This window comes from Ursus arctos, unplaced genomic scaffold, assembly GCF_023065955.2.
Source record: "Ursus arctos isolate Adak ecotype North America unplaced genomic scaffold, UrsArc2.0 scaffold_7, whole genome shotgun sequence".
Taxonomy (NCBI): Eukaryota; Metazoa; Chordata; class Mammalia; order Carnivora; family Ursidae; genus Ursus; species Ursus arctos.
In genome coordinates, this window is record NW_026623089.1 from 40,365,562 (window position 1) to 40,509,116 (window position 143,555).

Sequence of the window (143,555 nt, forward strand, 5' to 3'; positions counted from 1 at the left end):
TGAGTTCCCCCACGACAGCTGTATCACGTCCAACTCTCCCTGTCCAGTCCAACATCCTCCCCTCCCTGACAGGCACCGCTCCTGGAGCGTTACCCATGTGCCTCCTGCAGCCAGGTCCAGCTCATTCTGTGCCTCCGGGAACCTGACCTGCAACAGACCAAATATCCATCAGTGGGGAATTGTCGACAAATGGATGGCACGTGCATATGGTGAAGGGAGGTCAGCAATTAAAAAGCCAACTAGTTGATGTGCCCCAGCACGGCTAGATTTCAAAAACATCATGCAGTTGAAAAGAGCAAGCTGCAGAGTGAGATGTGCAGTGTGGTACTAGGTATGTCACTAAAAACCCGCCGAGGGACATGCAGACACTCACGGAAGTAGTTTATAAAAGGATGAGGAGGACATACAGCAAATAACAGGAAAGTAAGGAATATCAGAAAGACACCTCGCTTTATCCATAACAGTCTTTTTTTTTTCTTACTTTTGTGATTTGTTTTTTTAAAAAGATACATACACAGGAACAAGAAAGGCAGTGAATAAACCGCTCTTGAGGGTGTGGGCTTGAGGTGGTTAAAATCTGGCATCCGAGGTGCAACCTCCCTGAGGGACCCAGAGAGCATTCCTGGGTCTGCAGAGCTGGACAGGGAGTGTGTGAGCTCTGTGGCCATCTCAGGAGTCTGGGGTCATGCTCACATTCTGGAGGCCATGCTGGGCCCCAACTGCCAGAGCCTTCAGGGCTTTCCGTGTCAATGCTGGACTCTTCTTCCTTTGCCGGACAAAGCTCCGGCCAGGCAGCTGCTCAGGGGGCTGGCATGTGGGTACAGGGGGGTCTGCACAGGGACACAGGACTGTGCAGGGCAGTGTTTCAGTGCCCCTGGGAGAAGCTGTCACACACACAGAACAGCAGGATAACCTGCCACAGCTTGTTCCCTTGAAGAGGTATTGAAAAGACATGGCAAGACTGTAACAACGTATTTGACCAAGACCTCCTCTCTTGGAAATTGTGAGCTAGCATCAATGAAGAGAGGGAAGCTACTGACAGATATGGGCCACACAGATAGTAAGAAGCAGTGGAAGCTGAGAAAAAACTGAAACAAGGGTGTGTCCCGACTTACCAGCTAAGTGCCAAATGCGTGTCCCGTGTCCCGTAGCCCAGCACAGCTGGCCCCGAGGGTGGGGCCCCGGGGCCACCCACCAACCCAGAATCCCAGAGGGGAAGGGCCCGTGAGAGTTACTACCCTACGCAGTCTGTCCAGGGGCATTCCCGGGGCCCTCCTAAGATGCACGATGGATTACACAGAGCATGTTGTCTACACTGGAAAAAATCTGTTGGTCTGAAATTGCAGACACAGGCAGAAGAGCCAGCTTCCAGCCCCCCAAGGGGATTCTCACATTAGAAGTTTCTTGTTCTGCCAGACCACCCAGGGAGGGAATGCATGTCCATAACACTGTTAGTCAGTCTCCATGAAGATCCATCAAGCATTCTTTCTTCAGACTACGAATTTGCTCATCAGATCTGCAAAATTACCCTCCAGCTATAGGCAACAACGACCCCCGTTCTTGTTAACTGTGTTGCCATTAAGTCAGAATGTGAGCTGCTTCCAAATTCTTCACTTCCCATGTTCTGCCTCTGATCATTTTTGTCTTCAATAAGCATCATTTGTTTGGAGAGACTGAACCTAAATGTAAAAAGACAGGGGATTTGGAGGAGGCAAGTGGCATCACCCAGAAGACAGCAGCAGCCAGGATCGATAGAGGATGGAAGGGAGCAGCGTCCTTCAGAGGGACAGACCTGGGACTTCAGTGAGACACCTTGTCTGGGACCCAGAGGACACAGGGCATAAGGGCTGTTGGCATCATTTAACAGGATCTCAAGCCTGGCTCAGCCCTGTGGTGGGTATGGACCTCAAAAGATGGCCACGACCTAATCCCCAGAACCCATGAGCGTGGCCTTATATGGCACAAAGAGTGACTATCATCTTAGTGGCAAAAGATGTGATGAAGGATTTTGAGAGGAGGACCGTACTCTGGATTATCCAGGGGGGCCCGAAATGCAAACATGTGTATCCTAATGAGATAAGGAAGAGGATTGACAAAAGAGGAGGAGGCAGCGTGACCACAGAGACAGAGATTGGAATGGTGCAGCCACCAAATACTGGAAAAGGTGAAGAACACGTTGTCCCCTAGAGGCCCCAGAGGGAATGTGGCCCTCTCAACACCTTTTCGTCAGACTTCTGGCCTCCACAACTGAGAGGGAGTAAGTTTTGTTTGTTTTAAGCCACCGAGTGTGTGGTCATTTGTAACAGGAGCCATAGAAAAGCAATACAGTACATGGTCCTGCCTTGGTGGCCTTGTGGACTGGACTTGTGTGGACCAGCTTCATGCTTGTTCCCAGGCCATGCAGTCAGTCTGGAGAGCTGAGTATGCTCCTAAGCAGGGAGTATAGGCTCAAAACACAGCGTGATCTCGAATGCACACAAATGTGTGCACACACACGCGTATCCATGTACACACACATACGCACAAAGCCAGCAGAGACGGGCCATCCTCACTAGTTAGCCTGGCCCGTGCTCTGGGCTTCAAGTCCGGAGGAAAGAGGACAATACAGTACGTTATTAAAGGCTGAGGATGGAAGGTGATGAAGCAAACTCACAGGGTCACCAAAGAGGAGAGGCCGTGCCAACCCAAGCACGGTTCTTAGTGGCCATGGCAGAGCAGATGGAGGAGGGAGCCCAAGCCACTCCGGACATCTGGAGAAAGCGGGCTGTGAAAGTCTGTTCTAACTTCACATTTGGTGAGACGTAGGGCACTGTTGGGGCTAAAAATTCAGGGATGATAGGATGAGGAATTTATGTTTTAGAGCATTCAAGTCATTTGCAGCATGAATTTGTAGTCAATGAAATTATTTTTTTCCGGAACCCATTTGCAGAATACTCAAGTGTTTTCTGAGTCTAGACTATTCTCAGAACATACAGAAAGGCCTCGTGTGGATGTGAGGACTGAATGCCTTTTTTGGAGCTAGTTTTCAGTTCAGGTTTTCACTTGGCTACTTACTGTGCCCTTGAAGAAGAATTCTGACCTCTCCAGGACTCAGTTTCTTCACCCATAAAATGGGAACAATATTGTCTGTGATGTTTAAATTTTATCTCAAGAAAGCTTGCTGCCAAGCTGTTTAGTCAAACACTAGTTTAGATGTTGCTGTGAAGGTATTTGTGAATGTGATTGACATTTACTATCAGATGACTTAAGGTAAAGCAGATTATTCTCTATAATGTGAATAGGTCTCATCCAATGAGTTGAAGGCCTTAAGAGGAAAGACTGAGGTTTCCCGAGGAAAAAGAAATTCTGCCTCGGGGCGCCTGGGTGGCTCAGTCGTTAAGCGTCTGCCTTCGGCTCAGGGTGTGATCCTGGCGTTATGGGATCGAGCCCCACGTCAGGCTCCTCTGCTGGAAGCCTGCTTCTTCCTCTCCCACTCTCCCTGCTTGTGTTCCCTTTCTCACTGGCTGTCTCTCTCTCTGTCAAATGAATAAATAAAATCTTTAAAAAAAAAAAAAAAGAAATTCTGCCTCAAGACTGCAACATAGAAATCATGCCTGAGTTTCCAGCCTGCTGGGGCTCACACTACAAATTCCAGACTCGTGATCCTGCACAATTGTGTGAGCCAGCTAATTCCTTAAAAATAAATCATCTTTTTTATCTATCTATCTATCATCTATCTATCTATCTATCTATCTATCTATCTATCATGTATCTCTGTATCTTGTTCCCTAGGTCCACTACTGAAGATCAAATCAGAAAGTACTGGGACTACTGGATTTTCACAAGCAAAAGAATGAAGTTGTACCCCTACCTCACATCATACACAAAGATTAACTCAGAATGGATCAAAGACCTAAATATAGGAGCTAAAACTATAAAACTCTTCAAGAAAACATAAAGATAAGTCTTCATGACCTTGGGTTTGGCGAAGGATTCTTAGGTATGACATCGAAAGCAAGAGCAACAAAAGAAAAACTAGGTAAACTGGTCATCATCAAAATTTAAAAAAAAAATAAGAGAGAGAGTGTGTGCATGTGTGATCAGGGAGGCAGGAAGGGGCAGAGGGAGAGGGAGAGGGAGAGGGAGAGGGAGAGGGAGAGGGAGAGGGAGCATCTTAAGCAGGCTCCATGCCCAGCACAGAGCCTGACATGGGGCTCGTTCTCAAGACCCTGAGATCATGACCTGAGCTGAAACCAAGACTTGGACACTTAACACCCACCCAGACACCCCAAAATTAATAAAAAAAACATTTGTACTTCAAAGGACACTATCAAGAAAGTGAAAAGATAACCCATGGAATAGAAGGGAATACTTGCAAATCATATATCTAATAAGGGACTTGTACCTAGAACATACAAAGAATGCTTATAACTCAGGAATAAAGGGACAAATGACCTAATTTAAAAATGGGACAAAGAACCTGAATAGACAGTTCACTAGGAAGGATATGCAAATGGCCAAAAGCACATGAAAAAACAGTTGGCATTGCTAGTCACTAGGGAAACGCAAATCAAAACTACTTCCCACTCACTAGGATGGCTAGTATCAAAAAGCCAGATGATAACGAGTGTTGACGAGGATGTGGAGAAATCAAAACCATCATACGTGCTGGCAGGAATGCAAAATGGTGCAGCTGCATGGAAAACCGTTTGGCAGTTCCTCGAAAAGTTAAAGAGAATTACCGCATGACCGAGCAATTCCACTCCTAGACAACCCCATCAGCCCCAACAAATGTGCAAAAGATCTAAACAGATATTTCACCTTGGAATATACACAAATGGCCAATAAATATATTAGAAGATGCTCCACACCATTAGTCATCAAGGAAATGTCAACTAAAATCGATGAGAAGCCATGCTATATCCATTAGAAGAGCCAAAATTAAAGCCTGACTGTACATACCGATTCCTGGCATTGATGTGGAGGAATTGGAAGTCCCATATGCTGCTGGTATAAACTTAATTTTTGAAAAATGGGTTATTTCTTAAAATGCTAAACATACATTCCTGTCCTAGTGAAAATAAAACCGTATATCCACACAGAGACCTATACTTCAACATTCACTGCAGCTCCATTTGTAGGAGTGATACATGGCCCATCAACCTGGGAGTGGATAACAGATCGTGATTTATCTATGCCGTGGAATACTACTCAGCAATGAAATGAATACATCAATGTGCACTCAACAACAGAGGGGAGTCTCAAAATCATTATGCCGTGTAAAGGAAGACAGGAAGAAAGAACCAGTACACGTGGTGAAATTCCACCTAAAATTCTGGAAAATGAAAACTAATCCACAATGGTGTCAGAAGGCAGATCAGTGTTTGCCTGAAGATGGAGATGTAAGGGGGTTTGGATAGCAATGAGGCGTGAGAAAAATTTGAGGGCGAGGGCGATACACATTATCGTGATCTGGGTGATAGTTCCCTAGGAGAATACACATGTCAAAACTCACCGGATTATACTCTTCGAATATGGTCAGTTCCCTGTATGTCAGTTACACATCAATTAAGTTGTTTAAAAAAAAAGAAAAATACACATTAGATAATTTAAAAGTTACTGAAATACGAGAAAGAAAATGAGTGAACATGTGCACATACTCTCCGATTCAATGAGCTCAGTTTTGGGAATTTACAGAAACAAGAAATACTAGTCCTTGAGAACATGTGTTCAAGACCATTTATAACGACATTGTTTATAGAAGCAAAACCAGCAACAACTTAAAATATCTCTCAGTGGGAGAACAGCTCAGTAAATTATCAAAGACTACAATGCAGTCATTAAAAGGATGAACTTTATGTATACGCTTTAACAGTGAGGGTTGTTTCTGCTAAATGTTTAAGTAAGTAGAACAAAAGGCAAATTACTGTGTATGCACAGTATGGACACAATGTGCACGTAGATGACACTAAATGGGTGGGTGGATGGATGGATGGGCATCCATAGATGACTAGACAATACATCGCCTACACATGTGCGTTCATGTATGAACCCAGAGAAAAGTGAGGACGGCCCCACATTAAACGTCATTTCTGTATGTATAATACACATTGTTATTGGCTGGATTGGAATGGCTTTGGAAAAAGATTGTTCACACGTTAATGAATTATTTAACTTGTAAAAATTAGTATGTTTTACCCTTATATTTAAAAAAGTAAAAAGAAAAAGGATCAAAATAAAATAACGACAGGATTCAACCTACTTTTTGAAATGGATCCAAACAATATGCTGGTTTGAGGTTTCGAGAGAGAGTCAGAGAGACACAGTTGAGATAAAGAAAGGGTAATAAAATGTCGATGTTAAAATCTAAGGACATGGATATTTGCTGTACTGCTTGAAAATGTCTATAAAGAACATTGAGGGAAAGACAAAGTCCGGGGACAGAATTTTCTCCCCCTGGGCTTGGGGCCACACCCACAGGAGGACACATCACATCTCCTTGCAAGCACTGACTCCACCCCCCTGGTGACTTGCAATGGACCCTCATTATTTTTTCCACATCCTCTGCGAGCTCTGGGGAATCCATCCCCACAAATTGGCACCCAGCAACGGCTTCAGGGATTCCATCCTGAGACTGCATTTTTTTTTTATATTATGTTATGTTAGTCACCATACAGTACATCCTTAGTTTTTGATGTAGTGTTCCATGCTTCATTTTGTGGGTGTAACACCCAGTGCTCCATGCGATACGTGCCCTCCTTAATGCCCATCACCAGCCTAGCCCAACCCCCCCCTCCCCTCTGAAACCCTCAGATTGTTTCCCAGAGTCCATAGTCAATCACGGTTCGTCTCCCCCTCTGATTTCCACCCCCTTCATTTTCCCCTTCCTTCTCCTAATGTCCTCCCCGCTATTCCTTGCGTTCCACATATAGACTGCATTTTAAGAAGAGTCCAGAAGAAGCACTTTCCCCGAAGAAGGACTTTTCCTGGTCATCTTTATCCTCTGCCCTTCCTGGTCTGGGGGCTTTGCCTGAGCTCAAGCAAGGACGGAGAAGTGGCCTCAGAGGCCCAGGATGGCAGTCTCTGACATGTGATTCCCCAAGTAGAGGCAGAGTGGAAGGCCCAGTCTTCCCAGTGGGGACTAAGGAGGCCTTATTGTTATAATAAATCGGGCTCACCTCATTGGCTGCAAACAGCGGACTGATATGACCATATGTCACTTGGGCATTAAACAAATCCTAATGAGCTAAAAATATGTTTGTTTTAGCTAATTGACCTCTTCGGCCTTCATAAACCACTTGGTAAACATCCTCAGATAATGGTTTCCAGAGAGAGGATTGTGGTTCTCGAGGGTGCTGGGGAAGCCCCCCGTCCCTGGGAACAGCTCCCCAGCCCCCTGCTGAGGCACACGTGTGCACCGGCCTGCTGCCCGCATGACCCGAGGAGTGTGTGCTGCCGCTAATGGGGCAAAGCGAGAAGAGGGGAGTCAGGCCGCTCTCCCAGCGTGCTCTCCAGCCGTGCGCACTCTGGCTGTGGTTGTCTGTTAAACCTGTAAGTGCCACCCCCAGAGAGATGCGGAGACAAAGCAGGGGTTCTAGACCCTAGGCTCTGTGGCAGGTATTCTTGGAGATCTGTGGCAAGTCAGCTGCAAGCGTGTCACTTCCATGTGAAGGAGCAGGTGCTGGGAGGGAGCCTTAGAGCTGAGCTGTTCACCCGACACAGGCCTGTGTGCTCTGTGCAGGTGGGGGAACGATCCGGATGCCTGTGAGATCTGGGACCACAGAGACCCAAGGTCTACAACTGGGTTCTCCCTGCAAAGAGCGGGCCACGGACCGAGCCCTCAACCAGCAGGGGTCTTCTTTAGCCGGGAGCATGGCCACTTGTTAGGTCACAGAGACAACCTCATCTGACCTGGATTCACTGATCCTGTGGTGTCTGGAAGGTGGACACCGAGTCACTCACCACACACCACACTGAGGTCCAGACATTGTATTCTTACTGTTTAAAAGGTGTTGGGGGGGCCCACTCCAATTCCCTGGATGCATTAGCAAGACATAGAAATCAACGTCCAGCCCTGAAGTGGACGGCAGCCTCTGACTCAGCCTCTGCACTGTCTGAGCTGACTGCAGCGCCCCCCCTCAGACTTCTTCTCAATATCCCCTTGCCCCCCACCTAAGATGATGGGCTGCAGTGAGCTACTGAGCTCTATTTCTTCAGCCGTACAGCAGAGATCATTTCCACCACGGAGAACTTACCAGTAATGGAATGCTCCCTTCTTGCCTAAAACCATGAGATGCTTTACACATAGTTTCTTGCTTAATCTACACAACAAGTAAGATACTTCCCTTAGGCCACAGAGTACAGAGTCACAGAGCCAGGCCTCCAATAACTTCTACCTAATTCCAGAGACGTGGCTCACTCGGTGTGGTGGGGAAATGCTACTGACAGCAGGTTAATAGCTCTATCTTGCAAGGCTCTGGTGAAAACCGTCACCTTATGAAGCGTGCAGCACAGTGCCTGGCATGTGGCAGGAATTCAAATGGTGGTCATTCAGGTTACTAAACACAGAGGCGGCACAGCAAGACGAGATCCCACGTACCTTCTGGGTCAAACCACTTCGGCCCCTGCTCCCCGGTCCCCAGGGCTGATGCGCTTGAATTAGACAGGATTAAAGGCTTACTGGAGCTGGAAGCCACGCCCCAACTCCCGAGTTTAGCCCCAGACCTTCTGTCCGCCCGCTGAGAAGGACGAGGGAGGAAGGTGGCCACACAGGGCCGAGCCGTGGCCTGACGCACAGTCAAGGGAGCTTTTGTGCAGGAGTCAGCTCTCCTGCTGGATCCCCATGACGAGAAAATGGGCCCTGATCTTGTCCACGCTGCTCTGTGGCCTGGCCGGCCCCATGCACTTGTTCCAGCCAAGCCTGGTGCTGGATATGGCCAAGGTCCTCCTGGATAACTACTGCTTCCCAGAGAACCTGATGGGGATGCAGGAAGCCATCGAGCAGGCCACCAAGAGTCGTGAGATCCTCGCCATCTCAGACCCTCAGACTCTGGCCCATGTGCTGACCACTGGGGTGCAGAGCTCCTTGAACGACCCTCGCCTTGTCATCTCATATGAGCCCAGCACCCTCGAGGCTCCCCGGCAAGCCCCAGCACTCACCAACCTCACACAAGAGGAACTGCTTGCCCGGTTGCAGAAGGGCATCCGCCACGAGGTTCTGGAGGGCAATGTGGGCTACCTGCGTGTGGACGACATCCCAGGCCAGGAGGTGGTGAGCAAGCTGGGGGGCTTCCTGGTGGCCAGCGTCTGGAGGAAGCTCATGGGCACCTCCGCCTTGGTACTGGACCTCCGGCACTGCACTGGGGGCCGCATTTCCGGCATCCCCTACGTCATCTCTTACCTGCACCCCGGGAACACGGTCCTGCACGTGGATACCATCTACGACCGCCCCTCCAACACGACCACTGAGATCTGGACCCTGCCCCAGGTCCAAGGAGAAAGGTACAGTGCCGACAAAGATGTGGTGGTCCTCACCAGCGGCCACACGGGGGGCGTGGCTGAGGACATCACCTACATCCTCAAACAGATGCGCAGGGCCATCGTGGTGGGTGAGCGGACTGTGGGGGGTGCCCTGGACCTCCAGAAACTGAGGATAGGCCAGTCCGACTTCTTCCTCACCGTGCCCGTGTCCCGGTCCCTAGGGCCCCTGGGAGGGGGCAGCCAGACATGGGAGGGCAGCGGGGTGCTGCCCTGTGTGGGGACACCAGCCGAGCAGGCCCTCGAGAAAGCCCTGGCCATCCTCACTCTGCGCCGGGCCCTGCCAGGGATAGTGCGGCGCCTGCAGGAGGCCCTGCAGGCCTACTACACGCTGGTGGACCGTGTGCCCACCCTGCTGCACCACCTGGCCAACATGGACTTCTCTGCGGTGGTCTCTCAGGAGGACCTGGTCACGAAGCTCAACGCTGGCCTACAGACTGCGTCTGAGGACCCCAGGCTCCTGGTGCGGGCCGTGAGGCCCAAGGAAAGCTCTGCTGAGCCCGAGATCGGAGACGACGACCTTCCGGAGGTGGTCCCCACAGTGCCCGGGGATGAGGCTGCCCGGCGGGCCCTGGTGGACTCTATGTTCCAGGTGTCCGTGCTGCCAGGCAACGTGGGCTACCTCCGCTTTGACAGCTGTGCCGACGCCTCGGTGCTGGAGGTGCTGAGCCCGCACATCATGCGCCAGGTGTGGGAGCCCCTGCGGGACACGGAGCACCTCATCGTGGACCTGCGCCAGAACCCTGGGGGGCCATCCTCTGCCGTGCCCCTGCTGCTCTCTTACTTCCGGGGCCCCGACGCTGGCTCCGTGCGCCTCTTCACCACCTATGACCGCCGCACCAACGTCACACAGGAGCACTTCAGCCGCGTGGAGCTGCTGGGCCAACGCTACCCCACCCAGCGCGGAGTGTACCTGCTTACCAGCCACCGCACCGCCACGGCCGCCGAGGAGCTGGCTTTCCTCATGCAGTCGCTGGGCTGGGCCACGCTGGTGGGCGAGATCACCGCGGGCAGCCTGCTGCACACCCGCACGGTGCCCCTGCTGCAGACGCCCGAGGGGGACCTGGTGCTCACAGTGCCTGTGCTCACCTTCATCGACAACCACGGCGAGTGCTGGCTGGGGGGTGGCGTGGTGCCCGATGCCATCGTGCTGGCCGAGGAGGCCCTGGACAGGGCCCAAGAGGTGCTGGAATTCCACCGCAGCCTGGAGGCCTTGGTGGAGGGCACGGGGCACCTGGTGGAGGCGCACTACGCGCGGCCAGAGGTCGTCGGGCAGACCAGTGCCCTGCTGCGAGCCAAGCTGGCCCAGGGGGCCTACCGCACAGCTGTGGACCTGGAGTCACTAGCCTCCCAGCTCACGGCCGACCTGCAGGAGATGTCTGGGGACCACCGCCTGCTGGTGTTCCACAGCCCTGGTGAGATGGTGGCCGAGGAGGTACCCCCGCCACCCCCCATTGTCCCCTCCCCAGAGGAGGTCTCCTACCTCATCGAAGCCCTGTTTAAAACAGAGGTGCTGCCTGGCCGACTGGGCTACCTGCGTTTCGACGCCATGGCTGAGCTGGAGACGGTGAAGGCCATCGGGCCACAGCTGGTGCAGCTGGTGTGGCAGGGGCTGGTGGACACGGCCGCGCTGGTCGTCGACCTGCGGTACAACCCCGGGAGCTACTCCACCGCTGTGCCGCTGCTCTGCTCCTACTTCTTTGAGGCAGAGCCCCGCCAGCACCTCTACTCTGTCTTCGACAGGGCCACCTCGAGGGTCACGGAGGTGTGGACCCTGCCCCAGGTGGCCGGCCAACGCTACGGCCCCCACAAGGACCTCTACATCCTGCTGAGCCACATCAGCGGGTCGGCGGCCGAGGCTTTCGCTCACACCATGCAGGACCTGCAGCGGGCCACAGTCATTGGGGAGCCCACAGCTGGAGGGGCACTCTCTGTGGGCATCTACCAGGTGGGCAGCAGCCCCTTATACGCCTCCATGCCCACGCAGATGGCCCTGAGTGCCAGCACAGGCGAGGCCTGGGACCTGGCTGGGGTGGAGCCGGACATCACCGTGCCCATGAGCGGGGCCCTCTCCACGGCCCGGGACATAGTGGCCCTGCGCGCCAAGGTGCCCACCGTGCTGCAGACAACCGGGAAACTGGTAGCCGACAACTATGCCTCCCCGGAACTGGGAGCCAAGATGGCTGCCAAGCTGAGCCGTCTGCAGAGCCGCTATTCCAGGGTGACCTCAGAAGGGGCCCTGGCTGAGATGCTGGGGGCTGATCTGCAGATGCTGTCCGGAGACCCACACCTGAAGACAGCCCATATCCCCGAGGATGCCAAGGACCGCATTCCTGGGATTGTGCCCATGCAGGTGAGATACAAGGGACACTTAGCCTAGCGCTGTCCCAGAAATGAGCCGACCACTTGTCTGCCCACCACCCTGGGCTCTGTGCATGGTGCAAGACAGTGGCCTCCAGACTTGCTTCTGTGTTTAGGTTCTCACTAGTCACATCCTTTCCTTCCTCTCCTCCTGTCATCCCTTTCCCTTCTCGCGTCCATGAGGTCCCTGAACACCTCCGTAGAACACTGGTACCCACAGGAGCTCAGTTTGAAAACCTCTGGTAGAGAAGGAGTTCAGCGGGGTGGAAGGCCAATGTTTGCAGCACTTCTTATAGTCAATGGTTGGGAAAAGGTCAGGTCACGAGAAGTCACGACGGTTCCCTCCTCTGGCAACGTGGGCTTGTGTTCATTCTCCCACCTGCCCGCCTCAGGGGGCTGCAGTTTGTGTGAATGAGTTGAGGGGTTGGGGAGAGAGAAGCAGGCAGAAGTCTCGGCCTCACGGTTGCCTCAGAGCATGGAGCCCGGACCCGGGCTGGGGCGTGGTGAGGGGGTGCCAGTGCACAGCCCAGAGAACCACGGCAGTGGTGAGGCCCCCCCTGCCTGCTCCTCCCCTCCCACCGCACATGTCATTGTAGCTCCCCTGCATCCGGAAGAAGCTCACTCAGTGGGAGTGGACTCAGATCTGAGGGCCGGCTGGCTGGGAAAGTCTGAGCAGGGTACTGTGGTCAGTTTATTTGAAGCCAGCAGTGACCTTTGGGGAAACACTGCAAAGGTAAATCACAGTTGAGGAATTCTGCTGCTGGGAGGTTGAGGAAAATGTTCTCGAGACCCGTGGCCCAGAGAAGCCAAGGGTTCACCAAGCACTCCCATCAGCCAGGAGCTTCATCAAAAGCAGCATTTACAACATCTCTCCCCCTGGTTTCTCATCCATCATTTCACTGCCTCGTCACGAGTAGGCAGGACAGCATTTGTCTCCGGTTCCCTGGAAAGCAGGTCTTGGGTGCAGGTGGTTCATGGGGGAGGCGGTCTCTGAAGCCGGAGTGAAGGAACAGAGAGAGTGGGAAGGAGGGAAGGAGGGAAGCGGACGGGTGGGGACGGGTGGGTGCATTACTGAGGCCGTTGCTTCTGAAGATTCCAGTGGGACCCTAGCAAGTGTGGGGCATGCCTCCCAGAGCTGTCCATCTGCAGATGGGACCCGGCAGCTCCTGTCCTTCGTTGGCAGCTTGGAGAAGGTCCTGAAGGAGAGGGTGGAAAGGCACAGGGTGTGCCGGAGGCAGGCCCTGGCAGCCAGGGCCAGCTGCAACGAGAGTCAGAGGAGGGTTAAGGGCACCAGAAGCATCTACTGCAGAATTGTCATCCCCATTTTTCAAAAAAGGAAATGGAAGCCCAGAGGGGTGCAGAGGAGAGTGGCCGATGGCCAAAGAGCTTGTGACTGAGGGCAAAGCAGGTGGCCCTGCACACTGCTTGCTCTCATTCCAGCCCACAGAGCCTGCATCCTTCTAGCAGTCTTGCAGAGAGAAGAGGAGGCACAAGGCATGTGGGGGGGGGCCTTGTATGTGCCAGCACTGTGCTAGGCTCACAGGGCCACCAGATTCCAAATCAAGGACTCACTCCTTTCCAGGGTAGCCAGGGTTCATGGTTTGGAGTCACATGTGGATTCAGCTTCTGGCTCCACCACTTACTGGCTGTGTGACCTTGGGCAAGTTACTTAATCACTCTGTGCTTCAGTTCCCTCATTGAAAGGACGGGGATGCTAAAGGGTGCCCTGAGGGTGATGGTAAGGGCTGCAATGTGCTCAGCACAGGGCCAAACCCCTGCTAAAGACTTAGAGACCCAGTACCTAGCTAATGTCTTCCCTCCCTGCCCCAGGGAAGGAGAGGAAGATGGGCTCAGAGACATCAGGAAGGTCTGGTGAGGTCAGTGGGGAGAGAGGGAGAGGAGTCAGAGTGGAGACCACACCTGGGCCTTGCAGCTCTGGACACCATGGCCCATGGTGCGGGGTTGGCACACGTGAATGTTCTCTGTAAGGAGTCTGCCAACCACATCCTAGCAAACTTGGGTCCACACCCCAGGCCCACCAACCACATAAGCTCCTAGATGCTCTACTGTAAAAGGTCCTGGCACCTGCTACCTCCTTCAGATATGTTAGTCCCCTCCTATCCCTCAGTATCTCTCATGTACAAAGGGAAACTATGGTGCCCCCTTGCTTGAGACATCAGATCTGCTCCTTTGCTGACACTGAGCTGGACTACCCGCCCAATCTTTCAGATTCCTTCCCCTGAAGTCTTTGAGGACCTGATCAAGTTCTCCTTTCATACTAATGTGTTTGAGGACAACCTCGGCTACCTGAGGTTTGACATGTTTGGGGACTGTGAGCTGCTCACCCAGGTGTCAGAGCTGCTGGTGGAGCACGTCTGGAAGAAGATCGTGCACACGGACGCCATGATCATCGACATGAGGTCAGTGGTCCCGGGAGAGAGGGGAGGGGTGGGCAGAGGTCTCTGGCCCTGGGGGTTCTGGATTCATCGGTCACAGGGAGCCCTAGCACTGGTGGACTTTTTAAGGTCCTCGGATGATCCCAATGTTCATTCCAGGCTGAGAATCACTGGGCTACTCTTTGGCTCCCAAACTTGCCTGGTCATAGGATTCAGTGGAGAGAGAGGGAAAGGGAGACATGAAGAACAGATTCCCGGGCCCCAACGCCACCCTACAGAATGCAGAGCTCCAGGGGTGAGGCCTTGTCATCTGTGTACTTGAAAGGCATCATCCCAGGTGATTCTGACGATCAATCATGTTTGGGACAGCTAGGCCAACACCTGCAATTGTGCCTCTCATGTCATACAAAATCATGCCATGACCACTCTGGTCATGAGACTTAGAAAGCCAGGTCCCAGAGAGAATTTGCAGATTAGCCGCTATTGTTGCAAAAAGAATTCTGTGCATCACAAAATGACTGTTGGAGGGATGCTTTCAGCTAGAGACCTCCCTCCTGGAGGGGATAGGAGATCACCCTCTCGCTTGCAGCGACCAGGCCCAGGCCTCCGTGATTCCCCTGGGCACCCTCTGTGGGCACAGGGAGAGGCAGGCTGCTCCCCCAGGAGGCACCTCCAGCTGCAGGAGAGAAGCTGCCAGAATTAGCCAAGTCATGGCCGACAGCTCAGCTGTGGTTCTAGGTCGTCACTAGGGGGCTCCGGATCTCAGAGGCTTGTTCTCCCTGGAAGAAAAAACATCTCCCAGGGCTCTAGGTGTGTGTGTCGTGTGTGTGTGTGTGTGTGTGTGTGTGTCCCCACAACTTGTGCTTGAGGGCTCCTGTCTTACCCCTGAAGATTTTATCCTTCAAACACTTACCGAACATGCAGATGATGCTTATGCCAAGTCCCTTTCTGCTTAACTGTGTGGCCACACTTGTAAAAGAGGAAGTGGCTCAGCCTATAGCTGTGCTTTGCTTAAAGACCCTTCCAACCAGAGGTTTGAGGAGGTTCAGACGCTGAGGTCACAGGCCCTAAACCCAGTCAGGCCATCCTAGACCATCAACCAGAAGAGACTCTTCACATATCACCAGCCCACACTTATTGTTCACAAATAAGGAGATAGGGGCCCAAGGAGTTCACCCAGCTGGGCATGTCCTAGGACAGGCGCAGGCTCTCCCCTCCGCTCCCCCCCAACCCCACCCAATGTAGTTCCACAATTCTGAGCACTCTGCTACACTAAGTGCCCCATGAGAACACCCCAACAAAAATGTCCAGTAGGTTTTGTGGAATTACGAAGAATGCAGCTGGGGAAGGCAGTGTCCTCACAGGCAGCAGGGGTACAGGAGGGCAGTCCATGGTAAATGGGGAAAATTTATCAACAATTTCATGACTGCAGGACTTGTCAGAGCCTTTAATGTAATTTATACAATATGTATCACATAATGTGTTAATATGTGATCAGAAGGGGCAGGTATGGCATTCAATATTTTCTACACAAATTTGACCACAAAGTCTCTTGTTCTCAAGAGACTTGTACGCTGGGAAATGCCAACCAAGGAATTCTGCAGGAGGAAGATGGGGCACTAGGATGGGACACTGAGGCTGCCTGGAATTGGTGTCCTCCTCAGGGCAAAGTTCCCAGGCTCCCAGAGGGGAGCTGAGGGCCCCTGTGAACTCCCCCACAATGGCTCCTACTTCCCTTCCCTCAGGTTCAACATTGGCGGCCCTACCTCCTCCATCTCTGCCCTGTGCTCCTACTTCTTCGATGAAGGCCCTCCAATTCTGTTGGACAAAATCTACAGCCGGCCTAATGACTCTGTCAGTGAACTCTGGACCCACTCCCGGCTCGCAGGTGTGTGTAAAAGCCTTCCCTTTCCTGTTCTCATTCTAGAAGCTTCTTGAAAATTGGGGAAAGGAAAGATAGCTTGGGTTCAGGGAAAAGTAATAGTAAATGGGAATACAAAGCCCCTGTCCTATGCCGTGTGCTATTACATGTGATCCTTAATCCCTGCAAAATGCTACTATTGTACTTAATTTCTAGAGGAGAAAAATGAATCTTAACTAGGTTGAGTATCATATCTAACATCACCCAACTAGTAAGTGAAAGAGCCAGAATTTGAACACTGGCCTGTCTAAAACCAAAATGCCCTCCATTCTCGCCACTAAACCATCAGCCTACAAGACAAATGCAGAACTAGAAGGATCTCCCTACCCCTCGCCAAATCCCACAGGGTGTCTAGCGCCCATCCTGCCTGAGCTCCCAGCAGCAGCTCAGCATACTTGCTTGAAGAAAGTTCATGGCTCTGGGCCCAGAGCAGCGGTCAGAGGGGCAAGTGCAGGCCCAGGGCTCTCACAGCCCCATTGTGGGTGACAGACTCACTCCGACTCGCTTGCTCAGCACGACAAACCAAGGAACCTACACTCCCATCCGAAAAGGGGCTGGGGGACCAACGGTGGGGGGTGCATATGACCAGAAAGTCACCCCACAATTAGCACTTGTACGCTTCCTTATCATACGAGGCTTTGAGCAGAGCTTCAAGACATACATTCAAACATATTGCAAAATGTAAATAAAAATTAGAACCAGGTGAATTATAAATTCAAACAGACGTTCAAAACCAAGAGGTACAAATAGATTCAAATCTGCAGATCACGGGGTCCTAGAATTGTGGTGTCTAACCTGGGAGCTGCAGGCCACATGTGGCCACTGAGCATTGAAACGGGGCTCATATGAGCAGAGATGGGGAAAGTGGAAAGTGCGCACCAGATGTGGAAGACTTTTTATGGAAAAATAAGGATGTAAAATATCTCAATAATTTTATTGATTACATTTCCCAGCTATATTGAGTTAAATAAAACATTATTAGGATTCATTTCATCCGTTTCTTTTTACTTGTTCAATGGGACCCCTAGAAAACCTGCAGCAACACTGAGGCTCACATTCTGGCACACGTTGCACTCCTATTGGAGATCGCTGCCCTAGAGGGTCGTTGGCCGTGAAGTCACACGTGTGTCTGTTCCTGGAGTCCCAAGTGGAAAGTGAGACTGGTCAGGTTAGGTATTCTCATTACGCATGAAGAGGAAGCACATCCTTTTCTTGGGCTCACATTCTTGTGTCCATTTCACAGAAGCAGAACTGGGGCTCGGGAAGGAGGATTTGCATGTGGACACAAGGCCACAGAACTAAATTCCAGGCCTTCCTCTTTGCGGGTCCAGACAGCATGGAGAAGGCAGGTGCCCCAGGGTGCTGACCGGACTCGTCATCTTCAAGGACCTTCTGTCTTCCAGGTGAACGCTACGGCTCCAAGAAGAACGTGGCCATTCTGACCAGCGCCCTGACGGCCGGCGCCGCGGAGGAATTTACCTACATCATGAAGAGGCTGGGCCGGGCACTGGTCATTGGGGAGGTGACCAGTGGGGGCTGCCAGCCACCGCAAACCTACCACGTAGATGACACCCATCTCTACATCACCATCCCCACGGCCCGTTCGGTGGGGGCTACGGATGGCAGCTCCTGGGAAGGGGTGGGCGTGGTGCCCCACGTGGCCGTCCCGGCTGAGGCAGCCCTCACCAGAGCCAAGGAGACGCTCCAGCACACTCTGCCGAGGGCGAGGCGGAGCCCCGGGGTGGACGGGACCCCCGGGCCACATGGCAAGGGCACTCCAGCCCGTGGTCCTGCCTGAGGCCCTGAGGGGCAGCAAAGGGGCCCACTGAGCTCCGGTAGAATTAGAGTTGGAGGTACCCTTGGAGTTCATCCGGTGGTCTCTTCACCACTGCCAACATCTCTGTTTGAGCATCTAGGGACAGGGAGCTCACCCCTCAGAGGCAACCCCCTCCACAGTAGTTTTTTGGGGGAGGTGAAGTCCAGAGGCACCCCACCCCTGCTTCTTAATTGCCGACCCCTGGTCCTAGAGCAGCCCTGTCCAACAGAGTCACAACGCGAGCAGCAGATACGGGCACATGCGCCACGCGACATTTTCTAGTAGTAAAAATAAATAGGTGAAATTTATTTTCATAGTGTAATTTATTTAACTGACTATATCTCCAGTAGTACCATTTCAGCAGCATAAAAAATTATTATGAATGAGATGTTTTTGCAGGGAGCCTTTGAAATCTGGTATGTAGTCTGCACTTAGAGCACATCCCCTTCCTCACACACACGTCCCGTACTCGGTGGCCACCTGCAGCTGGTGGATCCCATGTGGGACAGCGCAGGCCCAGAGGCCAGGGACCCCCACTTCCCCAGCACATTGTCCCCATTCTGCCCTCCCTGCACCTGCATCTTCCCCATTAAAGCACTCTCCCTCCTGCCCTGGGATTGTTTCTGTCCCCATCATGCTTCTCCGGGGCAACGGCCATCCTCATCTCCTACTGCCCGCCACTTAGCACAGCACCTGGTGCCCAAGGACCACACATGAGTGTCTGGCCACAAGTCTGTTTTCCTCCAGGTGGCAGCCCTTAGACGCTTGAAGACAGGACCAGTTCCACTTAGAATCCTCCCAATCCAATTCTATTCGGCAAGTCTCTCTTCCCTTCACATGTTGCTCCCATGACCTTGTTCTCCAGCTTCTGCCAGGGACCCAAAAGTGACCTCTAGTGCCATGCACCATTTGGACATGCAGAGTTGCAACTCTGAGGGGAGAGTGGCCCTGGGCGGTGGACTGGGTGCCCGCCCTTCTTGGCCTAGTACAGCCAATCACTGTGCTGGCTCCGTCAACCAAGCCCACTCCTAACAAGGTGAGAAGCTGGCAGACCCTAAGACCTCCTCCAGAACCGAGCAAGCCCCAGGAGGAGATGGGGAGCTCAGGGATGACACGGAGGAATGAGGCCCCTGTCTGGCCCTGGGAGCCAAGCAACCTTACTTTGCTGGAAATCACCAGGGACCCTAAAGTGAGAGACTTCCAGGATCCTGCCCAAAGTCATGGTGGGGATAAGGCTGGAATAGTGGGGACGTTCACAGCCGCCAGTTAGTGCTCTCAGAGCCCCGTCTCCAAGATGTCTGAGTGAGGATGAAGTCATGGTGCCATCTGGCCTTGCTGTCTGGTGAGTCCACCTGGGAGCTGCCACAGGCGACGTCCCCCAGGGCACTGGGCTGACTTCGCTAGACAACCTTGACTTCACCAGCTTCCTCCCCAGGTTCCAGAGAGCTGTGGAGTCTGAGCACGCCCCTGGGTCACCACTAATATCTAGGGATTTCGCCACCTGGAAAACCTTGAACCAACCCTGTCTAAATAGGAAAGCTCTAATGGAAGGCCTTCCAGTTCTTCTTCCTTCTGCTAAATTCAACTAAGATCAAGTGCATGACTGAATGTTAGCAGTAGCACGGATGCTGGGATCTCACCCTTTTCTTCATTAGACCTATTAACATCCAGGTACATGTGTGACGCCCCTACATGCTTACATTCTAGGGGTTCTCTCTCCTCCCTCCTCCTTCCCACCCCTCCCCACACACAGCTATCTGATGGACCACCTAAACCAAACAATGGTTCCTCTAGGAGGTAGAATCAGGGGTAATATTTTAACGTTTTTTCTTTATACTTTTCTCTTTTTCTTAAATCCTTATAAGCAACATAGGTCGTAATTTTCAAACGCAGCAGTCATTATTCCAAAAATGAAATAAATAAAACAAATTATATCTTGAGTCACCAACCATACCTTAGTGATTACTAGTAATTGCTTATTTTTGATATCATCTGGATTTCCTTGATTTACGCAACTGACATGTACTGACAGTTGATCTTGTTTAAGGTGTCAGGCTGGTGCTGGGGGTCTGCCGATGGCACAGATCTCCATGAGTCTTAAATAGGGGAAGCGGTGGGCAGCTCTCAGGGTGACTGACATACATAGTTCTCTTCTGAGCCTCACAGTGCGTGGACAACCATTTATTTTTAATGGAACACATCACAAATTTGTGTGTCATCCTTGCGCAGGGACCATGCTAATCTCTGTATCGCTGTGATTTGTGTATATGCGCTGCCGAAACGAGCACTGGACAACCATTCTTACCATTTCCGCAGGAGTCAGCTGACACTCAGTTAAGCTCAATAATTCACAGCAGGGCACATGGGTAGCACAACGGACATGTGTCCTCCTTTAGGCCACTCAACACATGCACCCCCTTTGAATGTTCAGAGACCAACTCCCCATTTGAACCTGTGGGAAACAGACTCACTAAGAGCAGCGAGGTGTTTGGGAGCCCAGTTCCGTCCTGAACCTGGCCCCGGGGGAAGGTCAGGCCAGCCACTTCCCAGCTGCACAAACCTGGGCAAGTTGCTTTACCTCTCTGGGACTCGGTTTTTCTCATCTGTACAATGAGAGACAAAGTAGCACCTTCAGGGCTATGAAGACCAAATGAGCTAATCCAGTGTGCAGTCAATGTCATCTGACACCATTTCCCCACCATCAAGCGGGACACACCAGAAGTTCACTTTCCCAGCTCCCCGGCCAGCAGGGTATGGGCACGAGGTCCTTCCTGGGCCAATCAGAGGTCCCTGTGCAGAATATTTCATATGTTTAAGCAGGTTGAATGTTTAAGCAAGTGGGAGCTGGGCAGCAGCAGTGGCCACATGCCTAGTGTGCAGAGCAGCAGAGTCATGCCCCCGCTCAGCGTGGGGGACAGCAACGTCCTCCAGAGGCCGTCCCCCTGCCGGACCATGGCTGAGGTCCTGCTGAGTAGCTCATTTTTCCTGCCCACTGTCCACCCCGAGCCCTCAGCCTGCCTATCCAATGCTGGGTGCAGGCCAGGCTCCTCTCAAGATATCCTTTTCTGCTTCCATCAACCACAGACTTTTTTTTAAAAACAACAAACTGTACTGTCTGGTACAGCTGGGCTAGGGGACAGGTGAGCTTGGAACCCCCATCTGTCTCGCTACAAAGACCCTGATGTTTCTACCATATCATGAAGAGGCCCTGGGCCTGGTCTGGAAAGAGGGCCTGAAGTGGGAGAAGGAGACCCAAGGGGTCTGTTCAGACTAAAGAGAAAGTGTCAATATTCCTGAGCTGGTTTTCTTGCATTGTTACCTGCTTGGAGACAGAAAACTGGGAAAAAAGGAAAAGGAAAACAAAATCCCACCAAGCCTCTCTTCCGATGGCAGAGCCAGGTGACCCACAGCCGCCTAGCAGCCTCTGCTCCAAGACTATGGGCCCCTTGAGCTCTTGATGTCCCAGTATGAGCTCATCACCTCTACCTTCTTTCACCTTGCCTGGCCAAGGCCTGCTCCTGTCCCCAAGACCCCATCTTGTGCACAGCCACACCTCCCTCCTGAAATTAGGGCAGACACCTGAGAGCTAACCCAAACTCCCTCCTCTCTACCCCCACCCTGCTGTGTCCACACAATCACGAGGATGATGAGTTGTCTGAGTTAATAGCACTCTGCTCTGGGCCCACCTGCCATTCCCCCTCCCTTGTTTTGGGGTCCTGGCTTGGTTCTTATATTCCCACCACAGACTCCTACCCCCATTCTGTGGCCCGGCCTGCAGTCAGGGCCACTGCTCTGCCATGCAACCTTCTCAGGTCCCCCTGCTTGAGGACCCCCCCACACAAGGCACCCACTGACTTGCAGTGAGGGGGCTGGGCCAGCCTGTCCTCCCCTTTTCCTGAGGTAACCCTAGGCCACAGACAGGCTGGACCTTCACCATCAGGATCCTTGCTGGAGACTTCTCCGAAGCCCCCAGCCCAGCAGGAGCCAGGGACCACCCTGGAGCATCAGAGGGGAGGAGCCCAGCTCTTCTCCCATCTCACCCTCCTGCTTGCTATGTCTCTGCGTCTGCCCACATGGCCCAACACACAGCCGATGGCCATGTTTGCATGTCAGTGAGGGCCTTGATTATCCACACCTTTAATGCAAGGAGAGGACACAGCTCAGAAAAAAAGGATGCAACCCCAATCACTTGCGGGCAAAGAAGCCTGCCTAGGAGATCCCCACTGGAGGACACGCATCTCGCACCTCCTGGGTGCCATAGGATTAGCAGCCACCTGGCCCGAGGACCTCCTTGCCGCCTTGCTGATGAGAGCAACTGGCAGTGAAAATAGCTTGCTAATCCAAGCAGCTTAGAATAGCAAGGGTATCAGAGGCCACTGGCTTCCTGTCTCCTGCCCCAGGAAAACGTAAGACAGCCAGGGAAGAAAATGTTAAATTTAAGGAATCCCAACCCCCCTCCCAGAAGGTACTGCCTCCCCAACCTCCATTCAAAATTGGTTTCTGGAAATTCTCTCCCAGGAAGTGGCACAAATTAAAACACACTGGAGAATAATTTATTTTAAAAAATAAAACATTTTTTCTATGGGATTTATCTCTTACTATATGATTTTTAGTCCTCTCTCATGACTTCTACAAAAACAGAAACAAAATTATGCAGTTAACCAGGGTTTATAAAACCCTGTCTGAAGAGAAGTGGCCTGCAGGGGAGGCTCGCTGCCTCCAGGGGGCGCCAGCACCTTTCAAGAAAGGGGGAATGCAGGGTTCACCTTGGAACAACTGGTGAGTTTAAGCCCCGATGTGGGAGGTTCTCTTCTTGTGCCCAGAATAATAGGGCGGTTTGTGTAAGGTTAGCAGGGCTGGGCCCAGCACCCAGCCTCTTCCAAGTCTAGATACATAATAGAGTCAGGGGTCTCCAGCTGGTCGTTCCTCCCTCTCCCCATCACCATCGTCGCTAATGTGCTTTCTTAAGTCCATGCTACTCCGGCCATCGGCTTTTAAAAACCAACTGAATCACTAATTTCACATACAGTACCGATTTCTAGCCTTTCTTGAGGCCTGTGTTCAGCCTGGCACTAAAACTCCTTCCTTCAGCCAGGACACAGGAATTCTAGGTGTCAGACCCACCCTCCCTCCTCCTCCCTCCCCCTCCCTAAGCCCAGTGGACTTCACTCACATTCAGTGATCTAATTATAGAGTCATTTGAGTAGGATACCCTGTCTTTAAGGTCTAAGATTCAAGAACTGGCCAGAAGTTGAAATCCAGGATCCCAGCCGGCGGGGGGGGGGGAGAGAAGATCTTGGTTACAATTGAGAACTAAAATGGACCTGAATTCAGAATGTCTTATTTTAGTCTCATTAGCACATTTTGGGGACTCATAAATCTTAACTGAATGGCTGCTGCTTGGGAGATTAAGATACACATTGCCATTGTCCAGCCACTAGAAGGTGTTTTCCCTCGCCTATTCCAAGAAATTAGCCAAGCCTTTCTGTTCATTGACTCAGTGGTTTTTGTGTGACATCCGTTATGACAACATGCCAGAAAAGAGCCAAGGCCCAAGATTCTGGAAGAGGGGAGGAGACTGAACACATTGGAGGACAGAGACAAAAATATCAGTGCCCCACAGGGAGACCGTGTGACGCTCAGGGAGGCTACCTTCATAGGTGGGGCACATTGGGAGATCTTTCTGTGAACCTGAAAGACAGAGGAGGAATTTGAAAATGACAGACTGCATATCTTACCAGAACCACAGGGGTACAGAGCAGATTAAATTAGATACAGAGGATTTAAGGAATGTGGTCATTCTTACCCCAGAATTAGAGGGGAAAATTCGCACCTGCTGATGTGATGTTTTGTGGCAACATCACCAGCCAACTCTTAACTAGTATGGAAGGCGGCAGAGGGAGCTTGGGCAAAGTCATGATTTAGAGTGACTACTCTGGAAGGGCAGGAGAGAAGAAAGGATGAGACAGGATTTGACTGCCAAGGGGATTTTGGGAACCCAGCCTGGTGACAAGTAGGAGCTGCCACATTCATAAACTGTAAGACAGCATTTCCATAAGTCATCTTGGAGTTTGTCAATTTCAGTGGCTGCAAAGCAACTTGCATGTCCATTTGTTTTTATTAATGCATCACCACAGTTAATAAAACGACTGCATTTATTAAACGAACTGCATCTTGTAAAGTTGGGGGAAGATATTCTGTTACACTTCTTCATAACTTTTATTTGGTTAGCTTTAATATTTTTCAAAATGTCTCCCTTTCTTGAAAATGATGGGGTCACTGCTGGTAGTAATCCTGCGTGAGGCTGCAATGTTCTTAGCAGCGTGCGGGCAGGTCAGGGAAGATGCCCAGGCTGACATTTCAGGGGTCCCGGCCTTGACCTCACCGCTGCTTGCCCGGCATCACTTTGCAGGTCTGCTCCTCAGTGGACCTCAGTGCTCACCGCTGTAAAGTGAGAGGATGCAGGAGAACCCTAGAGTCTCTTTCCATTCCAAATTTCAATTCTGTCTTAGTATAGTGCAGTTGTGCCTTTCAAAGTGATTTCACAGAAATATGGACTAATCCAATAAACCAGAAGAGGACAGCTGTGCATACCGTCTGATAGAGACCCAAACACTTATGAGCAGCTGACTCAAGGTTTGTCAGGGGTGAGACTGAAACCAGGCATCCCATTCATTCATTCTTTCTTTCAACAAACATCTGTTGAACATCTATTATGTTCCTACGTTGTTCTTCCTGCTGGGGCTACAGCAGTGAACAAAACCAAAAACCCCTTGTGGAGCTTACTTACGCTCCAGTAATGGGAGAGACACAGGAAATAAGACAAATCATGTAGCACACAAGATCACAGAAAAGTGTTCAAGGAAAGGGTAATAGGAAATGTGGGGGTGTATGCAGGGTGCAAGGCGAAATTTTAGGAGGGGTCAGTGCCTGGCCCTAAATCCTACTTTTTAAACCATCCGTGATGCCACGTAACTACATGTTGAGCAGATGCGTGGCAGGCTGAGAAGGATGTGAGCTCAGAGTTGGGTGGTCCTGGGACCTTATTCTTGCACCATTTCTCCTGAACCTATGATCTTAGAAAAGACGCTTAATCTCTTGGAGCTTAGTTTCCTCTGCAGTAACATGGGAATTAAAGATCTACCTCCTACGCGTCCTACAGATTCAACAACGTGTCAGTGTATCACGTGGAGCCTCCACTTCACAATCCAGGGGGCGCCATTTCCTTACCCACAAGGGACGGCAGGGGACCGAGGCTCCCCGAAGATTCAGCCCCCTTCTGTGGGGAAAGGGACCTTCCTACAGAGCGTCCCTTGTCTCTCTCAGAGAGGGGTCCTCCAAACCTCCCTGCTGGTGCCTGCAGGGAGCACTGCTGGCTCCTTCCAGATGCTGAGGCTCCTTCAGGGGGTCCTCTCCTCTCCTCCAGCCCACCCTTCCCACTGCAGCCAGATGATTCCTCAATGTGCTTCTCAGATCCAGCCTTCCTGTGCCCTGGGCCAAACTTGTGTCCTTGGAGGCCTTCCTCTGTCTCCATCTCAGAGGGCCACCGTCTCACTCGGTTCTCACACGGGCCTTATGGCATCCCAGAGCATCTGTAGCTCCGGTCCCCTCCTCCCCAGCCACCGCCCCCGTCTGAGCCTCCTGCACCTGCTGGACTTTGATGATCTGCTTTTGCCCCCACTCCTCAGGAGGCCTCTGGGAGCCCCTCCCACAGGTCTGATATGGGCCTGCTCCCATGTGCCCAGCGCCCCCACACAGTCTTCTGGCATCTGTCATGCTGTACACGAGGCTGCATACCCTGAACAAGGACCATGGGCCTGACACGGCAGGAGTGCCTGGGGAGGTCAATAAATGAGTGAATAAATGACTGGCTCTGAGTGGAGAACGGATGGGTGTGTGGGTGGAAGGTGAGGAGAGGGTGAGTCAGGAGGCTGGGGGTAGGGGAGCCAGGTGGAACCTGCTGCTGCCTGCACCAGGTGGACACATGGAAAGGGAGAGAAGTCGAGTTTGGGGGCTGTTTGGATGGCTCACTGGCTGCTGTCTGAGACGCCCCCACCAGCTCCTTCCCAACCACAGCTGAGCTCTGTGCCAGAGGTCCCACCGGAGGGTTGAAGATTGCAGATCAAATGAACATGTCCTGAAAGGGAAGTGGAAACCAGTCAAAAGAACTCACTGACTCGAAAGAACTCCCAACTGATGGCCTTCACACAAACTGGCCTGAGTTACATCAGAATTTATGACCTGAGGTTTGCAAGGACAAACGCAGATAAACAGAACAGTTACCGAGAGAAACACAACATGCGGTAGATACCAGTAGCCAGAACTCTCTTAATTTTCACAAGGTTTTAAGCCTAAACTGTTGTACATGATCACTTCCTGAGAGCTAAGGGGTGTGTGGGTGGGTGGATGTCTTGTTCCTTTTGCCCCCTTTCACATATTCAGAATGTGAAGAACCATGGAGCAAGTGTTGGTTGAATTATTGGTCCCAATTCTTCATGCTCCTGTAGTAGGATTTCACATCCACGCCCTCAGCATGGCTTCACCGTGGGCCGCACACACATATCACCCATTTACTTTGGGCTTGGCTGCTGACTTGCTTTGGCTGAGAGGATGTGAGTAGAAGTGACCCAAAGGACGCCTGGATGGCTCAGGACGCCTGGACGGCTCAGTCGGTTGAACGTCTGACTCTTGGTTTCGGCTCAGGTCATGATCTCAGGGTCTTAAGATCAAGCCCCGTGTTGGGCTCCACGCTGAGCTGCTTAAGATTCTCTCTCTCTCTGCCCCTTCCCTCACACTCTTGCACTCTCTCTCTCAAAAAAAAAAGAAAACTGACTCAAGCAGAGACTTGAGGTGTGCTTGTGTATTTGGATTTTCCTTCTTGGGTTCTTGGCATAAACGTGAGAGAAGTATTATCTGGGAAGCCCATCGGTCCTAGAGTAAAAGATATGAACTTAAAGGTAATTTGTGACCTGGAGCCAAGCCCAGCCAAGACCAACTCAACCCAGCCAACCCACAGACCCTCGAGTGAGAAACAGATGCTTTGAGTTGTTTGCCACTGAGATTTTGTTAGTTAACAACAGCTGACTGATCTGGACAATAATAAATATCATTTACTCAGTGATCACACTGTGCCAAGGGTCATGCTGGCTATTTTCCACACACCTTCCCACGTCGCCCTGACAGCATCCCTAAGACACAGGAGTCCCCCTCCCCATTTACAGATAAGAACACTGGGCTTCAGAGGGGAGGGAGGTGGGGGAATGGGATAGGCTGGGGATGGGTAGTAAGGAGGGCACGTATTGCATGGTGCACTGGGTGTTATACGCAACTAATGATTCATCGAACTTTATATCAGAAACCAGGGATGTACTGTATGCTAACATAATATAATAAAAAAATTATTATTAAAAAAAAAGAACACTGGGGCTCAGACGGTTAAAGCAATGTGTCCAATGTGAAAGATTTGAATCCAGGTTTGTCTGCCTCCAAAGCCCATGCTGCGGGCCAAACTTGCCTCCACGTGGAACAAACAGAATGGTGACAGGAGCAGGGCCTCCACTTCATGCCTCGTAGTCCCGATGCCCCAGGTTAACAAAACGTATCATTTTACTTCATGACTTTATTTCAAAACACATCACGGCCTAGGGCTCTCTTTTTCAAATGATGATCAAGGTGTTCGTCTATGAACTCCAGTGCAGACAGCCCTGTAGGCTACTCTGACCAGCCTTTTCAAAGGAAACCCCAGGGAGCCATCTCCAGCTCATTGCCGAATCTTAGAAGCTGCCTCTATAGGTTTGCTCCACGGTCACCGGCTAACTGTGAGAAGTCATGTGCCGAGACAGGTGGTGGCGCTCCCGGAAGTATTCGTGGCAAATAGGACATGTGAGGGCCTCTTCTCTCAGCTTCTTAAAATGAAGGTCAGGCCCTGCATGCTCCTTTTTGTGGTGGGACCGCATGTGGAAGACCAGGTCGGAGGTCAGACGAAAGGAAAGGTTGCACTTTGCACACCAGTTCTGAGTGCACAGGCCCAGGGAGGTGAAGGTGGGTGGCTGCAGAGCCCAGGAGGCAGGGGATGAGGACGAGGAGGGTGTGGGTGTCTGGCCCGTGGCATGCTTTAGCCACAGTGTGGGGGCACCCACAAAAGCACTGCAGACAGGAGCATTTTGTGGCAACGTTTGCAGGTTCCAGAAATCACCCACCAAAAACTTAGAATTTGAAAGTTGACCCCAACAAGGGACATCTACCGTGTTGATGAGTCCCAACAGGTCCCCAAGGGCATCTGCAGGTCTGCCTGCCTGGAAGAGAGAGGTTGGCCCAGGTCTCCCTGTGGGACACCTGGCTGGTTTGCTGAAGGCGCTTCTTTGCTCCCCTCGGGCTCCACTGGGCCACAAAGAGACGACCTTGCTGCCAGCTGGATCCCTGGGGGTGCCGTGGGTCAGCTGCTGGGGGCCAGGCTGGCCCGTGGGGTTATCATGCTCCCTCTCCTTGGCCTGCGCGCCCTCCAGCCTCTTCTTGAACTGAGGCACCTCCGTGAAGGCACTCTGCCCCTGTTCCCAGCACACCTTCTGGGCCATTGGCTTTCCCAGTCTGACTTCGCCTGGAGTTGCTGACAGCGCCAGCTCAGCACAGTCCTCAGGCTGGCCCCCACCACCTGCGGCAGGCTCAGAGCCCGGGTGGTTGGTTTTCTCCAGCAGCACCGGCTTGCAACCCCTGCCCTGGTCGGCTTCACTAAGCCGCCATCTGCTTTCAGCTGAAGAGCTCCGCACAGCACCCTTCCCAGCAGCCATGTTGACCAGCAGGGTGTGAGCCAGCTGACAAAGGCAGATGCTTCAGGGGCTTTGGTGTTCTGGAGGGCTTGACCGAGGGAGGAGCCGTGAGATTGGAGAGCTTCAACGTCGGCTACGCCAGCCGCAATTGGACCACAGGACTCTGCACAGAGAGGAAGTAACAGCAGTGAGACATGCGCTCTTCATCTTTGTTGTGTTCATCCAAAGAAGCCTGACTACTACAGATGCAGCAGCTCACCCTGACTCGGGGCGCTGCGCCACCTGCTTTCACCTCCAGGACTCCATCAGAGAGGAAAGACCACACCATGTGACCCTGCCACCCAGGGGCGAGGCTCCGCATTGCCCCTGCACCTGCCAGCGTCCAGGCAGCAGCTGCTGTGTTCGCTCAGCACACGACGTGTCCACCAGGCAGTTCTGACCCGGTGACAACTCTAATCTCTTTCCACTCAGATTTATGAAAGTTTTCATTTTTTTTTAGAACAGTCTTGCTGCTCAGTGTGTCCATTTTTCTTCCACAGCATCAGACATGCCAGGACACTGAGCACCTGGGAGTGGAACTCCTGCAGCGCAGGTGGCCAGAGGGTAAAGGCTGGACAATAAATGCCCAGGCATGCCAGGGTGGGTCTGGGCCCCACTCCCAAACCTGGGGGGCAGCCACCTCTTCTCCACCTGGAGCTGCCCCTGAAGCAAGCGTGGGTCTACCCCGTATCCACTCGCCAGCGAGCCCACACTTGGTTCTCCTCAGACATTAATCCATTTCCTTCTCCTCTGCTCACCTGTCAACTGTCCTCTTGTGCCAAACTGCTGGGCCTACTCAGCTAGACCAGCCTCCACTTTGCCCTGGAGGTCCTCAAGGCTTGGAGGAAAGACACTCATGGCCACATGGGAGGTGGCACTGAGGAGGAGAGAGTGCCATCAGCCCTTCTAGGGAGGCTTTCCTCCCTGCCCTTGCCAGATCAACTCCACCAGCCAGTTCTTGAAGCTAGGACACCCATCTTCAAGTATGCCCCCACCCTCTCCAGGCTGGCGAGCAGCACTGGCTGTTCCAGACTCACACGAACGCACACACATCTTCACACACACACTCGAATACACCTACACTCACAAACACAAACACATAAACACACTCACATATACACACATACACATACACTCACACAAACACACATACACTCACCCTCAAATACACACACACACACACACACACACACACACATTCCCCCCCAATCCGTCTCTCCTTCTCCTCCCAGCTCTGCCTCAGACAGCTTTCCAGATGACATTTTAGAACCACAGGATGTCTTTCCCAAGCCTGGGCAGGTGCCCTGCTGCTGTCCTCCGGGTCCTGCTGCACCCTGCACCCGTCTGCAGACAGGCCCACTGGGCTGCTTTCACAGCTCAGGCAACCTCTACCAACCACAGCCATGTAGACCCAGTCATCAAAAATGTTCGGAGTGCCCTGAGCCACAGATGTGACAACTGTTTTCAGCATTCAAATTTGGAACACGGGATCTTACTGCAGGATGAAATATTTACTATCAGGGATGCTGCATCATGTAAAATAGAAGTGACCGTTTCTTGACTATGTAGGTTCACATATGCCAGAGATGCCAGAGGCTTCCTACACCTTACTGCATGGAATTTTCACAGTAAGCACACGAGGGAAGTTGCATGATTCCACCCAACTGCATTCATCTCCAAGCTGCCAAATGCCACATTGCTAAACGCAGCACTGCTTCCAGCTTCTTGAGACCGTTGTGGGTCTGAAGTCTGCCAATCACTATATTAGATATCCATCCAACTTCATGCTCTATCAATTTTATTATTCAAATCTTAATTATAATAATGGGACCAACAGAAGGAGGAGAAAGGAAGGGAGCTAATGTAATAATAATAATAATAATAGTAATAAGGAGAAGGAGGAGAAGAAGAATAGAGGAGATGGGGGTACTGAACTGGCTGGGGACCTCTGGCATGACCGAGCTCCCTGAGGGTCACCTCTCTCTCATGCATCAGCTCTGCTGGGCTAAGGTCACTCTGGCAAGTGCAAACAATGTCTCACAACACTCTGGGACACATCTAACTGGTCACTCTGTCTGTGACATTGCCAGATGGAAGCCTCTCGAAGGGGAAAATGATGTGTGTCTGATGTGGACGGTCCCCAGTGAGCCTGTGCCAGCTCCTGATGCTCATCTCTTCCTGTCAAACGACTCACAGGCCCTTTCCAAGGGTCAACATCAGACTCTGGGTCTCATCCACCTCCAGGCTTCATGCACCTGTCCTGTGATCCACCTCTCAGATGACCTGTGCAGATGCATGATGTCATCTCTGGGGTCACATCATGCCCTGGCCAGTGAGTTCTGGGTCAGGACACCACATGCATGGCTGCTCGGTGCTGCCTCGCTCCTTCGTCCTTCCTGTGTGGACCTACCAACGCCCTTTGCAACTGGAGGATGGTTCTCTGTCAGACATTCAGGGAATCTATGCACCCCTTGTTCTCCTTGCTCCCATGCAATATCAAGCGACCCTTGGCTGTTCCTCAATAGCCTCAATTCATTCTGAGCTCTCACTCCCTGACACGATCTGCTCATCCTCATCACTCTGTTATGTGTGTCCTAAGAAGGGTTCTCTTGTCCTCCCTGGATCTTTCAGTCTGAGCTTAGCAAGAAACCCCCTGAGCCACACAGACATCTTTCAGTACCACCTCGCGATCTTCCTATTGAAAGGACCTGATCTCCACCCCAGACTCTCCAACATTTCTGAGCTCTTAGGTCATGGGATTATAAGTGATGATCTTTGAAACCTTCTGAATCTGAGCTCCCCAAGTGGACATGGTGTCTGATCATATCCATCCTTCCCTATCATACAGGATACTTCTCCCTCATGCTCTCAACCTTCCTGAGCCACCAGTGAGGATTCCACTGACTAACACAAGAAGGGCTACATTCTTGGAGATGAAGCCTCACCCACTTCCCAGTGTTACAAACACACGTGTCTTTGTGTATTACCCATTTCCAGGGCACCGAGTGCAGCCTGTGATCATTCTTTCACTTGGCCACAAACTATTCATACTATGACCAGGCCACCCCATATAAACATCAAGCTTTATATTACATAGAGGATAAGTGCATGGGCTCTCATGTCAGATGCCTCGACCCAGCCCAACTCTGCTCTCACCAATCCTGTGGCCATGGGCAAGGTGTTGAACCCCTCTCTGCCTGTTTTCTCATCTAAAAAAGGACCTTTCTAAAACAGGATGACCTTGGAGCCTACTTCATCAGGTGGTTGGTAAAGCTTAGGTAGATTAAGGTATGTGAAGTGTTAAAGAGCCTGGCTCAATAAATGTTAAGTAGCATTAATTTATTCATTATTGTCACAGGAGTGCAAAAGTAAGAGTCAACCTCCTGGCTGCCTTTCCTCTACTCCTGTGCTCCCAGGAACCAGTGCACAATAGTGTTTAATGAGTGACCAAATGCCCTGTCTGTTTTCCTCCGTCCCCCTTCATTCACAAAAGAAAGACCTTTCAGTAAACAACTGGGTGACCTCCTTTCCCTGAGGTATCTGAAGGTACTCTCCAACCTCTGTCAGCTGGCCAGCCTCCAGCCTTTCCAAGCTGCATCTCACTCAGAAACTGGATCTTAGTCAGTGATACCATTTAGACCACCAGCTAGTATCCTCCTGTGTCTGACTTCCTCTTTAGCTAAAACAACCAAGAGCAGATAGTATCGCCTGTGCTCTAGTCCTTTGGTTTCCCTAGACCTGGGAGATGTTTCTCAGACCATTCTGGCAGAGTCCAGAGGATAATTATCTATCCACCTCTTCTACATATGGATTGTGACGTCCTGGGTCTTCCTGAACGGGAAATACACATGCATCCTCCCAGCCCTGGAATCATGAGAAAATTAAAAACTGGAGAGCTATCCAGGCTTTCCTGGAGGCTGGCTGCTGATGCCATGGAGCTGGGAGAGAAGAGGTCTTCCCAGCCAAACCCCATAGGCTCTATGTCCAGCTCCGTCTATATCCCTTCAGCCGCAATGCCTGCTGCGTTCAAGCAAAACCAAATGAAGGATTCCCGGGATGCAGCCAGACACCAGGCCCATATCGCGGTCGGCTGGAGTCCTAACACAACTTGGCCATGTAGACCAATCCCAGTGGCGGCCTTCCGGGGAAAGTCCGTGCCTTGTATATCAAACCGCTCAGCCAGACTCCTCCTGATGCCAGTAATAGCATCATCTACCACAAAGGGGAGATACAGCCTACTAAAAGAAGGAAACGAAATTGAAAAGCATTGCAGCTCAACACAAAACCTTGAAAAAATCTTTTTATTGTGGTTATCTGTTTTAAAGAAAAGTTATCATTCCTGGATTTCTGAAAAAGAAATCTGCTAAGCAAAGCAGACATGATGGTTTTAAATCATTGGCAAAGCATCCCTTTCATCCCACCCCTCCAGAGTCCTGACACACTGGAAGTCAGCGGTACCATGACTTAAAACTCAATTTAACTCTTCAATGCAGAAAACAACCTCGCAAATCAAAGCTCCATGCGTACACTTAAGAATTTGTCCAATGCTCTTTGGTTTAAAATGAAAAAATTCTTTCAATAAACACACTGCAATCCTCTTCCATCATATTTCATTTTTGTTTGTGTGATTTAAGTAATGTCACCTTTGCTTTCCCATAACAACTGAAAAGTCAAATAAACTGAAATACCATTAAAAATCATAATAAACCAAAAGGTTAAATTATTTATTAAAAAAACCCTCTGTGCTAGGTGGTAATTAACAGCTTTAAAAACAAACAAGTTTACATATATATATAAACATATGCATATATAAACATATGTACATATATATAAACAAATATAAACATACATATATAAACATATATATAAACATACATATATATAAACATATATATGGTGTGTATGTATGTTTGAACATACAGCTGTATGTCATAAAAATATCATAAAACAATGAAATCACGTCTCCTACAAATTCACATTTTTAACAAGAAGCGAAACATTGCTTTAATATACAATACTTCTACTTTATTCCCTCCAGATGAATCAGGTTTGTTTTTCTAGATTTCTTCACTTAGTATGTGTCTAAGACAACCTTTGATACTAAGATGAGGGTATTTTCAACTGTGGTCCCACCTAATGCACACCAAAACACTAATCTTAAATGCCACAATAATTGCTATAAAATAATTGCTATAAAATGCCTGTCTGATTCAGCATAATTATGTAACTTAAATTCTGCACATCAGCACATCGGCAAGTGTCTATTTCAGAAATACACAGTTCATTTCGTATTTTAACTCTCACTGAATGGTTTCACATGCTAAGCCCTGACCTCTCTATTGTCTTCCCACAAGTAAGCTCTGAATTCCACCCCTTCCCTCCCTATCAACCTGGCCTTAACACTATTTCCAGGGAAGGATGGTGTGGGCCCCAATGTCCCCTAAAGGTTTCTGCATGATTGCTTCCTGCTGTGCTGTCTCTGCCTATTACTACAGGCAAATGCCAAGAAAACGATTCAACGATTCCACGATTCCACGATTGTTTTCTTCCAGCTCCCCCTAAATCTCAGATATTTATAACTAGATCATTTATGTATTTTTTCCAAAACAGGCACTGAATGCCCAAATCTTTGGCTGTAATCTGTTGGAGATAGGATCTGGGACAGATGCACCATTATTACCCTAGCGCCCAGCACAAGCTCTGGCTGAGTGTAACAGAGCAACAGGGGATGAGAGGATGGGTGGAGAGATGGAATGACTGAAAAGAACTGCAGCCCCAAAAGTCATCCTAGGAGAAAAAAATCAAAAGACAGGATTCTTGGGGCAGGGTGGGGGTGGGGCGAAGGAGAAGACCAAGAGAGACAGAGTAGGAAAAAGAGAAGGGGTAGGACAGGGAAAATAGGTAATGAAGAAGAGACAGGCAAGAAAAAGTGAGACAGACGACGGAGAAAAACAGGAAGAGACAAGGAGACAAAAGACAGAGGCAGAAGGCAGGGACCGGGGGGCACGGGGAGAAAATAAAAGGGGGGCGAGATGAAGGAAGCTGGTGCCCAAGGGGATTAAAGAACCCGGCCATCAAGGGCAGGACTGCGCACTCTGCCCTGGGCAAAGGCCAGCAGAAGTGGGATGAACCGCGCCCCCCACGTCCACTCGCAGCCCGTCCCGGGGGCAGGACGGCGCGTCTCACCTCGGCTCCCCCGCTGCGCTGGCGGCCCCGACCGCTTCCAGGTCCGGTGGCACCACACACCAGTCGGAACCTGGCGCGCGAACCCCGGGGCCGGCCGGACCCCGCCCCCCCGGACTGCTCCCGCCTCCGGGGCGGGGCCTCGGGCAGCCCCCCTCCCACCCGCCCCTTCCGGGAGGGGCCTGCGAGTCAACGCGACCGGCCAAGAGGGGAGCTGGGTGCTAGCCCCGCGCGCCGGGCTCCGCAAACGCCGGCCCGCCGCCAGCTGACGCGGCCTTTGCTCGGCGCCAGGCCGCGGCGGGGCTGAGGGGGAGCGTCCCGGCGCTGGCGCCACACCGAGCGAAAAGCTCCCGCGCTTTGGGAGGTGGCGCCTGGGCCACGCGGAGCCGCCCCGGCCGCTGCTCGCCCGCCCTGGACGCCACGGCTTCTCCTGGGGCCCGCGGGGATCGTCCCCGCGTCCGGGCAGGTCTTCCCCCTGCCGGCTGAGCCGCCACGGACACTGCACCTTTGTGGCGCCGCGAGAACCTCCCAAACTTCCGTGGAACTGTCCGTCTGCCTCGCTGCCTCCTCAGCGGGGAGATGGCAGCACTGCGCCAGACCACGGTGAGTTCCGTGACCTCGCAGAAAGCAAAGGTGTCAGGGAACCCCACGGAGGGTGGCACGGACGAGGGTCCGAAGACGCGCCGGGCGGCGGGAGGGAATGGCTTCTGAGCGGGAGGCATTCATGACAGGGCTCGGATGAGCTCCTTGTGACAGGTGAGAAGAGATGGCAGAGGGTCTCAGGTCACCAGAATTGGTGCGATGGCAGCCAGATGTGAGGGCCCCATTGCTGGAGCACAGAGGGAGTGCAGAGCAGATTAGACTGAGGAAGGGAGGTCCTTGAGGGACCTAAAGGGAAACCAGCCCCTAGTCCCTGCTCCTTCCTGCCTCCAGTCACTCAGTCAAGGTCTGGATGCCCTTGGGGGGCAGGGGATGCAGGGACAGAAGGTGACAGGCTCTGTGCTTTTCCTCAGGTTTTGGAGCAGCTATTACACAAATAAGGTTGTAAAGAAAAAAAAATTATGGTAAATCTGAGGGGGGAAAAGCTGGTTCAGAACATACATTAGAAGATCCGCAAAGCAAAACTTTTCTTTTGGGGAATATGGAAACAAGACATCAAATTCCTAACGTGAGCATTTATATAGCTGTAGTGAAAGAGAAGCTTGGAGGAAAATTTGTAGCCAAAAATGGTTATGTTGGGGGGAAAATGGTGAAAATAAATGAGTTAATAATTAACCTAAAATATTTGAAAAGGAATACTAAAATGAAACCCAAAGAAAATGAAAGGGAGAATATTTTAGAGAAAAGATAAATACAACAAAAAACAGTAAAACAATAAAACAAAGCCAAAAGTTATTTGAAAAGATTATTAATATAGATAATATGCTAATGAAATTGATTATAAAACAAGACAGTGCTTCCCAATGTTTATTATTATTATTATTACCTCCCCCAGAAGCTTTTTAAAGTTTTTTCCTTCACAGACCCCCATGAAATTTTAATACCAAGAATTTACTGTATATTTCTTTATGTACTGTGCTTTATAATTAAAAGTCAAAAGACTAATTTTCACCCCCTTGGGGCAATATGCTCCCTGTTGTGAATGCAATAAATAAGGAAAGACACAAGTAATACTAGGAAGTCAAAAGATATAACTACAGATAGAGCAGAAATATAAAACTCAAACATATTCTGAACAACTTTATACCAATATATGGAAACAAATGTCCAAATTCCTAGAAAAAAGGGTACCTAAATGACTGATAAAAGAAATACAAGCACAAAATAATCCAGTGTGTTCGCCTGCTCAGACTGCCATAACAAAGCACCACAAAAAAGTTCCTCCCCTTATGACACCAGACCTATAAGATGAGAGCCACATTCTTATGACCTCCTTTAACCTGACTCACCTCCTTGTGGTATAGAGTATAACCAAAGACAGTCACATTAAATGTTAGAGCTTCACAATATGAATTGAGGTTGGGGGGCACAATTCTGTCCATAATGTTCCGGAAACATTAAATAAATGATATCAGTAGTTTAAAAAATTCTCACAAAGGAAACACCAGGCACAGATGATATTATAGCACATATACACAGAGCAGATTGTTGGGATCACATTGAAAGTATTTCCAAGATCTTGGAAGGAAAGTAAAAACATGCTAAGCACATTTTCTGAGGCTATTATTACTTAATAAACCAGTTACGGACAGCACAAGGATAAGAAATTACAGATCAGCCTCACTCATGTTCATAGATGAAAAAAAAAATCTAAACGAATAGTAAACTCAATCCAGCAGTGTTTACAAAAATTATCATGGCCAAGTTGGGTTTATTTATAAAATATGAAAATTGGTGTTACATACATTAATGTAATTAATCATATTAATAAATTACTGGAGAAAAATTAAATTCATCACAAAATATAAAGAAAAAGAATTTAGATAAAATTCAGCACTCATTCAGGATTTCTGGCAAACTAAGAAGAGTAGTGAAACTGGCTAATTTGTTAGAAGATGTCCAGCAAAAGAAGTATTCCTTCTAAAATCAAGAATGCCTCTATCACAGCTTCCAGTCAACATGTCATTGGAGAACTAGTCAGCACAGTGTTTTTTGGGTTTTGTTTTTTATAGAAACCCAAATGGCTCTGCAGATATATTTTATTTTTTTAAATTTTTTTATTACGTTATGTTAGTCACCATACAGTGCATCATTAGTTTTTGATGTAGTGTTCCATGATTCGTTGTTTGTGTATAACACCCAGGGCTCCATGCAATATGCTCTACAGATATATGTGAGAATAAAGGGTTTAGCAATTTAGGTGAACAATCAATAAATTAATAAATGTGTCCACAACACCAATTAACAGTTTAAAAACTTTATTTTTTAAAATGCCATTTATAATAGCAGCTATATATATATATGTATGTAAATATATGTGTATATATGCATGTATGTAAGCACACATGTATATGTATATATACAGTATAGGAAAGGCATGTGACAAAACAGTTTAAGATCTTCGTAGGGAACTTTATATGAAAGGCATTAAAAAAGACCAAACAAATAGAGACATTGCCATAGGTGAGGCTGGATGGCAATTTCAAATCCTTTCAAATGTATCTATATATTTAATGTTATTGTAATTAAATATTAAGAGGGTTTGGGGGAGTGCAGAATCGATGAGCTGATTCTAAAATTTACATGAAAGAACAAGTGGCTATAAGAAAAATAAGGTGGATGATTTATCCTGCCCCTGCTAGGGCTTGATGTAGAACTCTGTATTTTAGATTAGTAACGGATGCCCTGTGTGTATCAGATTTGGCTGGCCTGTCTTCTGATAACACCCTTCCCCCCAATCTGATCAGCTTAAAAGCACAAACTTTGGGGCGCCTGGGTAGCGCAGTCGTTAAAGCGTCTGCCTTCGGCTCGGGGCGTGATCCCGGCGTTCCGGGATCGAGTCCCACATCGGGCTCCTCCGCTGGGAGCCTGCTTCTTCCTCTCCCACTCCCCTGCTGTGTTCCCTCTCTCGCTGGCTGTCTGTCACATAAATAAATAAAATCTAAAAGTGGCAAAAACTTTAAAAAAAAAAAAAAAAAAGCACAAACTTTATTTTCCACCCATATTTCTCACTCTCCCACATACACGTATCCACCTCAGGTTCCCAGGAGGGCACCGTACAACACAGTTGCTCAGGGACCAGGCTGTTGGGTCCACCTGAATCATACCTACATTCTTAATGTTTCTGTCCAGAAGTGGCACGTGTACTTCTGTTAACATTTCACCAGTGGAATCAAGTCCAAGCCTGCCATGAACGCAGTAAGGAAGCACAATCCTTCCCTACAAGAGGAAAGCACAGCAAGGAAAAGTAACACAGTGGTCCACACTATAATAATTAAGACAGTGTGGTATTGACACTATCAGTATAAACCAACAGATGGGTAAATGGAATGGGTAAGAGAGCACAAAACCACATCCACACCTACATGAGACTTGCAGTACATCAGAGGCGACACGCAAATCATTCAGAAGATGGAATAGTCAACAAATGGAAAAGGATGATACTGAGACATATGTATGGGAAAACATGAAGCTAGATCCCTGGCACAAATCATACTTACTAATTAATTACAGTTGGATCAAAAACTTCAATGTGAAATAAAATCTTTAAAACTTTGAAGATAAAGTGTGTCTCACCTTAACGGAAGAAAATTACTTAATGAAAATACAAAATCCTGCAAATCTTAAAAGTGAAAAACAAGCCAGAGGCCAAAAGAAAATACTTGCAACAATCGATAAAGGATTAGTATCCAAAATGTATAAGGAATGCTAAGGAATCAATATGAAAAGCATGAACACCTGAATCGGAGAATGGATACAGGTAAGAACAAGCACTTCACAAAGAAAGAAAAATGAATGCCCCAAAATCTCTTGAACAGAAAATCAATTCCATCAGAAATTATGGAAATGCAAATTCAGACCATGATGAGCTGTCTAATCAATAGAGAAGTATGCAAAAGTGTGACAATACCAAGTGCCATGAAGGATGTGAAACAAAGCTACTATGCTAATGACAGATGCATACCAATCTTATCAATTCCAAAATATCATTTAAGATATTCCATGGTTTTAAATACCATGCCAAAAAGGAAAACAAAAACCGCCTTTTTATCACTTGTAATTTTTATCACTTGTAATTTTTATGTAATAAGCATTGAAAGATCTATTTTAAACTTAGAAGGATTATTAGTATATATCACTCTTGTTTTGGGCATAAAAAATGAAGAGAATAAAATCAGCGAATTTCTAAATGCTTTTTACATTGCATACTGACTTTTTGCAATCACTTTTGACCCAGAGTTGTCCACGCCTGTGTTTTTCCATGAAGCACAGGCAAGCCATCCCCACTCAGCCCTCTCTGCATTTCTGATCCACAGAACCTGTGCACATAGGAAATGGTTCTCTTGTATGTCTCTACACTTGGGTGGTTTGTTACACAGCAGTACCTAACCGGAATGTCCCTCATTCACAAAGGACTTTGGAATGCTTGCACAAACCTTCTAGACCTTCTAGATCCTTCCATGTCCATGGGTGACTTCAGTGTTCATACCAATGATCATTACTATACTCTAGTTTCATAGTTCCTGGACCTCCTCACCCCCTGGGATGTCCTCATCTAAGCCACCTCAGCTTCCTGCTTTGAGTTATAAAAAGGCAGGGTCTTGACGATTTTAATAGCCACCTGGAGGGTTTGGGATAAGGGACAAATGGTGGCCTCATCTTACCCCTCATACAAAGATCCCATGACTCCCACCTGGGGTTGTCAACAGGCAGAACAGTGAGCAGAGCTGCAGGTCACAAAGTCACCATGCCAACCCTCCTGTCCCTCATAAGGGACATCACAGGGATTTCTGCCTCTGTGGGTCAGGGGAAGGGCCACTCAGGTAGTGGGGTCATCGCCCCAGAGCCAGGCACTTGCCTCTTCTGCCCAAGGGCAGGTACCAGGTGGAGGCTCTCAGAGCACCTTAGGGAAAGAGCTGGAGGGAGCAAAGCCCCAGGGCACGGGGATTAGGGGGAGAGAGTGGATGAGGCAGAGGCCTGTGGTGGCTGGGCATGGCCAGCACTAATCCCACCCCTGCCCCAGGAGAGAGTGGGGCCTCAGGGGCGGCTAAGAAAATAGGGAGCAGCAGCGTCTGGGTCCCAGGCCCTGCACTCTCTCTACTCCTGCTCCTGTTGCTGCCACCTCCACTGCTGAGCACAGGGAGTTTCCTGTACCACCTCCCAGACTGGGGAAACTTCCACCAGGGCACCAGTCACTACAGGAGCAAAGAACAGAAGCTGGGCACCTGCGAGGGTGCCTTTAACCTTTTCTTCCTCATGGACACGTGAGCAGCTCTCCCATCCTGGCCCTGGGTGTCCCTCGGGGCACCTCTGACCTCAGGGCATGAAGTGGCACAAGGGGAAAGGAGAGGTAGAGACAGTCTTAACCACACCCAAGATAAAATTCCCTTTTCCTGAGGCAGAAGGAATGCCCCAAGAATTTGTTCCCTGGGACTTTTCCTTTTGGAAAGGAAAAAAGACCACTATAGGGTTTCTGGGTGGCTCTCAGTCCCTCCTCTGACATGGCCAGGATCTGTGACCTGCATGTTCCTTAAACACCTGGAGGGCCAGGTGATTGCTAGAAGCTCCTTCTCAGCAGTTACTAGAAGTTCTCTGGGTTTCAATATCTGTGTGGTTTTTTGCTTGTGTTGCTTTTTCGCCCATGTGGATTCTGTTTTTACTGGGTGCCAGAGAGATTGCCCTGTTGCTTCTGTCAGGCATTCTCAGAGTGTCACTGCTTAGAAAGTCCTTTGTTTTCCTGCCAGAGTTTTTGCTTCTTTCTTCAACCACTTGGAGGCCACATTCTGGTTTGTGTGCACTTCCAGAACAGCTAGGTCTGACCAGGTGTTGTCCTGAGAAGCTGGGCTGTGCATTAGGCACCCTGTGGCCCTCAAAGAAGGAAAGGGGGTGGATTTTCACACTTGGAGAGATTGGAGACGTTGCCTTGTTTCCATTTCCAACTTGTCTGTTGGATTGACCCATTCAATAATAATAGTATGACTGTCAATAATGTCATTGTTGAAGCCATTTTGGTTTCTAAAGCCCTTCCACTGTACTTCTATCATCCTCAAAACCATCCTGGGATGTAGAGTAGGAAAGGCATTTTGCATTTTCAATCTCCTGGAAAGGGGACAGGATTTAAAGGTTGGATAAAGTAACCCCAAGGCTGGTGGGTGAGTCCAAAGGCCCCCTCCTCCACCATCCTGTTACAGTGCCCTTAATCATGCCCTTAGTCTCTGCTTTTAAGCTCAGTGTGGGCACAACCAGCCATGGGATGCATTGGGAAGTATTCGGGTATAGGTGGGACCTGTGAAATAATATTAATTAAGCAATTTCTACATGCCTGTGATGTGCTGAACTAAGCCTCCCAAATCTTAGAGATGTGGATTCTATTTCTGTATTTTTTTTCATTTTATTTTATTTTATTTTATTTCTGTATGATAGGATGATGAAACTGACTCTGGGAGGGATCAGTGATTTGTGCAATGTCCATTGAGTCAGTTTGCTGCAAAAGATTAGACAGTGAGAGAATGCTCCCTTTCCTCTCTTCTGAGGAGGGTGTGCAGTGGGGGCACAAGAAAGGTGCCAGAGAAATGGCTTCCTGAACAAAGATGTTCCCACTTCTTGTCCCTTTCATAGCCCTGCTCTTTCCTCCTTTAGCTTTTAAATGCTGGGAGATGGTACTGTTCTCTCTGATCGCAGCTGGCCGCAGCTATATGTTGATGTGAAGGGTATAGACCTCACTCTGAAGGCTGGGAGGACAAGGAAGGAAGGGGAGCAATCAAATCCCCTGTACCCTCACTCACGCTCCAGGATTAAGGCTACTCTACAGGCCCCCAACCCTTATTGTCAGTTCTGACATGCTATTCCAGCTAGGCAGAACTGAATCCTGCTGGATGCACAGATGAGAGGAGGAGCTGAGGGTGTCCATGAAAGAGCCCTTACACACCCCTTTCCTAGCCCTGGGCCATCAGTAAGGAGTCTGGCTAGAGCCTGCCTCTGGTTAGCCTGGCAAGGCTTGTCTGAAACCACAGCAAACTCCTCAGCCCCAGAGAAATAACACCATCTCCCTGGGACCTGTACATATCTAGTCTGGTTGAAGAAGGCCTTTCTTACTGCCTTTGAGGGCCAGCTTGATGAGAAATTCCTGGAAGGTGAGGACATATTCCCTCCAGCATTTCTTCCTGCTGCTCTCAGGGGAAGGGGAGTAATGACCACTCAGGGGGCAGCCCCAGTTTTGCAGTCAGGCAGACTGCACTCACCAGTCACCCCCTGAACAACTTGCTTCACCTCTCTGTGCCTCAATGTCCCCCTCTGTATGATGGGGATCTTCATACCCAACTTGCCAGGTTGTGACAAGGATGAAGGGGAGTTTGTAAAGCAGTTTGTCCAGCATGGCATCAGGTGGAATCGTGGAAGATGAGTATAAAATGCTGCCAGGGAAGGCAGAGTCAGGCATGCTGGCGCTGGGGACTCCCTGGCACTGCAGGGGCGCCTGACACAGCCCTGACTCCCTGGTTCAGCTCTCTTCCGATGTGCCCTTTGGGGTGGCAGGATATAGGTCAAATGCCTCTGCTGGTGACACTCCCAAGGTTCTCTGGGGCCTTTCATCCATGTGATGAGCAGCCCTGTTCATTCATTCATTCCCTTAACAATTCATCCACTCACAAATAATGTCTAAGCAACTGATATGCATCAGTCACTATTTGGGTGTGGAGGTAAGGCAGCAACAAAACTGGACAAAGTCCCTGTTCTGGAGTTTCCATGACAAGAGAGGGAATAAATAGGAGAGGAAGTAGTGTGTTAGATGGGAGAAGCAGCAGGGAAAAATCAGGGCAGGAGGATGGGAAGTGCTGAGGGAGGGGCCTTTCTGATGAGGTGGTCAGGGAAGGCAGGGCTGACAGACCAAAAGGTGAGGGGGATGAGGGTGTGTTTGAGCATAGGGGGCATGCAACTAGATCTTGGTCTGAAAGGATCACAATTGAGGGGGCTGAAGGGCAGAACCTGCAGGAGACCAGTGCAGAGGCTGGTACAGGGATCCAGGGAGATGATGGTGGTGTGGACCAGTGGGGTAGGGGTGGAGGTGCTGAGTGGCCAGACTCTGGATCTATCTTGAGGAATCCAGACAGATTGGATGGGGAGCCCAGGTGTGGCCTTAGACAGGGAAAAGGGGAAGGGAGAAAAGCAGCTTCATCACTGAGTCTTCCTCTCCACTGTGGATAAATGTTACCTATTTCACTGATGAGGAAAAAAGGTCACTCAGGGCCAGGACAGGAATGACTCCCCTAAAGCCCTCAGATGGGAAGACATGGAGCAGGAATTGAAACCCTGGAATGTCTTCCTTCAAAGGTGATTCCAAAGTCTCCGAGGCTGGGTGGGTCCCTGAGAATCCCTGTGGTGGTCTTGGAGGCAAACACAGCCTGTCACCTGCAGGAAGGTCTTGAGTGGTTCACTTCCACCTTATTCATTAGATTCATTAGGTTGAATTGGATGAAAATTAGTGAGCCCCGCCATTGCCACAGGATTGACTCCCTTTGAGGGCCAGGGAACTCCAGGCTAAGGAAATGGCCTGTGTAAAGGCCTGAGTGTGAGACCTCAGGTGATCCTAGAGTGTGAGGAGGGAGGAGCGTTGAGAAGGAGGAAGAAGGAAGGGGCAGGCCAATGGTGGGCCCTTGGACCTATCTGAGCGGTGTGTGTTATACCTCAAGGGCATCTGGGGGATTCACTGAAAGAAATACTTTTATCAGAGGAGAGATGGATCAGATCTGTGTTCTTAAAAGAACCCCTTATATTCCTTGGGGAGTAGATAGGAAAGGGGGAAGGATGGCATCATGAGTGGAATTAAAGGGGGAAACCGTAAGAGTTCCCGGGAAGCCTGAGAGGCTGGGAAAAAACAAGTGGGAAACCAGATCAGGTATGCCCAATGAGAGAAGAGGGAGACAGACCCCATCAAAGCTCCTACATATGTGGCACAGTTGGAATAGAACGGGCTGGCATAGACAAGAGAGGCAGAGCTTTGGATCCATCATGCCAGCAACATGGGCATGTCACTGTGAGTGCATTGCGGTTGACAGGTCTCACAGCTGCTGTTCTTTCCTGATGTTAAAAGATAAACTGAGACACTTTGTAATTTTTAAGAATTAAAGTATACACGGATTTACATCAAATCACACCGAACTTAAGTTTTTAGGAACACTGCATTGGCAGGATCCAGTGCCGAGATTTATATAGAGAAGATGTAAAAGAAAAGCAAAGAAATTATTTGAATATTATAGTTTAAGTAGTTACCTTATTTGGGAAAAGCCTACTTTTCTGTTTTTTACTGGTTTTCTCATATAGGCTACCAAAGCATTAGGACCACGTTAGTCTAATGACCTTTTTCCATAGATACTTTGGAGTGGCATATTTTGCTACCTGTCATTCATTAACCTTTTTTTTGAAAATTCCCCAGAAGTTTCACAGTCTAGAAGTTCAGTTGATGGTTTGTTCCATCTCACTGAGGTTGTCCCTTCCTCTTGAGAATAGGTCAGTTCAGTTAAACATGGGTATCTCATTTAAGGAGGTGGTGCTACACATGGGCTCCCAAAGTTAGACCTAGACCATGTGAGCAATCAGGTATTTAGTAAGATGCATTTTAATGAAAACAAAAGAAAAGTTAATGGTTAGAGCAGACTACAAATCAGGTTCTGAGTCCAGAAAGCTTTAAATTGAGAAGGTGTGCAGATATAGGGCTCCTAAATGTGAGCTCAAAGCATCTTGTGTAGTTTGAATGTTCCTCGTGATGTCAATGAGTGTTCAAATGATTGTTCTGAGTGGCCTACCCAGCAACACACACACGTTTTCTGTGCATGAGCCATTGTGTTGATTTCTGTGATGTTTATATCAAGTTATCCAGCTCAGTTTGCAGGGCTTTGGGAAAAGAGCAGGTTTGATCTTAGTGATTCTAAACCAGAAGGATGGGAGAAAATTGGAAGCATTAGATTAGAGAACTGTAGATGGATATTGGAGGAAAGCAGAAGAATTTAGGATCCATTACATTTTACAGGTAGATGGCAACACCTCAAAGACAATGAACAGGTCTAGCTAGAATCTGATATCCATGAGGGTGTGTTATAGTTTTTACTGAAACATAATCTTCCTCTCTACCTCTATCCAAATTTCTAGCGAAAATAATCTCAGTAAGACTAATTTGTTTGCAAAATCACTCTAGTCTCATTAAACTGGGCTTAACTATTTCCATAAGTGCAGGAAGAATAATGATTTTATGCATAATCTCAGATATGATATACCAGTTAAAGCTTTGATGATATCTAAGAGGACTTATTGTTTCCATTAAGGTCCACCTGGTTTTTAAATCTGGTAATAAGGAATCTTTGATTAGATTTTGTCATTGTTGTTTTTTGTGGTTTTGTGATTAGATTTTTTAAAGCTAAGAAGCCAAACCAATCACTTCCCTGATTTCATCCTGTCAGAAGGAAATCAGATTCTTATGTAGCTTACACAAATACCTATATCATCATGTAAAGTAAGACTACTCAAGGGGCACCTGGGTGGCTCAGTCAGTTGAGCATCCAACTCTTGGTTTTGGCTCAGGTCATGATCTCAGAGTCCTGAGATCAAGCCCCGCATCTGGCTCTGCACAGTCTGCTTGGGATTCTCTCCCTCTCCACCTCTACCCCTCCCTTCACTCTCTCAGAATAATAAATAAATAAATAAATAAATAAATAAATAAATAATCTTTTTAAAAAAGAATACTCAATAAGAATTTCTGAAGAATAGAGGGATCAGCTAGAGAGAAAAAGATATTTTATTTTCAGTCAAGAGTTTGTTTACTGAATTTCTATAAATTATAGGTAGATTAAAAGAAAGTAAAAAGGACTCCTTAAATCTGGGGGGAAACAGAAAAACCAACAATGCTTGAAAAAAAAGGTCATACATTGATAATAATCCCCATGAGTTCTTCTAGTCCTATGTAATTAATTCTTGATTAATGTTTCTTGAGTTAGAAATTTTATGATTCCATCAGTTTCTCCATTAGCATTCAGAAAATTCTTCCGCAGTTCAGTGATCTCATCTTAAAGTTATCTGAAACTTGACCCTGGAAAGTTATCAGAAAGGGTCCTTTCCATAAATCTCTTTGAAGAGAAACTACTTCTGCAAAAGCACAAGTGTAAAGCAATAACTGTCTATAAATGTCAAAAGACTTCAAAGCTTAAAAGCAGCCAATATTAAAGCTCTAATGAGGGTTCATTACAATGCAATTGACAAGGAAATTTCATTTTTCTGTGACATACATTTTAAGATCATAATTAGAATTATGACTGATAACATAATACCAAGACATTGATTTCAAGGAATTCCATACAATTTCTGGAACGCTTACCTTAATAACATAGTTCCATACAAATACAATCTAAAAAGGGTTTAACATATCTTCTTCTTTGACAAGGCTTCCCTTGTAATTCAACATGTCAAACTAGCATAATTAGTTTAACATGTCTCACTTATAAGGAGAGAGAAAAAATATTTTGAGATGTTCCAGGGACCCTCTTAAATATCCCAAAGTTATTTTGAGGTCAAAAAGACTTATTTTGAAATTGATTAAGAGAAGTTTATTTAAAAAATCGGATATCGCAATGGTGGAGGAAAGACGGTGGAAGAGTAGGGGACCTCGTTTCATCTGGTCCCTTGAATTTAGCTAGATAACTATCAAATCATTCTGAACACCCATGAATTCAACCTGAGATGTAGGAAAAGGATATCTGGAACTCTGCAAGTAGAAAAGCGACCACTTTTTGCAAGGTAGGAGGCGCAGAGAAATGAATCTGAGGGGAGATATCAGAAGATAAATGGAGGGGGGAGGGAACCTCTGTAAGCTGGCTACCAGAAAGTGATATAGCCCCAGAGGATAAAATCAGAACCCTTAGAAATCTGCTCCAGTGAGAGACATCCCTGCCTGAAAGGTGCTCAGGGGATGAAATGGGAAGATTTCTAGGTGGGACAGTGTGGTCTCAGGATCCCCGGAGTCACAGAATTAACAAGGGTGCCTGAGCAGGTCGAGTTCCCAAGCAGTGGAGCAGGGAAACTGGTCATGGTCAGTGAGCCCAGGAGGGGGCTCTCAGTTCAATTTGCCATAAACTGCAAGCTGGGCCAGTCAGGTGACTGGTCTGCCTGTGGACCCTGCAGAAGACTGGAAAACAGAGACCCTCCACCATCCCCTGGGAGGGGTGGAATGGGTGCGCACACGATCTGGTAACTGCTTTCAGCACCAGGGCTGTACAAGAGCAATAATGCTGGACCCTACGACTTCCCCCTGGAGGATCGCTGTGGGCATGCACCACGGAGTCTGCAGAGTTCAGCACACACAAAAGTGAAGACCATTTATCCCAGAGGGTATACTAAAGAGAGGGGACCATGTCTTTCACCCCTGGGGTTGGAAATCAGGTGCAGCCAGTTTCATTTTGATCCTCTGAAGAGGCACGGAAAGCCTTCAGGGAACAAACGCCACTCAGAGGACCAGCTTACACTGAGCCCAGCCCCCTGGCAAGGGGCGGGGCAACTCCACCCAGGCAAAGACATCTAAGAAGCAGCACAGCAGTACCCTCCCTCAGAAGACCAACTGGAAGAAGAGGTGCACAGCAAGTTTATAAACCCCACAAGAATGTAAAACTCCAGTGCTAGGGGAAAATAGTATACAGACTTTGAGGTTTTTTTCCTCATGATTCGTTTATCTTTCAGTTTAAAATTCTCCATTTCTTTTTTCTCTTTTTTCCCTTTTCAACTACTTTCTTATTTTACCAACACTTTGTTTTTAAGTCTTTTTTTAACTTTCATTTTTTACATTTACATTTTATAGATGCATCATCATTTTTGGCTTCCTTTCACTCTATTTAATTTTATTTTTGTATATATATAAGTTTTGCTTTCTTTACAATTTTGGGATTTAGTTTCTTCTAATACATAGACCAAAATACATTCAGGAACAAGTGGATCACCCTGTTTTGTCCACCCCATGAGATTATATTCTCTCTTCCCCTCCCCCAGCCCCCCTCACTCCCTGTTTTTCATTTTTCTTTTGCTTATTCTTTTGCTTTTCTGTTTTGGTTTCTGACCTCTTTGGATTTGTCTAGTGTGTATTTTCTTGAGTCATGGTTGGTATTTTTGATTCTGTTCACTCGTTCATCCATTCTTCTCTGGGAAAAATGACTAGGAGGAGGAATTCACAACAAAAGAAAGAGGTTATACTCTCTGGATGTCAGACCTGGAACTCAAGATAACAATTATAAAGTTACTAGTAGGACTGGAAAAAAACATAAAAGACACTCAAGGATCTCTTAGTGCAGAAAGGAGATTTAATTAAGCCAAAATTAAAAATTCTCTAACTGAGATGCAGTCTAAATTGGATGCTCTAGCAGCTAGGGTAAATGAGGCAGAAGAGAGAGTCAGTGACACAGAAGACAAATTGATGGAAAGGAAGGAAGCTGAGGTAAAGAGAGAAAAACAACTAAAAGGCATGAAGAGAGGCTTTAAGAAATCAGTGATGCTACAAAACCTACCGACATCAGAATTATTGGGGTGCTTGAGGGTGAAGACAGAAAGAGAGGGCCAGAAGATGTATTTGAGCAAATCATAGCTGAAAACTTCCCTAATCTGGGGAAGGAAACTAGCATTCCTATCCAAGAGGTAGAGAGGACCCCTCCCCAAATCAATAAAAATAGATCAACACCCCGACATATAATAGTAAAGCTTGCAGATTTCAGAGATAAAGAGAAAATCCTGAAAGAAGCTCGAGAAAAAGAGGTTCATAACCTACAGAGGTAGGAACATCATTAGACTTGCATCAGACCTATCTACAGAGACATGGCAGGCCAGAAGGGGCTGTCATGATATATTCAGGGTACTAAAAAAGAAAAACATGCAGCCAAGAATATTTTATCCAGCAAGGATGTCATTCAGAATGGAAGGAGAGATAAAGAGCTTCCAGGATAAACAGAAACTGAAAGAATATGTGACCACCAAGCCAGCCCTGCAAGAAATACTAAGGGAGGGGGGGAATCCTGTAAGTGAGGACAGAGCCTAAGAGTAACATAAACCAGAAAGAAACAGACAATCTACAGAAACAGGGACTTTACAGGTAATACATGGCACTAAATTCATATCTTTCAATAGTTACTTTGAATGTAAATGGGCTAAATGCCCCAATCAAAGGACACAGAGTATCAGATTGGATAAAAAAGTAAGACCCATCCATAGGCTGTGTACAAGAGACTCACTTTAGACCTAAAGTCACCTCCAGACTGAAAATGAGGGGGTGGAGAATCATTTATCGTGCTAATGTACCTCGAAAGAAAGCTGGGATAGCAATCTTCATATCAAACAAATTAGATATTAAACCAAAGACTGTAGTAAGAGAAGAAGAGGGACACTATATCATACTTAAAGGATCTACCCAACAAAAAGATCTAACAATTCTAAATATTTATGCTCCTAATTTGGGAGCAGCCAATTATATCAACCAATTAATAACCAAATCAAAGAAACACATAGATAATAATATAATAATGGTAGGGAACTTCTATACCCCACTCACAGCAATGGACAGATCACCTAACCAGAAGATAAACAAGGAAACAAGGGCTTTAAATGAGGCATTGGACCAGGTGGACTTCATAGATATATACAGAGCATTCCATCCTGAAACAACAGAATGCACATTCTTCTCGAGTGCACATGTAACTTTCTCCAGAATGGATCACATACTGGATCACAAATCAGGTCTCAACTGACACCCAAAGACTGGGATTATTCCTTGCATATTTTCAGAACACAGTGCTTTGAAACTTGAACTCAGTCATAAGAGGAAATTTGGAAGGAACTCCAACACTTGGAGGTTAAAGAGCATTCTACTAAAGAATGAATGGAGAAAGGGGAACCCTCCTACACTATCAGTGGGAATGCAAGCTGGTGCAGCTACCCTGGAAAACAGTATGGAGGCTCCTCAAAAAGTTGAAAGTAGAGCTACCCTATGACCCAGCAATTGCACTACTGGGTATTTACCCTAAAGATACAAATGTAGTGATCCGAAGGGGCACCTGCACCCCAATGTAAACATATAGCAGCAATGTCCACAATAGCCAAACTATGGAAAGAGCCCAAATGTCCATCAACAGATGAATGGATAAAGAAGATGTGATATATACACACAATGGAATATTATGCAGCCATCAAAAAATGAAATCTTGCTATTTGCAACAATGTAGATGGAACTAGAGGGTATTATGCTAAGCAAAATAAGTCAATCAGAGAAAGGCAATTATCATATGCTCTTACTGATATGTGGAATTTAATAAAGAAGGCAGAGGATCATAGGGGAAGAGAGGGAAAAATGAAAGAAGATGAAACCAGAGAGGGAGACAAACCAGAAGAGACTCTTAATCTCAGGAAACAAACTGAGGGTTGCTGGAGGGGAGGGGATGGGGTGATGGGGTGGCCTGGTGATGGACATTGGAGAGGGTATTTGTTGTGGTGAGCACTGTGTATTGTGTAAGACTGATGAATCACAGCCCTGTACCCCTGAAACAAATAATACATTATATGTTAATTTTTAAAAAAGAATGAATGGGTCAACCAGGAAATTAAAGAGGAATTTTAAAAATTCATAGAAACAAATGAAAATGAAAACACAACTGTTCAAAACCTTTGGGATACAGGAAAGGCGGTACTAAGGGGAAAGGCGGTACTAAGGGTACTAAGGCTTGCAATCCAAGCCTCTCTCAAAAAATTGGAAAAATCTCAAATACACAAATACACAAATCTCAAATACACAATGACCTTACACCTAAAGGAGCTGGAGAAAGAACAGCAAATAAAGCCTAAACCAAGCAGGAGAAGAGAAATAAGATTAGAACAGATATCAATGAAATAGAAACCAGAAGAACAGTAGAATAGATCAGTGAAACTAGAAGCTGTTTCATTGAAAGAATTAATAAGATCAGTAAAACCCTATCCAGATTATCAAAAAGAAAAGAGAAAGGACCCAAGTTATAAAGTCATGAATGAAAGAGGAGAGATCACGACTGACACCAATGAAATACAATGAATTTTAAGAATGTATTATGAGCAACTATATGCCAACAAATTAGGCAATTTGGAAGAAATGGGTGCATTCCTGGAAATTAATAAACTACCAAAACTGAAACAGGAAGAAATAGAAGATCTGTACAGACCCATAACCAGCAGGAAAATTGAAGCAGTAATCAAAACCTCCCAAAAAACAAGTGTCCAGGGCCAGATGGCTTCCAAGGGGAATTCTTCCAAACGTTTAAAGAAGAAATAATACCTATTCTACTGAAGCTGTTTCAAAAAATAGAAACGGAAGGAAAATTTCCAAACCCCTTCTATGAGGCCAGCATCACCTTGATCCCAAAACCAGACAAAGACCCCAACAAAAAGGAGAATTACAGACAAATATCCCTAATGAACATGGATGTGAAAATACTCACCCATACTAGCCAAAAGGATCCAACAGTACATTAAAAGGATTATTCACCAAACCAAGTGGGATTTATTCCTGGACTGCAAGGGTGGTTCAACACTCAAAAATCAATCAATGTGATACATCACATTAATAAAAGTAAGGACAAGAATCATATGATTCTCTCAATTGATGCAGAAAGAGCATTTGACGAAATACAACATCCTTTCTTGATTAAAACTCTTCACAGTGTAGGGGTAGAGGGAACATACCTCAATATCATAAAAGCCATCTACAAAAACCCCACAGCCAAAATCATTCTCAATGGGGAAAAACAGAGAGGTTTTACCCTAAGGTTGGGAACAGGACAGGGATGCCCACTCTCACCATTATTGTTCAACATAGTACTAGAAGTCCAAGCCTCAGCAATCAGACAGCAAAAGGAAATCAAAGGCATTCAAATTGGCAAAGAAGAAGTCAAACTCTCAGTCTTTGCAGATGACATGATACTTTATGTGGAAAACCCAAAAGACTCCACCCCAAAATTGCTAGACTCATACAGGAATTCAACAATGTGGCAGGATACAAAATCAATGCACAGAAATCAGTTGCATTTCTATACACTAAAAATGAGACTGAAGAAAGAGAAATTAAGGAATCAATCCCATTTACAATTGCACCAAAGACCATAAGATACCTAGGAATGTACTTAACCAAAGAGGTAAAGGATCTGTACTCTAAAAACTACAGAACACTTATGAAAGAAATTGAGGCAGACACAAAAACATTCCATGCTCATGAACTGGAAGAATAAACATTGTTAAAATATTTATACTACCCAGAGCAATCTACACATTCAATGCAATCCCTATCAAAATATCGTCAACTGTTTTCACACACCTGGAACAAATAATCTTAAAGGCCCTGAATAGCGAAGGAAATGTTGGAAAAGAAAGCCAATGCTGGCCGCATCACAAAGCCTGATTTCAAGCTATATTGCAAAGCTGTGATCATCAAGACAGCATGGTACTGGCACAAAAACAGACACATAGACCAATGGAACAGAATAGAGAACCCAGACATAGACCCTCAACTCGATAGTTAACTAATCTTTGACAAAGTAGGGAGGAATATCCAGTGGAAAAAGAACAGTCTCTTACATAAATGATGCTGGGAAAATTGGACAGTCACATGCTGAAGAATGAAACTGGACCTACACCATACACAAAGATAAACTCAAAATGGATGAAAGACCTAGACGGGAGACAGGAATCCGTCAAAATCCTAAAGGAGAGCACAGGCAGCAAACTCTTCGACCTCAGACACAGCAACTTCTTGCTAGAAACGTCTCCAAAGGCAAGGGAAATCAGAGAGGGAAACAAACCGTGAGAGACTCTTAACTATGGGAAACAAACTGAGGGTTGCTGAAGGGGAGGTGGGTGAGGGATGGGGTAACTGGGTAATGGGCATTAAAGAGGGCACATGATGTGGAGCACTGGGTGTTATATGCAACTGATGAATCGTTGAACACTACATCTGAAACTAATGATGCACAGTGTGCTGGCTAATTGAATTTAAATAATTTTTAAAAACCAAAAGGCATTAACACTTGATTAAATATGATCTGGGTTATCTATTCAAACAAAGTGACAAAGATTTCTAAGGCAAACACAGTTACCTAGTTGTGAAAAACCATAACTCTTATAAAAAGCCTTAGCTCTTTCAATAGAGGAGCCTCAATTCTCCCAAGTAATCAAAGGCCTGAAAATGGCAACATGAAACACAGGAAAATATTTTGGTAAGCACAGAATATTTGTTTTGAAGATAGATTACAAAAAGGATAAAGAACAATCTTTAATAATCTCTTGTTAAGAGTACACCAATAGTCCAAGAAAACTTTCTTTGACAAATGAAAGAGAATTATGTTTTAATTTTGTACAGGCACACTCTTGGTTTCAAAGCTAATTTTTAAAGTTGTTATAACAAATTTAGTCAATTTTAACCACCTGGACCACAGGTGATTTTTTTCTCTCTTCCTTCTTTTTAGTTCCATTTAGTTTTAACCGTTATTCCTCCTTTTTTCATTCCAAATGAGTAGTTATTCTCCTTTAAACCGATTTACTTTTTCCCTTAACAAAAGTACCTTTCCATGACTCATAACTTATCTTACCAAAAACACATCCTATTCTTCCTGTGTGGAGTCATTTTCTTTATTATTTCTAGTGGCTCTAATTACATATGTTGATTAGAATAATTCACCCTTGGGGTGCCTGGGTGGCTCAGTCGTTAAGTGTCTGCCTTCGGCTCAGGGCGTGATCCCGGCGTTCTGGGATCAAGCCCCACGTCAGGCTCCTCCGCTGGACCCCTGCTGCTTCCTTTCCCACTCCCCCTGCTTGTGTTCCCTCTCTCACTGTCTGTCTCTATCTCTATCGAATAAATAAATAAAATCTTAAAAAAAAGAATAATTCACCCTTAGAAACCTTAATTTCTAGTGAAAACCCAAGAAGTAAGCATTTATAGACTGTTACAGAAGCAATCTGTAGATTGGCAGATTTATGAATACATTTCATAATTTCTGGAAGTGTATCCTTCCTCATAGGAATTTTTTCAGTGTGGCACATCTTTATGAACAAACCCAAATATCTTTAGTTCCTCTCTAATAAGCCAAAAGAAGATAAACCTATGTTATCAAATTGTTTCAGTATTTTATCTTCTTTGGAAATTATTTGGAAAAGGCAGTCTGTATGTGTGCAGTCTTTTTTTTTTTTTTAAAGATTTTATTTATTTATTTGACACAGAGAGAGATAGCCAGTGAGGGAGAGAACACAAGCAGGGGGACTGGGAGAGGAAGAAGCAGGCTCCCAGCAGAGCAGGAAACCTGATGCGGGGCTCGATCCCAGGACCCCGGGATCATGCCCTGAGCCGAAGGCAGACGCTTAACTACTGAGCCACCCAGGCGCCCCATGTGTGCAGTCTTTTAACCCCCATTCAGCCACATGAGAATAGACCTTAGATCTGGAGTACTTCCTGACACAAAGAGATAAAAAGCCCATACAGCCCCTCAGGCTTATCACTTTGACTGGATATATTGTTGTTTGTTTAACTTTCTAAATATTCTTTTGTCTCTGCTTAAAGGATATGCATCATATGGCACCTGGCCAATCCATTGTTATACCTATCTTCTGTGGAGAGAGGCAAGATTCCTTCCACTACGGCAGGAGAGGTGTGCTTAGGCCAGTCACCATGCCTTAGCCACCAGGAGAGACCCACTGGACATGGGGACAAGTGCCCACTAGTGAAGTTGATCTTGTCCTCTCTCTTTATGTCAGTAAAGCATTGTTCCATCCGGTGCTTGACTATTGTGTTTTCCTTGGTAACTCTAATACCAAGATGCACTGATCAGAAGTGTTAAGAGTTCCCTCCTGGGGATTGGTAACTGGTGTTTGGTACTGTACTCCCTTGGGACTGGTGCAGAGGATAGGTGGGCTTTGAACTTCTAGAGTATCTTTCCGTTCTTGTAAAGACTCAGTTTGTAAGATGAGTGTCATTGTTTTTATTCCTCAAAGAACTGGATTGCAGTCTGAAAGATACCAAGGGGCTGACCCATCCTCTAAGTATTATACTATCTTCAATTTGCTTCTTTGTGCCTGGGGGAAGATTTTCTCCACATTCTCACTGCATTTGTTATCTTTGGTCTTTCTGATGATAGCCATTCTAACAGGTATGAGCCGATATCTCATTGCAGTTTTGATTTAAGTTTCCCTGGTGATGAGTGATGCTGAACACCTTTACATGGAACACTTAGCCATTTGACTATCTTCTTTGGAAAAATGTCTCCTCAGATCCTTTATATAGTTTTTCATTGGCTTAATTGATTTTTACCTTGAGTATATACTTAGGATAGTTGCTTTAAGTCTCTTTTTTAATTTAAATTCAATTAGCAAACATATAGTAGTACATCATTGGTTTCAGATGTAGTGTTCAATAATTTATCAGTTGCATATAACACCCAACGCTCATCGCATCACATGCCCTCCTTAATGCCCATCACCCCGTTACCCCATCCCCCGTCCACCTCCCCATTAGCAACCCTCAGTTTGTTTTCTATAGTTAAGAGTCTCTCATGGTGTTTCTCCCTCTCTGATGACTTCCATTCAGATTTCCCTCCCTTCCCCTATGATCCTCTGTACTGTTTCTTATATTCCACATATGAGTGAAACCATATGATAATCACCCTTCTCTGATTAACTTATTTCACTTAGCATAATACCCTCCAGTTCCAGGTACATCAATGTAAATGGTAAGTATTCATCATTTCTGATGGCTGAGTAATATTCCATGGTGTATATATACCACATCTTCTTTATGCATTCATCTGTCGAAGGACATCTTAGCTCTTTCCACAATTTGGCTATTGTGGACGTTGCTGCTATGAACATTGGAGTGCAGGTGCCCCTTCATTTCACTCCATCTATATCTTTGGGGTAAATACCCAGTAGTGCAATTGCTGGGTCATAAAGTAGCTCTATTTTTAACTTCTTGGAGAAGCTCCACGCTGTTTTCCAGAGTGGCTATAGCAGCCGTAGTCTGATGCCTTTACTTCCTCAAGGAAAATTTATTTAGTTCTTTGAGTGAACATTGTTCTTCTATTTCTTTGTACATTTTGTGATTTTTACTGTAGTTGAAAATTCGGTTGTTCTTTTGTATAATAATTTTTTATTATGTTATCTTAGTCACCATACAGTACATCCTTAGTTTTTGATGTAATGTTCCATGATTCATTATTTGCATATAACACCCAGTGTACCATGCAATACGTGCCCTCCTTAATACCCATCACCGGCCTATCCCAGTCCCCCACCCTCCTCCCCTCTGAAGCCCTCAGTTTGTTTCCCAGAGTCCATAGTCTCTCATGGTTCATTCCACCTTCTGTTTACCCCTCCCCCTTCATTCTTTCTACCAATCTTCCTGCTACTTCTTATGTTCCATAAATGAGTGAAACCATATGATAATTGTCTTTCTCTGCTTGACTTATTTCACTTAGCATAATCTCCTCCAGTCCCATCCATGTTGCTGCACATGTTGGGTAATCGTTCTTTCTGATGGCTGAGTAATTCTTTATTATTATAATGTAGTAACTGTAAAAATAAGATTTTCTTGAAAAAATGAATTTCTCACTGGTCTCAGGGGTGTTTTGCTCTTGTTTGTTATTATAGACATGTGTAGAAGTTCATTTGTTTTGAGATTTTTCCAAATTACTTTTTCAAAAAATGTATCATGTGTGGGGACACTGGAGTTTCTGTTCCTTTAGCTAATTTTCAGCTAATGTTTTGACAGAGATTCCTTTGAATGCCAGCAGTCTGAACCAAATAGAAAAACACCACAATATTAAACACACACACACACACACACGAGCACCTCTTCCAATATTGCAGATGTTATTTAGTGGGCATTCCTTTACCATTTAGCTAGGCTTGCTCTGAGCCTAGGGATCAACCCAAGGTGAAAGCTTAAGGTCTTTACAGAATATGCTTCTGGCTGGGCATATGCATAGATTTCTAAATTTATCTGTGTTCACAACTGCTTTTGAACATCCCAGATTAAGCCCAGCAAGTTTAGAGAAGAGATGTACATAATAATTATAAGTAAGGTCCACACTGCTCCCTCTGGTTCAAGGAGAACTTGGAACTGGACCACCGATCAAAACTCAAACTGCCACCAGTCTAGAAAAAGAGTGGGGGAAGCATGATTTAAAATGCCACCAAACTTTCCTAGTGTTATAGGATGTCCTTCACCTTTATTGCCCATGGTTCTTGGTCACGTTGCTTTGAAAAATGAAGAGGTAGATCAAACAAAGAATGGTGGGAAACAGAGCAAAGTTTATTGAGCCACAGTAAAGTGATAGTACAAAGCTCCCAAAGAGGGAGGGGACCCGAGAGGGTTGCCACTGAGGGGATTTCTAAGTCTGCGGGTTTTTATGGGCTTGTTGGTGGGCTGTTTTAATCTGATTAACCCTCCCTGCACCTGTCATCCATTCAGGTTTTTGTCATCTATCACATGGGAAAGGGTGGAGGGATCCTTCCAGGGTGGTATAAAATCCTAGTAAGGGTGGTTTCCTCTTAGGGCGGGGGACACTTGTGCCTGCCTGCCTTTCTTCCAACTATCCTCCATCAGTGTCACCCCAGTCTCCCAAGTCCAATGGGGAGAGCATGGGCCTTACAACTAGATCTGGGTTCAGATCCAAGCTACCCATGGAAATTGTGCCAAATTCTTTGACCTATGAGAGCCTCAGTTTTCTCGACTGTAAAATGGAAATAACTTTGATATTACAAGGCTGTTCTGGAATTGGAAATCATGAATATAATGTGCCTCATATATATATGCTCCATGAATGATAATCCTGACATACTTAGGATCATCTATCCTTAGTTCCCTCACCATCTATTGACAGTTTCAGAAGCAGTTTAGAGGAGGCAGAAGGAATGGTGCAGTGGAGAAGGATGCTTTTGGATGTGTGGGACACACATGTAAACACATGTGAACATGATATTCGGGGTGTAAATGAACATAGGGATCATTGGAAGAAAAGGAAGAGCCTCTTTGTGGGTTTCTCTGACTCATACGACATGGAAAAGGCATGAACCATCACAGATCCAGGGAAAGAGTCCAGGTATCAGCACCAGCCTGTTTCAGTCTAACCATTCACAGAACCCCGACAAAAACACTTAGTCAATAAGCCTCCACAATTTGGAATTGTGCAGACCTGCAGAGATAGGGCATTACTAAGAACTTTGAACCCTGGGCAGCTAGGGCACAGTTAAGTGCTTCCCAACTAGGCCGATGGGGTCTTCATGAGGCACCAACCTTCTGTACACTCCTACTCTCTATCCAGGGATTAACATGGAATCAAAGAGAATAAGAAACTGAAAGTAGGGACAGGAGGCACCTGTGGCTTCCCTGCTGGTTGGAGCATTATGACACCAGGACAGCACTGTCCTGGGCCTATTCCAGCCCCTCCCCTGGCAGTGGGGCTGAAAAAGTCCTCCTGTTTCCAGAGCGGCTCAGCTTTGCAGGCTGATAGGAAAGAGGGAAATAAAATAGTCCTAGTAGCACATCCTCTGTGGCTGAGGCCAGGGCTTCTACCGACGTGTTGGTAAGTGGGGAGCCAAGAGAACAATGTATCAGAATCACTGGGGATTTTTCCATCCTCCTTCCTTCCTTGCCTAACAACCCCCATCTAACATGACCAGCCATCCGGGTTTGCACCACAAGTCCCTCATCCTCAAGCATGGGTCTATGTGGTCATCCTTCCCATCACTTACACTGATGATAGTCACCACCAAGGTGACCCACTAAGGTTGCTGAGGGTGTGTGGCAGACATCAGCTATGTGGGCTGGGGATAAGCTTGCTAAAGGGACTGTGAGAGGTGGGGAGGCAGAAATGCTGCTTATCTGTTGGAGGCACGTAATCCTTCTGATCAATGTTGTTTTGGTTTTCAGGTCAGAAACTGCAAAAGAATCCTGGAAAGAAATTCACAAACTTGTGGAGGAACTGATGAAGAGGTTCACAAAGTAGGCTTGCGCCAGGCAGAGTACACAGCTCTTCAGCTCCGTGGGCATGAGCATCCCTCGGGTCAGGAGCATAGAGCCCAGGGCAGTGTCTTGAAACAGGAAAGGAGTACAGATCGCAGTCATTCTATTGGGTCATGGCAGCTTTGACTGGCTCCTGCCTGAGAGTCAGGCCATGTTGCTGGGGCTACAGTCTGCCCTTGAGGACCTAACAGATTAGGAAACAAGCAAACCAGTAGTAGTAAATAAACACTTGATTAAATGATGCCAGGGGCCAAAGGAAAAGGCAAAGGACTTGCAGCAACTTTAAGGAAAAGTTAAGAATTCACAGAAAAAAGTCAAGGATGGCTTCCCAGGGGATGTGAAATTTGATCTATTTCTTGAAGAATGGGAAAAACAGGGTAACAGGAACCATCACGGAGACTTCTTGTGGAGTGAGAGGTCCATTTGGGTGCAGAATAGGGTTAACTCAGGGGAGGGCTGAGAGATGAAGCCAGATGGGTCAGCTTGGAGCCAAAACACAGTGGCTCATAGTGTCAGGCCATAGGGCTTGAAATTTCTGCTGTGAGCTATAGGAAGCCACAGATGATTCTTATTTAGGGGTCTGACAATATCAAAGTTGTGCTCCAGGAAGAAAAGTCTGATAATAGTGGTAAAATGAGTTGGGAGAAGAACCAAGAGCAGTTTAGCTAAGGAAGAATGAGAGTCAGTAGACCAGAAAACAGTGACCAAGGGGAGGAAATGAAGGGATGTATATGAATGGCCATCAAGAGGGAGAAAAACTTTTTGAGAAGAGTGGGAAGTGGGGAAGGAGTTAGGAAGAGGGAAGGGGATCCAAAATATATTGCAGTAGAGGAGAGGCCATTTGGGAGGCCCTCATGCAGGAGAGTGAAGTTGTCTATCTCCTTGAGTTGCACTGTGCACATGCTCGTGTGTGTGTGTGTGTGTGTGTGTGTGTGTGTGTGTGTGTGTGTCTTGGAGAGAGTGTAAGGGTGGATCAGGATGCTATTCTCGCACATTCTTCCAGGAAGGCTGTCCATCTCACAGGCCTCAGAATTTCATTGCTAAAGTTACAGGAAGTTGTGGGATTTGGAAAGTGGGCCCCAAAAGAGAAGAGTTGAGGTGGGGGCAAGGAAACTGTCATGCACTCCCTCCCTGACTGTCACTGGCTTCACTTTGAGACTGTGTCGATGGCTTCTCACAAGCTGTCCTTCCTCCCCAGCCCAAACCTGAAGATCTCCATAGTCACCTACTCTTCACAGAGCTACACCCAAAGGAAACTCACCACAGACAGGCAAGTGCCACATTGACCGCTAAGGCAGGCATAGTGGGTGAAACCCCAGAAAGATCAAGGGAGCTGAGGGGTTCCCCGAGACCACAGTGGGAAACCCACTGGTGTGTGCATGGGCTGGCCTGGGATTCCTTCACTGTGCACCCTGACCCCAAGCTCTGACTCCCCACTTTCCTCTGACCCCTGGCTGCTCTGAGAATTGCCAACCATGTACTGCTAGACCATCCCTGCCTCTCTAAGCCCTGTCATCTCATGTCCTGAGTCCTCCTTTCTGTGCTCTTTCTTGTTCTTAGAAGAGGCTGCCTGTGAGGACTCCCTGTATGGGGTAGGACAGATGTGTGACTTATTTATGCACATTGCCAATGTTGGGCATGTGCTGTTGTGTGTCCCTCTCTGCCCTGGGCCAGCAGGGCAGGAAGAGACAACGTCAGTACCAGGGCGGAAGGGATGGGAAGTATCAAAGTGTTGATGGGTCTCAGTGAAGCAGATCTTGGTCCCTTAATGGGTCTGAGACAGGGGAGCCAATGAGTGGGGTCCTGAACACCAAGCTGAGATAGAATGATTGAGGTGCGTCATGGTGGGCCAAGCAGTTTTCTCAAAAACCTGAAGACAGAAAGGTATGGAGTTTCTGAGTGGCTGAAAGATTAAGATTCTCAGGGACATAAATGACTGAAACCCAATTTAGAGAGGGTGAAGGACCAAAAAGAGGTTGAGCACTCTTAGGACTGGATGGACCCAGAATTTGTGACAGAGGGGCACCATACAGTACCATGGAGAGAAACCAGGAGCAGCAGGGTGGTGATGTCAGTGCATGGAGACAGCACTCTCATGTCTGACTCCAGGACAAGCAGGGAGTGGGCTGACTGCTCCAAGCACTACTGGAGGCATGGATTTGTGCGTATGTGTGGTTGTGCATTTAGGACGGAGAGACCTGAGTGCATATGAGCGGGAGGAAGCAAATTCATTGGGGGTGACTCTGGCAGGTGGCAGAGAGATGCAAGGCTGCTGGGCAGGGCGTTCTGGTGGAGGAGCTGCACTTGGGGAGAGGAAGACCTCTGCCTTCTCCGGGGTGGGCAGTTTGCGGCCCAGATATAAGCAGCTGTGTGGGGGCTTGGGGAGGGCCTCCTGGTCCTCTCTGGGCAGGGAACATAATGACGTCCTCCCCAGGTGAGGGTTCAGGAGTGGCAGTGATGCCCAGGGGAGTGGAAAAGATGTGAAATTGGGGATGGCACAAGATGTGCAGCTGGGAAGAGAACTCACACTCAGATCAGGGCCCTAAGGCTGACAGCTCCTGAGAAACCCACAGGATCTTGACTGCAGCTGGGCTCAGCCTGGGACTGGGCCTTCCCCAACGTGCCCCACTGCCTAGGAGTTGAGGAGGCCTGTGGCTGAGAGCCCAGGTGGGCCCGGGCATGCAGAGAGACTCCAGGAGGCGACAATGTTACTCGATACAAGTGTGACTCTGCAAGGTCTGAAGAGAATGTGGGACCAAGGCTGGGACCTTGCTTGGTGCTTTCTGAGCCCTTTCTGCTAAGATTGAATAGGCTAAGGAGACACAGTCCAAGAGGGGTTTGTTCAGGATGCTGGAGAAGCCAGGTGGCACAGGGGCTAGGAACCCCTGAGGGTGTTGGCCAGGAGGGTGACAACATGGAAGAGATAGAGGACTCCAAGGAGTTGAGACACATATTAAGGATGAAGAGAGACTGCTAGGGGACAATGGGCCTGGTGTCCCTTCCATGGACAGAGCTGGGAGTAGACTGGAGGGGCAGCACTCCCAGGAGGGGAGCCAGAACAATGCCTGGCCTCGGGCTTCTGGGCCAGACACTGGGAAGAGCTGAGAGTTCCCCCATACTTGGGGGTGCTCTCACAAAATACATATCTTCCAGTGTGTGATGAGAGAGGACAGGGAGTGCTTCTGGTGGAAGGGCAGTGCCTGGTTTGGCCTCCACTGGCCACGGGTCCCAGACCTCACCTCCTGGGCTGGGCAGGGCTGGGCTGAGCTGGGCTGGGCAGGGCTGGACCTTGGGCACTCAGGTGTCCCCCCACAGCAATGTCTCCACTCCCCACAGCGAGAAGCCTTCTCAGGGTCCACACTCTCCTAGCCTGGCTGTGCCAGCTCAGCTCGTCACATGGGATCGGCCTGAACCTAAGCCCCCAGCCCCTCCTGTGTCCCAGTCCCACCTGTGAAATCTGTCTTCGCAGAGGCTGTCTGGCCACATACCCGTGGCAGCTAGGGGATCCCTGCTCATCCACCTGCACGGACCCCCTCAGGGCCGCTTCCCCAGCCTGTGGCCTTTTTCTTCAGGACCACATGAACTCAGGAGCCCTAGCACTCTCATGAAGCAGCTTGCTACTTCCTTTAGCAATCCAGAGGGGAAAAAGCTTGGGGGACCGAGTCAACCTCAGGGGTCTGGGGCAGGGGAGGATGGGACAGGGAAGGAGTATCAATCACAGGATGAACTTTTCCAAACTCAGCCTTACCTGTTGGAAGGTAGTGTGCCTTCCCTGGGGACCCAGTAGCTTCTAGCAGCCCTGCCAGTCACATCGTGAGTGGGGACTCACAGTGGCACATCCATGGGTGTGCCCCACGTTCACCGTGGATGGTCAAGTCAGGGCTTTGGGGTTTCCCCAGGACTCTGTGCCTGAGACAGTGACGAGTACAGAGAAAGCCAGGCCATACTCATGGGACCAGCAAAGCAGCATCTCCCATCCTATGCTCACCAGACAGGGGACAATGGAGGCCTGAGCAAGGCTGTAAATATCAAAGACAGAGGGCATAGGTCATGACCAGGCTATTTGACTTGTGTCCTGTCCCAGCCAGACAGGTCTACACACTGCACAGTGGCTCCAGGACAGCTTGGGGCTGCTTTTTATTTTTTTAATGATTTTTTTATTATATTATGTTAGTCACCATACAGTACATCCCTGGTTTCTGATGTAAAGTTCTATGATTCATTAGTTGCGTATAACACCCAGTGCACCATTCAATACATGCCCTCCTTACTACCCATCACCGGTCTATCCCATTCCCCCACCCCCCTCCCCTCTGAGGCCCTCAGTTTGTTTCTCATAGTCCATAGTCTCTCATGTTTCATTCCCCCTTCTGATTACCCCCCCTTTCTTTATCCCTTTCTTCCCCTACCGATCTTCCTAGTTCTTATGTTCCATAGATGAGAGAAATCATATGATAATTGTCTTTCTCTGCTTGACTTATTTCACTTAGCATTATCTCCTCCAGTGCCGTCCATGTTGCAGCAAATGTTGAGAATTCGTTCTTTCTGATAGCTGAGTAATATTCTGTTGTATATATGGACCACAACTTCTTAATCCAGTCATCTGTTGAAGGGCATCTTGGTTCCTTCCACGATTTAGCTATTGTGGACAATGCTGCTATGAAAATTGGGGTGCATATGGCCCTTCTCTTCACTACGTCTGTATCTTTGGAGTAAACACCCAGTAGTGCAATGGCTGGGTCATAGGGTAGCTCAATTTTTAACTTTTTAAGGGACCTCCACACTGTTTTCCAGAGTGGCTGTACCAACTTGCATTCCCACCAACAATGTAGGAGGGATCCCCTTTCTCCACATCCTCTCCAACAATTGTTGTTTCTTGCCTTGTCAATTTTTGCCATTCTAACTGGCGTAAGGTGGTATCTCAGTGTGGTTTTGATTTGAATTTCCCTGATGGCTAATGATTTTGAACATTTTTTCATGTGTCTGTTAGCCATTTGTATGTCTTCATTGGAAAAGTGTCTGTTCATATCTTCAGCCCATTTTTTGATTTGTTTATTTGTTTCTCGTGTATTGAGTTTGAGAAGTTATTTGTAGATCTTGATACCAGTCCTTTATCTGTAGTGTCATTTGCAAATATATTCTCCCATTCCATGGGCTGCCTCGTAGTTTTTTTTACTGTTTCCTTGGCTGTGCAGAAGCTTTTTATCTTGATGAAGTCTCATAAGTTCATTTTATTTTTTGTTTCTCCTGCCTTTGGAGATGTGTCATGAAAAAGGTTGCTTTGGCCGATGTCGTAGAGTTTGCTGCCTATGTTCTCCTCTAGAATTTTGATGGATTCCTGTCTCACATCGAGGTCTTTCATTCATTTGGAGTTTATTTTTGTGTATGGTGTGAGAGAGTGGTCAAGTTTCATTCTTTTGCATGTAGCTGTCCAATTTTCCCAGCACCATTTATTGAAGAGACTGTCTTTTTTCCACCAGATGTTTTTTCCTGCTTTATCAAAGATTAGTTGCCCAAAGAGCCGAGGGTCCATTTCTGGGTTCTCTATTCTGTTCCATTGGTCTATGTGTCTGTTTTTGTGCCAGTACCATGCTGTCTTTGTGATCACAGCTTTGTAGTACAGCTCGAAATCCGGCATTGTGACGCCCCCAGCTTTGTTTTCCCTTTTCAACAGTTCCTTGGAGATTTGGGGCCTTTTCTGGTTCCATACAAATTTAAGGACTATTTGTACCAGTTCCTTAAAAATGTCCTCGGTATTTTGATCGGGATAGCATTGAAAGTGTAGATTGCTCTGGGTAGCATGGACATTTTAACTATGTTAATTCTTCCGATCCATGAGCATGGAATATTTTTCCTTTTTTTTATGTCTTCCTCAATGTCTTTCAAGAGTGATTTATAGTTTCTAGAATATAGGTCCTTTACGTCTCTGGTTAAGTTAATTCCAAGGTAACGTATGGTTTTTGGTGCTATTGTAAATGGGATGGATTCCCTAATTTCTCTTTCTTCAGTCCCATTATTCGTGTATAGAAATGCAACTGATTTCTGAGCATTGATTTTGTCAGCCCCAAATTACACCTCAAACCTTTTCTGATTTTTTCAGAAAGAAAATACAAGCTACTCTTAACGAACTGAAGGGAATAAAACCTACGGGAGAAAACTTCATGGAAACAGGATTTATAGAGGTACTGACTGTAGAGCTCTGAGGACTTCTGTTTTATGGAGTACTTAGAGCATTCCTGGGCCCTCTCACTGCCCTCCCCCAACTCTCCTTCATTTCCTTGCAGGTAAATGAGCAGCTTCGAAAAGCATTCTATGCAGGTAAGCTGCCTGGTGACTTCACTGTGGGCAGGTGTGGGGACAGAGCCAGGTCTGGGCCTCAGGGAGGTCTGGTGCAGACCCTCATTGGCCCCTTCCTAGCACTGACTCTTGGAGCAAGGCGCTGTCCTCTCTGGGCCACAGGTTCCTCCTCTGTGCAGTGAGGATGAAAACCACCAGTGATGTTCTCAGAACAGCATGGGGCTATGCACATATCCTCTAGGTTCTTGGTAACTGTGAGGTGCTCGACCTACACTTGGGCTGCCTGAACGAGGAAACAGAAAAGCCAGGGGACCTAGAGCAGACAAGATTCCGATTTTAGAACAAAGTGCTGGATTTCCCTCTTGCTGCCCACACTTTGTCTCCATCACATTTCTGGCCCTGGCTCCTTTCCCTTCAGTTCCTTCCCTCTGGCTGATGTCACCCTGTGACTGTGTCTCCAACACTGGAGAAGGCTGTGCTCTGCCCAGAACCATCTTTGTCTAGACTGTAGGGTTGTAGCCTTTGCCAGGAATGAAGCGTGGGCCTGGTGGGGAAAGGCACTGAGCTGGGCATGGGATCCGCAGCCCGAGAGTCTCTACCTTGCCTTCTGGACCCCTGGGCCCGCAGATGCAGCAGGACTTTCTGTGGGCGCTGCCCTGAGCCAGAGCCAAGCTTTCACTGTGCTATGGGACATCTGGTACAGTCGAGTCTGGCTGTCCATCATCCCTTTACTCATCTGAAAGGCTGATGCTTGTCCAGTGAAGGAGCTGGAGTTACCTTTCAGGGCAAAGGTTGTAAGTCTGGTCATAGTGACGGTTCAGTAGGAAGAGCTGGAGCAGGGCTCAGTGCTGTGTCTGTACTGTGGGTCCTGGCTAAGGCCCCTTCTCCCTCCAGGACTGGGCTGCTAGCCCTCTAGGCACCCCTGATGGTGGGTGCTCGGGCCGGGTGCCTCTCCTCTGGAGGTGGAAGTGGGGAGCAGTGCTGTGGCTCCAGCAGCCTGCGGAGAGTCACTCTGGGTGCCTTTACTGATCAGGATGCTCCCTGCCTCCTCTGCAGACCCAGGTACTAACAGCCTGATTATTGCTGTGAACACTGTACCACCGGAACCATCATCACTACCGATGATTAAGTCCGAAGTGAGTCCAACCGATTGTTAATAGTATTTCACTGCATGTATTTGGGTATTTTTACTCCAAGTCTTATTTGTCTTAGGTTCAGAAGATTCAGAAAATGAAGGGCTCGGTTTACTTTGTGGGTTTCAACAAATATAACAGAGAGAAGGTAATTCTGAGCAGGTAACCAGGTGCCACTTGTGAGCCTTGATGGGGAAAGCTGTCAGAGGCACCATTCCCAGGGTTGCAGGAGGATGGACCTCTAACCCACCCCTAGTGTCCGGACAGCAGATAGCTACTCCAGGAATGAATAACAATTGTTGTGTTAAACCTACATACCCCAGGTACATGTGTAAGGGCTTTCCCTTCCCTAAGGGTGGGCTGCTGGCCAACATCAGGGTCTGGCCCTTGGAATCTGATAAGCATGAGGCAAAAGACTGTCTCCTGCAATGGGTACTTCTGTGTTCAACTGCCTGCGAACACCTCATAGTTATCACAGCCTGTGAGCCCAAGCCACTTCTTCTTCCTTGTAGCTGTATGAAATTGTAGGAAAACATTCCCATGTGTATGGAGCACAGGGGTTCAAGAAAATGGACTTCCTTTACAAGTCGGTGAGTGTGTGCTAAATATGGGAAGGGGGATAGGGAGGCTTCTCACCATGCCACAACCATCCACAGTCCCTGACCTGCTACCTCTCTCTCTTTTCCAGCTCGTGGCAAATTCCTGCAGGAAAGTTATGGCAAGGGGCATTTACTTTATCTGTTTATTAGGTAAGAGATGAGGTCACTGTTCTAGACAGAAGGGTGTGGGGAGTGTGTGCATGTGTGTACACATGTGTGTGTGTGTACCTGTGGACTCTACATGTGTGGGAGTCTGTGTTTGTGTGAGCATTAGTGTGACTGAGTGTTTGATGTTAGTGTGACTTGCGTGAGTGTCTGGTCTTTGTCTGGTGAATAAATCCGAGGGCCAGAGCCCCTAGAAAAGCAGGCAGGGGTGAGCGTCAGACCGCAGCCTCTTCACCTCTGAGGCTCAGGCTGGCATCCTCTGCACAGGGCCCAGGGGCACTGAGCAGGCCCCTTCCCGAAGCCCAGCCTGGCCTGGGAGTGTGAGGACCCTGGCCCCCAACAGGCCAGCCAGGTCTTCCCTCAGCTCTAAAGCTGGAGGGGTGGGCATTGGGCTTCCTGCAAGCCCCTCCCTCTGCTTTCCAGAGTCCAGCCCGCCCCCCCCCTTTTTTTTAAATGATTTTTTATTATATTATGTTAGTCACCATACAGTACCTCCCTGGTTACCGATGTAAAGTTCGATGATTCATTAGTTGTGTATAACACCCAGTGCACCATGCAATACGTGCCCTCCTTACTACCCAGCCTGCCGCTTTTGAGGCCTCACTCCCAGGAGTCTCACCTTTGCCCCTTCCCTGGTTCACTGGCCCCTCTGGATTCCCACAGCCCTTGGTCTGTCCCTCTCATTAGTCACGTGTCACTTTGTATGTGCCATGACTTCAGCTTGGCTGTGTCATGGTTTATTTTTACCATTCAGTTCTTTGACATTTTCCTGGCCTTTTGTGAAGGAAATTTCCAAACCTACAGCAAAGTGGAAACAACTGTACAATGAACAGCCCTGTCTCCCCTACCTGCATCTTGCAGTTAATATTTAGTATCTAACCATATTTTTTTATCATTAATCAATCTAGGGCACTTGCTCTCTCTCTCTCTCTATGAATCCATCCTTAATTTTTGTTGCATTTTAAAGTAAATTACAGGTATTAGTCTACTTCACCAAAACCCCTTCATCTGCATATCTTAAACTAGGGACCAATATTTATTAAGAGTTATATTGCTGAAACCATATGATAATTGTTTCACTCATTTATGGAACATAAGAAATAGCAGGGAGATTGCTAGGAGAAGGAAGGGAAGAATGAAGGGAGGGTAAACAGAAGGGGGAATAACCACAAGAGACTATGGACTCTGGGAAACAAACTGAGGGCTTCAGAGGGGAGGGGAGTGGGGGATTGGGATAGGCCAGTGATGGGTATTAAGGAGGGTACGTATTTCATGGAGCACTGGGTATTATACGCAAACAATGAATCATGGAACACTACATCAAAAACTAAGGATGTACTGTACGGTGACTAACATAACATTATAAAAAAAATTTTTTTAAAAGGACATAAAATATAATAAATAAAAAAAGAGTTATATTGCTGAATTATGACAAAAGTGTACCATTTCATGAGTTATGACAAAAGTTACAACACAAGTGTGACTCCAACCCTCATGAAAACATAGACCACTACAGTAGTTTCCAGAAAATCCATGCTAATCCCTTGTTCAGCAAATCTTGCTCCTACCACTTAAAGGCAGTTAATGTTCTGATTTTCCTTCCATAGGCTAGTTCGTTCTGTAAAAACATCTCCTTAATGGACTATGTGGTATGAACACTGTGTTTGGTTGATGCACTAGGCTCAGTGGTTTGGAGATTCATCCCTCCTATGTGTTTGCTGGGTATGCTTGGGGCTTTCTCGCTAACTGAGGCAGAACGTTGCTGGTACCTTGGCATTCTTTTTCCTGTGATGGACCCAAAGTGAGTGTCTGCAAAGAACAGACAGGGCACATCCATGGTGGCACGTAGTGTAGGACCCAGGGCAGAGGAGGCCTTTCCTCTGAGATCCAGTGGGCAGGTCCTGCAGGGTGGCAGGTAGACCTTCTGTGTGGAGTGCGTGCAGGCTGTGCTGGGCAAGAGGAGGCTGCAGAAGGAACACAGGACCAGCTATGCAGTTCAGGGACACACCTGTAGCCAGTCTGGTTAGCTACTGTCCCTCCACTCCACTATGATAAAGTTCCCATTTGTCCCATCTATCTCTCTCCCACAGGTAACTCCCATAGATGGCTGATCCTGGATCTGTACATAGCTAACTAGATATGCTCTTACAGGATGTTTTCACATTAACGGGATCATGCAGTACGTAACATTTTCCAGCCATCTGCACAAATTCCATTCACAGATGGAGGACATTTCTTTCACTAGTTCCCTGGTCGCTATTCTGGTTGTCCCTAACATGTGGCTACAGCAGGCTGTGAACAGCGTGAGGCTCACTGTCTGTGGGCATGGGGTAGGATTCCCTGGGTCAATCCCAGACACAGAATTGCAGCATGAAGAGGACGCACAGGTTAAACGTTGGTCAGTAGAGTCGAATTTCTCCCAAGGAGCCTGTGTCGAGCAGCGGGTGCTGTTCCCAGAGCCCCACCCTCCCCAGGGCGGTCACTTCCATTCGTGTGCCCGTGTCGGTCTCATGGTCAGTGGGTTGCCCTTCCTCACTGCTCGGCTTCCTCCTGGCCTTCTCGGGGAGCTGCCCGCCTTTCCAGGTCCTCTCTCGGGAGCCCTGGGAGGCCCTGTACAACTTCTGCTCCAGAAGGAAAGCCCTCTATCCAGAAGACCAGTCTCCCTGCCAGGGGCTGTGGATGCTCGTGCCCCCGACCACGGCAATGCAATGGCCCCCTTTGTAGGAAATGCAGCTCCCACAAGCCGATGCTAGTCTGTCCTGGGCTTCATTTTCTTCCTGTGTTTGTTACTGTTGGAGGAATTGGGTGAGGGGTGTTGGAGCAGAAGGAATAGCTACTGGACAGAGCAAAATCCTTTAACCCAACATATCTTCTGCTCAAAAATCTGAACCTGACCCTGCTTTCCACTTACTGAGTCTTGCCAGAGAGACAGGACCCTCTGAGAGCGGCAGTGCCTGGGGACACAGGTGGCACTGCTGCGTAGGTGTAGTGATGACTGAGGAGGGTCCTGAGGGCTGCAGTACGCACCTCATGGGAAGGGGGGTGTCCAGCCAAAGGACAGTGTGCAAGATTCCCGAGGGATACAGGCCCTGTGAGGTCCCTGGCTGTGAGGTGCCCTGCCCTCAGCGGCTGCCCTACATCCTGGGCAACCAGGTGATAGGTGCTCAGAACTAAGAGCAGAGGGGGCAGAAGTGGGGCCTGCCTTAGGCTCATGAGGTCGGATCCTAGCCCTGTACCTGCCGGGGCTCCGGGGAAAGCCACCTGCCCTCTCTTCGCCTCAGCTTCCCTCTCTCTAACCTGGGGAATAATGCCTAGTTCACACGTGTTGGGAGATGAAGGAAAGTGTAGATCGGCCCATAGTATATGCTCAGTTAGTGGGGAGTATCGTTTTGGATGAACACCAATGTTACATGCCTTGGCCTGGCACAGATTTGCCCACTTCTGGTTCCTTCTGCCTGTTTGCTAGTGGCAGGAAGACTCTACTTGCTGTTTTGGACTCTTCTGGAGCCTGATCTCCGCACATGCAGGCAGCTGAATTTTCCCTTCCCTGCCTGTATCTAATAACAGTGTGGGTTATGAGTTTACAGTTCTGTCTTGCAAAGAAATACTTCTATGCAATGAAATCCTGGAATGTCAAGTGGAAATGACACTTCCATGAGACCAAGCAGTGGCAGTTCTGCTCAGGGTGGTCCTAGCTGCACTGGCAAAGGGTTCACAGGAGACAAGCCCAAGTGCTTGTTCCAGGCCAAACTCAGAGCCCCTGTGTCTTAGAGGGAAGGGTCCTTATGAAGGGTGAGCAGTGAGCAGGCAGCCTGGCACAATCAGGTTCAAAGCAGCACTGTGATATTGCCTACCATGTGTGGGAGAGGACATGTCACTTAGAGACAACAAGCCAGCCCTGAGTGGGCCAATTCCATCAGGGGCTGTTAGGGCCCAGGCTGGTGCCCTGAGTAGGAGAGGTGAGTCGGGCCAAGTGAAGAATGATTGGCTGCAGTGGGGGGTGTACTGCAGTAAAGCAGGTGCTGGCCACTGGGGGTGCTCCAAACTGAAGCTGGGCAGTGGCATACAGAAATACAAACCCACTGATGACAGATGTTCCTGTTTTCCAAAAGTTAGTGATCTGGATTATTAGGTAAAATATGTAGACCTTACAATGTTAACTCCCATTTTTGGAAAGCCATTGAAGGCCTAAAAAGCACATCAGCAGGCTAGCATCGGGCCACAGGTCTAGAATCTACTTACTTCGAAGCAGAGAACTTGCAGACACTGCCCTGATCAATGGGAGTTCAGGAAGATCGGAAGAAGGAGAAATCAGGACAGCCTGGTCCAAGTTTCTGTTAGTATGAAGAATTATACCTAGAGAGTAAATTGAGCTAGGGCAAATCAAGCTTCGGGAAGGAGAATTAACTGGGCTGGGACAGGAGGCAGCGGTGGAGGCTAATGACTTTGGGCTTGCAAGTGAAGACCTACATGTTACCCTGGTGAACTCCCAGAGGCCCGGGCCCACCAGCTGCCCTCGTTGTAACCCCTGGTGTTTGCTTCAGAGGCCAAGAAGCACCAGGGGAGCCCCATTACTTAGTTGAGGGTCTAAGGCTTGAACCTGCACCTGAGCACATCAATGTCTCCACACTGAGAGAGGAAGTGTTTGCTAAACCCCAGGTGGGTTGGTTATGGTCCATGAAGCCTCAGGAGGGGTCAGGAGAAAAGTAATTTTCTCCAGAATTCCAGAACCACAGCTAAGACAGGACTTCTTTTCCTGGGGGATTCTTCTGTGCAGGGTCCTAGGCTCCTTGCCTGCCTCACCCAATTCCGGGTCCTGCTCCTGGGGTCTCTAGCCTGCCACAGGCACAGAGAAAGACAGGCAGGAGGAGGGAATCCCAAGTGTCAGAAAGCCACACAGGTGCCAGGCCTGGACAACAAGCTTAGGCATGGGACAGGGTTGTCTCCAGCCTTGTGGTCCTGGCTCTTCTCTCATTCATGTGGGAGACCCCATGGAGACCACCACCTGCACCCCTCAGGGAGTACTTAGGCATTTCAGGGTCAGAAACCCAGGACTGGCATTGCGCCCATGAAGGAATGAGGCTGGATGCCTTCAAAGGCTCCACGGGTCAGGGATGGAGGCGAGGGTCTCCCTGAGTGCTCAAGTCCCATCAGCACTCAGAGTGGACCTGCAGTGACACTGGGTGAGGATCGGGTCCCAGGGTGCCACACATATTGGTTTTCCATAGCGGCTTTCCTCAGGAGGAGTCCCTGGGAATGAGGTTTGGGAGTGACTTGCTATAACTAGCAGATTGGAGGGAAGGCAACCCTCAGTCCTGCCTCACACAGACCTTTGAATATTGCCTTGCAGAAGACTACCTTGTGGGATTTGAGGTACATGTCCCAGATCCAAGCAACATGGAGAAATTTGTTTGCCAATATACTATGGATGGCAAGAGGTTCCCCGGTAAGTAATCCCCTTGGTGCCTCCAAGTGACAAGTTACCCATCTCAGGCTGCCTTCCCCTCAGGCAGCCAGGCCTTCAAAGCCCTTGCTGACCATGCATTGTGGACACTGTGAGGATAGATCCATGTGTACAAGGGGACAGAGGAACCCGGCTGGGAAGCTGAGAAGTCATCAACCCCCAAAGCACCAGAGCCTCTTGGAGCAGAGCTTTACCCCTACCAAGAATGGCTCTGGGTGCTGGGTGTGCCCCAGAACTGCATTCCCCCTCCCTTCACTCAGCACTCACTTGACTTGAGTGACAAGGACCCAAATCCATGGAGACTGCTGGTAGAAACAGAGGCAGCCCTGGGGCTCTGAGTCTGGGCCAGGTGCACTTGTAGCTTCCCAGGAGGATATGTGTACCTAGGATGGAGAGAAAGTGCTAGCTGCCAGGCTCAGGCCTTGGAACCATGGCACAGGAACATGTCATATGTATTTGTTCTCAGCCTCTCTTTTCTCTACTGTTAAATGGGGCCAATATGGTAGCTGAGCTAACTAAGCCATATTGCCTATGTAAGGCAATGTTTGGGAAACACTTAGGCTCAAGTGTACCTCCATATAGCTGAGTGGCCTGAGGAAGCACATGGGTGGGCAAGCAGATGTGCCCTCAGCATTAAGGTGGGTGCGATTCTCCTCAGAGATTTGGGGGACAGGAGGACTTTCTGTGTCCTCCTCAGCTTTCCCAGTTAGTCCCCTGATGCAGTCATTTGACCTGATTAAATTATGGTCAGTGACGTCTTCTTCCAGGGCCATCTGGTCAATCCATAGCAAATCCTCTCCACCAGGGCATCTCTAGTCTCTCTCCTTCTTCTCTGTGGGCACACAGAATAGGACAGGGCACTTCTGTGGCCACATTCCCACATCTGCAGTGTGTAGATGGCCTCGGGGGATCAGATTTTCCCTGCTCAGTACTTCCTCAGGAGTGGCTTAGGGAGTGAGGAAGGCCTTAGATGGAGAACAATATTCATGGAGCACTTACTATACCAGGTAATGCGCTAAGGGCCTTGCCTATGTCATGTCCCAAAATTCTCAAAACAGACCTATTGTTATTTCTTAGTATAGCTCTGGAATGAAGCAGAGGGATAGTAATGAGTTTGCCCAAAGCCAGGAGCTGGTGTAGGAAGAGCTGGAAAGCAGACAGAGGTGATCCGATGGCCTCGTCTGGGCCTTGCCTTGCTGAGATGACATTCCTAAGGAGCGCTGGACACAACCTGTCTCCTAGGAAATGTGCTCAGATCCTTCCTCTGTGGCCTGTGACTGTACCGGTTTGCACCCTGGAGATCGCCAGGGTTTGTCCTCAGTGTAGACTGGTGCAGGGCCTCCCATGGGACACTCCAACACATGCTCCTGTGCGTTTCAGCTGATGGCCATTCTGCATGCATTCTGTGGCTGGTCGCAAGTGGCCTAGCAGGATTTTTTTTTTAATTTCCAAGACCTCTGATGCACTGATAAGGAGTGATTCCTTTTTTTCTAATTATGTTTTCCTTAGATTTCAATGTCTGGAAAACCATTTTAGAAAATACAGAGAAACATATAGAAAATTTTAAAACTGGTGTTCCTATGTGCTTTATGTTTTCTGTCTTTAGTATGTAATGTTTTTATGTTTTAAGAAATTTTATACTGGAATAAATAAATTAATTAATTAATTAATAAGTAAATAAAGTATTCAGTTGAATCAGTCAATAGTGGTTTGAAAACTCCTTTCCACTTAGCAAGCTTCTGCGCCCTCAGTATGCTGGCTGTCTGCCATCAGCTCCTCTCTGCTCTGGACTGTGAACACCCTCCTGGAAAGTAAATTGCATTTCTTAGGGATTCTTTTCCCCCATTAACACCAGCCATCCTACCTCTCAGACACAACTGCCATTCCCAAAAGCATATGTGGTGGTTAGCTTTCATTATCAACCCAGTGGAGGGTTCAGACATTTCAGGAGCTCATAGCTAATGTGACAGTTGAGTTAGGGCCAGGGCTGGTCCACATGGAAATGAACCATTCTGTGGGGAATAGTCCTGGCCTGTGACCAAAGTTAGGGGTATGAAAAGAGTTTGGTCTCAGGAGAGAGAGGGTGCCACAGCTGCAAGGGACAGAACTGTCCTGAGCCTCTTGAGTGCCAACTCCTAGGATCTCACACAAAACAATATAAAACAGAACAAAACAAAGAGAGCCCCTCTTCCTTCCTCAGGCTTCACTACCTCACTAAATGGCACCACCATCTACCCAGTCATTGTTTCCAAACCCTGCCTGTCAACTGTGGTTCCTCTTTGCTTTCGCTCCACATCCAGTCTACTGTTGCCTCAATGTCCAAATCCTATCTGGATCTGGCCAGCCCCTTGTCAGATTCATCATCTTAGAATAAAAACCAAACCCCTTCCCAGGGCCCACAGTGCCTTGTCCACCTCTCCTCGCTCACTTCTCTCCTCAACAAGCTCAGCTAGTTATGCCCCAGGCCCTTGGCCCACACTGCTCCTGCAGGCCAGGCATTCTTTCCTTGGATCTTGCCCTGTCTCTCCTCACCTGGTTTCAGCTCTAGGATCCTCTCTTCAAAGAGACTTTATTTATGATGGAAATTTTCAACAATAAAGAAAAGTAGCAAAAATTGTATAATAAACTTGACACAGCTTCATCTACTTTCAATAATTATCAACACTGTACAATCTGGTTATTGATGCCTTCACCATGGATTACTTTGAAGCAAATCCCAGCCATCACATCAGTGAAGTCACTGCAGTATGCATATTTTTGTTTCTCCAAAAGGAAATGGTATCTCTTAAGGACAGGATAGGTCCCCCATTGCTAAACTGTGTCTTTTCCCTTCCACTCTCTGTCCTCCCCTTGCTTCTCGTTGTCTCAGCGCTTTTCACTGTCTGCATTTATTTTGTTCCTTGTTAGTTATTTCAATGCCTGTCTCCCTCCAGTCCCTCAAAGGCAAGGCCTTGGGAACTGGGACTCAGCCTGCTCTTTGCATTCCAACCAGATCATTCTCGAGGCCTGGTGCACAGTAGGGGCTCAGAGGAAGGCAGAGAAGAGAAGTTGGTGTCTTTCGAAGTGTTAACTCTGCTTGCCAGGGGCTGGCAGAAAGGAAGAGATGGATGAATGGACCTGCCACTGACATTATTCTATTGTGATTTGCTCTCAGATAGAAAAGCGGTTACTGTAACGTCAAAATCTATAATTTGCCCTGGACATATACTTGATACCGAAGAACAGTAAGTACCCCAGGTCAGGGGTCAGATGGGCATTTTTGTGGGATGAACGTGGGCTGCCAAGCTATGGGCAGTCCGTGTCTAATTCAGGGAGGCCTCCAGGCATCCTCAACACCTGCACTTGTTGGTGGTCCCCAGAGGCACTCAAGGATTCCCTCATCCCTGGTTCTGCTGAGGAAGGTAGGATTCAGGAGATGATGTATGCTGTGATGGTACCTTTGTTCCAGACAGCCGTTCAGAGCTAAGTCAACATATTCTGTAAATAAAGAGTCAGATTGGTGACACCAAGCTGCCCCCCCACCCTGGAAACTTAGCCCATTTAGCCCGTGGCCACGAGGACATATGACCCCATGTAAGGCTCGCATGCCTGGTCAGTCTTCACTGAGAGGTTGACCTTGTAGTGCTTGGGGTGATCCCCCTTACCCATGTTGTATGCTCACTGGTGGACTCAATGCCTGATGGTCATAGTCATTGCAATAAACAAAACTATTGACTATGGCTGACCCAAGAGCAAGAAGTATGGCTATCCATACTGTTGATCACCATCTGCCTTTTCTATGCCTTAGGAAGGTTGTCGTCAAATACAGCATGGACGGGGGCAACAGCTTCTTTGGCAACATGGTTTTCGTCGGCTCCGACTGTGTGAGTGCCAAAGTAGGGCTACAGCCTCCCTCCTGTGTGGTCCAAAACCACTTCATGGAAGGAGCAGACACCAAGGGGGCAGAGGAGGGGAAGAATGTCCCAGGCAGTCCAAGCAAGTGGAAGCAAAGACAGGCAGCTGGGACAGCTTCTCACAGCCAGCTTGGGGCCCTCAGCTCATAATCGGCAAGCTGTCCCACATTCAGGCTTCTGAGGTGCCCTAGGAGGGCTTCCACAGAGGCCTTGCAGTGCAGCCACCTGTCGAGGCCCTGCAGAACGAAGTGTCATTGGAAGCACATGAAAGGGGACAATCAGAGCTCTGACCAGACTCTAGAAATGGTGCTGACCCTCAGACACCATCTGCCTTCAATCTTGGCACCTCCCCTGGCCCAGGTCTAGTGGTGGGGAGCTCGGGGCTCCATCCTGCATTCTAGCTGGGCAACTGGGAGTGGCCAGGGGGCTGTGTGCTAGGAGCCAGAGTCCACGACCTCTGGGACACTGGGACACTCCAAATCCAGGTCCCGGACATAGGGCATCTGGAGGGTAGGACCGGCTGTGGCCCTGTGCAGTCAGGGTGTGTTTCCAGCATATGGATGTAGCTGCTGGTAGAGCTGAACCCACACATGCCCATCACTGGCCCCCAGCCCCAGCCTGCTTAGGGAACACCCCCTGTCATTTTGCAGAGGGCATCAGCCTCCCCTCTGCCTCTGCTACTTTCTCGTGCTCCTCGGCTCTCCCTCTCTGCTAACTCTCTCTGACCTTGCTCTCCTGCAGTGGATGGGGAAGCAGCCAGGGCTGTGGGGAGGGCTTGGGACTCAGCTCAGGGACAGGCAGCTCAACTACAGGTGGGAAAGAAGCTGCTGCTCCCAGGTGCCCCCTCCTCAGAGCTCCACGTCACCTGGACCCCTGGCCCAGGGCAGCATGACATGGGCGGCAGAGAGCGTTAGGATGGAGAAGGTGGCTACCTGGCAGGAGGGATGACTGCGCCTAATGGCCACCATCCTAGTGTCCAGTCCCAGCCTGGGAGGGTTCCAGCAGTGCTGACAGTCCTCCGACTGCATCTTCCCTTGTGCGCGGATATGCACTCCTGGATCAGCAGACTCAACTCACCCATTTGCCCATCAGAGTCCCACCAACTACAGCCCACCCTCAGCAGATACATGTAGGAAAGACCTCAGGAGGAGCCACAGCACCATAGGCCCTGACCCTGCCTCTCCCTTCAGCTTCTTTGTCTCCTGGACACAGACCCTTACCCCTCTCCGTCCCCTGCCTCTGGGAAAGCAGACCACTTGGTTTAGGGCAGGGCTGTGCAGTGTGTCAGCCAAGGCGTGCAGTGAGGATTTGCTTTGCCCCACCACAGGTTTTCCACTCCCTTGTCAAATCTCTAGAACTGAGCCTCTGAGCAGGACTACTGGTGCGCTCAGTGGCCCAGGGGTCCACAGTGGCTCTCTGGATATTGTCCTTGTCCTCTAGTCCCTCAGCGCTCCCTGGAGGTGCTCCCATGGGAGCAGGTGGATATGGAGGTGTGGTGTGGGGTACCAGGGTATCCTCCCCTGAAGAGGTCACTCATGCCCACTCTGGTCACTGACATGTCTGGATTTTGCAGGGTGACCCATTAAGGCCCAAGGAACCGCCAAAGAAGACCACAACTCCCACGACGACCACACGGACGACCACGACGCCCACGACGACCACACGGACGCCCACGACGCCCACGATGACCACACGGACGACCACGACGACCACACGGACCACCACGACGCCCACGATGACCACACGGACGACCACAAGGATGACAAAAACAACCACACAGACAACCACAACAACCACACGGACAACCACAACGCCCACGACGACCACACGGACGACTACAACGCCCACGACGACCACACGGACGACTACAACAACCACGACACAGATGACCACAGTGTCCACGGTTGTCACACAGGAGACAACTGAGACCACAGTTGTCATACCAGAGACCACAGCGCACGTGGTTGTCACAGAAAAGCCTATCCTTGACAACTCTTTCCTGTACCCAGTGCTCGTCCCAACCGTGCTCATTATCCCAGTGGTGATCTGCTGCATCTGTTGCTGCATGAATGTGAGTGAGCCCTGCCCCCACAGTCTGTGACATGGGCCCTCCCCAAAATACAAGGGATACGAGCCCATTCCTCCCCTCGATTCTGCCTGTGGGTAGGTTCCCATCAGCTCTCAGTTCTTCACATGAGCAATAGAAGCACAGCCTGTCTTCTATTCCCGGGCAGAGATTCAGCCTGTGTCTGAGGGATATCTTGCCTCATGCAGGTCTGGGAGGGGTTAGGACATGCCATAGGAGACCGGGCCATAGGAGTGGCCTGTGAGCTGCCATGGCCGGTGGAGAGAAGCCACCTCAGGCCCCAGACACTAGGGAGGTCTCACAGCAGCCAGGCTTCTGGAGCACTCAGGGAGACCAAGCACCTGATGAGGCCTCTGGTGCTGAGGGAAGAAGGCGGGCCCTGCAGGAGGCACTAAGGGCCCCAAGGGAGAATCCTGCTGGCTGGGAGGATTCCTGACCTCTGGGGCAGCTGAGTCTTGGACACCAACAAGGATCTCTGCCCTCGTCCAGTGTGTCTGGCCTTCCTTCCCCAGCCATTACTAAGGGCCAGGGCATGCTGGGCCCCATGCTGGCCACAGAGGGACTGGAATGGAGCTGCCACCAGCCTTGCCCTCAGGAGCTCACAGTCTGGTGTCTGGTCTGGATTGGTACCAGGGGGTGGAGGGGAAACTGTCACCTTCATAGGGTATGGCAAGCAGAGCCCTAGCAAAGGACAGACACTGGCCCCAGAGGAGGCAGGAGGGCAGATGCACTGGCTGCTAGGATTGCAGGGGCATGGGCCAGAGCTGGTGAAAGAAGAGGAGATGGCACATGTGGCAAAGGACAGAGCACAGCTACTGGACATAAGCAGGTCTCATTGCTGTGAGGACAGAAAGCAGGGGTGGGTGCTGCCATCCCGCAGAGGGGACCAGAGAGGGCTGCGGGGACTTGGGAGGTAAGGGAGAGTAACGGGTGAGTTCTCTCGTCTTCATGGGATGGAAGGGCAGCTGTAGAAAACTACCGGCTGGGGTGCTCTGCCAGGGACCAGGCAGCCTAGTCTGGCTGTCTTCCAATGCACCCTCCAGGGAGGTCCAACCCCCCTTTGATAGCCCAGGACCCTGAAGCTCAGGGCAGTGCAGCTAGTTGGCCAAAGACCCATGGGGAGTGCGTTCATAGATTGACACCCTAAAGCCCACATTCTGTCTACCTGATGCTGAGCAGGGTCCCCTCCTGTCTGCATGATGGACCCAGTTCCCTCCATGCCCTCCAGCCTGTGTTCATGTCTCTTTAACATTCTAGACCAACAACGAGCCACGACCACCAGAGAAAATAGAAATGGTAAGTCATGATTTGGGTCCTGATGCGGTCAGCATACCCAATGCCCACACTGAACTTCACACAGAAGGGCTCCTGCTGCCTGTGGGAGATTTACACCCCCGCCACAGCACCTCCCAGCTACCTGGGCAGAGAGCTGGCAGAAAGAAGAGGCTAAGAAAGAGCCAGGGTAGGGCCTCGAAAGGATTTGGGCCTCATAACACCCTTCCCAAGTATGCAGCTCTGCTGATCCAAGGTCTTTGCCACCGAATTAGCAACTTGAGGTAGCCTGTTTCAGCAAGGGCTGTGCTGCTTATTAAAATAGAGGGACTTTCGGTCAATTTCCAAAGGACTGTTTGAGACACTCAGGTGAACTTTTATTTATTTTCTTTATTATTATGATATGTTAGTCGCCATATAGTACACCATTATCTTTTGATGTAGTGTTCCATGATTCATTGTTCGTGTATAACACACAGTGCTCCATGCAATACGTGCCCTCCTTAATACCCATCTCTGGGCTAGCCCATCCCCCACCCCCATCCCCTCTAAAACCCTCAGTTTGTTTCCCAGGGTCCATAGTCTCTCATGGTTCTTCCCCCCCCTTCATTTTTCCCTTCCTTCTCTTAATGATCCCCTTGTTATTCCTTAAGTTCCACAAATAAGTGAAACCATGTGATAATTGTCTTTCTCTGCTTGATTTGTTTCACTTAGCATAATACCCTCCAGTTCCAGCCATGCTGATGCAAATGTTGGGTAATCATCCTTTCTGATGGCTGAGTAATATTCCATTGTATATATGGACCACGTGTTCTTTATATATATATATATATATTCTTTTTTTGTTTTGTTTTGGTTTTTTTTTAATGTTTTTTTATTATATTATGTTAGTCACCATACAGTACATCCCTGGTTTCTGATGTAAAGTTCGATGATTCATTAGTTGTGTATAACACCCAGTGCACCATGCAATACGTGCCCTCCTTACTACCCATCACCAGTCTATCCCATTCCCCCACCCCCTCCCCTCTGAAGCCCTCAGTTTGTTTCTCAGAGTCCATAGTCTCTCATGCTTCATTCCCCCTTCTGATTACCCCACTTTCTTTATCCCTTTCTTCCCCTACCTATCTTCCTAGTTCTTATGTTTCATAGATGAGAGAAATCATATGATAATTGTCTTTCTCTGCTTGACTTATTTCACTTAGCATTATCTCCTCCAGTGCCGTCCATGTTGCAGCAAATGTTGAGAACTCGTTCTTTCTGACAGCTGAGTAATATTCCACTGTACACATGTTCTTTATCCATTCATCTTTTGAAGGTCATCTCGGCTCCTTCCACAGTCTAGCTATTGTGGACATTGCTGCTATGAAAATTGGGGTGCATATGGCCCTTCTTTTCACTACATCTGTACCTTTGGGGTAAATACCCAGCAGTGCAATTGCTGGATCATAGGGTAGCTCTATTTTTAACTTTTTGAGGAACCTCCACACTGTTTTCCAAAGTGGCTGCACCAACTTGCATTCCCATCAACAGTGTAAGAGGGTTCCCCTTTATCCACATCCTCTCCAACATTTTTTGTTTCTTGCCTTGTCAATTTTTGCCATTCTAACTGGAGTAAGGTAGTATATCAATGTGGTTTTGATTTGAATTTCCCTGATGGCTAATGATTTTGAACACTTTTTCATGTGTCTGTTAGCCATTTGTAAGTCTTCATTGGAAAACTGTCTGTTCGTATCTTCTGCCCACTTTTTTATTTGATTATTTATTTTTTGGGTGTTGAGATTGAGAAGTTCTTTATAGATCTTGAATACTAGCCCTTTAGCTGAAGTGCATTTGCAAATGTCTTCTCCCATTCCATGGGTTGCCTCTTTGTTTTGTTGATTGTTTCCTTTGCTCTGCGGAAGCTTTTTATCTTGAGGAAGTCCCAAAAGTTAATTTTTGCTTTTTTTTCCCTTGCCTTTGGAGATGTGTCATGAAAGAGGTTGCTGTGGCCGATGTTGAAGAGGTTACTGCTTATGTTCTCCTCTAGGATTTTGATGGATTCCTGTCTCACATCGAGGTCTTTCATCGATTTATAGTTTATCTTTGTGTATGGTATGAGAGAATGGTCCAGTTTCATTCTTCTGTATATAGCTGTCCAATTTTCCCAGCAGCATTTATTGAAGAGACTGTCTTTTTTCCATTGGATGTTTTTTCATGCTTTTTCGAAGATTAGTTGACCATAAAGTAGAGGGTTTATTTCTGGAGTCTCTATTCTGTTCCATTGATCTATATGTCTGTTTTTGTGCCAATACTATGCTGTCTTGGTAATCACATCTTTGTGGTATAGATTGAAATCAGGCAACATGATGGCTTCAGCTTTGTTTTTCTTTGTCAACATTTCCTTTAGAAAAGGAGCCTTATTTTCAAAATTTGGTCCTGTGGCCGGGATCTGATGTATGTTGGGCTGCATGTCATTGATCTCCATCCCGGTCCTCTGGCAGGGCCATGGGGTTGGCTGGGGTTGGACTCTAGGGACTTGCGGGGCTGGGGAGGTTGGAGGGCGTCTTACCCGGCATTGAGCTGTGAGGCAGGCCCAGCCCAGATGAGCACAGAGAGCCAGGGTCAGGGGACGAGGCTGTAGATCCCCCAGGGTGGGGGCCCAAATCAGGTCCCAGAAGAAGGAGTTATAGTGGGTACACAGTGTCCTGAACAGGGGTACCTGAGCCTGAGAGCTGGTGGAAACAGGCCTCACTGCCTGGGCTGTACAGGGACTGGGTGTAGTGCCACCTGCTGAGAACGGATCTGACAGGGTCAGGGGAGGCCAGCCCTGTCCCCGGCAAACGCTCCCACCTGGACAGCCCTCTTGTACGCTGCACAGCCCAAAACCGGATTCTCCACCAAGGCCAGCCCCAGGAGACCAAAGGGACAGGATAGTGTTTGTTGGCCTTTGGGGAAATGCCCTCTATGCAAATATATCGAGTTTGCTTGTTTTTCCATGGGGAAACTGTCACAGGACAGTGTGCTCCTCATTTGTCCTCAAAATCTCCTAGTGGTGCACTTTTGCTGAGAGGCAACTGACAGGTGCTGGTGCAGCACATGTCATATGTCTGTCCCCAAGAGCTGCCAGAAAGAAAAGTAAACTGTGCTTTCTCTTCCTAGGAGTCAGAGACCTGTATACACACATGCACCACAGTGATTGTCCCTTGTTGTTCGTACCAGGAAGACAACATGAGACGCCTAGAGGTAAGAAGAGCATTAGGGAGGGTTCTGTGACCTCCAGGCTAGGCTGAGGAAGAAAAGGGAGAAGCTGTTCAGGGCCCACGTGAACCGTGGCTTTCAGGGAGATGAACTTTATGGAAACTGACGTTGATCCCTTGGCACTCGAGAAAAGGCAGGGGCCATCCCAATCCCCCAGCCCAGGAGAGAACAAAAAGTGAGGGCTCCTGCCAACACCACCACCACGTGGGGCCCAGCACTAGGGTCTCTCCCGTCAGCACGGGCCCAGGTTTGCAGAAGCTGGTAGCTGGGTACAGCTCACCAGTCCCGGGCTCTCTCAGAGCTTGACAGCAACTCCAGCAGTGGGTTCAGTTTCACCAGCCAGCAGGTGAATAAGGAAACACAAGCTCAATCAGAAGCTGGCTCCCTCGGGTCAGAAACTAAATTTTTTACAGGAGAATTCTGAGCAAGGTCTGTTCGCTATTAAAACTATCCAGAAATGCCAGTGGCTCCTGCGAGCCTTGCATGAGTCTGCTCAGCAGACTGAGGGACTGAGCTAACTACATTGTCCTTGGGGCCCAGTGGCATGGAGGGACCAGGGCGTCGTGGAGGAGGAGGCCTGAAGGAAATGTCCTTACCCCAGGACATGCTAGGCCCCACCCAGTGAGGGAGCACCCAACCCTGCAGGGGGTGTGAGGACAGGGATGGGGAGGCCCCAGGCAGCCCAGCATGAGGAAGACATGTTCCAGATTCCAAAGCAATCCGTGATGTACAGTGACACTCCTGCCCCAAAACACACAAGGCAACTAGGCCCCTGCCGCAGGGACAGGCTGCAGTGCTACGTCAGTGTGTTCCTGGAGACAGAGATATCTGGGACCACCTCAAGCCACAGAGGACTCTACCCTTTGGAGGTGACTGCCATGCCTTAGAGCTTCCTCACGGCCACATCTGCTTTTCAGGGCAAACTGGATACCTTGTGTGACTTTGTTCAAAGCTGCAACCAGCTGCCATTGATGTGGTGTCAGCCTAGGGATGAGGTAAGCAGGGGCACGGGGATGCTCCCCATGGGCAAGGAGGCCGTTGCTCTTTGCCCTTGACAGTTGCACTCAGGGACTGTGGGTCAGAGATTGTGTCTAGGCATCTGCCAGAGAGGATGCCAAGACTTGGAGAAGTGGTGCTCTTGACCCTCCCAGGCAGATCCTGGGTGTGGTGCCTGCATTTTCATGCATACCCTCTCCAGAACAACAGGAAACTTTCTTATGGGCAGTGTGACCCAGCACCTCCAAACTTAAGTCAAAGAATCTGTAGAGGCAGGCCAGCCCGAGAGTTTTCCTGGCCCCTACCCATCATCCGTCCCCACTGAGCTCCCCCCACCGGGGGTCTGCGGGCTGCCCCCATCCACTGAGACTCTTCTGCCAGGACTGGTGGAGGGCACAGTGACACCCCCATGGGGTTGGCCAACACTGACTGCTTTTACCAGGTAGCAGAGTTCCTCCTTATGTCATTGCCTGTGACAACGGGGAGAAGCCAGCTTGTTACAGGTGTCCTCCATGGAATTGAATAGTAGTGACAGCTCATTGTTGTAAGTTCCTCCTGTGGGCCACCTGCCAGTCTAAGAACTTTGCATATTTCACTATTTAATCCTGCCAGTAACTCTACCTGCAAGTACTACCAATATGCCCAATTTACCAAGGGGGGAGCTAAGGCACAGAGAGGCCTAGTGACTTGCCCCATGTCACAAAGCCTGGGAGTGGCAGAGCTGGACTTGAACCCAGGGCCTGGCTCCCCTCTTCTCCCTGCCCTGCCCCCTGAAGGTCAGCATCATGATCTCATGACAGTTACCTCACAAACCACCACAGGGCTCAGACCTACGCCCACCAAGAGCATGCTCCTGGCTCACCTGACTTCCCGGTACTCAGACCCTTCGCTCAGACTGGCCCAGGTGCCTGGAGGACATTGTAGTCCCCAGTAGCTCTAGTGAGGGCTGCATTAGGCACTTCTTTGGATCAGGCAAGCATCGCTCTCCCTCGGGGGAAGATGAGCATTTCGGAGTCCTGCGCAGGCTTGAGGGGCTCAGGACACCGCTGTGGAGATACCCCTGATGCACGCTGACACCCAGCAGGGCCACTATCTGGTGTCAGAGGGGCCGCGGCTCCTCTGAGACTGGGCTCCCGACTTTAGGTCTGAACAGTGCTCTCAGTCCCAGCCATGCTCGCACAGAAGCCCCTTCTCCATCTGATTCTCCTGGAGCCTCTCCCTAGAACCACAGCCCCATGATGGTCACTTGAGCACCACACCAGGCCTGTGCCCCCAACCCACCCAGCAGTGATCACTCAGGGCAGAGGGACAGAGCAAGACATGGAGGGAGGCCTGAGATCAGATGGAGGACAAGGGAGGGATACCAGAAAGGGCCGACCTACCCGTCCAGGTGAGGGCAGGGTGCTGAGTCACCTTCCAAAATGGTCACTTTCCCAAGACCCCAGTTGGAGGGTGGCAGAATTCAGACTCACGCATTGTGGGGCACTTACAGCTGCCCACGGCTCTGCCAGACCCCTGCCATGCCGGCTCTAGGGTTGACCCAGTCCTCTCCGGAGCCAGGAGGGACACTGTCTGTGTGATGTCGATGGCTAAACACCATACGAGAGGTCAGGAAAGGAACAGAGGCCACCCAGAGAGCAAGATCGTCCCCCAGGGCTGTCTGAAGTCAATCCACTCCTTCTGAGCAGATCTGGGAGCCCATAATTAGGCCCTCTTGGAGTGAGGGAGCTTCCCACAGTCCCCTCTCATCTGAAACTGAGGGTCAAAGCCTGCCCAGGGCCACTAAGGCAATAGACACCTGGGCTGGAAGAGGCACTCCCTCTCCTGCCAGCACACATCATCTGTGGATGAGACCCTCATCTTATCGTGGCCTACGTCCCTGGGAGAACACGCACAACACTGCTGCGTGATGGCAGGGAATGGTGTGCACGATCTGAAGACTCAGCACAAACCCTAAACCCTGAACCCTGAACCCTGAACGGGGCTGTGCTCTGTGGGCTCAGTCTGCTCTTTCCTCCAGTGTTGTGAATGGCTATGTGTTTCCTGTCAGTCCTCTGGTGGGTGAGGGTACTACTTTCCTGGGGCTGCTCTAACAGTGTCATGAACATAGCACGTGAAAACAGCAGGTTTTCAGTTCTAGAGTCCTCAGAGCTCTGGAGGCTGGAAGTGTGAAACAGGTTTTCCTGAGCAGAAATCCATTTCTTGCCAGGACTACCCTCCTTCTGGACGGTCTGGCTAGAGACAATCCCTTTCCTGCCTTTTGCACTTCTAGAACTGCATTCCCAGGGTTCTCTGGCTCCTGGCCCCTTCCTCCATCTATATGGCAGCAGAGCAGCACCTTGAATCTCCCTCTGCTTCACCCATCCCGTCACCTTCTCTCCTGTGGGTAGGTCTCCCTCTTGCAGGAACCTGAGCTGGCCTGTGAGCCCATTCTGATAACCCAGGATAATCTCCTCATCTCAAGGTCCTTCATCACATCTCAAAGATCCTTTTCCAGTGTAACCCAAAACAGCCACAGGTCCCAAAGACCAGGACCTGGATATTTTGTCAGGGCCGTTATTCAAGTTAGCACAGCAAGCCAATGACCTAGAAGCTCCTTTGAGAGCAGGGACTGTCCTATCTGGCACTTTGCACTTCGTGTGGCACGTAATGAGCAGAAGGTCATGGGAACCTGGAGGTACAAGTGTGCATGGTGTGTGGGGGAGTGGAAGGACCACACTAAGGAAGGGCCACGCCCAGAGGCTTTACCCACTCAGTGTTCCTCGAGGTGTGGCTTCCTTGCTATGCCAGTAGGCTTGTTTGAATTAAAGCCAGACCCTGTGGTCTTAGAAGAACTGCTCCCTGGAGGGGAGCTGGGTATCTGGGAAAGGCCCACATGGTCTCCCTCCTCTCAGATGTGCTGCCTGCAGAAGATGCAGGCCCTTTCTTATCCACTCTCTGTATCTCCTGGAGCTAGAGGGGCCAGGGATGCTGTCAGATGGCCAAGGTGCCCAACACCGCCCCCGCCCCCGGCTTATCTGAGCCATTCGGCTGGGAGTCCTCAGCTGATTTGCGGCTAATGGTAGGAGGGGATGACGGTAAACCAGGGGCAGATTTCACACTCCTGAAGCATCTATATTGTTCTCTTCCCAAGCCAAGAAGTTCGGGTTTACTGCTGCCTTCACAGCCCATCCCATCCAAGGGTGCCCCCAGCTGCCCTTGCCCTGGGGGCCCAGAATCTGGCCTCAGGGTTGTGGTGAGAACTCAACCCTTCCGCACACATTCACTGAAAGAACCTGGGCAAAGCAGTCAGGCTTTGTTCTCATTCCTGAGGCCCCCAGGCCAGGGGGAAGCAGATGAGTTCCAAACCAGAACAGAGGGAGTCCAGAGTCTCAACACTGGGGCTGCCTGGGGGAGGCAGGGTAGATTTCCAACACCTAAACTGAGTCTTGAAATAGCAGCCCAGCCTCGAGGCCAGCAACCAGGGAGAGGAAGGGTATCAACAAGGTCCTACCATGTTGGTCTTGATGGGCCGTGAGGCTGAACCCCCTTGAGCCAAGGACACCAAAGCTTTCTGGTTCCATCTCCAGTACCTTCTCGGTGACTTTCTCTCTCTTCTCTTCCTACCAGGGTCCCCTCTGCAGGCAGTTGCTCTGCCTTCCACCCAACCAGGGATGCCTCCCCTTCAATAGCAGCTGCTCAGGGTGCCAACAGCCCCCAACAATATACTCCAAGCCACCCTCCATGATGCTGCCATTGATGTCTCCCCAGGCACGCTGCAGAACTACTTTGTCACTCCCACCCCCATAGTCCAGCCTCTAAAGCCCCCAAAACCCAAGACTGGTAACAGCCCCTGTGTACTGAATTGGCCATATAGAGAATCTTCACATATGGTCAAAAGAGTTAGAATTGTTGGTAATGAACAAGAGAGTTTGTTACCTGGTGAGCATCACTCCAGTGTCTGAGATGTATCCACAGTGTTCCTGCCAGGACAAAGCTTCCTGGTGTCTTATGGATGCAGACATGAATGTCTCCCACTCCCCACAGGTTGGTCTTCATCTGTCATGAAAGGCTTGTATGTATGGGGTGTAGGCCAAATTTCTTATTTGGATAAAGCCCAAAACGTCTTCGAAATATGAATACAACCTCTTTCCCCACTCACTAACAGTTTTAATCTCTTGGGCAATTTAACTTAATATCCCAGCACTTTAGGGACACATCATTTGAAATTGGAAGAACAAAAATTAAAAGGAATTACCTCTATCAATTTTATTATTCAAATCTTAATTATAATAATGGGACCAACAGAAGGAGGAGAAAGGAAGGGAGCTAATATAATAATAATAATAAGGAGGAGGAGGAGGAGGAGGAGGAGGAGGAGGAGGAGGAGGAGGAGAATAGAGGAGACGGGGGTACTGAACTGGCTGGGGACCTCTGGCATGACCGAGCTCCCTGAGGGTCACCTCTCTCTCATGCATCAGCTCTGCTGGGCTAAGGTCACTCTGGCAAGTGCAAACAATGTCCCACAACACTCTGGGACACATCTCACTGGTCCACTCTGTCTGTGACATTGCCAGATGGAAGCCTCTCGAAGGGGAAAATGATGTGTGTCTGACGTGGCCGGTCCCCAGTGAGCCTGTGCCAGCTCCTGATGCTCATCTCTTCCTGTCAAACGACTCACAGGCCCTTTCCAAGGGTCAACATCAGACTCTGGGTCTCATCCACCTCCAGGCTTCATGCACCTGTCCTGTGATCCACCTCTCAGATGACCTGTGCAGATGCATGATGTCATCTCTGGGGTCACATCATGCCCTGGCCAGTGAGTTCTTGGTCAGGACACCACATGCATGGCTGCTCGGTGCTGCCTCGCTCCTTCGTCCTTCCTGTGTGGACCTACCAACTCCCTTTGCAACTGGAGAATGGTTCTCTGCCAGACATTCAGGGAATCTATGTACCCCTTGTTCTCCTTGCTACCATGCAATATTAAGCGACCCTTGGCTGTTCCTCAATAGCCTCAATTCATTCTGAGCTCTCACTCCCTGACACGATCTGCTCATCCTCATCACTCTGTTGTGTGTGTCCTAAGAAGGGTTCTCTTGTCCTCCTTGGATCTTTTCAGTCTGAGCTTAGCAAGAAACTCCCTGAGCCACACAGACATCTTTCAGTACCACCTCGCGGTCTTCCTATTGAAAGGACCTGATTTCCGTCCCAGACTCTCCATTTCTGAGCTCTTAGGTCATGGGATTATAAGTGATGATCTTTGAAACCTTCTGAATCTGAGCTCCCCAAGTGGACATGGTGTCTGATCATATCCATCCTTCCCTATCATACAGGATACTTCCCCCTCACACTCTCAACCTTCCTGAGCCACCAGTGAGGATTCCACTGACTAACACAAGAAGGGCTACATTCTTGGAGATGAAGCCTCACCTACCTCCCAGTGTTACAAACACATGTGTCTTTGTGTATTACCCATTTCCAGGGCACCGAGTGCAGCCTGTGATCATTCTTTCACTTGGCCACAAACTATTCATACTATGACCAGGCCACCCCATATAAACATCAAGCTTTATATTACATAGAGGATAAGTGCATGGGCTCTCATATCAGATGCCTCGACCCAGCCCAACTCTGCTCTCACCAATCCTGTGGCCATGGGCAAGGTGTTGATCCTCTCTCTGCCTGTTTTCTCATCTAAAAAAGGACCTTTCTAAAACAGGATGACCTTGGAGCCTACTTCATCAGGTGGTTGGTAAAGCTTAGATAGATTAAGGTATGTGAAGTGTTAAAGAGCCTGGCTCAATAAATGTTAAGTAGCATTAATTTATTCATTATTGTCACAGGAGTGCAAAAGTAAGAGTCAACCTCCTGGCTGCCTTTCCTCTACTCCTGTGCTCCCAGGAACCAGTGCACAATAGTGTTTAATGAGTGACCAAATGCCCTGTCTGTTTTCTTCCTTCCCCCTTCATTCACAAAAGAAAGAACTTTCAGTAAACAACTGGGTGACCTCCTTTCCCTGAGGTATCTGAAGGTACTCTCCAACCTCTGTCAGCTGGCCAGCCTCCAGCCTTTCCAAGCTGCATCTCACTCAGAAACTGGATCTTAGTCAGTGATACCATTTAGACCACCAGCTAGTATCCTCCTGTGTCTGACTTCCTCTTTAGCTAAAACAACCAAGAGCAGATAGTATCACCTGTGCTCTAGTCCTTTGGTTTCCCTAGACCTGGGAGATGTTTCTCAGGCCATTCTGGCAGAGTCCAGAGGATAATTATCTATCCACCTCTTCTACATATGGATTGTGACATCCTGGGTCTTCCTGAACGGGAAATACACATGCATCCTCCCAGCCCTGGAATCATGAGAAAATTAAAAACTGGAGAGCTATCCAGGCTTTCCTGGAGGCTGGCTGCTGATGCCATGGAGCTGGGAGAGAAGAGGTCTTCCCAGCCAAACCCCATAGGCTCTATGTCCAGCTCCGTCTATATCCCTTCAGCCGCAATGCCTGCTGCATTCAAGCAAAACCAAATGAAGGATTCCCGGGATGCAGCCAGACACCAGGCCCATATCGCGGTCGGCTGGAGTCCTAACACAACTTGGCCATGTAGACCAATCCCAGTGGCGGCCTTCCGGGGAAAGTCCGTGCCTTGTATATCAAACCGCTCAGCCAGACTCCTCCTGATGCCAGTAATAGCATCATCTACCACAAAGGGGAGATACAGCCTACTAAAAGAAGGAAACGAAATTGAAAAGCATTGCAGCTCAACACAAAACCTTGAAAAAATCTTTTTATTGTGGTTATCTGTTTTAAAGAAAAGTTATCATTCCTGGATTTCTGAAAAAGAAATCTGCTAAGCAAAGCAGACATGATGGTTTTAAATCATTGGCAAAGCATCCCTTTCATCCCACCCCTCCAGAGTCCTGACACACTGGAAGTCAGCGGTACCATGACTTAAAACTCAATTTAACTCTTCAATGCAGAAAACAACCTCGCGAATCAAAGCTCCATGCGTACACTTAAGAATTTGTCCAATGCTCTTTGGTTTAAAATGAAAAATTCTTTCAATAAACACACTGCAATCCTCTTCCATCATATTTCATTTTTGTTTGTGTGATTTAAGTAATGTCACCTTTGCTTTCCCATAACAACTGAAAAGTCAAATAAACTGAAATACCATTAAAAATCATAATAAACCAAAAGGTTAAATTATTTATTTAAAAAACCCTCTGTGATAGGTGGTAATTAATAGCTTTAAAAATAAACAAGTTTATATATATATAAACATATGCATATATAAACATACATAAACATATATACATATATAAACATAAACATACATATATAAACATATATATAAACATACATATATATAAACATATATATGGTGTGTATGTATGTTTGAACATACAGCTGTATGTCATAAAAATATCATAAAACAATGAAATCACGTCTCCTACAAATTCACATTTTTAACAAGAAGCAAAACATTGCTTTACTATATACAATACTTCTACTTTATTTCCCCCAAATGAATCAGGTTTATTTTTCTAGATTTCTTCACTTAGTATGTGTCTAAGACAACCTTTGATACTAAGATGAGGATATTTTCAACTGTGGTCCCACCTAATGCACACCAAAACACTAATCTTAAATGCCACAATAATTGCTATAAAATAATTGCTATAAAATGCCTGTCTGATTCAGCATAATTATGTAACTTAAATTCTGCACATCAGCACATCGGCAAGTGCCTATTTCAGAAATATACAGTTCATTTCGTATTTTAACTCTCACTGAATGGTTTCACATGCTAAGCCCTGACCTCTCTATTGTCTTCCCACAAGTAAGCTCTGAATTCCACCCCTTCCCTCCCTATCAACCTGGCCTTAACACTATTTCCAGGGAAGGATGGTGTGGGCCCCAATGTCCCCTAAAGGTTTCTGCATGATTGCTTCCTGCTGTGCTGTCTCTGCCTATTACTACAGGCAAATGCCAAGAAAACGATTCAACGATTCCACGATTCCACGATTGTTTTCTTCCAGCTCACCCTAAATCTCAGATATTTATAACTAGATCATTTATGTATTTTTTCCAAAACAGGCACTGAATGCCCAAATCTTTGGCTGTAATCTGTTGGAGATAGGATCTGGGACAGATGCACCATAATTACCCTAGCGCCCAGCACAAGCTCTGGCTGAGTGTAACAGAGCAACAGGGGATGAGAGGATGGGTGGAGAGATGGAATGACTGAAAAGAACTGCAGCCCCAAAAGTCATCCTAGGAGAAAAAAATCAAAAGGCAGGATTCTTGGGGCAGGGTGGGGGTGGGGCGAAGGAGAAGACCAAGAGAGACAGAGTAGGAAAAAGAGAAGGGGTAGAACAGGGAAAATAGGTAATGAAGAAGAGACAGGCAAGAAAAAGTGAGACAGACGACGGAGAAAAACAGGAAGAGACAAGGAGACAAAAGATAGAGGCAGAAGGCAGGGACTGGGGGGCACGGGGAGAAAATAAAAGGGGGGCGAGATGAAGGAAGCTGGTGCCCAAGGGGATTAAAGAACCCGGCCATCAAGGGCAGGACTGCGCACTCTGCCCTGGGCAAAGGCCAGCAGAAGTGGGATGAACCGCGCCCCCCACGTCCACTCGCAGCCCGTCCCGGGGGCAGGACGGCGCGTCTCACCTCGGCTCCCCCGCTGCGCTGGCGGCCCCGACCGCTTCCAGGTCCGGTGGCACCACACACCAGTCGGAACCTGGCGCGCGAACCCCGGGGCCGGCCGGACCCCGCCCCCCCGGACTGCTCCCGCCTCCGGGGCGGGGCCTCGGGCAGCCCCCCTCCCACCCGCCCCTTCCGGGAGGGGCCTGCGAGTCGACGCGACCGGCCGAGAGGGGAGCTGGGTGCGAGCCACGCGCGCCCGGCTCCGCAAACGCCGGCCCGCCGCCAGCTGACGCGGCCTTTGCTCGGCGCCAGGCCGCGGCGGGGCTGAGGGGGAGCGTCCCGGCGCTGGCGCCACACCGAGCGAAAAGCTCCCGCGCTTTGGGAGGTGGCGCCTGGGCCACGCGGAGCCGCCCCGGCCGCTGCTCGCCCGCCCTCGACGCCACGGCTTCTCCTGGGGCCCGCGGGGATCGTCCCCGCGTCCGGGCAGGTCTTCCCCCTGCCGGCTTGAGCCGCCACGGACACTGCACCTTTGTGGCGCCGCGAGAACCTCCCAAACTTCCGTGGAACTGTCCGTCTGCCTCGCTGCCTCCTCAGCGGGGAGATGGCAGCACTGCGCCAGACCACGGTGAGTTCCGTGACCTCGCAGAAAGCAAAGGTGTCAGGGAACCCCACGGAGGGTGGCACGGACGAGGGTCCGAAGACGCGCCGGGCGGCGGGAGGGAATGGCTTCTGAACGGGAGGCATTCATGACAGGGCTCGGATGAGCTCCTTGTGACAGGTGAGAAGAGATGGCAGAGGGTCTCAGGTCACCAGAATTGGTGCGATGGCAGCCAGATGTGAGGGCCCCATTGCTGGAGCACAGAGGGAGTGCAGAGCAGATTAGACTGAGGAAGGGAGGTCCTTGAGGGACCTAAAGGGAAACCAGCCCCTAGTCCCTGCTCCTTCCTGCCTCCAGTCACTCAGTCAAGGTCTGGATGCCCTTGGGGGGCAGGGGATGCAGGGACAGAAGGTGACAGGCTCTGTGGTTTTCCTCAGGTTTTGGAGCAGCTATTACATAATAAGGTTGTAAAGAAAAAAAATTATGGTAAATCTGAGGGGGGAAAAGCTGGTTCAGAACATACATTAGAAGATCCGCAAAGCAAAACTTTTCTTTTGGGGAATATGGAAACGAGACATCAAATTCCTAACGTGAGCATTTATATAGCTGTAGTGAAAGAGAAGCTTGGAGGAAAATTTGTAGCCAAAAATGGTTACGTTGGGGGGAAAATGGTGAAAATAAATGAGTTAATAATTAACCTAAAATATTTGAAAAGGAATACTAAAATGAAACCCAAAGAAAATGAAAGGGAGAATATTTTAGAGAAAAAATAAATACAACAAAAAACACTAAAACAATAAAACAAAGCCAAAAGTTATTTGAAAAGATTATTAATATAGATAATATGCTAATGAAATTGATTATAAAACAAGACAGTGCTTCCCAATGTTTATTATTATTATTTTACCTCCCCCAGAAGCTTTTTAAAGTTTTTTCCTTCACAGACCCCCATGAAATTTTAATACCAAGAATTTACTGTATATTTCTTTATGTACTGTGCTTTATAATTAAAAGTCAAAAGACTAATTTTCACCCCCTTGGGGCAATATGCTCCCTGTTGTGAATGCAATAAATAAGGAAAGACACAAGTAATACTAGGAAGTCAAAAGATATAACTACAGATAGAGCAGAAATATAAAACTCAAACATATTCTGAACAACTTTATACCAATATATGGAAACAAATGTCCAAATTCCTAGAAAAAAGGGTACCTAAATGACTGATAAAAGAAATACAAGCACAAAATAATCCAGTGTGTTCGCCTGCTCAGACTGCCATAACAAAGCACCACAAAAAAGTTTCTCCCCTTATGACACCAGACCTATAAGATGAGAGCCACATTCTTATGACCTCCTTTAACCTGACTCACCTCCTTGTGGTATAGAGTATAACCAAAGACAGTCACATTAAATGTTAGAGCTTCATAATATGAATTGAGGTTGGGGGGCACAATTCTGTCCATAATGTTCCGGAAACATTAAATAAATGATATCAGTAGTTTAAAAAATTCTCACAAAGGAAACACCAGGCACAGATGATATTATAGCACATATACACAGAGCAGATTGTTGGGATCACATTGAAAGTATTTCCAAGATCTTGGAAGGAAAGTAAAAACATGCTAAGCACATTTTCTGAGGCCATTATTACTTAATAAACCAGTTACGGACAGCACAAGGATAAGAAATTACAGATCAGCCTCACTCATGTTCATAGATGAAAAAAAAAAATCTAAACGAATAGTAAACTCAATCCAGCAGTGTTTACAAAAATTATCATGGCCAAGTTGGGTTTATTTATAAAATATTAAAATTGGTGTTACACACATTAATTAATCATATTAATAAATTACTGGAGAAAAATTAAATTCATCACAAAATATAAAGAAAAAGAATTTAGATAAAATTCAGCACTCATTCAGGATTTCTGGCAAACTAAGAAGAGTAGTGAAACTGGCTAATTTGTTAGAAGATGTCCAGCAAAAGAAGTATTCCTTCTAAAATCAAGAATGCCTCTATCACAGCTTCCAGTCAACATGTCATTGGAGAACTAGTCAGCACAGTGTTTTTTGGGTTTTGTTTTTTATAGAAACCCAAATGGCTCTGCAGATATATTTTATTTTTTTAAATTTTTTTATTACGTTATGTTAGTCACCATACAGTACATCATTAGTCTTTGATGTAGTGTTCCATGATTCGTTGTTTGTGTATAACACCCAGGGCTCCATGCAATATGCTCTACAGATATATGTGAGAATAAAGGGTTTAGCAATTTAGGTGAACAATCAATAAATTAATAAATGTGTCCACAACACCAATTAACAGTTTAAAAACTTTATTTTTTAAAATGCCATTTATAATAGCAGCTATATATATATATTTATGTAAATATATGTGTATATATGCATGTATGTAAGCACACATGTATATGTATATATACAGTATAGGAAAGGCATGTGACAAAACAGTTTAAGATCTTCGTAGGGAACTTTATATGAAAGGCATTAAAAAAGACCAAACAAATAGAGACATTGCCATAGGTGAGGCTGGACGGCAATGTCAAATCCTTTCAAATGTATCTATATATTTAATGTTATTGTAATTAAATATTAAGAGGGTTTGGGGGAGTGCAGAATCGATGAGCTGATTCTAAAATTTACATGAGAGAACAAGTGGCTATAAGAAAAATAAGGTGGATGATTTATCCTGCCCCTGCTAGGGCTTGATGTAGAACTCTGTATGTTAGATTAGTAACGGATGCCCTGTGTGTATCAGATTTGGCTGGCCTGTCTTCTGATAACACCCTTCCCCCCAATCTGATCAGCTTAAAAGCACAAACTTTATTTTCCACCCATATTTCTCACTCTCCCACATACACGTATCCACCTCAAGTTCCCAGGAGGTCACCGTACAACACAGTTGCTCAGGGACCAGGCTGTTGGGTCCACCTGAATCATACCTACATTCTTAATGTTTCTGTCCAGAAGTGGCACGTGTACTTCTGTTAACATTTCACCAGTGGAATCAAGTCCAAGCCTGCCATGAACGCAGTAAGGAAGCACAATCCTTCCCTACAAGAGGAAGGCACAGCAAGGAAAAGTAATACAGTGGTCCACACTATAATAATTAAGACAGTGTGGTATTGACACTATCAGTATAAACCAACAGATGGGTAAATGGAATGGGTAAGAGAGCACAAAACCACATCCACACCTACATGGGACTTGCAGTACATCAGAGGCGACACGCAAATCATTCAGAAGATGGAATAGTCAACAAATGGAAAAGGATGATACTGAGACATATGTATGGGAAAACATGAAGCTAGATCCCTGGCACAAATCATACTTACTAATAATTAATTACAGTTGGATCAAAAACTTCAATGTGAAATAAAATCTTTAAAACTTTTAAGATAAAGTGTGTCTCACCTTAACGGAAGAAAATTACTTAATGAAAATACAAAATCCTGCAAATCTTAAAAGTGAAAAACAAGCCAGAGGCCAAAAGAAAATACTTGCAACAATCGATAAAGGATTAGTATCCAAAATGTATAAGGAATGCTAAGGAATCGATATGAAAAGCATGAACACCTGAATCGGAGAATGGAAACAGGTAAGAACAAGCACTTCACAAAGAAAGAAAAATGAATGCCCCAAAATCTCTTGAACAGAAAATCAATTCCATCAGAAATTATGGAAATGCAAATTCAGACCATGATGAGCTGTCTAATCAATAGAGAAGTATGCAAAAGTGTGACAATACCAAGTGCCATGAAGGATGTGAAACAAAGCTACTATGCTAATGACAGATGCATACCAATCTTATCAATTCCAAAATATCATTTAAGATATTCCATGGTTTTAAATACCATGCCAAAAAGGAAAACAAAAACCGCCTTTTTATCACTTGTAATTTTTATCACTTGTAATTTTTATGTAATAAGCATTGAAAGATCTATTTTAAACTTAGAAGGATTATTAGTATATATCACTCTTGTTTTGGGCATAAAAAATGAAGAGAATAAAATCAGCGAATTTCTAAATGCTTTTTACATTGCATACTGACTTTTTGCAATCACTTTTGACCCAGAGTTGTCCACGCCTGTGTTTTTCCATGAAGCACAGGCAAGCCATCCCCACTCAGCCCTCTCTGCATTTCTGATCCACAGAACCTGTGCACATAGGAAATGGTTCTCTTGTATGTCTCTACACTTGGGTGGTTTGTTACACAGCAGTACCTAACCGGAATGTCCCTCATTCACAAAGGACTTTGGAATGCTTGCACAAACCTTCTAGACCTTCTAGATCCTTCCATGTCCATGGGTGACTTCAGTGTTCATACCAGTGATCATTACTATACTCTAGTTTCATAGTTCCTGGACCTCCTCACCCACTGGGATGTCCTCATCTAAGCCACCTCAGCTTCCTGCTTTGAGTTATAAAAAGGCAGGGTCTTGACGATTTTAATAGCCACCTGGAGGGTTTGGGATAAGGGACAAATGGTGGCCTCATCTTACCCCTCATACAAAGATCCCATGACTCCCACCTGGGGTTGTCAACAGGCAGAACAGTGAGCAGAGCTGCAGGTCACAAAGTCACCATGCCAACCCTCCTGTCCATCATAAGGGACATCACAGGGATTTCTGCCTCTGTGGGTCAGGGGAAGGGCCACTCAGGTAGTGGGGTCATCGCCCCAGAGCCAGGCACTTGCCTCTTCTGCCCAAGGGCAGGTACCAGGTGGAGGCTCTCAGAGCACCTTAGGGAAAGAGCTGGAGGGAGCAAAGCCCCAGGGCACGGGGATTAGGGGGAGAGAGTGGATGAGGCAGAGGCCTGTGGTGCCTGGCATGGCCAGCACTAATCCCACCCCTGCCCCAGGAGAGAGTGGGGCCTCAGGGGTGGCTAAGAAAATAGGGAGCAGCAGCGTCTGGGTCCCAGGCCCTGCACTCTCTCTACTCCTGCTCCTGTTGCTGCCACCTCCACTGCTGAGCACAGGGAGTTCCCTGCACAGCCTCCCAGTCTGGAGAACTTTCTACCAGGGCACCAGGCACCACAGGAGCAAGACAGGGAGGCTGCAAACCTGCGAGGGTGCCTTTGATCTCTACTTTATCCTGGACACGTAAGCAGCCCTCCCTCCCTGACCCAGGTACCCCTCAGGGCACTTCTGACCCCAAGGTCACTACTGGCATGACGGGGTTCAGGGAGACTCCAGCCTCTGGGAAAGGGGAGGTGGTAACATTCTTGACAGACCCAAGATACAACCTAATTTGATCCTCTTGTTCCTGAGGTAGAAGGAATGCCCCAAGAATTTGTTCCCTGAGACTTTCCTTTTAGAAAGGAAAAAAGGCCACCATAGGGTTTCTGGGTGGCTGTCAGTCCTTCCACCAGCATGGCCTGGTTCTGTAACCTGCATGTCCCTTAAACAGCTTGAGGGGCAGGTGATTGCTAGAAGCTCTTTCTTAGCAGTGTTAGACGCTCTCTATGAGTTTTGAGTTTTGTCTGTTCTGGTTTTTACCCAAATGAGTTCTGTTTTTACAGGGCCACAGAGATTGCCATGTTGTTCCCATTGGGCATTCTTATAGTAGCACTAATTGGAAAGTTCTTTGCTTTCCTGCCGCTAAGTGTTTTTGCTTCTTTCTTTGACAACTTAGAGACCATTTTACAGTTTGTGTGCACTTTCGGAACAGTTTGGTCTGACCGGGATTTGTCCTAGGAAGCTGAGCTGTGCATTAGGCACTTTGTGGCCCTCAAGAAGGAAGGGGGGTGTATCTTCATGCTTGGAGAGATTGAAAACATTGCCTTGGGTCCATTTTCAACTTCTCTAGTGGGTTGAGAATGAACTTTACTTAATCAGTGGTAACAGTAGCATGACTGTCGATAAAGTGTTAAGTACTTTTTGATTTCCAGAGCCCATTTGCTGCACTTTTGTCACCCTCAAAATCATCCTGGGGGGGGAAGAAAGCATGCTAGGATGTAGAGTAGGGAAGGCATTTGTATTTGTGATCTCCTAGAAAGGGGGCAGCAAAGGAGGTTTGATGTAGTAGCTTCCCGTGTGCCCTGATTACAGCATCTCAGGCTGTACTGTCTCTGATTCCTTCTGTTCTCCATGAAGGCTACTGATTGGGAAGATGTGTACCCAGTCCACTAGCATTTAAGGAAAGCCAGCAGAGCTGGGAGCCACCATGCCCACTGAATAAATCCCTTCTCACTGTCCCATGGAGGGACTTCTGAATTGCCTTGAGCAGGTCGTGCTTCACTGGTACTTGACATAGCCCAGAGGGATGGTGATTTATCACTTGGGCATTGGGGTTGGAGGTAGATGGGAATTGTGAGGAAATGAAAGCCCCTTTGGGTCAGTCTTTGCAGAGAATGGCAATGAGTCCAAAGGACCCCCTCCGGTGCCATCCTGTTACAGTGCCCCTGTCCACACCCCTCTTTCTACTATTAGGCCCAGTGTGGGCACAGTCTAACCCTGCATTGGATGAGAAGGGCTGTTGGCACAGGTAGAACATGAAACAATATTAATTGAGCACTAATTGTGTGCCAGGCAATGTGTTGACCACTTTAGGCCTCCTCCTTGGAGAAGCAGGATCTATTTTCCTATTTTAGGGTGATGCAACAGAGTCCGGAGAGTCAAGTGATTTTCTCAATGTCAGTTAAGCTAGTTTGCTGCACAACATTAAATAATAATGATTTGGGAGCAAAGAAGGTGTGAGGTGGGGGCATGAGAAGGTACTATTCCAAAGAGGTGGTCAGGAAAGGCAGGGCTGACAAACAGGACTGTGAGGAGGTTGGGGCGGGGGCAGTGTTTTTCAGCAGAGCAGGTGTGTGATTGGAACCCGTCTAAAAGGATCATAGTTGGGGAACACAAAGACAGAGACCAGTGAGGGGCTCGTGCAGAGGTAAACGGATGACATGACAGTGGTATAGACCAATAAGATAGGGGTGGTAATAATGAGTGGCCAGATTCTACATCTAATTTGACGCTAGAGGTCACAGGAATCCAGACAGTTTGGATGAGGGAGACAAGGAATGGCCCTGGAGTGGAGGCAAGAGTAAGGTAGGAAAACAGCTTCATCACTGAATCTTCCTCACAATTGTAGATAAATGTTATTATCCCTCTGGTGATGCTATTGGGTGCTCAAGTGAATGTTCTGGGTGGCCCTCACAGCTAGAGACACAACAGTTGTCTGTGCAGGAGCCATTGTGTTGATTTCTATGAAGTTTATATCAAATTATCCAACTCAGTTTGCAGGGCTTTGGGAAAAGGGCAGTTTTTATTCTTGGTAATTCTAAATCAGAAGGGCAGAAGAAAATTGAAATCACTAGTTTGGAGAGTAGACAGATATTGGAGAAAAACAGAACACTTTAGAATCCATTCCATTTTACAAGTGGATAACAACACTCAAAGACAGTAAACAGGTCTAGACTCTGATGTCCATCAGGGTGTGTTATAGTTTCTACTGAAAATACTTTTTATCTCTACAGTTACTCCAATTTCTACCAGAAACTATCATAGTAAGGCTAATCTGTTTGTAAACCATGTCTAGTCTTACTAAACCGGGTCTGGTTATTTGCCTAAGTGGAGCAAGAATAGTGATTTTATGTATAATCTCAAATATGACATACCAGTTAAAGCTTTGGTGATATGTAAGGGGATTTATTGTCTTTATAAAGTCCATGTTGTTTTCTTAAAACTGGTAATAACTTAGATTAGATTTTAAAAAGCTTTGTTAGGCTAAGAAGCCAGACTAAGCAGTTGCCCAATTTTGTCCTGTAACAAGGAGAACAAATTTTCATTGAACTTATGCAAATACCTATATCGTCATGTAAAATAAGAATACTCAAGAATTTCTGGATAAAGAGGGATCAGTAGAAAAAGATAAATACAGTTGACCTTTGAACAACAGGGGTTTCAACTACATAGGTCCATTTATACATGAATTTTTTTTAGTAGATACTGGACATTAGTAGAAAGAGACGCTACATGTCTCTTCATCTGCATCCAAAGTTAGCAAAGCTAGATTCTGGAATGACACCCACTCCTTCCTTCCTTCCTTGGTTTTGGTTTTGGTTTTTTTTTTATTTTAATTTAATTAGCCAACATATAGTACATCATTAGTTTTTGATGTAGTGTTCAATGATTCATTATTTACGTGTAACACCCAGTGCTCATCACATCACGTGCCCTCTTTATGGAGCTCACAGAGCTCCAGTGGCAAAATCGGTTAGCTGGTGGTACTGAATAGCACTCCTTGGTTTCTACCCAGGAATATGGGAGCCCTCCTTCCAAGCAAAGTCTGGGAGAAGACAGAGCACTTTTAATCATCTCTCTAGGTCCCTTGCTCCACCTGACCCCCTTATGTGGTTCTTTTTTTTAATAATAATATTTTTTATTATATTATGTTGGTCACCATACAGTACATCCCTAGTTTTTGATGTAAAGTTCCATGATTCATTACTTGCACATAACACCCAGTGCACCATGCAATACGTGCCCTCCTTAATACCCACCACCAGCCCATCCCATTCCCCCCCCTTCAAAGCCCTCAGGTTGTTTCCCAGAGTCCATAGTCTCTTTTGGTTCATTCCCCCTTCTGTTTACCCCCCCCCTTTCTTCTTCCCTTTCTTCTCCTACCGATCTTCCTACTTCTTATGTTCCATAAATGAGTGAAACCATATGATAATTGTCTTTCTCTGCTTGACTTATTTCACTTAGCATTATCTCTTCCAGTCCTATCCATGTTGCAGCAAATGTTGAGAAATTGTTCTTTTTGATGGCTGAGTAATATTCCAGTGTATATATGGACCACATCTTCTTAATCCAGTCATCTGTTGAAGGGCATCTCAGTTCCTTCCATGATTTAGCTATTGTGGACAATGCTGCTATGAACATTGGGGTGCATATGGCCCTTCTCTTCACTACGTCTGTATCTTTGGGGTAAATACCCAGTAGTGCAATGGCTGGATCATAGGGTAGCTTAATTTTTAACTTTTTAAGAGACCTCCACACTATTTTCCACAGTGGCTGTACCAACTTGCATTCCCACCAACCATGTAGGAGGGATCCCCTTTCTCCACATCCTCTCCAACAATTGTTGTTTCCTACCTTGTCCATTTTTGCCATTCTAACTGGTGTAAGGTGGTATCTCAGTGTGGTTTTGATTTGAATTTTCCTGATGGCTAATGATTTTGAACATTTTTTCATGTGTCTGTTAGCCATTTGTATGTCTTCATTGGAAAAGTGTCTGTTCATATCTTCTGCCCATTTTATGATTTGTTTATTTGTTTCTTGTGTATTGAGTAAACTCCAAATGGATGAAAGACCTAGATGTGAGACAGGAATCCATCAAAATCCTAGAGGAGAACATAGGCAGCAACCTCTACGACATCGGCCACAGCAACTTTTTTCATGACACATCTCCAAAGGCAAAAGAAACAAAAGAAAAAATGAACTTGTGGGACTTCATCAAGATAAAAGGCTTCTGCACAGCCAAGGAAACAGTCAGAAAAACTAAGAGGCAGCCCACGGAATGGGAGAAGATATTTGCAAATGACACTACAGATAAAAGACTGGTATCCAAGAGCTACAAAGAACTTCTCAAACCCCTTATGTGGTTCTAATGCAGTTCCTACTTGCAGGAAATTCTGACAAGCCTTAAGCCTTCAGTTTCCTGGTGATATTATTTACCCTGCTCAGAGAGTTTTCAGCACCATGGACAGCACCCTCTTGCTGTCTGCTCTGAGGTCCAGACTTCTGCCTGGTACTATCCTGCCCCCGGTGTTCTCTTACAGCCCCATCCCAGTGGTCCTTATTCTTTGGTCCTTGGCCAACTCTGGCCAGTGACTGGACCCACCACTTTGGCAAGAATCCCTCCCCACAACTGGTTTCTTTATGCCTCTCAGTTCGGGACGTCAATGATCTGAGCTTCACATAGGTCCTGGAGTGAGGAGTGCCAGGAACAGACCAGAACCCTGCTATTCCAGCCTTTCCTGCATCTTTCCTCCACCTTCCCTTCACTTCTAGTCATTTGGCAACTTCTATCTTACTTTTAAATCACAGTGTAAAACAAAATTGAATTTTGAGGAGAGGCAAAAGTTATATGTGAATTTTCAACTGTGCAGGGGGTTGGCAATCCTAACACCCATGTTATACAAAGTTCAGGGTATTCCATTTTTGTTGTAAAAAGTTTGCTTTACCAAATTACTATTTTATAGATGGGTTAAAAGAAAGGAGAAAAGGGGCTTCTTAACTCTGGAAAACAAAAAAAGTAGATGAAACAGCAATGTTTCAAAGTCATTTAAAATTATAATCATCCTTATCAGTTCTTTTGGTCCCATGTACTTAATTCTTGTTAACAGTTTCATGAATCTATCAGTTTCTCCGTTAGAGTTCAAACAATTCTTGTAGTATGGCCAGCTCAAGATATGATCTTAAAGTTATCAGAAACCTGTACTTGTCAGTCCCTTTTATGAATTTCTTTGAAGAGGAAGCATTTTTGCAAAAGCATCAGAGTAAAACAATAACTGTAAATGTCAAAAGACTTAAAAGTAGCCAATGTGAAAGTTTTTATGAGAGTCCGTTACAATGAAATTGACAAGAAAATTTTATTTTTTCTGACATACATTTTAAGATAATAATTAGAATTATGACTGATAACATTAAACCAAGACATATCAGATTTCTAGGAATTTCATACAATTTCTGGAACACATATCAGTAACATATAGCCATACAAATATAACCTAAAGAAGGTTTAGCATCACTTATTATTTGACAATGTTTCCCATGTAATTTTTGACATGTTAAATTAACCTAATGAGTCTAACATGTCTCTTTTATAAGGAGAGAGAAAAATCTTTTGAGATGTTCCAGGGACCTTCTTAAATATTCCAAAGTTATTTAAGATTAAAAAAGACTTCTTTTAGAATTTTTATGGGAAGTTTATAAAAAATATCAAAAGGTGATCTGGGTTATCTATTCAAGTAAAGTGACAAAGATTTCTAAGGCAAACTAAAAAAGTTACATAGTTATTAAAAAAAAAAAAAAGCTTAGCTCTCTTAATAGAGAAGACTCAGTAATCAAAGACCTGATAATGACAACATGAAGCACAAGAAATTATTTTGGTAAGACAAAATATATTTGCTTTCAAGATAGATTACAGGGGTAAAGAACAACTTTTCATAATCTCTTATTAAGAGCACACCAATAGTGTAAGAAAACGTTTTCTGTTCAACAAAAGAAAGAGGATTACATTTTAATTTTATATAGGTATACCATTGACATTAAAGCTTATTTTTAAAACCCTTATAATAAATTCATTCATTTTTCACCAGCTTGACCAAGTAAGATTTTCTTTTGCTTTCTGCTTTCTATTTCCATTTGGTTTTTATCTCCTATTCCTCTTTTTTTTTTCATTCTAAAATGACCATTCTCTTCAGAATGAAATTACTCTCTTTTCCATTAACAAAATTTCATTTTCATACCTCATACCTTTTCCTACCAAAATTACGTTGTGTTCTCCCTGTAGAGTCATTTCTCTTATTATTTCTGATAGTTTTAATTGCATATATTGATTTAAATTATTTGCCCTTGGAAACCTTAATTATGTGGAAAACTAAAAGGTGAGCTGTTATGGACTGTTATATCAGCTTTCTGAAGATTGGCAAATTTATGAATACATTTCATCATTTCTGGAAGTATATTCTTCCTCATTGTAAATTTTTCAGTGTGGCATAAGACATGTTTATTAACAAACCCAAGTAGCTTTAGTTCCTCTGTAATAAGAAGCCCAATGTAGATAAACCTAGGTTGAGTAATTAGTATTTCCATATTTATCTTACTTGGAAGTTGTTTGGAAAAGGCAGTCTCATGTGTGCAGTCTTTTATACCCATTCAACCACATAAAAATAAACCTTGAGCCTAGAACATGTTTTTACAAAGAGGCAAAGAGCCCATCATACAGCTGGTCAGACTTATCACTTTGAGTAAGGGTATATGGCTCCTTGTTTAACTTTCAGAATATTCTTTTGTCTCTTTTTAAAGGATATACATCATATGGTACCTGGCCAATCCACTGTTACACCTATCTTCTGTGGAAAGAGGCAAGGTTCCTTCCACTGTGGCAGGAGCAGTGTGCTTAGGCCAAATGCCCTGCCTCAGCCACTAGGAGATACCCACTGGGCATGGGGACTAAGGCCCACTAGTGAAGCTGATCCTGTTCTGTCTCTTTATGTTAGTAAAGTATTGTTCCATCCAGTGCTTGATTATTGTGTTTTCCTTGGTGATACCATTCCAATACTATACCATGATGCACTGATCAGAAGAGTTAGAGTTCTCTCCTGGGATTGGTAGCTAGTACTCTGTACTCTCTTAGGATTGGTTAAAAAAAAGAGATGAGTGGGCTTTGAATCACTTCTATAGAACCTTCCTGTCCTTATAAAGACTCAATTTGTAAGATGAGTACCACTGTTTTTATTACTGAAAAACTGGATTGCAGTCTGAATGATATCAAAGGGTTGACCCACCCTCTAAGTATACTATCTTCAATTTGTTTTTTTTAAATATATCAGGGAGATTTTCTTCACATCTTTATTCATATTTGTTATCACTGGTCTTTCTGATGGTAACCATTTTAACAGATGTGAGGTGATATCTCATTGTGGTTTTGTTTTGAATTTCCCTAATTATTAGTGATGCTGAGCACCTCATCCTGTTATTCTTGGCCATTTGAATATTTTCTTTGGAAGAAAATGTCTCTTCGGGTATTTTTACCCATTTTTAAATTGGATTGCTTGATTTTTGCCTCCTAGCATATTTAAAATAGTTGTTTTAAGTCTTTGTCTAGTAAGTATGAGGTCTTGGCTTTCTTGGAGATGATTTCTGTAAATTTACTTAGTTCCTCTGAATGAACAATGTTCTGCTGTTTCTTTGTATGTTTTGTGACTTTTCTTTGTTGAAAATTGAGGTTTTGATTATTAATTTGTAACTTTTGGACATGTGAGTATCTTTGGAAAATTATCTCTTTAGGCCCTACACCCATTTTTTTTTTTCAAAAGATTTTATTTATTTATTTGACAGAGATAGAGACAGCCAGCGAGAGAGGGAACACAAGCAGGGGGAGTGGGAGAGGAAGAAGCAGGCTCCCAGTGGAGGAGCCTGATGTGGGGCTCGATCCCAGGACCCCGGGATCATGCCCTGAGCCGAAGGCAGACGCTTAACCGCTGTGCCACCCAGGCGCCCCCATCTACACCCATTTTTAAATTGGATTATTTGTTTTTTTGTGATTGACTTTATGAGTTCCTTATGTACTTTGTATATTAACCCTTTAGCAGATATGTCATTTGCAAATATTTTCTCCCATTCTATAGGTCATCTTTTCATTTTCTGATCTTTTTTTTTCCATGCAAAGCCTTTTTATTTTGATGTAGTCCCACTTGTTTATTTTTGCTTTTGATGCTTATCTTTAGATGTCATAACTAAAAAATTATTCCCAAGACTAAAGTCAAGAAACGTTTTTCCTATGTTTCCTTCTAGGAATTTTATTTTTTTTAGAGCTTACGTTTAAGTCTTTACTCCATTTCGAGTTAATTTTTGTAACTGATATAAGGGTCTAGTTTCATTTTTTTATTTAGAATATCCAATTTTCTCAGAACCGTTTATTAAAAAGATAGTCTTTTCTGCATTGAATATTCTTGGCTTCCTTGTTGAATATTAACTAACCATATGTGCATGGGTTTCTCAGATTCTTGATTTTATCCCATTGGTCAATGTGTCTGTTTTTGTGCCAGTACCCTGCTGTTTTTACTACTCTAGCTTTGTGATATAGCTTGAAATCAGTAACTGGGATGCCTCCAGCTTTAGTTTCTTTCTCAGGATTGCTTTGGCCATCTGGGATCTTTTGTGGTTCCATACACAGTCTAGAATTGTTTTTTCAATATATGTGAAAAATGCTACTGGAATCTTAATAAGGATCACATTGAATTTTAAAGGCTTTGGGTTATTTGGATATTTATATTGTTAAAATATAAATTCTTCCATTAAATGCACAGGATTTCTTTACCTTTATTTGTGTTTTCTTCACTTTCTTTCATCAATGTCTTCTAATTTTAAGTGTAAAGATCTTTCACCTTTGTTAAATTTATTCTTAGTATTAATTGTTGATGCTATTGTAAGTAGGACTGTTTTCCTTTTTTTTTTTTTTCAGATAATTCATTGTGTATGTATTAGAAATGCTTCTGGTTTTTGTATGTTGATTTTATATCCTGCCAATTTTCTGAATTTGTTGATTGGCTCTCAGAGTTTGTGTGTGTGTGTGTGTGTGTGTGTTTGTGTCTGTGTGTGTGTAGTCTTCAGGATTTTCTAGATATAAAATATGTCATCTGCAAATAGAGCCAATTTTATTTCTTCCTGTTTAATTCTGTTGCCTTTTATTTCTTTCTCCTTCCTGGCTACAATTTTCAGTACTCTACCGAATAGGAGTAATGAGAGTAAACATCTTTATCTTGTTCCTTATCTTCAAAGAATTTCTTTCAAACTTTTACCATTGAGTATGATGTTACTTGTGGACTCTCATACATGGCCTTTATTATATTAGGCATATTATTTTTATATACCTAATTTCTTTTTTTTATTACAATAATATTTTTTATTATATTATGTTAGTCACCATACAGTACATCCCTGGTTTTTGATGTAAAGTTTGATGATTCATTAGTTGCATATAACACCCAGTGCACCATGCAATACGTGCCCTCCTTACTACCCATCACCAGCCTATCCCATTCTCCCACCCCCCTCCCCTCTGAAGCCCTCAGCTTGCTTGAGTGTTTTTATCATAAATGGATGTTGAATTTTATCAAATGCTTTTTCTGCCTCTATTGAGATGATCATGTGGTTTTTATCTTTCATTCTGTTAATGTGATATTTCCCCCTTATTGATTTGCATATGTTGAGCTATCCTTGCACCCCAGGGATGAATCCTACTTGATCATGGTGTATTATCTTATTAATGTGTTGCTGAATTTGGTTTGTTAGTATAATGTTGAGAATTTTGTTTGTTTGTTTGTTTATCAGAGATTTAGTTTGTAGTTTTCTTTTCTGATAATGTCCTTATCTGGTTTTGGTATCAAGGGAATTAAATGGCCTCATAAAATGAGTTTACAAGTGTTCCCTTTGCTTCAATTTTTGGAACAGGTTGAGAAGGATTGACATTAATTCTCTAAATATTTGGTAAAGTTCATTAGTAAAGCCATCTAGTCTTGGGTTTTTCCTTGTTGGGAGGGTTTTGATTACTAATTCAATCTCCTTACTCATTGCTGGTCTCTTCAGGTTTTCAATTTTTTCTTGTTTCAATATTGGTAGGTTGTATGTTTCTAGGAATTTATCCATTTCTTCTAGGTTGTCCAGTGGTTGGCATATAGTTGTTCATAGTAATCTCATATGTTCTTCTGTATTTATGTGGTATCAGTTGTAAAGTCTCCTCTTTCATTTATAATTTTATTAATTTGGGTCTTTTCTATTTTTTCTTGTGTTAGTCCAACTAAAGGTTTGTCAACTTTATCTTTTCAAAGAACCAAGTCTTAATCTTTTCTATTCTTTTTCTGTTCTCTTAATTTATTTGTGTTCTATTCTTTATTATTTCCTTTCTTCACCAAATCTGGGCTTAGTTTATTCTTTTTCTGATTCACTCATTTGAAAGTTAGATTGTTTATTTGAAATCTTTCTTTTTTTCTTGATGTATTTATTGCTACAAACTTCCCTCTCAGAACTGCTTTTGCTGCATTTCATAACGTTTGGTATGTTGTGTTTCCATTTTCATTTGTCTCAAGATACTTTTTTTTCATTTTAATTTCTTCTTTGATCCACTGATTATTCAGAAGTGTTTGTTTAACTGCCACATATTTGTGAATTTTCCAGTTTTCCTCCTGCTTGGTTACTAGTTTCATACCACTGTGATTAGACCAGATCCTTGGTATGATTTCAGTGTTCTTAAATGTATTAAGACTTCTTTTGTGTCCTAACATGATCAATCCTAGAAAATATTCCTTGTGTGCTTGAGAGGAATGTGTATACTGCTGTTTGTGGATGAAATGTTCTGTATATGTCGTTTAGGGCCTTTTGTTCTATAGTGTGATTCAAATTTGTTGTTTACCTATTAGTCGTCTGTCTGCATGATATATCCATTGTTGAACATGGGTATTAAAGTCCTGGGCCAACTACTATTGTATTGCTGTTTATTTCCCCTTTTATTTCTGTTAGTGTTTGATTTATATATTTAGGTATTCTGATGTTGGGGCATAAATAAATATAGTTATTATATCATCTTGATGGATTGACCCCTTTGTCATTATATAATGACCCTCTTTGTCTCTCTTGGCCATTTTCAACTTAAAGTCTATTTTGTCTGATATGAGTATAGCTACAACTCTTTTCTTTTGGTTGCCATTTGCTTGAAATATCTTTTATCATCTCTTTACTCTCAAGATGTGTGTCTATAAGGCTAACATAAGTCTCTTGTAGACAGCCTATTAGTGGGTCTGGGTTATTTTTGGTTTTGGTTTTTTTTTTTTTAAGATTTTATTTATTTATTTAACAGAGATAGAGACAGCCAGCGAGAGAGGGAACACAGCAGGGGGAGTGGGAGAGGAAGAAGCAGGCTCATAGCGGAGGAGCCTGATGTGGGGCTCGATCCCATAATGCCGGGATCACGCCCTGAGCCAAAGGCAGACGCTTAACCGCTGTGCCACCCAGGCGCCCCTGGTTTTGGTTTTTTATCCACTCAGCCATTCTGTGTCTTTTGATTGGAGAATTTAATTGATTTATATTGCCATTTTGTTTTCTGACTGCTTGATAAATTCATCGTTCCTTCCTTCTTGTTGTCTTCTGCTGTGATTTGATGACTCTCTGTAGCAGTGTGCTTTGACTCTCATAATTTTTTTTTGTGTAACTACTACAGTTGACCCTTGAACAACATAGGTATGAAGTGTGTGGTTCCACTTATATGTGGATGTTTTTTGATAAATACAGTGTTGTACTATAATTGTATTTTCTCTTCCTCATGATTTTCTTAACATTTTCTTTTCTCTAGCTTACTTTATTCTAAGAATACAATGTATAATACATATAAACACTAAATATGTGTTTATCAACTGTTTATGTTATCAATAAGGCTTCCGGTCAACAGTAGGCTATTGGTAGTTAACTTTTAGGTGAGTCAAATGTTATATGCTGTTAAATAACAAAATTCGACCAAGTAAATTTTAAAAATCTAATTGGCTTTATTAATCAATTCATGAATCAGGCAGCACCCCATCTAGCAAGTAGAGGGGAGCCCCAAATGGCTACAGAAAAACAGAGGTTTTTAAATGTAGAAAGGACGTGGCCTTCAACTCCCAGTTCCAGCCCGAGAACTCAAGGTGCTACCTTGGATCTTTGTACAATCCTGTGTGATCTGGGTGAAACTAGCCCTTGACCTTCCTGCACCCCCTGCCTCTCGTCATCTTCTCTCTTTTTAAATACCTGTTTATTCCAACCCTTCTCTGAACCCAAGCTATGACAAAGAAGGGCCATCCTGTTTCCCCTCAGCTGGGCCATCCACTACTCTGATTGGTCCCTCTCCCTGGAAAACATATATAATTACAGTGTCAGGTCTAGGAAATGAATGACTGTTCTTCCCCAGATACGTTCTGGCTTATTTGAGACCTCTGGTTTCTCTAAATCCTGTCCCTTGATTAAGCAGGTGACTTGGGAATGGGAGTGGGGTGCAGCCTGGGTCTTTTTTCTTGACTAATAAATATTCTGATTAAGGGGGGAAAAAAGGAAATCATTAGCAAAGAATCCATTCTTTTAGGCAAGGTTGCCCTGCTAAGGGGAACAGAAGGGATCTATCAGTGCTGACCAGGAATCCTCATAGTGATTGATTAAAGGTTACATTTCTAGGGGGCTGAAACAGAGTTAGGTTAGATACTAAGTCGTGATTTACTGACTTGAGGCTTTAATGTAAGTGATGCTATTTTGTGCTTGTGGTTTTCTTTTTAACAAAGCAGATTTTCAACTGCATTGAGGGATCAACACCCCTAACCCCTGTGTGGTTCAAAGGTCAACTGTATTTTGTTGTTGTTATAGTTACAATGAGACTTACATAAAATATAATATTACTTTAAGCTGACAACAACTTAACTTTGATACCATTACTAAATTTTACACTTTTACTTCTTTCCCTCACACTTTAGGTTTTTGATATTACAACTTATTCATTTTTATATTGTGTATCCAATAACAAATTATCATGGTTATGAATAATTATATTATGTCTGGTTTTTAACTTTTTAAAAAAATTTTATTTAAATTCAATTTAGTTAACATATAGTGTATTATTAGTTTCAGGGGTAGAATTTAGTGATTCATCAGTTGCATATAACACCCAGTGCTCATTACATCAAGTGCTCTCCGTAATGCCCATCACCCGATTAACCCCTCCCCCCACCCACCTCCCCTCCAGCAACCCACAGTTTATTTCCTAGAGTTAAGAGTCTCTTATGGTTTTCCTCCCTGTTTTTATCTTACTTTATTTTTCCTTCCCTTCCTCTATATTCATCTGTTTTGTTTAAATTAGACTTGTAAGTGAATTATGAACCACTATTATAATACTAGAAAATACTACTTTGAATATATATTTACTATTACCAATGGGTTTTATACCCATGTTGTCATGTTTTTATGATTTTAATTAGCGTTCTATTATTTATACTTGAGCAACTCCCTATAGCATTTCTTATAAGGCAAGTCGAGCAATGATGAACTCCCTTATCTTCTTTTGTTGTTATTCAGGAAAGTCTTTACCATATTTCATTTCAGAAAAACAACATTGTTCAGTATAGTATTCTGGTTGACAATTTTTTCTTTCATTATTTTGAATATATCATTCCATTCTCTCCTGACCTGCAAAGTTTCTGTTGAGACATCTTCTGACAGTTTTCTGATAGGTTCCCTTGTATGTGACTGCATTTTTCTCTTGCTACTTTCAAAATTCTCTTTGTCTTTGACTTTTTAAAATTAAATATAATGTGTCTTGGTGTAGCCCTTTTTAGGCTTAATGTATTTGGAGTTCATTGCACCTCTTGAATCTGGATTTCTCATCTCTTTTCCTGTGTTTGAGAATCTTTTAGCCATTATTGCTTTAAGTATACTTTCTGTCTCTTTCTCTCTTCCCCATTGGTATTTCTGTAATGTCCATATTGTTTCCTTTGTTGATTTCTTATAAGTCCTGTAGGCTTTCCTTGACCCTTTTTTTTTTTCACCATGATCAAGATTTTATTGTAGAGCTTTGCATATATATAGACCTATATGTAAGTTCATAACAGATATTCTGGGCATGTATTTACCCATAATAATCCATTCTTTAACTCTAAAATGTTGAGTATTTGCACAGTGTTAACCAAGAATGGTATACAGTAATTCATTTAACTTGTTCTTATAGTTGAAAATTTGTTGTTTGTTGTAATAAAGAACATTTTGTTGATCATTTCCATTCTTTTTTTTTCTTTTTGCTCCTTTGACTGGATAATTTCAAATGCCTTATCTTCTAGTTCACTGACAGTTTATTCTGCTTCTTCTAGTCTACTATTGAACTCCTCTGTTGAACACTTCAGCGAAATCATTGTATTCTTTAGCACCAGGATTTCTGTATGATTTATTTTTATGGTTTCTATTTCTTTTTGAATTATTTCCATTGTTTTAAATTTGTTAAGACTTGTTTTCTGGCCTAACATGTAATCTGCCCTGGAGAATATTCCACAAACACTTGAGGAAAATGCATTTTGCTCTTGTCACATAGAGTGTTCTCTACGTATCTGTTAGGTACAACTAGCTTATACTGTTGTTCACATCTTTGATTCCCTTATTTATCTAGTTCCTTATATTTTGTCTAGTTGTTCAATGCATTATTGAAAGTAGAATATTGAAGTCTTCAATCTTTGTTGTGGAGATTTCTAATTCCCTCTTAAATTCTGTCAATGTTAGCCTCATAACTTTTGGAGCTCTGACGTTTGGTGCATATCGGTTTATAACTTTTATTTTCTTGATTATTTTACCCTTTTATGAATATATAATGTCCTTCCTTGCCGTTTATAACAGTTTCTTACTTAATGTCTCTTTTGTCTAATATAGTTTCTCTAGCTCTCTTTGGGTTTCTGTTTGCCTTGAATACCTTTCTGTACTTTCACTTTCAACCTGTTTGTGTCCTTACCTCTAAAGTGAGTCTCTTGTAGATAGCATACACTTAGATCTTTCTTTCATTCATTCTGCCAATCTATCCCTTTGGTCTGGATAGTTTAATCTGTTTACATTTTTAAAAAATTACTATATAGAAGGACTTCTGCCATTTTGCTATTTATTTTATGTATGTTTTCTAGATTTTTGCCTCTTATTTTCTCTTTTTCTGCCTACTTCTGAGAAGAGAATCAACACTTATTACTACAAAATAAAATAATCAAGTTTTGATTACCCTCTTATTTCCTTTGTGAATATTCTATTATAGATATATTTTCTCTATGATTACATGAGCATTAACTGTAGCATGGTAAAGCTATAACAATCTAATTATAATTAATGCCATCTTAACTTTAATTACACACAAAAACTCTACTCCTTTACTGCTGCAACCCCCCCCTTTGTGTCAATGTCACAAATTGCATCTTTACACATTGTGTGCCTGATAACATAGATTTATCATGACTTTAATGCATTTCTTTTGAATTCTGTAGAGAATAAATGTTCAGTTATAAACCAGGGTTATAATAATGCTAGCTTTTATATTTGCTCTTGTATTTATCTTTATCAGAAAGATAAATCTTTATCTTTTTATGTTCATATGGCTTCAAGTTATTGTTTCATATCCTTCTATTTTAATTTGTATGACTCCTTTATTTTTTATTTTTTATTTTTTTTTATTTTATTATGTTATGTTATGTTATGTTAGTCGCCATACAGTACATCATTAGTTTCTGATGTAGTGTTCCATGATTCATTGTGTGCGTATAACACCCAGTGCTCTATGTAATACATGCCCTCCTTAATACCCATCACTGGACTATGGTTCCTTTAACAGTAAGTGTGGGACAGGTTCAATGGAAATGAACTCCCTAGGCTTTTGTTTATCTGAAAATGTCTTTATTTCTCCCTCACCTATGAAGGACAGTTTTATAGAATTTGGCATTCTCACTTGACTTTTTTTTTCCTTTGCACTCTAAATATTCCCTCTACTACCTTCTGGCCTCCCAGGTTTCTGATGAGAAACAACCTTACTAAAGACTACTTGTATGTTACAAGCCTTTCTTCCTGCTCAGGATTCTCTTGTTGTCTTTGTCTTTCAACAGTTTTATTATAATGTGTCTTAGAATGGGTCGTTAGTTTATTACAATTGAAGTTAGTCGAGGTTCTTGGATTTGTTGATTTATATATTTTATCTAATCTTGGACTTTTAAAAAAAATTAGTTCCAGTATAGTTAACATACAGTGTTATATTAGATGCAGGTGTACAATATAGTGGTTCAACAATTCTATACTTTATTCAGTGCTCGTCAAAATAAGTGTACTCTTAATCCCCTTCACCTATTTCACCCATCCCCCCACCCATCTTCCCTCTGGTAATCATTAGTTTATTCTCTATAGTTAAGATTCTGTTTTTTGATTTGGCTCTTCTTTTCCTTCATTTGTTTTATGTTTTTTTGTTTCTTGAATTCCACATATGAGTGAAATCATATGCTATTTTTCTTTGTCTGCCTGACTTATTTCACTTAGCATCATACTGTCTTGATCTATCTATGTTGTTGCAAGTGGCAAGAATTCAGTCTTTTTTATGGCTGAATAATATTCAATTTGGGACATGTTTAGCTGCTGTTTTTTCGAATAATGTTTCTGCTCTTTTCTCTTATCTCTTTCTAGGATTCCCACAATATATATGTTGATCTGCTTGATGGTTTCATATAGGTCCCAAAGATGCTTATCACTTTTCTTCATTCTTTTTTCTACTTCTGACACTTAAAAATTTTCATTGTCCTATCCTCAGCATCCCTAATTTTTTGCTATGTATGCTGAAATCTGCTATCGAGCCACTCTAATAAATTTTTCAATAAAATTATTGCACATTTCACCTTCAGATTTCTGGATTTTTTTAATAATTAGGTTTTTGTTGATATCCTCATTTTGTTCATATATCATTTTCCTTATTTCCTTTATTTCTTAGTCCTTATTTTTCCCTTACCTCTCAGCATATTTAAGATAGTTGCTTTAGGCCTTTGTCTACTAAGTCGGATGCCCTGGCTTCCTCAGGAATGGTTTCTTTGAATTTATATTTAGTTCCTTTGAATGAGCCATTTTCTCCTATTTCTTTGTACATTTTGTGATTTACTTTTGTTGAAAATTGGGTGTTTTATCAATTTAATGTGGTATTCTAGAAATGAGAATTCCCCATAGGTACTGGTCTGCTTTTGCTTTTGTTATCTATTGTAGAAGTGTGTAGATTTCCATTTCTTTTGAGAGCTTTCCAAACATTTTTTGCAAAGATTATAAGAATATCCTTGCTGTAAGTGATTACTGGAGTTTTTGTTCCTTTAGCTTATATTCAGCTAAGATTTTGACAGAGATTTCCTTGAATGCCAAGAGCTAGAACAAACATAAAACAGCACAAAAATTTAAAACAAAACACAGAGAACAAACACATCAACCAGCCTTTACAAATGGTTCTTTGCTGGGCATTCCTTTACCACTTTGTTAGGCTTGCTCAAAGCCTAGAGATCAGCCCAAAGTGAAAGCTTAAGGTTTCTTGGGGATATTTCTAAGCATGCTTCAGACAGGGTTGTTTGTTTGTTTGTTTGTTTTTAAGATTTATTTATTTATTTATTTATTTGAGAGACAGTGAGAGAGAAGTAGAGAGGGAAAGTCCACAGGGGGGAGGAGCAGAGGGAGTGGGAGAGAGACACTCAAGCAACTCCATGCTGAGTGCAGAACCCAATGCAAGGCTCGGTCTCATGACCCTGAGATCATGACCTGAGCCAAAATCAAGAGTCAAACACTCAACTGACTGCACCACTCAGGTGCCCCTGTGGCTTTTTAAATGTACCTGTGTCCACAACTGCTTTTGAACATTCTAATTGACCCCAGCCAGGGTCAGATGGACCCAGACAGTTAGAAGAGATGTACACAGGGGCGCCTGGGTAGCGCAGTCGTTAAGTGTCTGCCTTAGGCTCAGGGCGTGATCCCGGCGATCCGGGATCGAGCCCCACATCAGGCTCCTCCGCTGGGAGCCTGCTTCTTCCTCTCCCACTCCCCCTGCTTGTATTCCCCCTCTCACTGGCTGTCTTTCTCTGTCAAATAAATAAATAAAATCTTAAAAAAAGAGAGAGAGATGTACACAATAATTGTAAGTAAGGTCTACACTGCTCTTTCTGGTTCAAGGAGAGCTTGGAACTGGGCTATTAATCAAGACCAAACTGCCACCATGCTAGAAGGAGAGTGAGGGAAGGATGGTTAAAAATGCCACAAACCTTTCCTATCATTTTGAAGGTGGCTGTTTCTTGATTGGGCATTTACTTTATTGCTATAAACCTTTGATTATTTTGTAGAGCTCCTACAAGCAGAAAGTTGGTACAGAAAGCTTCTGGTTATTTTTTTTATGATGTTACTACTGGCGAATGAAGGCTTGGAGTTTCAGAATCTGCCCTGTTGTTGACCTCCTCCATGCTACTAGTTTTTGTTTGTACTTTCATTTTTTTAATTTGTCAAGAAATTCTTGAACATAAATTTAAAACCAAACATATTGCAAACCTCACAACAAAAAATTGAGGATCCTGTGCCCCTCCTCCCCACATTTGATCCCATTTCTCAGAAGCAGCCATTACAAATCTTGTAGATTTTTCTTATTTTAATTAGAAATTAAATTAATTTAGTTAATGTAATTAGCTAAATTAATTTCTAATAGCATGCTGATACAGTTGCTGCTTCTTGCTGTTTGAGGTTTACGCATTCTCTATTGACTTCTGACTATGAAAGGAGAGAATTTAGCTTTCTTATAGTTCAGCTGTCCTACATGAATCTTCCCCACTTTTTCCATTCCCCCAGCATAGTGATATCACTAAGATATTTTGGACTTAAGCTTCAACATTAGAGATGCACTCAAATATCTGGTGATCCCCATCTCTCCATTCTCATTTAAGTGTGGGGTGCTAAAACGTGATTGAAGCTCTGTATGCTGGAACTCTATGTGATTGCTCCATACTCCAGTGTTCCATACTGCCTCTCTCCTAAGGACCTGTAGATCCCTGTGGTTTTTCCCACTGCCCATGAGCACTCATATTCTTCTGTGTTCTAGAAGCTAGACATTCCTTCAAATAATCATAAACTAGAAACTTTCCCAGGGCAGGTAGGTGGGTTGAAGACTCTTGTTTCCTGTGAATCTTCTTTGGAAGATCATCTTCACTCTGGGGGAAAGCAGGGGAGAATAGTAATGAGAAGGAAAGTGGGAAGTGTTACCATTAGTTAAGAAAGGAATTGTCTTCCTTGCGGTTTAGCATGTCACTTCCGTGAGAAAGTCAGTATTGTGGGTAAGTTGTCAGAGTCTACTGCTATACTCCTAGCAATTGTTGGCACAGCAGTACCACCCCAGTCTCCCAAGTCCAATGGGGAGAGCATGAGATTTACAGCTAGATTTGGGTTCAGATCCATGCTACCCATGGAAATTTTGCCAAATTCCTTGACCTGTGAGAACCTATTTTTTCATCTCTAAAATGGGAATACTGCTAATATCATTGGGTTGATTCAGAATTGGAAATCATGCATATAACGTGCTTCATATATATGTGCTCCATGAATGATAATCCTGACATAGTTGGAATCATCGATCCTTAGTTTCCTCATCATCTGTTGATAGTTTTAGATGAAACTCAGAGAAGGCAGTAAGAATGGTAGAGAGGAGAAGGATGCTCTTGGGTATGCGAGAATCATACACATAAATATGACGTTTAGGATGTTTATTGACGTAGTCATCACTGGAGGAAAGAGGAAGGGCCTCCTTATGGGTGCCTTGAATTTGTATGACATAGGAAAGACATGAACTGTCATAGGTCCAGAAAAAGAGTCCAGGCTAGGGCAACAGATTGTTTCACCCCTTAACACTGGCAGGATCTTGACCAAGACACTTAGTGAACCTCACATTTGCCAATCATAAACTTGAATTAGTACAGAACTATAGAGATGTTGGATTGCAAAGATCTTTGAACCGTGGGCTGGTAGGGCACATTTAAGGGCTTCACATCTAGGCAGAAGGGGATGTCATAAGGCTCCAACCCCCTTCAGCATCTTCACTATCCAGGAACTAAAGTGGGAGCCGATGAGTAAGAAACTGAAAATAAGGAAATGAAGGATCTGTGTCTTTCCTTGCTGGTCAAGGCATGATGTCAACAGAACATCAGTATCCCAGGTCTGCTCCTATCTCTCCTCTTGCAGTGGTGCTGGAATAGGACTTTCATGTCTAGAGTGGCTCAGCTTTGAAGCATGAAGGGAAATAAAATAGTCTGAGTTGCACATCCTTCCTGGCCTGAGGTGCAGGCTCCTGTTGCGAATGTCTCTTCCGGCTCTGTGAGTGCTGGAAAACGAAGGTGTGAGCAGAATTTTTGTGTGTCATGAGGGATGGTTGGCAGGTCAGGCTTAGGCTTACAAATGGATCCCCAACCTAAGGAGGTATGTCAAGATAGTCTGATACCCATGAATCCAGAGTCCAACAGAGGATTACAGGACTGGCTTGGGTCACTCTCTGAGGCTGGATCTGTTGCTTCCAAGAGGTATATAATGGAATGTGGTGCCAAAAGCCCTGTCTTGCACCTCCACTATATACCTTTAAAGAGTAGAAGAGGAGCAGACGGCTGTTAATGGCTATTCCAAAGGAAAGTGGGGGACTAAGACAGCCAACATGAATCAGAATATGTTTTCCAACAAGTGCATCCTCCTTCATTTCTTGTACACTTACCATAACCATCTACCATAACCAAACCAACCATTCTGGTTTGCCACTCAAAGTCCTTCCTCCCTGGAAGTCACTTGGTCCCAAGCATATGGGTCTGGTTATCTAACCTTCCCACTATTTACACTGATGAAAGTCACCATCAAGTTGACTCAGAGAGGTCACTGAGGGTGTGTGGCAGACTTCAGTTATGTGGGATAAGGAGGAGCTTGCTAAAGGGACTATGGGACGTAGGGGACAGAAACTTCCCACCCAATGTATATGCCTCATCCCTCTGACTCAAGTCTCTGTTTTCAGACAGTGAGTCAGACAGTGAGTCAGACAGTGTGAACGACAGTTGGAAGGACATTTACATATTTGTGGATGATGTGGTGAAGAAGTTTCCAAAGTAAGGCTCTCCATGCTGCAGGTTGTTTTTCTCTGCCAGGAAGATACACAGCTGCTTTGCTTCAGTGGGCATGGGAGTCCCTCAGGCTAGAAGCACAGTGCCCACAATAGTGTTCTGAAGCAGGAAAGAAGAAAAGTCAAATTGTCCCCTTGGTTCTCAGCAGCTTTTGCTGGCTCTTGCCTGTGAGTCAGACCATATTAAAGGGGACACTGTCTGCTTCTGAGAACCTTACCAGCTTGGAAAGGAAGTTAAAGCATGCTGACCAGTAACTGAACACCTGGTTAAATGATACCAATGGCCAAGAGAAAGAGACAAAAGTCTTGCATGGCAATATAAAGGAAAAAACAAGAATTCCTAGAGAAAAAGTCAAAAATAATTACTTAAAAGATGTGGAAAATTGAACTAGTCCTTGAAGAATGGGGGAAGACAGGGTAACAGGAAGCATCAAGGAGACTTCTTGTGGAGTGAATGGTCTGTTTGGCAATAGAGTAGGTTTAGTCAGGAGAAGACTGGGAGATGAGGCTGGACAAGTCAACTTGGAGCCAAGAATATAGGGGCTCTTAATGCTGGGCCACAGGGCTTGAATTTCCTACTGGGAGCTATAGGGAGGTATAGGATTCTTGAGCAAGGGTCTCACATGATCAAGGATGTGCATCAGGAAAAGAAGTCTGTTAATAAGTGGATAAAATGAGTTGGAGCAAGAGCCAAGAGCAAATAAAGAGCTCAGCTAGGGACCTATTGTAACAATTTATCTGAATGATACTGAGCGTCAACAGACCAGAAGACAGTAGCCAGAGGATGGAAAGGAAGGGGTGTATATAAATGCCTGATAAGAAAGAGAATAATTTCTTTGACAAGAGAAGGAGGTGAGGAAGGAGTTAGGAGGGAAGGGAATGAAGGTCCAAAGACTGTTACAGTAGAAGAGAGGCCAGGGACAAGCCCCTCATGCAGGAATGTGAAGATGTTTATCTCCTTGTGATGTACTGTGCATATGCCTCTATGTGTGTATGTCTCTGTGTGTGTGTTTTGGAATGCTTTCTTTAAGAATATAAGAATGGAGCAGGATGCCATCTTGGCATTCTATTCTAAGGAGGCCACACATCTCACAGGCCTCAATATTTTTCACTACATTGATGGGAACCTCCAGTATTTGGGAAATGGGCCGGAAAGCAGAAGAGTTATAGTGGGAAGTGTAGAAATTGACATAGATCCCCTCACTGGCTGCAGTGAGCCTTGTTTTGTTTTGTTTTGTTTTGTTTTGTTTTGTTTGAGCTTTATTGGCATCATTTTGGGCCTGTGTCGATGGCTTCTCACAAGCACGTGCTTCCTCCCCAGCTTGAAAACGCGGGTGTCCTTCATCACATACTCCACACAGGGCCACACCCTTATGAAGCTCACCTCAGACAGGTAAGCACTAATTTGATCCCCCGTGGCAGACATGAAAAGCCAGGTCTCAGGGAGAGCCAGAAAACTGAAGGGTTCCCTGAAACCACAGTGGGAAGGCCAATGGAGTGCAGGCTGGGCTGGCTTGAGTTCCACTCACTGTGCACCCTGACTCCCAGGTCTGGCTCCCTAGCCCTCTCTAAGCCCTGGCTGCACTGACACTGGAAGACTATATGCTGCTAGACCATCTTCACCCCTCTAAGCCCTGAACTACAGCTGTCCTGAGTTCTTCCCTCCACGATCTTTAATTTTCTTAGAATGGGCTATGTATGAGGACTGCCAGGATTGTATGGAGCAGATGTGCTGGTCCTTTATGAACAGTGACCTGTGTTGTGTGTCACTCTATGTCCTGGGCCAGTGTGAGAGGACGGGTGGATGGGAGACAAATCAGACCCAGGGAGGAAGGGATGGGCAGCATCAAAGTATTGGTGTTTTCAGTGGAGGGGATTTGGTCCCTTGGTGGGTCTGACACAAGGGAGCACATGAGTGGGGTTCTGAACACAAGGCTGGGATAGGGCACTTGAAGAAGTATGACATGCCTGCCTCCTAGGTGAGCCATGGTGGACCCAGCAGTTTGCCCAAAAGTCTGAGAATGGGAAATCATGGAGGTTAAGATTCTCATGGACACAAATAACTGAAACCCAATTTAGAGAGGGTGAAGCACCAAAGAGAGGGTGAGCACCCTTAGGATGAAATGGGCCTCAGAATTTGTAGCACAGAGCTGCCATTCAGGACCATGGAGAGAAGCCAGGAGCAACAGAGTGGTGATGTCAGTGCATGGAGACAGCACTCTCATGTCTGACTCCAGGACAAGCAGGGAGTGGGCTGGCTGCTCCAAGCACTAGTGGAGGCATGGATTTGTGCATTTGTGTGTTTATATGTTTAGCACAGAGAGACCTGAGTGGGTTGGAGATGGAAGGAAGCAAATCCATTGGGAGGAACGCTGGCAGGTGCCAGAGAGAAGTAAGGCTGCTGGGCAGGGGGCTCTGGTGGAAGAGCCGCTCTTTGGGGAGGGGAAAATCTCTGCCTTCTCCAAGGTGGGAGGCTTGGGTCCCAGATATGAGAAGCTATGTGGGGGCTTAGGGAGGGCCTCCCAGTCATCTCTGGAGAGTGAACATAGTGATGTCGTCCCCAAGCAAGGGTTCAGGAGTGGCAGTGTGCCCAGGGGAGTAGAAATGATGTGAAATTATGTTTTTGTGAGGGAGTAAGATTTTAAGAGGAGTCTAGCTGAGGGTGATAGGAGCCTCTATTCCTTCCAAGTTCAGAGCTAAGAGTAGGTCTGGAGAAGCAGCACTTCCTTGGGGGCATTGGGACAAGCAAGCATATCCCTGGCCAAGGGGCTCCTAGGCCAGAGACTAGGAAGAGATGAGAGTTCCCCCATATTGAGGGTTAAAAAAAAAACAAAAGTTTTCCAAAATGTGGCAAAAAGAAGGAAAGTGCTTTTGCTGGACAGACAGTGCCTGGTTTGGCCTCAACTGGCCATGGGTCCCAGGCCTCACTTCCTGGGCTGGGCTGGGCCGGGCAGGGCTGGACTGGGCAGGGCTGGACCTGGGGCTCTCAGGTATCCCCTTACAGCAACATCTCCACTCCCCACAGTGAGAAGCCTTCTCAGGGTCCACACTTTCTTAGTCTGGCTGTGCCAGCTCCGCTCATCTCATGGGATTGGCCTGAGCCTAAACCCCCAGTCCCTCCTGTGTCCCAGTCCCACCTTTGAAATCTGCCTTCACAGCAGCTGTCTGGCCACACACTCGTGGCAGCCAGGGGATCCCTGCTCATCCACCTGCACGGACAGCCCTCAGGGCCGATTCCCCAGCCTGTGGCCTTTTTCTTCAGGATCCCTAGTGCTATCATGAAGCAGCTTGCTACTTCCTTTAGCACCAATCCAGAAGGGAAAGAAGCTTGGGGGACCGAGTCAACCTCAGGGGTCTGGGGCAGGGAAGGATGGGACAGGGCAGGAGTATCAATCAGCAGGATGACTTTTTCCAAACTCAGCCTTACCTGTTGGAGGGTAGTGTGCCTTCCTGGGGGACCCAGTAGCAGCTGGGTCACATCCTGAGTGGGGATTCATGAGTATGCCCCATGTTCACCGTGGATTGTCAAGGCAGGGCCTTGGGCATCCCCCAGGTCTGTGTGCCTGAGACAGTGACAAGTGCGAAGAAAGCCAAGCCGTACCCATGGGACCAGCAAAGCATCATCTCCCACCCTATGCTCACCTGATGGGGGACAGAGGAGGCCTGAGCAAGGCTGTAAATATCAAGGACAGAGGGCAGAAGGTCATGATCAGGCTACTTGACATGTGTCCTGTCCCAGCCAGGTAGGTCTACACACTACACAGTGACTCCAGGACAGGAGCAACATTTAATATCAACTCCAAATTATACCTCAACCTCTTTTCTGATTTCTTTTAGAAACAAAATACATAATAGTCTTAGCAGACTTAAGAATATAAAGCCTACTGGAGCCACAAATATGCATGAAGGATTTAAAAAGGTACTTAATCTAGAGCTCTGAGGACTTCTGTTTTATGGAGTAGTTAAAGTATTCCTGGGTCCTCTCACTGCCCTCCCCCAACACTCCTTCATTTCTTTGCAGGCAAATGAGCAGATTGAACAAGAAAATGCTGGAGGTAAGCTGCCTGGTGACTTCACTGTGGGCAGGTGTGGGGACAGAGCCAGGTCTGGGCCTCAGGGAGGTCTGGTGCAGACCCTCATTGCACTGACTCTTGGCGCAAGGTGCTGTCCTCTCTGGGCCACGGGTTCCTCCTCTGTGCAGTGAAGATGAAAACCACCCCCAGTGATGTGTCTCAGAACAACATAGGGCCATGCATGTACCCTCTAGGTTCTTGGTAACTGTGAGGTGCTCAACCTATACTTGGGCTGCCTGAACAAGGAAACAGAAAAGCCAGGGGACCTAGAGCAGACAAGATTCTGTTTTCAGAACAAAGTGCTGGGTTTCCCCCTTGCTGCCCACACTTTGTCTCCATCACATTTCTGGCCCTGGCTCCTTTCCCTTCAGTTCCTTCCTTCTGGCTGATGTCACCCTGTGACTGTGTTTCCAGCACTGGAGAAGGCTGTGCTCTGCCCAGAACCATCTTCATCTAACATCCTGGCTAAAGCTTCTTCTCCCTTCAGAACTGGCCTGCTAGTCCTCCAGGTGCTGGTGATGGCAGGTGCTGAGGTCTGGGCACTTCTCCCTTGGAGAAGGAGGTACGGGGAGCAGTGTTGTAGCCTCAGCAGCCTGCAAAGAGAGTACTTTCATGTGCCTTTACCAATGGGGTCACTCCCTGTTCCCCCTGCAGGCAACAATGCTGCCAGTCTGATTATTGCTCTGACCACAGGACCACTGACACCAAAGGCATTTCAGGAAACTAAGTCTGAAGTGAGTCCAACCCATTGTAAACAGCATTTTGTTCCATATATTTGGTACTTTATACTCAAAGGATTCTCTCTCTTAGGCTGAGAAGGCTCGAGATATGGGCGCCAAAGTTTATTGCGTGGGTGTAAAAGACTATAGAAAAGACCAGGTAATTCTGAACAGGTAACAGGTACCACCTGTGAGCTTAGATGTGGAAAGCGTTCACAGGCAGCTTTCCTAAGGATGCTCCTGTAACCCACCTGTAGTGTCTGCACAGCAGATAGCCGCTGCAGAAATGAATGATGAGTTTGTAAAACCTGCCAGCAGAGGTGCAGGTGGAAGGCCTTTCCCTTCCCTAAGGGTGGGCTGCTGGCTGATACTGGGGCCTGGCCCTTGGAGTCTAACATAGCATGAGGGAAGAGACTATCTCCTGGGATGGGGATTTCTGTGTCCTTAACCCCTGGCCATGGCCCCAAGACACCTCTTCTCTCTTGCAGCTGAATGACATTGTAGAAAGAAAGGATCAAATGTATGGCGTAGACAATGGATTCAAGTCCCTGGAAGACATTACTAACTTGGTGAGTGTCGGCTAAATGTGAGAAGGGGAATGGGGCGGCTTCTCACCATGCCCCCCCCAATTCACTATCCCTGACCTGTCACCCCTCTCTCTATTCTAGCTGGTGGTAAATTCCTGTCATGAAGTCATGGCCGGGGAGAGTTATTTTGTCTGTGTAGGAGGTAAGAGCTGTAGTCACTGTTCTAGACAGAACGTGGTGTGTGTGTGTGTCTGTGTGTGTGATGTGAGGTTTGTGAACATCTGGTATGTGCGTAGTGTGTGAGTGTCTCAGAGTGTGGTGTGTGCATGTAACATGGTTGTACAGAAACATGTTGGGCCTATGAATGTGCATATGTAAATACAGCTATGATTGACAGGAGTGTGCATGTCAAGCAAGGGTTGTGGTGTGATGATGTTCTTAATGACTTTTCCCCATTATTATGGAGATATAATTGATATACACCTGTGTATAAGTTTAAAGTATTCAACATAATGACTTGACATGCATATATCGTGAAATGATTACCGCAATAAAATCAGTGTCATTACTTTTTAAATCTCAAGACCAAAAGTTGATCGCTTCTCGGCCTTTTGGCTAAGATCAAGTGTAGTATCAAGACCAAAAGTTGAAAACATAACAAGAAAAAACTTTATTTAAAAACCTTCAACAGAACACTGTAAAATGAAATCCGAGAACATATAAAAAGAACAGTACATCAGGACTAATTAGGGACCACCCCTACAATACAAGTCTGATTCAGTATTTAAAATATCAGTGTAACTTACCACATCAGCAATGTGCAGAAGAGAAACATGATAATGTCAATGGATGACTAAAGAATTGGACACAGGTCAATGGCCAGCGTCATGCTGGGAACATAGCCAGACAAAAGGTGTCCATACAAATACAGCTAATATCCCATCCAATGGTTATATGGGCAACTCCTCTCCCTGACATCTGGAACTTCTCAAGGGTGCCCTCTCCCCCTCCAGGGGTCCCTGTGTCGGTGTGGAGAGGACGTCCTATGCAGTGAGTTTTGTGACAGAAGCCCCCTCTCTCTAATGGGCTCTGTGTGTGCTGGCTTCTCTGTCTCATCACGGGGATTGGTACAGCGAGGTGGATAGATAAGCACATTTCTTCCACCACTAACAGCTGGATCCAGCCAGATGCAGACCCAGAGGCTGCATCTGGCCTCTGGGCCCTTGACTGTAAGGCCATAGTGCAACAGACCATGGGGTCAGACAGAACTGTGTTCACATCTGGCTGTGCTGCCCATGGACATGCAACCTGGACCAAACTAGCGAACATCTGTGAGCTCCCCTCCTGTCTCCAAGAAGTAGAAATAACAACACCCCCTAGCATATGTGAGAGGTAAGGCCGGAGGATTTTACAGGGACTGGCAGAGGATCTAGAAGCTGGTCAGCCTTAAGCAGGAGTAGTGGTACTAATAGTCCCATTATCATGGCGCCCCTGGCCCCATTGCAGAGGCCATGTGTAGAGGGCGTGGTGACATCATACAGGATGAAAGCATGTCCAGCTGAACCAGCTGAGGGCAGCAGCTCTGATTCCTCCTGTCTTTTGCACAGACTGCAGTGCAAGGTTGGAGGTGGGCAAGAGATGCCCACACAAGTAGGCTCTTGTCCTGCCTCTGGTTTAAAGCACTGAGCCATGCAACCGACCTGATAGCTTCATTTCTCTGATTATGTCCCCTGGACACACATAGGCCATGGTGTCGCAGCCACATGTCATACTGCAGGTGCAAATGTCAGTCATCGTCCCCCCCACCCCCCAGCCACAGTGGCCAGGCCAGGATTACAGGTGCCTGCCACACACCCGCTGACAGCTTAACTCAGCATTTCCTGCTCTGACCTTTTCAATGGTTGCCCTCTTGAGGAAGCTGCCACAATGTGCCAGTCACTTGGAGGCCAAGCTCAAGGCAGGAACCAGGACCCCAAATGAAATAGAAGGAAGCATTTCATCAGGCTGTCATTCGAAATAAATCAGTGGCTCAAGAGCTTTGGGAAGCACATAGGGGATGAGCATGAGACACTGGGCCTCTTCAGCCTCTAGGGGTGCTCTCCAGGGTGAGGCAGAGGCCTCTGCTGGCCTTCCTGCCTCTAGGCCTGGGCTCCAGCCCATCGTCCGTTCAGTGCCCTCGGGCTCTCTGTTAGTGTGACTGAGTGTGGTGTCCGTGTGACTTGTGTGAGTGTCTGCTCTTTGTCTGGTGAATAAATCCGAGGGCCAGAGCCCCTGGAAAAGCAGGCAGGGGTGAGCGTGAGACCTCAGCCTCTTCACCTCTGAGGCTCAGGCTGCCGTCCTCTGCACAGGGCCCGGGGGCACTGAGCAGGCCCGTTCCTGAAGCCCAGCCAGGTCTGGGAGTGTGAGGACCCTGGCCCCCAACAGGCCAGCCAGGTCTTCCCTCAGCTCTAAAGCTGGAGGGGTGGGCATTGGGCTTCCTGCAAGCCCCTCCCTCTGCTTTCCAGAGTCCAGCCCGCCCCCCCCCTTTTTTTTAAATGATTTTTTATTATATTATGTTAGTCACCATACAGTACCTCCCTGGTTACCGATGTAAAGTTCGATGATTCATTAGTTGTGTATAACACCCAGTGCACCATGCAATACGTGCCCTCCTTACTACCCAGCCTGCCGCTTTTGAGGCCTCACTCCCAGGAGTCTCACCTTTGCCCCTTCCCTGGTTCACTGGCCTCTCTGAATTCCCACAGCCCTTGGTCTGTCCCTCTCATTAGTCACTTGTCACTTCGTACGTGCCGTGACTTCAACTTGGCCGTGTCATGGTTTATTTTTACCATTCGGTTCTTTGATATTTTCCTGGCCTTTTGTGGAGGAAATTTCCAAACCTACAGCAAAGTGGAAACAACTGTACAATGAACAGCCCTGTCTCCACTACCTGGACTTTGTAGTTAATATTTGATATCTGATCATATTTCTTTATCATTTTATCTATCTAGTACTCTCTCTCCCTCTCTCCCTCTCTCTCTCTCACACACAAACACACCCACATACACCCACACATACATCCAGACACAGTGCATCTTATTTCTTTATGTGTTTCAGACCAGTTTCAGGCATCAGGCTACCTCACCCCCAAAACCCATCATTCTGCATATCTTTCACTACTTATGCCAGTATTTTTAAGAGTTCTCTTTTCAAATTACAGCAAACTTTAGTGTATCATTTGATGACTTCTGGTAAATGCACACCCCAGGAAGACACAGAGTTTACCATTGACCCCAGAAAATCCCCTCAGATCACTTGCCAGACCATCCTTGCCCCCACCCCGTGAAGGCAGCTACTCTTCTCAGTTTTTCCCCCATAGGCTAGTTCTAGGACTCATGTGGTATGAACATTGTGTTTGAACATCGTGCTTGGTCCAGTACTCTCGGCACAGTGGCTTGGAGATTCACCCTTCCTGTATGTGCGCTGGGTGGACTTGGATTTTTGTGTCAGGGAGGAAGGCTGGAGGGGGCACCTCGTCATTCTTTTTCCGGTCTGTGACTGGCCCAGAGCGAGCGTCTATGAGAAGCCCAACAACAGGACACATCCGTGGTGGCACATAGTAGGACCCAGGGCAGAGGAGGGCTTTCCTCAGAGATCGGGTGGGCAGGTCCTTCAGGGTGGCCAGGAGACTCACTGTGTGCAGAGGGCAGGGCAGGCTGTGTGGGGCAGGAGGACCCAGAGGGGGAAGGCAGGACCCAGGGAACAGACCAGAGACACATTTGCCACCAGCATGGGTAGCTGCTGTCCCTCTAAGATGATCAAGTTCCCCTTTCGTCCCATCCTACCACAGACAGTTCATCTTATGTATATACATGGCTATCTAAATATGCTCTTACAGGATGTTTTCACATTAATGGGATCATGCAGTACATAACATTTTCCAGCCATCTGCACAAATTCCATTCACAGATGGAGGACATTTCTTTCACTAGCTCCCTGGTCGCTATTCTGGTTGTCCCTAACATGTGGCTACAGCAGGCTGTGAACAGTGTGAGGCTCACTGTCTGTGGGCATGGGGCAGGATTCCCTGGGTCAATCCCAGACACAGAATTGCAGCATGAAGAGGACGCACAGGTTAAACGTTGGTCAGTAGAGTCGAATTTCTCCCAAGCAGCCTGTGTCGAGCAGCGGGTGCTGTTCCCAGAGCCCCACCCTCCCCAGGGCGGTCACTTCCACTCATGTGCCCGTGTCGGTCTCATGGTCAGTGGGTTGCCCTTCCTCACTGCTCGGCTTCCTCCTGGCCTTCTGGGGGAGCTGCCCGCCTTTCCAGGTCCTCTCTCAGGAGCCCTGGGAGGCCCTGTACAACTTCTGCTCCAGAAGGAAAGCCCTCTATCCAGAAGACCAGTCTCCCTGCCAGGGGCTGTGGATGCTCGTGCCCGCTGACCACTGCAATGCAATGGCCCCCTATGTAGGAAATGCAGCTCCCACAAGCCGATGCTAGTCTGTGGGCTTCATTTTCTTCCTGTGTTTGTTACTGTTGGAGGAATTGGGTGAGGGGTGTTGGAGCAGAAGTAGCAGCTACTGGACAGAGCAAAATCCTTTAACTCCATGACTCTTCTGCTCAAAAATCTCATCCCCTTCTTTCCACGTACTGAGTCTTGCTAGAGCGACAGGACCCTCTGAGAGCAGCAGTGCCTGGGGACACAGATGGCACTGCTGCGTAGGTGTAGTGATGACTGAGGAGGGTCCCGAGGGCTGTGGTGCGCACCTCATGGGAAGGGGAGAGTCTGGGCTGAGGGACAGTGTGCAAGATTCTCGAGGGATGCAGGCCCTGTGAGGTCCTGGGCTGTCAGGCAGCCCTGCCCTCAGAGGCCACCCTCCCTCTCCTGTCGCATACTTGCACAAGGAAGGTGAGTCCACCCTTCGCCATGAGTCTGCCACTGGCCAGGTTCCATCTGAGGGCACTCTAGCTCTGGACTCACAGCCTGTGAAGCTGTAGACACATATCGAGTATCAGAAAGTGCTCATCCCTGGAGGAGCTGCAGGATAGTTAGTCAGAACTCATGAAGAGTGGAGGGGACAGAAGTGAGACCTGGATTGGGCACATGAGGTCAGGTTCTAGCCCTGTACCTGCCAGGGGCCCGGGGAAAGCCACCTGCCCTCTCTTCACCTCAGCTTCCCTCTCTGTAACCTGGGGAGTAATGCCTAGCTCACACGTGTTGGGAGGTGAAGGAAAGTGAAGATCGGCCCATAGTATATGCTCAGTTAGTGGGGAGTGTCATTTTGCATGAACACGGGTGTTACATGCCTTGGCCTGGCACAGATTTGCCCAGTTCTGGTTCCTTCTGCCTGTTTGCTAGTGTCAGGAAGACTCTACTCACTGTTTTGGACTCTTCTGGAGCCTGATCTCCACACACGCAGCCAGCTGAATTTTCCCCCTCTCTGCCTGTATCTAATAACAGTGTGGGTTATGAGTTTACAGTTCTGTCTTGCAAGGAAATACTCATTTGCAATAAAGAATCCTGGAATGTCAAGTGGAAATGACACTTCCATGTGACTGAGCAGTGGCAGCTCCGCTCAGGGTGGTCCTAGCTGCACTGGCAAAGGGTTCACAGGAGACAAGCCTAAGTGCTTGTTCCAGGCCAATCATGGAGCCCTGTGTCATGGTGGGAAGGGTGAGCAGTGAGCAGGCAGTCTGGCACAGCTGGGTTCAAAGCAGCACTGTGGTTTTGGCTGCTGTGTGCGGGAAGAATGTTCTCCTTAGGGACAGAGAGCCTACCTGGAGTAGACTACGTGCAGATTTCTTGGCACAGGCCATCAGCCAGCCTTTCCTGCCCTCTATCAACTTCTCAGTACTCTCCTCTTGCTTCCATGTGGTGCACGCTCTTCTGAGGCAGAGCTCCTGCCATTGGCAGCATTCAGAGGCCAGGCAGGTACCATGAGCTGGAATAGTGGGTCAGGGCAAGCCAAGGATGATTTGCTACAGTGTGATGGAGAGAAGGCAGCCACTTGCCAGGGGGAGGTGCACCCTTGTGAGCAAGACAGGGGCCCCTGGCTAAGCCAGTGGTTTTCATGCAGAAATACGAACCCACTGATGCCAGCCAGGTGTTCTCATTTTCCAAGAAAGCTAGGAATCTGGATTTTTAGGGAAAATATGTAGACTTTCAATGTTGACTCCCATTTTTAGAAAATACTTGAAAGACAAACATACCATGTCAGCAGGCCTGCAAAAGCTACAGAGCAAAGATCTATTTTCTTTAAAGCAGAGAATTTGCAAACTTTCCCTCAATCAGTGGGAGATGCAGGAAGACCTGAAGTAGGAGAAATCAGGATACCCATATCCAAGGTTGCACTGAAATTTTAAGAAGTTATTCCATTAGTTCAATGACCTAAGGCAAATCAAGCTTTAGGATTTGGAATGACCCATGCTGGGAAATGTGCAGTGGTGGATGCTAATGACCTTGGGCTTGTAGCTGAAGACCTGCATGTTATCCTGGCTAAATCCTTACAGATCTTATCTACTAGCTGTCCTCTCTACTCCCTGGTGTGTACTTCCAGCACCAGGAAGCACCAGGGGAGCACAGTACCCTGGTGAAGGTCTAGGGCCTAGACCTGCACCTTAGCATATCAGTGTTTCCACACTGAGAGAGGAGGTATTTGCTGAACCCCAGGTGTGTTCGTTGTAGTCTGTGAAGCCTCAGGAGGAGGCAGGGGAAAAGCAATTTTCTCCAGACTTCCAGAACCACAGCTAAGACAGGACTTCTCTTCCCCTGGAGGATTCTTCTGCGCAGGGTCCTGGGCTTTTTGCCTGCTTCACCCGATTCCAGATCCTGCTCCTGGGGTCTCTAGCCTGGCATAGGCACAGAGAAAGACAGGCAGGAAGAGGAAATCCCAAGTGTCAGAAAGTCACACAAGCACCAGGCCTGGACAACCAGCTCAGGCATGGGACAGGGCTATCTCCAGCTTTGCGGTCCTGGCTCTTCTCTCATTCATGTGGAAGACCCCATGGATACCACCACCTGCACCCCTCAGGGAGTACTTGGGCATTTCAGGGTCAGAAACCCAGGACTGGCATTGCCCCCATGGAGGAATGGGCTGGATGCCTTCATGGGCTTCACGGGTCGGGGATGGAGGTGAGGGGCTCCCTGAGTGCTCAAGTCCCCTCAGCACTCAGAGTGGACCCACAGTGACACCGGGTAAGGATCTGGCCCTGGGGTGTCACACATGTTGGTTTCAACATAGTTGCTTTCCTCAGAAGGAGTCCCTGGGAATGGGGTTTTGGAGTGACCTGCTATAACTAGCAGATCAGAGGGAAGGCAGCCCTCAGCGCTGCCTCACACAGACCTTTGAATGTTGCCTTTGCAGAAGAATATGCTGTGACTTTTTATGATACTGCCTTAGATCTATACACGGAGGATGAAATTGTTTGCAGATACAAGTTGGAAGACAACAGTGTCTATGGTAAGCAATCCCCTTTGTGCCTCCAAGTGACAAGTTACCCATCTCAGGCTGCCTTCCCCTAAGCCAGCCAGGCCTTCAAAGCCCTTGCTGACCATGCACTTTGGACACTGTGAGGATAGATCCATGTGTACAAGGGGACAGAGGAACCCAGCTGGGAAGCTGAGAAGTCATCAACCCCTTAAGCAACAGAGCCTCTTGGAGCAGGGCTTTACCCCTACTGAGAATGGCTCTGGGTGCTGCATGTGCCCCAGAACTGCATTCCCCCTCCCTTGACTCAGCACTCATTTACCTTGTCCTGAATCTGTGGAGACTGCTGGTAGACACAGAGGCAGTCCTGGGGCTGCCCTGGGGCCCTGAGTCTGGGCCAGGTGCACTAGCTTCCTGGAAGGGTATGTGCACCTGGGATGGGGAGAGGGTGCCAGCTGCCAGGCCGTAGGCCCTGGAATCCTGGCACAGGCACACTTTACATGTGTGGCCTTCAACAAATGAGGATTCTGTTCTAGGCCTCTCTTTCCTCTATCATAAAATGGAGCCAATATGGTAGCTGAGCTAACTAAGCCATATTGCCTATGTAAGGCAATTTTTGGGAAACACTCAGGCTCAGGTGTACCTCCATATGGCTGAGTGGCCTGAGGAAGCACACAGGTGGGCAAGCAGATGTGCCCTCAGTGCTGAGGTGGATGTGATCCTCCCCAGGGATCTGGGGGACAGGAGGACTTTCTGTGTCCTCCTCAGCTCTCCCAGTTAGTCCCCTGATGCAGTCATTTGACCTGATTAAATTACGATCAGTGACGTCTTCTTCCAGGGCCATCTGGTCAATCCATAGCAAATCCTCTCCCCCAGGGCATCTCTAGCCTCTGTCCTTCTTCTCTGTGGGCACACAGAACAGGACAGGGCACTGCTATGGCCACATTCCCACATCTACAGTGTGTAGATGGCCTCGGGGGATCAGATTTTCCCTGCTCAGTACTTCCTCAGGAGTGGCTTAGGGAGTGAGGAAGGCCTTAGATGGAGAACAATGTTCATGGAGCACTTACTATACCAGGTAATGTGCTAAAGGCCTTGCCTATGTCATGTCCCAAAATTCTCAGAATAGACCTATTGTTATTTCTTAGTATAGCTCTGGAATGAGGCAGAGGGATAGTAATGAGTTTGCCCAAAGCCAGGAGCTGGTGTAGGAAGAGCTGGAAAGCAGACAGAGGTGATCCGATGGCCTCATCTGGGCCTTGCCTTGCTGAGATGACATTCCTAAAGAGCGCTGGACACAACCTGTCTCCTAGGAAATGTGCTCAGATCCTTCCTCTGTGGCCTGTGACTGTACCGGTTTGCACCCTGGAGATCGCCAGGGTTTGTCCTCAGTGTAGACTGGTGCAGGGCCTCCCATGGGACACTCCAACACATGCTCCTGTGCATTTCAGCTGACGGCCACTCTGCATGCATTCTGTGGCTGGTCGCAAGTGGCCTAGCAGGATTTTCTTTTTATTGCCAAGACCTCTGACGTGAGGAGTGATTCCTTTTTTTCTAATTATGTTTTCCTTAGATTTCAATGTCTGGAAAAACATTTTAGAAAATACAGAGAAACATATAGAAAATTTTAAAACTGGTGTTGCTATGTGCTTTATGTTTTCTGTCTTTAGTGTGTAATGTTTTTATGTTTTAAGAAATTTTATACTCAGATAGATGATAGATAGATAGATAGATAGATAGATAGATAGATAGATAGATAGATAGATAGATGAGTATTCAGTTTAATGAGTCAATAGTGGTTTGAAAACTCCTTTCCACTTAGCAAGCTTCTGGGCCCTCAGTGTGCTGGCTGCCTGCCATCAGTTCCTCTCTGCTCTGGACTGTGAACACCCTCCTGGAAAGTAAATTGCATTTCTTAGGGATTCTTTTCCCCCATTAACACCAGCCATCCTACCTCTCAGACACAACTGCCATTCCCGAAAGCATATGTGGTGGTTAGCTTTCATTATCAACCCAGTGGAGGGTTCAGACATTTCAGGAGCTCATAGCTAATGTGACAGTTGAGTTAGGGCCAGGGCTGGTCCACATGGAAATGAACCATTCTGTAGGGAATAGTCCTGGCCTGTGACCAAAGTTAGGGGTATGAAAAGAGTTTGGTCTCAGGAGAGAGAGGGTGCCACAGCTGCAAGGGACAGAACTGTCCTGAGCCTCTTGAGTGCCAACTCCTAGGATCTCACACAAAACAATACAAAACAAAACAGACAAAGAGAGCCCCTCTTCCTTCCTCAGGCTTCACTACCTCACTAAATGGCACCACCATCCACCCAGTCATTGTGACCAAACCCTGCCTGTCAACTGTGGTTCCTCTTTGCTTTCACTCCACATCCAGTCCACTGTTGCCTCAATGTCCAAATCCTATCTGGATCTGGCCAGCCCCTTGTCAGATTCATCATCTTAGAATAAAAACCAAACCCCTTCCCAGGGCCCACAGTGTCTTGCCCACCTCTCCTCGCTCACTTCTCTTCTCAACAAGCTCAGCTAGTTATGCCCCAGGCCCTTGGCCCACACTGCTCCTGCAGGCCAGGCATTCTTTCCTTGGATCTTTCCCTGGCTCTCCCCTCACCTGGTTTCAGCTCTCGGATCCTCTCCTCAAAGAGACTTTATTTGTGATGGAAATTTTCAACAATAAAGAAAAGTAGCAAAAATTGTATAATAAACTTGACACAGCTTCATCTACTTCCAATAATTATCAACACTGTACAATCTGGTTATTGATGCCGTCACTGTGGATTACTTTGAAGCAAATCCCAGCCATCACATCAGTGAAGTCACTGCAGTATGCATATTTTTGTTTCTCTAAAAGGAAATGGTATCTCTTAAGGACAGGATAGGTCCCCCATTGCTAAGCTGTATCTTTTCCCTTCCACTCTCTGTCCTCCCCTTGCTTCTCGTTGTCTCAGCGCTTTTCACTGTCTGCATTTATTTTGTTCCTTGTTAGTTATTTCAATGTCTGTCTCCCTCCAGTCCCTCAAATGTAAGGCCCTTGGGAACTGGGACTCAGCCTGCTCTTTGCATTCCAACCAGAGCATTCTAGAGGCCTGGTGCACAGTAGGGGCTCAGAGGAAGGCAGAGAAGAGAAGTTGGTGTCTTTCAAAGTGTTAACTCTGCTTGTTAGGGGCCAGCAGATAGGAAGAGATGGATGAATGGACTTGCCATTGACATTATTGTATTGTGATTTTCTCTTAGATAAAAAACCCATATTTAAGGATGATGAATCTTTAGTTTGCCCAGGACATATCTTTAAGAAGCCAGGAAAGTAAGTACCTCATGTCAGCAGCCATGTGGCCATTTTTGTCACCATGAGGTTTACAGAATGTAGGATGCTACTTCTGCTGGTGCACCACGTGTCTGTTTCAGAATGCTCAGGGCATCCTTCATAACTGTTTTTATTGGTGGTTCCCTGAGATGCTCAGTCAGCCTTTCAGAGCTAAGCCAACATGCTCTAAATAGAGAAGAGTCAGGATGGTGACACCAAACTGCCTTCTGTGGAAACTTAGCCCATGGCCACGAGGGCATTCTGACTCCATGCAGGACTCCTCATGCCTGGTCATTCTTCACTGTGAAGGTTGACCTCAAGTGATAATTGTGAGCCTCCCTTACCCATGCTGTGTGCTCACTGGTGGCCCCAATATGTGATGACCAAAGTCATTGCAATGAGGAGAGCTGTGGGCTATGGTTTGAACAGAGTACAAGAACTATACGAATCAAGACTGGTTGTCACCATATGACCTTTCTGTGCTTCAGGGTGGTCATCATTGAATACAGCCTGAACAATGGCATCACCTTCATTGAGGAGAACTTAAAAGCCACCAGCCTGAACTGTGTGAGTGCTGAGGTGGGACTGCAGCCTTCCTCCTGGGCTTTCCAGATTGCCTCTACTGGAGGCAAGAGAGGGGGACGTGGTGCTATGGGCCGGAGCAAGTAGGTTACGCAGACAGGCAGCTGGGGCAACTTCTCACAGCGAGGTAGGGGCCCTCAGCCTGTCATCGCAAGATGTCCCCACACAGGCTTCTGAGGTGCCCTGGGAGTGCTTCCACAAGAGCCCAAGCGGTAAAGCCACCTGTCCAGGCCCTGTGGAGCTCTGCTGTCTGTGTGAACCAAGTGTCATTGGAAGCACATGAAAGGGGACAATCAGAGCTCTGAGCAGACTCTAGAAATGGTACTGAGCCTCTGACACCTGCCTCCCTCCTTACCACCTCCCCTGGCCCAGGTCTAGTGGTGGGGAGCTCGGGGCTCCATCCTGCATTCCACCTGGGCAACTGGGAGTGGCTGGGGGGCTATGTGCTAGGAGCCAGACTCCAGGACCTCTGGGACACTAGGACACTCCAAATCCAGGTCCCGGACACAGGGCATCTGGAGGGTGGGACCAGCTGTGGCCCTGTGCAGTCAGGGTGTGTTTCCAGCATATGGATGTAGCTGCTGGTAGAGCTGAACCCACACATGCCCATCACTGGCCCCCAGCCCCAGCCCCAGCCTGCTTGGGGAATACCCCCTGTCATTTTGCAGAGGGCGTCAGCCTCCCCTCTGCCTCTGCTGCTTTCTCGTGCTCCTCGGCTGTCCCTCTTTGCTAACTCTCTCTGACCTTGCTCTCCTGCAGTGGATGGGGAAGCAGCCAGGGCTGTGGGGAGGGCTTGGGACTCAGCTCAGGGACAGGCAGCTCAACTACAGGTGGGAAAGAAGCTGCTGCTCCCAGGTGCCCCCTCCTCAGAGCTCCATGTCACCTGGACCCCTGGCCCAGGGCAGCATGACATGGGTGACAGAGAGCATTAGGATGGAGAAGACAGCTATCTGGGAAGAGGGACAACTGTGCCTAATGGCCACCATCCTAGTGTCCAGTCCCAGCCTGGGAGGGTTCCAGCGGTGCTGACAGTCCTCTGACTGCATCTTCCCTTGTGTGCGGATATGCACTCCTGGATCAGCAGACTCAACTCACCCATTTGCCCATCAGAGTCCCACCAACTACAGCCCACCCTCAGCAGACACATGTAGGAAAGACCTCAGGAGGAGCCACAGCACCATGGGCCCTGACCCTTCCTCCCGCTTCAGCTGCTTTGTCTCCTGGACACAGACCCTTACCCCTCTCCGTCCCCTGCCTCTGGGAAAGCAGACCACTTGGTTTAGGGCAGCACTGTGCAGCGTGTCAGCCAAGGTGTGCCGTGAGGACTGGCTTTGACCCACCATGGTTTTTCCACTCCCTTGTCAAGGCTCTAGAACTGAGCCTTTGAGCAGGGCTACTTGTACACTCAGTGGCCTAGGGCTCCAAAATGGCTCTCTGGATATTGTCCCTGTCCTCTAGTCCCTCAGTGCTCCCTGGAGGTGGGGAAATCTGAGGCTGATGGGAGCAGGTGGATATGGAGGTGTGGTGTGGGGTACCAAAGTATGCTCCCAAGAAGAGGTCGCTCATGCCCACTCTGGTCGCTGGCATGTTTGGATTTTGCAGGGTGACCCATTAAGGCCCAAGGAACCGCCAAAGAAGACCACAACTCCCACGACGACCACACAGATGACCACGACGCCCATGACGACCACACGGATGACCACAATGTTCACAACGACAACACGGAGGACCACAACGACCAGGAGGACCACACAGATGACCACGACACCCACGACAACCACACGGACAACCATGACCACCACACGGACAACCACTATGCCCACAACAACCACGCGGACAACTACAACAACCACACAGACAACCACAATGACCATGACAACAACGCAGACAACCGCGACGACCACACAGACGACAACAACGACCACGACGACCACATGGACAACCACAACGACCACGACAACACGGATGACCACAGTGTCCACAGTTGTCACACAGGAGACAACTAAAACCACAGTTGTCATACCAGAGATGACAGTGCACATGGTTGTCACAGAAAAGCCTATCCTTGACAACTCTCTCCTGTACCCAGTGCTCATCCCAACCCTGCTCATTATCCCAGTGGTGATCTGGTGCATCTGCTGCTGCACGAATGTGAGTGAGCCCTGCCCCCACAGTCTGTGACATGGGCCCATGTCAAGGGATATGAGTCCATTCCACCCCATGATTCTGCCTGTGGGCAGGTTCCCATCAGCAACCAGGTCCTTACATGAGCAATAGAGGCACAGCCTGTCTTCCATTCCCCGGCAGATTCAGCCTGTGTCTGAGGGACCTCCTGCCTCATGAGGGACTGACAGGCCAAAGGACACGCCATAGGAGACCAGGCCATAGGAGTGGCCTATGAGCTGCCCTGGCCGCTGGAGAGAAGCTACTCCAGCCCTGACACCAGAGAGGCCTCACAGCAGCCAGGCTTCTGGAGGACTCAGGGAGACCAAGCACCAGACGAAGCTTCTAGTGCGAGAGAAGAAGGCGGGCCCTGCAGGAGGCACCAAAGAGCCCAACCAAGAATCCTGCTGCCTGGGAGGATTCCTGACCTCTGGGGCAGCGGAGCCTTGGACACCAACAAGGATCTCTGCCCTCGTCCAGTGGGTCAGGCCTTCCTTCCTAAGCCATTACTAAGGGCCAGGGCATGCTGGGCCCCATGCTGGCCACAGAGGGACTGGAATGGAGCTGCCACCAGCCTTGCCCTCAGGAGCTCACAGTCTGGTGTCAGGTCTGGATTGGTACCAGGGGGTGGAGGGGAAACTGTCACCTTCATAGGGTATGGCAAGCAGAGCCCTAGCAAAGGACAGACGCTGGCCCCAGGGAAGGCAGGTGGGCAGACACACTGGCTGCTGGGATTGCATGGGCTAGAGCTGGTAAAGGAAGAGGAGACGGCACAGGTGGCAAAGGACAGAGCAAAGCTGCTGAACACAAGCAGGTCCCATTGCTGCAGGTGGGGGGATCTGTGAGGACAGAAAGCCTGGGTGGGTGCTGCCATCCCACAGAGGGAACCAGAGAGGGCTGCGGGGACTTGGGAGGTAAGGGGAGAGGAAGAAGGAAAGGGGGGGCGAGTTCTCCTATCTTCATATATTGGAAGGGCTACTGACGAAAACTACCAGCTGGGGTGCCTCTGGTAGGGACCAGGCAGCCTAGGCTGGCTGTCTCCCAGTGCGCCGTCCAGGGAGGTCTGATTCTCCATTGATAACCCAGGAGCCTGAAGCTCAGGGCAGTGCAGCTGGTTGGCCAGAGACCCATGGGGAATGGGTTCATAGATTGACACCCTAAAACCCACATTCTGTCTAGCTGATGCTGAGTAGGGTCCCCTCCTGTTAGCATAATGGACCCAGCTCCCTCCATGCCACTCCAACCTATGTTCATGTCTTTTTAACATTCTAGACTGACAATGAGCCACAAACACCAGAGAAAATAGAAACGGTAAGTCATGATTTGGGTCCTGATGCGGTCAGCATGCCCAATGCCCATACTGAACTTCACACAGAAGGGCTCCTGCTGCCTGTGGGAGATTTGCCGCCCCCACGCCCACCCCCCCGCCCCCCCGCCCCAGCATCTCCCAGCTACCTGGGCAGGGAGAGCTGGCAGAAAGAAGAGGCTAACCGATGGCTAGCGAAGGGCCTCGGAAGGACTTGGCACTCATAACTCCCTTCCCAAGTATGCAGCTCTGCTGATCCAGGGCCTTTGCCACCGAATTAGCAACTTGAGGTAGCTTCTTTCAGCAAGGGCTGTGCTGCTTATTAAAATAGAGGGACTTATGGTCAATTTCCAAAGGACTGTTTGAGACACTCAGATGAACTTTAGAAAAGGAGCCTTATTTTCAAACTTTGGTCCTCTGCCCAGGCTCTGATATATGTCGGGGTGCATATCATTGATCTCCATCGCGGTCCCCTGGCAGGGGCAGGGGCTTGGCTGGGGTTGGACTCTAGGGACTTGCGAGGCTGGGGAGGTTGGAGGGCGTCTTACCTGGCATTGAGCTGTGAGGCAGGCCCAGCCCAGATAAGCACAGGGAGCCAGGGTCAGGGGACAAGGCTGTGGATCCCCCAGGGCAGGGGCCCAAACCAGCTCCCAGAAGGAGTTATAGTGGGTACACAGTGTCCTGAACAGGGGTACCTGAGCCTGAGAGCTGGTGGAAACAGGCCTCACTGCCTGGGCTGTACAGGGACTGGGTGTAGTGCCACCTGCTGAGAATGGATCTGCCAGGGTCAGGGGAGGCCAGCCCTGTCCCCGGCAAACGCTCCCACCTGGACAGCCCTCTTGTACGCTGCACAGCCCAAAACCGGATTCTCCACCAAGGCCAGCCCCAGGAGACCAAAGGGACAGGATAGTGTTTGTTGGCCTTTGGGGAAATGCCCTCTATGCAAATATATCGAGTTTGCTTGTTTTTCCATGGGGAAACTGTCACAGGACAGTGTGCTCCTCATTTGTCCTCAAAATCTCCTAGCGGTGCACTTTTGCTGAGAGGCCACTGACAGGTGCTGGTGCAGCACATGTCATATGTCTGTCCCCAGGACCTGCCAGAAAGAAAAATAAACTGTGCGTTCTCTTCCTAGGAGTCAGAGACCTGTATACAGACATGCACCACAGTGATTGTCCCTTGTTGTATGTACCAGGAAGACAACATGAGACGCCTAGAGGTAAGAAGAGCATTAGGGAGGGTTCTGTGACTGCCAGGCTAGGCTGAGGAAGGAAAGGGAGAAGCCTGTTCAGGGTCCCCGTGAACCGTGGCTTTCAGGGAGATGAACTTTATGGAAACTTACGTTGATCTCTTGGCACTCGAGAAAAAGCAGGGGCCATCCCTATCCCTGGGCCCAGGAGAGAACAAAAAGTGAGGGCTCCTGCCAACACCACCACCACGCGGGGCCCAGCACTAGGGTCTCCCCGTTCGACACGGACCCAGGTTTGCAGAAGCTGGTAGCTGGGTACAGCTCACCAGTCCCGGGCTCTCTCAGAGCTTGACAGCAACTCCAGCAGTGGGTTCAGTTTCACCAGCCAGCAGGTGGATAAGGAAACACAAGCTCAATCAGAAGCTGGCTCCCTCGGGTCAGAAACTAAATTTTTTACAGGAGAATTCTGAGCAAGGTCTGTTCGCTATTAAAACTATCCAGAAATGCCAGTGGCTCCTGCGAGCCTTGCATGAGTCTGCTCAGCAGACTGAGGGACTGAGCTAACTACATTGTCCTTGGGGCCCAGTGGCATGGAGGGACCAGGGCGTCGTGGAGGAGGAGGCCTGAAGGAAATGTCCTTACCCCAGGACATGCTAGGCCCCACCCAGTGAGGGAGCACCCAACCCTGCAGGGGGTGTGAGGACAGGGATGGGGAGGCCCCAGGCAGCCCAGCATGAGGAAGACATGTTCCAGATTCCAAAGCAATCCGTGATGTACAGTGACACTCCTGCCCCAAAACACACAAGGCCACCAGGCCCCTGCCGCAGGGACAGCTGCAGTGCTACGTCAGTGTGTTCCTGGGGACAGAGCCCTCTGGGACCACCTCAAGCCACAGAGGACTCTACCCTCTGGAGGTGACTGCCATGCCTTAGAGCTTCCTCACGGCCACATCTGCTTTTCAGGGCAAACTGGATACCTTGTGTGACTTTGTTCAAAGCTGCAACCAGGTGCCATTGATGTGGTGTCAGCCTAGGGATGAGGTAAGCAGGGGCACGGGGATGCTCCCCATGGGCAAGGAGGCCGTTGCTCTTTGCCCTTGACAGTTGCACTCAGGGACTGTGGGTCAGAGATTGTGTCTAGGCATCTGCCAGAGAGGATGCCAAGACTTGGAGAAGTGGTGCTCTTGACCCTCCCAGGCAGATCCTGGGTGTGGTGCCTGCATTTTCATGCATATCCTCTCCAGAACAACAGGAAACTTTCTTATGGGCAGTGTGACCCAGCACCTCCAAACTTAAGTCAAAGAATCTGTAGAGGCAGGCCAGCCCAAGAGTTTTCCTGGCCCCTACCCATCATCCGTCCCCACTGAGCTCCCCCCACCGGGGGTCTGCGGGCTGCCCCCATCCACTGAGACTCTTCTGCCAGGACTGGTGGAGGGCACGGTGACACCCCATGGGGTTGGCCAACACTGACTGCTTTTACCAGGTAGCAGAGTTCCTCCTTGTGTCATTGCCTGTGACAACGGGGAGAAGCCAGCTTGTTACAGGTGTCCTCCATGGAATTGAATAGTAGTGACAGCTCATTGTTGTAAGTTCCTCCTGTGGGCCACCTGCCAGTCTAAGAACTTTGCATATTTCACTATTTAATCCTGCCAGTAACTCTACCTGCAAGTACTACTAATATGCCCAGTTTACCAAGGGGGGAGCTAAGGCACAGAGAGGCCTAGTGACTTGCCCCATGTCACAAAGCCTGGGAGTGGCAGAGCTGGACTTGAACCCGGG

General features: G+C 47.1%; 3 protein-coding genes, 1 long non-coding RNA gene, 1 other non-coding gene and 1 pseudogene across 7 annotated transcripts; 4 read left to right on the forward strand and 2 right to left on the reverse strand.

Moving 5' to 3' along the window:
• The first annotated feature begins 8,821 nt into the window (after window positions 1–8,821).
• RBP3 (retinol binding protein 3) lies at window positions 8,822–17,992 on the forward strand. Its single transcript, XM_026481508.3, has 4 exons — window positions 8,822–11,869; window positions 14,107–14,297; window positions 16,019–16,161; window positions 17,598–17,992. Exons 1-4 carry the CDS (start codon window positions 8,822–8,824, stop codon window positions 17,990–17,992), a joined length of 3,777 nt encoding a protein of 1,258 aa, XP_026337293.2.
• A 2,202-nt stretch (window positions 17,993–20,194) lies between these two features.
• On the reverse strand, window positions 20,195–20,298 carry LOC113243191 (U6 spliceosomal RNA). The gene has a single exon (XR_003312096.1). It is a non-coding gene; the product is annotated as a U6 spliceosomal RNA (small nuclear RNA).
• A 5,985-nt stretch (window positions 20,299–26,283) lies between these two features.
• On the reverse strand, window positions 26,284–35,084 carry ZNF488 (zinc finger protein 488). Its single transcript, XM_048219234.2, has 2 exons — window positions 35,002–35,084; window positions 26,284–28,939 (listed from the first exon to the last, which is right to left on the reverse strand). The coding sequence occupies exon 2, from the start codon at window positions 28,795–28,797 to the stop codon at window positions 27,823–27,825; it is 975 nt and encodes a 324-aa protein (XP_048075191.1). The 5' UTR covers window positions 28,798–28,939; window positions 35,002–35,084; the 3' UTR covers window positions 26,284–27,822.
• Window positions 35,085–35,205: 121 nt separating this feature from the next.
• On the forward strand, window positions 35,206–89,091 carry LOC125282779 (anthrax toxin receptor-like). Of its 3 annotated transcripts, XM_048219235.2 has the most exons (17): window positions 35,206–35,601; window positions 59,612–59,683; window positions 60,903–60,974; window positions 65,805–65,886; window positions 65,989–66,022; window positions 67,058–67,137; window positions 67,214–67,282; window positions 67,647–67,724; window positions 67,823–67,883; window positions 73,249–73,344; window positions 76,517–76,586; window positions 77,150–77,225; window positions 78,829–79,326; window positions 80,599–80,637; window positions 83,755–83,838; window positions 84,771–84,848; window positions 88,459–89,091. In XM_048219235.2, exons 2-17 carry the CDS (start codon window positions 59,667–59,669, stop codon window positions 88,636–88,638), a joined length of 1,614 nt encoding a protein of 537 aa, XP_048075192.1. In that variant the 5' UTR covers window positions 35,206–35,601; window positions 59,612–59,666; the 3' UTR covers window positions 88,639–89,091. The 3 variants fall into 3 exon arrangements, with proteins under 3 accessions (XP_048075192.1, XP_048075193.1, XP_057164682.1); XM_048219236.2 differs by lacking the exon at window positions 60,903–60,974; XM_057308699.1 differs by lacking the exons at window positions 59,612–59,683; window positions 60,903–60,974.
• A 36,281-nt stretch (window positions 89,092–125,372) lies between these two features.
• On the forward strand, window positions 125,373–126,021 carry LOC125282780 (uncharacterized). Its single transcript, XR_007190055.2, has 3 exons — window positions 125,373–125,447; window positions 125,776–125,856; window positions 125,956–126,021. It is a non-coding gene; the product is annotated as an uncharacterized LOC125282780 (long non-coding RNA).
• A 388-nt stretch (window positions 126,022–126,409) lies between these two features.
• Window positions 126,410–126,500, forward strand: LOC125282785 (U2 spliceosomal RNA; annotated as a pseudogene).
• The last annotated feature ends 17,055 nt before the right edge of the window (window positions 126,501–143,555 follow it).

Excerpts from the sequence above, each read along its gene's own strand:
- RBP3 (XM_026481508.3), top strand. The coding sequence starts at position 8,822 with ATGACGAGAAAATGGGCCCTGATCTTGTCCACGCTGCTCTGTGGCCTG. Across the intron at positions 14,298-16,018 it reads GCCATGATCATCGACATGAG|GTTCAACATTGGCGGCCCTA; the intron begins GTCAGTGGTCCC and ends CCCTTCCCTCAG. Across the intron at positions 16,162-17,597 it reads GACCCACTCCCGGCTCGCAG|GTGAACGCTACGGCTCCAAG; the intron begins GTGTGTGTAAAA and ends TCTGTCTTCCAG.
- LOC125282779 (XM_048219235.2), top strand. Across the intron at positions 73,345-76,516 it reads GGATGGCAAGAGGTTCCCCG|ATAGAAAAGCGGTTACTGTA; the intron begins GTAAGTAATCCC and ends ATTTGCTCTCAG. Across the intron at positions 77,226-78,828 it reads TTTTCGTCGGCTCCGACTGT|GGTGACCCATTAAGGCCCAA; the intron begins GTGAGTGCCAAA and ends TGGATTTTGCAG.
- ZNF488 (XM_048219234.2), bottom strand. The coding sequence starts at position 28,797 with ATGGCTGCTGGGAAGGGTGCTGTGCGGAGCTCTTCAGCTGAAAGCAGA.